The 144,179-nt window shown below is 38.5% G+C and overlaps 6 protein-coding genes across 15 annotated transcripts; 4 read left to right on the plus strand and 2 right to left on the minus strand.

Annotated features, from left to right (window-relative positions):
- Positions 1 to 3,052: 3,052 nt before the first annotated feature.
- On the plus strand, positions 3,053 to 15,860 carry ALDH11A3 (aldehyde dehydrogenase 11A3). Its single transcript, XM_089998931.1, has 9 exons — positions 3,053 to 3,439; positions 3,670 to 3,863; positions 3,955 to 4,083; positions 5,082 to 5,201; positions 5,837 to 5,973; positions 6,063 to 6,218; positions 14,343 to 14,721; positions 14,982 to 15,098; positions 15,362 to 15,860. The coding sequence occupies exons 1-9, from the start codon at positions 3,295 to 3,297 to the stop codon at positions 15,473 to 15,475; spliced, it is 1,491 nt and encodes a 496-aa protein (XP_089855057.1). The 5' UTR covers positions 3,053 to 3,294; the 3' UTR covers positions 15,476 to 15,860.
- Positions 15,861 to 36,233: 20,373 nt separating this feature from the next.
- On the plus strand, positions 36,234 to 40,176 carry LOC149842138 (transcription factor LRL1-like). The gene is made up of 8 exons (XM_089998937.1): positions 36,234 to 36,351; positions 36,527 to 37,138; positions 37,541 to 37,627; positions 37,759 to 37,893; positions 38,015 to 38,080; positions 38,223 to 38,288; positions 38,418 to 38,486; positions 39,484 to 40,176. Exons 2-8 carry the CDS (start codon positions 36,527 to 36,529, stop codon positions 39,829 to 39,831), a joined length of 1,383 nt encoding a protein of 460 aa, XP_089855063.1. The 5' UTR covers positions 36,234 to 36,351; the 3' UTR covers positions 39,832 to 40,176.
- Positions 40,177 to 43,773: 3,597 nt separating this feature from the next.
- On the minus strand, positions 43,774 to 83,547 carry LOC149842139 (sister chromatid cohesion protein PDS5 homolog D-like). 4 transcript variants are annotated; one of them, XM_089998933.1, is made up of 17 exons: positions 83,266 to 83,547; positions 82,949 to 83,128; positions 78,757 to 78,960; positions 78,439 to 78,620; positions 70,520 to 70,646; positions 70,225 to 70,422; positions 65,908 to 65,958; positions 65,188 to 65,238; positions 64,113 to 64,154; positions 57,058 to 57,888; positions 56,840 to 56,953; positions 47,827 to 47,912; positions 46,276 to 46,327; positions 46,104 to 46,187; positions 45,979 to 46,022; positions 44,406 to 44,489; positions 43,774 to 44,332 (listed from the first exon to the last, which is right to left on the minus strand). In XM_089998933.1, the coding sequence occupies exons 2-17, from the start codon at positions 83,057 to 83,059 to the stop codon at positions 44,173 to 44,175; spliced, it is 2,421 nt and encodes an 806-aa protein (XP_089855059.1). In that variant the 5' UTR covers positions 83,060 to 83,128; positions 83,266 to 83,547; the 3' UTR covers positions 43,774 to 44,172. The 4 variants fall into 4 exon arrangements, with proteins under 4 accessions (XP_089855059.1, XP_089855058.1, XP_089855060.1 ...); XM_089998932.1 differs by having other exon boundaries at positions 82,949 to 83,143; XM_089998934.1 differs by lacking the exon at positions 65,908 to 65,958 and having other exon boundaries at positions 82,949 to 83,143.
- Positions 83,548 to 107,668: 24,121 nt separating this feature from the next.
- Positions 107,669 to 108,418, plus strand: LOC149842140 (uncharacterized). Its single transcript, XM_090000593.1, has one exon. The coding sequence runs from the start codon at positions 107,669 to 107,671 to the stop codon at positions 108,416 to 108,418; it is 750 nt and encodes a 249-aa protein (XP_089856719.1).
- Positions 108,419 to 117,402: 8,984 nt separating this feature from the next.
- Positions 117,403 to 126,586, plus strand: LOC149842141 (uncharacterized). Of its 4 annotated transcripts, none has more exons than XR_016430759.1 (5): positions 117,403 to 117,770; positions 117,846 to 118,066; positions 118,169 to 118,306; positions 118,499 to 118,672; positions 123,110 to 126,586. XR_016430759.1 is itself a non-coding variant. In XM_089998946.1 (4 exons), the coding sequence occupies exons 1-3, from the start codon at positions 117,974 to 117,976 to the stop codon at positions 118,613 to 118,615; spliced, it is 348 nt and encodes a 115-aa protein (XP_089855072.1). In that variant the 5' UTR covers positions 117,403 to 117,973; the 3' UTR covers positions 118,616 to 118,649; positions 123,110 to 126,586. The 4 variants fall into 4 exon arrangements, 1 of the variants encoding a protein (XP_089855072.1); XR_016430760.1 differs by having other exon boundaries at positions 117,403 to 117,545; positions 117,828 to 118,066; XR_016430758.1 differs by having other exon boundaries at positions 117,403 to 118,066.
- Positions 125,306 to 132,801, minus strand: LOC149842142 (cinnamoyl-CoA reductase 1-like). 4 transcript variants are annotated; one of them, XM_089998943.1, is made up of 6 exons: positions 132,716 to 132,795; positions 132,481 to 132,619; positions 131,253 to 131,407; positions 130,921 to 131,106; positions 130,468 to 130,820; positions 125,306 to 126,535 (listed from the first exon to the last, which is right to left on the minus strand). In XM_089998943.1, the coding sequence occupies exons 2-6, from the start codon at positions 132,611 to 132,613 to the stop codon at positions 126,490 to 126,492; spliced, it is 873 nt and encodes a 290-aa protein (XP_089855069.1). In that variant the 5' UTR covers positions 132,614 to 132,619; positions 132,716 to 132,795; the 3' UTR covers positions 125,306 to 126,489. The 4 variants fall into 4 exon arrangements, with proteins under 4 accessions (XP_089855069.1, XP_089855067.1, XP_089855068.1 ...); XM_089998941.1 differs by lacking the exon at positions 125,306 to 126,535 and adding an exon at positions 126,579 to 127,266 and having other exon boundaries at positions 132,716 to 132,801; XM_089998942.1 differs by lacking the exons at positions 125,306 to 126,535; positions 132,716 to 132,795 and adding an exon at positions 126,579 to 127,266 and having other exon boundaries at positions 132,481 to 132,694.
- Positions 132,802 to 144,179: the final 11,378 nt, after the last annotated feature.

Below are 144,179 nucleotides of genomic sequence, written 5' to 3' on the forward strand. Positions count from 1 at the left end.
GTTTAGAGAAATAGGGCAAGAGGATGTGTATGCTCTCCAATTAGGGTGTAGGGATGGTAAGGAAGCAAAAGACTGATGATGGGCGGTAAGGAAGTCAAGTGACAATAGGGTTAGGAAGACAAGAAGCCCAAGGAAGATGATGAGGTAAAGGATGGGAGGGAAAGGGGGACCCATCCTATGGCCATTTAGGTTTAGCTAAAGGAGGAAAGCATTTTTTTTAACATTTGACACTTGAAGCAGCTAAACTTAAATCAACATAAATTAGTTGCTTATATCTAAAGTACCTTATCTATTTAATAATTGTCACAAAGGGGGTTGAGGTAGTGGGATGAGGCCTAGGTTGCTGAGATGGTGTTGTGTGGTCTCCCCGGAACACAAATTTGCATGTTCGGGTGTGTACGGAGGAATATCTTGGTAATTCATATGCCAATGTTGTTTACAATGACTTATAATAAAATAACATATGAAAAAGGTAAATATGCTTTTGAGGAAAATATCTAAAAATAATAATAATTGACTTTTGTCTCACTAAGCAAAACCCTTGTCCATCTATTGGGAAGGAAAATGGCAAAACAAAAGCATTGTAGACCAAGCAATACCCTTAACTTTAAACATGATCCCTTGATCTTGGGAGACACTTTTGGTGGTGTCTTTAGAGCTTGTTGATTTCATATAGTTTTGATGAGAGATTGTTGAGCTGACATCCTTTTCCTTCCTTTCTCATCTTGGGTGAAACTAACATCTAAGCTTCATGGTAGAACAAGATCATGTAAGGAAGGAAACAATCAACAGGATCTAAAACATGAAGAGGAAGGGGGAGGGAAGCTTAAGGTCGACCTGTCAGAAATACAAAATCCTCAAGTCACCACTCACTCATGAAGCTGATGTTGTGGAATGCTAGAGCCATGGGAAGGAGGTGGGCCCGGAAGCATGTAGCGGGAATCATAAAAGAGAATGAAGTGGCGTGGAACATTTTGTACAGTTTTGTTAGGGCTTACATTAGCTACAGTTATTGTAAAGCTCAAATTTTGATTAATAATAACACAAGTAGCGGGAGCGAGAATGATCAAGATTTGGAAAGATCACCCCAGATTGGGTATACAATTTCAACCATTATTTGATCAATGAACCGGTAGGGGTCCGCCTAACTCCAGCTTACCTTTCAAAAAAAAAAGGAAGAACAAAGTCATGTTCACACAGAACGTGTCCCTTACTACTTTCCTTCTTCTTTTCATGTCTAACTCCATTCATACCTTTTCCTACACAGGAAGAACTTCCATGAAAAACCTGAGCAAACAAAAGTTTTTAGAAATTTGTGGTCTTTTTTTTTTAGTGTTTTTTGACAGAAAGCTGGGGTTAGGCAGACCCCTATCAGTTATACAACTATACCAACGTAAAGTGACATTCACTAACAGAACCTGTCAGACAAGCCTGTACCAAATCCCCTTCCCTTCCATAAAAATGAAACAAATAAACTTTTAGTGAAAGAGAGATAAGAGGAGGCAAACAGGGTAAACAATAGATCACTCATTAAGCTCATGACCTTGAAAATGAATGGTTTTCCTGAACATTTTGTCTGCTCATTATCAACACAGCTACCATGGCCACCAAGTTTTTCCCAACAACACTATTTCCCCACACCCACCCCTAGGGAGCAGGAACTATAACAACCACAAGCTTGAGGTGACAAGTAAATCTACCAATCCATACCTGTCACATCATCTCCACAAGACTCTTAACAGCCAAATCTTGTCCTCAATATATATAATCTATGTATAAAATATATCATATAAATATATAATATGTAAAACAGCTTACACAAGCCGAGCTTGTCATATTCTTACTCGGCTCATTTACCTACACCAGATGGCTTGTAGCTCAGCTCAATTTCTGAGCCGAGCTGAGCAGGTCAGGAAGCTGCTCATCTCAATTCCCAGCCCTACCTATCAGGTTAGAAAAATATGTGAGTTACAACTAAAAATATGAATCTCAGATCTCTATTTTGGAGAAGATTTAAGATTCAGCATTTGTTTCCCATGAATATTAGCAAAGCCTCTACACTAGATTCAATACATGGATTTGAGATCTAGGGCAATAAAGAACACCCTAAGTTTTCTCCTAACATGACTTGGTAGTTCCATGATACAGAGGAACACTGATGAGAGCCTGGACAAGTCAGTCCTTTTCAGTCTCTGAGCAGCCTTCAAGCATGGAAGGATCTTACATGTACCCAATTGAGCTCATACGAGTCAAAATATTAGCGAGCACTGATTGTGGGTAGGGCTGGCAAACAAGTCAAATGAATGGAACAAAGGGTGTTCAAGCTTAGCATGTTCTTGTGATATGTTAAGCCAAGCCTCGTCCGAGTTGAATGAGCTAAGCTCAAGACAATTCATTTTTAAAAAAGAATACATTTCTTAAGATTGAAAATAATTGAAATTTGAACTTAATTCTAACCTATCGAGTCAAGCTCAAATTAGATGATTTGCAAAATAAACATATTGTCTCAAAGGTGTAAGCAATAGGATTTGAACAAACTTATCATTGCAAGTTAAACACTTCTCCAGCTTTAATTGTGAGTCTGTGGGAGTGTCCTTGAACCGGAGTCCGGTTTCACTCATCCCCTATGACATCCCCCATCTTCATACCTCTCTTAAATCTTATGATGTAAGTTATTCTGATCAAATCTGACCATATCTATGACTTCAACATGGTAGATTTAATAAGAATTGACTCTTAGATTTTTTTTTTTGTCAACAGTTGATTTTTTTTATTAGCCAAAAAATTTCTGCACATAAGTCGAATTTAAATCACATCTATGAAATGCGATTTAATAAAAAACAATTCGCATCAATGAAATCGCAAGGAGTATGAAGATGGGGTGGCATAGGGGATGAGTGGAAGAGAATTGCTCAAACTGAACCCAACTTAGGTGAAGTGGTCCTGTAGGGACTAGGCCCTCACAAGAATGGCGGGTGAAAGAGTGTGTGGCTGGCAAAGGAGGGAAGGTGAAAAGGTCAGGTTCAATACTTAGTGGGGGTAGGTGCTTTGCTTGGTGCGTTGTCGTCCACCTACGTGCGTGAATGCCATCGCTACATCAGGATCGCGTGGCCTTCTTTTCTTCCCCTCTGTACACTCCCCTCTGTACACTCCCCTCTATAAAGTCGGTAGGACCCTTCCCTCCCTTTGCCCTCTACCACTCGCCGCTCGCCGCTCGCCGCTCGCCGCTCGCCACCACCAACTTGGGAAGGGAGTCCCACACTTCCTCCTTTTCACTTCCAGAGAGAGAGAGAGATGGCAGGAACCAGCGTCTTCTCGGAAATTATCGACGGAGATGTGTACAAGTATTACACCGACGGCGAATGGAAGAAGTCTTCCTCCGGCAAGTCCGTCGCCATCATCAATCCCACCACCAGAAAGCCTCACTACAAAGTTCAAGGTCTCTCTCTCTATTGAGTGCAGTTTGTAGAATCGTTGTGTTTTTGGGGATCACTGTGAGAATTTTGTTGTGGGCGGAAGTTTCTATGCAGGCCTCTTGCACAGCTGATGGAGTGGCTCCAAAGCTTGAGTGGTGCTTGTTTTTCTTAGAGTTAGTTATGCCGTACGAAGAATAAGGCCTTGTTCTGTTTTTTTTTTTTTTCATGTGGGTGTCTGTTTTCTGCAACACAGCTTGTACGCAGGAGGAGGTGAACAAGATCATGGAGACGTCGAAGGCGGCGCAGAAGGCGTGGGCGAAGACGCCGCTCTGGAAGCGAGCGGAGCTGCTTCACAAGGCCGCGGCCATTCTCAAGGAGCATAAGAACCCGATCGCCGAGTGCCTGGTCAAAGAGATCGCCAAGCCTGCGAAGGATGCTGTGACTGAGGTGGGTATGCTGAATTCGGATTTGCTTGAACTTGAATTGTGGTTGTTTACTTTGATTTCTTGCTGATCTTGCCTTTTTCACCTGTTATTAGGTTGTGAGGTCGGGGGATCTGGTGTCTTACTGTGCAGAGGAGGGCGTGAGAATCCTGGGCGAAGGGAAATTCCTCGTCTCCGATAGTTTCCCTGGAAACGAAAGGACTAAATACTGCTGGTCTTCGAAGGTCTCTCTCTCTCTCTCTCTCTCTCTCTCTCTCTCTCTCTCTCTCTCTCTCTCTCTCTCTCTCTCTCTCTCTCGCCAAAACACACACACGTGCTTGCAATCAGGGAATTTAGTGGAATCGGAATCCAATGACACTGAATACTTTGGCCACAGCTACAAAGAGGGATTCAATGGAATTGGATTCCCATGGCACTGCATTCCCTGAATTGAAATACCCCAAAAGATCTTGCTCTGTTACTTGTGCCAATTTTCAGCGTGAAGTGCCCGAAGTGCTTTGCCGGGTGATTGTTCCTTTTACAAAGTGCGTGATCGGTAATCACAGCCAGGTTTTGCAGCGAGTCACTGGTTTCTAGCTGAATGAATACTCATCCAAGCTTATCGGGGAAATAGAAAAGGAAAAAACACTCATCCAGATATCATGGTGTGTGTGTAAATTCCACTGTGGTATTTCTGGTTATGCACCATATAAGTTCTCTACAGCCATATCAACCTTTGATCAATTAATCATAGTCGTGAGTTGATGATCATGATGTCGACGATGACATTAGCAGTTGCATGCCATTAATAATTGCCAAAAACAATTTTACTTTTTTATCTTATGGGCTAAGTGATTCTTAGTAGTTATTTCTTTTGGCAACAGTATCTCTAGAGCTAATGTGTGAGCGACTTTGATGAGGACAACATGGATGAGGATGCTGGGCCAAACTATTTAGGCTCTTGTGTTTTAACTGTGCTATGTTCCTCTATCCTGTGCATTATCTTTATTTAGAAAACGCATCTTGCTTCTTTAATTTTCTTTCTTTTTGTTCAATTTGTTTTTCGTTACTTCTGGAATCCCAAAGAAAAAAGATTATGCTTCCTTTTCTCTTTGGAGAGAATAAAGTTCGTGGTTGGACTAAGGGAGGGGAGAGTTGTGTCCATGGTGAAAGATTGAACTAATTTTTCTTTACATGTCTTGGCTTACATGGAATCGTGATGTTAGGTTGCTTGTTGCTGCAGATACCTCTTGGTGTCGTCCTTGCAATTCCACCTTTCAATTATCCTGTTAACCTTGCTGTTTCAAAAATAGCTCCTGCACTTATCGCTGGAAACTCCATGGTTCTTAAGCCCCCAACACAGGTAACCTGATAACTAACTAATGGTTATGAGTTGATTATGAATGCATGCATGGCAATTTTGACCAATGTTGTCAGAATTGCTTTCTGAATCAAATGGTTTTCCAAAAAAAAGCCCGAATCAGTCTGAAATTGAATCAAATCAAATTGAATCGTTTTGAATTGGTGTTTTAAAAAAATACAAATAATAATAATAATTCATATATATATATATATATATATAGAGAGAGAGAGAGAGAGAGAAGCCAATTCAGACCTGATTCGGCCCAGTTCAGCTGAACAGTTCCTGAATTGGCCGATTTTCTAAGGGGGGTGTATCAGCCCCATATCAAATTGAAATATGGCCAATTCAATTCAACTTTGACGACATTGGTTTTGATTAATTTCATTTGCTTCCCTGTTTCAGTGGTTACTGCCTCAAGACATGAAAAATATCTAAATTGTGGCTTATTATAATTATGTTATTTTTTTCAGTGATGTGTATCCCTTCCATTTGCTCTCATTTTTCTCCGTAGTACTCTTAATAGATGCTTGAATTTTTGGTAAATAAAAAATGCCACCATTCCTTTGTTGAGAAAAGAGAATATGCCATATCTGATATTCTAAAATTCAACCATGTTTTGTTGTCATTTTCTGCAGGGTGCAGTTGCTGCTTTACACATGGTGCATTGCTTCCATCTTGCTGGTTTCCCAAAAGGTCTGATCAGCTGTGTCACTGGGAAAGGTTCAGAAATTGGAGACTTCCTCACAATGCATCCAGCTGTGAACTGTATAAGGTAATTGTCTTGCCTCATATTGATCTGCTATCAGTCTTATATACTTGCTTCTTCCTACTTTTGATCAACTTCTTCCTTCAATTTTACAGTTTCACTGGAGGAGATACAGGAATTGCAATCTCGAAGAAAGCTGGCATGATCCCACTTCAGATGGAACTTGGAGGGAAGGATGCATGCATTGTGCTTGAAGATGCCGACTTGGATTTAGCTGCAGCCAATATAGTGAAAGGCGGCTTCTCTTATAGGTATATGTCTGTTGTTAAAAATGTAATATTAGTTGTAGTTCCTTTAGTCTTTTAGTTTAGTTGTGTTAAAATGTAAAACTGTACATACATATATATATATATATATATATATATATATATATATATATATATATATATATATATATATATATATATATATATATATATATAATATTATATATATAAATACATTTTTCATTTCTTTCTTTTCTGTAATTTTTTTTCTTTATTTTTATTTTTTGTCTTTATGTCATCTAGTTCAGTTTGAACTAGAATGACTGTTGCTAGTCAAGTCCTGTCTAGACTTGACTAGCAATAAAGCTGTTGGACTGACACAGTCCAACAACTCTTAATCTATATCACATGGGTGCGGGTGCGGCACAATTTTAAAATTTTTGGACACGGGGACTCGGCAAAATATATATATATATATATATATATATATATATATATATATAATTTTATTTTATTTTTAAAATGCCACAGCACAGTCTGTGTGTCTGTGCACAGTCACAGACTGTGACTGTGCACAGTCACAGGCACAGTCCACAGCACGACTGTAAGGGTCGCGCCCTCATCAGCCGTCTTCGAAGAACGCGGAAGCCGATCCTCCTCGCTGCATCAAAGTGGTATCAGAGCGCAGCCTTCCTCCTTCGTCAGCAGTATGGCTCAAGAGGCGAGGAACGATCCTGCAAGTGGAAAAGAGCGAGAGGAAACCGGTAACGAAGATCCAATGATGCGTATGATGGAAATGATGACCAAAATGCAAGAAAATATGTTGTGCATGAACAAAGAAGTGGCGGGGATATCAAAATGGCTGGACGGGATTGAAGGTCGGCTCGTCGTCCTAGAATCGCTAGCAGAGCCGCACACGACGCCAACCCAAAAATTGGGTACTGGAGTGGGCGACAGTATTGTCTGTCTCGTCAATGCTGCAAAGATCGACCCAGCCCAACTGAATCGTCAGCCTGCCGTGCAGCCGGAGGGCATCGGGGAGGATCTGCGTAGGACTGCCAGCCGCGAGATGCTACAACAAGGGGTGCCGATGGTCGGAGCCCTCCAACCGACCCCGGGGCCCATTGGAGACCCTCCCGTCGTCGGTCTGAGTACGCAGGCTTGGCACCGACCCACGGCCCAGGGGCTGCAGGCCAGACATGGCCTGCAGGGCCCGAGCGTGATGTAGGGCCTGACTGCAGGCGCGCTTGCGTCAGCCCGGGTCGGGGGTGGCCTGTCGACCCTCCTAGCACCCGTGCATGGGGGCTCGATCGCAGCCCACCAGCGAGTAAAAGGGAGTGATCCCTTGTGGATCGGACCGAACCCGGTAGGGTTCGGCCAAGAGCCGAGATTAGTGGGGCCCGGATCCGGGTCCTGGGGACCATCCTTTGGGTCCCCGGGAGCGGTTCCATGTCTTGAAACCTCATACCCGACCTACCCAGTTGGGTTCGGTTCGCTCCGAATCAGACCCAACCCACTACTTTTGATCCCCAAAATGGATTCAATGCCGACCCAAACCCATATCGGACCCGGACGGAGCTCCAGTTTGAATTTGAGCTCGGTCAAAACCAGACCCATTTTGTTATGGATCAAGAATCGAGTTCAAACCAGGCCTTGTCACATCACAACTCGATCCATGATCCTACCTATCCCACTCTGGGTCCGACGAGTAGTTTAGGACTTGACCTGATCCAGATCCAATCGGGTGAATCGTCCCAGTATTACACCAATCAAACCCAATACCCGTATCAGACCCAACCGATTAACCCATCCCCGATCCAGAACCCAGTACCATACCCGCCCCTACCTCTACCCTAACCCAACCCATAACCCAGACCCATATTACCCCGTTCCTACCCACCTAACGCCTGAGACCCAACCGACCCGTCTACCTTTAGTAGGATCTCCTGTCATATCGGTGCCATAACGTCGGCCACAAATGGACCCAAGCAAACCAGACTGAGGCCGTTCCCAGCAGCCACCATGTAGATTCAGCAGGGACCGGTGCGACTTGAGCGTCGACCACCCGTTGTTGGAGTTCGTTAGCACCAGTATCCAGGCGAGCAGTACCGCGCAGTGGGTGATGAAGCAGTGTTGGATGACGACGCTTTCTGGAACGAGTACCCCGCAGGAATAGTGGAGACACGTCAGCAGAGAGCACCAGAGCACCCCTCTACCTATGGAGTGAAGCTAGACCTTCCAGAGTTTGCAGGACGATTCGATGCAGAGCAGTTCTTCGACTGGTCCTATGTCGTACAGTTTTTCTTCGATTACCACACAGTAGTTGAGCACTGTTGTGTCTCTCTAGCGTCAACTCGGTTGAGGGGCCTAGCACAGACATGGTGGGTTGAGCTGCAGAAGTCGAGGGAGCGGCAGGGACTAGAGCGTGTACAGACATGGCAGGAGATGCAGAGGTTGATACAGTCAAAGTTCGTGCCTTCAAACCATGTCGAACGAGCCTACAAGGAGTATCTGACCTTGCGCCAAGGCACCCGTACCATAGCGGAGTACACTGCTGAGTTTCATCGTCTATCCCTGTGAGTGCAGAGCGAGGAGACCGCTCGCCCGCAGGTCACGAGGTATGTTTCTGGTCTCCGTCCTGCTATTTTTGATGATTTCAGTTGTGTCACAGTCGAGACATTAGATCAGGCAAGCAGTTATGCCATGAATGTTGAGAAAAAATTGAAAAGGAGGCAGGAGTATAGAGTCTCCCGTAGCAATGTCACATGGGTGCGGGTGCAGCACAATTTTAAAAAATTTGGACACGGGGACTCGGCTATATATATATATATATTTTAAAGATATATATATATATATATATATATATATATATATATATATCCTGTGTGCATATATGTGGATATTGTCCTCTAAAGTTTGGCACCGGCATGAGTGTTTTTATAAACTTTGCAAATTGTACTTTTGCCCTTGCAGAAAGGGGGGTCCGGGGGCTCCCCCCGGCGCGGGTTTAAGACTCATGTTATGTATTTTTTTTTTTAAATATATATAAAAAGATCATTTTTTTTTTTGTTTTTTACCCTAAAATTGACAAAATTAGACTCGGTCAACGTTGACCGAGTCCAAAACAAGGACGGACTCGGCCTCGACTCGTTGACCGAGTCCGACTCGGCGTTGACCGAGTTCGGGCCGTGTCCGAAGCCGCACCCGTGTCGGGGCGTGTCGACTCGGGTGCGGCACTTCCCTAGTCAAGTCCGTGTGACATAGTCCTGTAGTGACCAGTCCAGTCGACCTAAGTCGAGTTTCCCAACCAGGGGAGCGAGCTCCCCTAAGAAGGAAGACTCAAAGTCTATCCCTAGGGTAGATCCTAGCAAACCCGATCAGTTCGAACCTGCATACAATACCAGATCCAAAGTCAAACCTAGTGAGTCTACCATCCGTTGTTTTAAGTGTCAGGAGTTAGGACATGTCTCGTCTAGGTGTCCCACCGTGAACAAGAATGCCCATCTCGTCGAGGGTATCATTGAGTCAGCATTCGATAGTGAAAATGAGGGTGAGTCATTGATTGAAGAAGAGGATGAGAGGGGAGTCATAGAGTTTGACTGCAACGTCGAGAATTTATTGTCCATTCGTCATGTTTTGACCGCACCCCGAGAGTCGACCCCCGCAAAATGGTTGTGGAACATTTTTATAACCCGATGCAACTGTGAGGGTCATGCGTGTGATGTTATTATCGACACTGGTGCGTCTGAGAATATGGTGTCCGAGAGTGTTGTGTCCACTTTGAACCTGAAAACGGAGAAATTGTCTCAACCATACAAGATGGCATTGTTCAAGAAAGGAAACGAAGTTCCCATCACTCAGCGTTGTTTAGTTCGGTTTTCCATGGGGGAGCATTACCACGATGAGGTGTGGTGTGATGTAGCCCCTATGAGTGTGTGTCACATTCTTTTGGGTCGTCTCTGGCAGTTTGATCGCAAGACTGTTCACGATGGCCGTAAGTAAGAACACGTACTCTTTTATTTTTAAGGGCCACAAAATAGTCCTCCCTATCAAGGAGACCGATTTTCCCACTGTGGATAAACTTGAGCGAGTTCCTAGGCTCGTGGGCCTCTCTTACCGGTCTTTCTTGAGCCATTGTCGGGAGGATGGTTATTGTTATGCCCTGGTGGCTAAGCCATTGATGAGTACGTCTTTGTTCGTTCTCGCGGACATTGCCCCCCCTTGTTGAGGAGTTTCGCGATATTATGCCAGATGACCTTCCTGACGGTCTACCTTTGATGAGGGTGGTGCAACACGCTATTGATTTTGTTCCAAGATCGTGTCTCCCTAACTTCCCCGCATATCGCATGAACCCATCCGAGCATGCCGAGTTGTTAAGGCAGGTTCAGGAGTTACTGCAAAAGGATTTTATTCGCGAGAGTGTGAGCCCTTGCGCAGTACCGGCTCTGCTCACTCCTAAGAAAGATGGGTCCATGCGCATGTGCGTTGACAGTAGAGCGATCAATCGCATCACTGTCAAATACCGTTTTCCTATTCCTCGATTGGATGATATGTTTGATATGTTGGTCGGTGCCTCTATCTTCTCCAAAATTGATTTGAAAAGTGGTTACCACCAAATCCGTATCCGAGAGGGGGATGAGTGGAAGACGGCATTCAAGACACGTGATGGATTGTATGAGTGGTTAGTCATGCCATTTGGGTTATCCAATGCCCCGAGTACCTTCATGAATATGATGATCCAAGTGTTGTGCCCTTGTATATGGAAGTTTGTCGTTGTCTATTTTGATGACATTTTGATTTATAGCTCATCTTTGTCTGCTCATTTGAGTCATCTGTGTCAGGTCTTAGAGATTTTAAGGAGGGAAAAGTTGTATGTCAATGCCAAAAAGTGTGAGTTTATGACGTCAAGTGTCGTATTTTTGGGTTTCATTGTGTCATCTAATGGAGTTAAGGCGGACCCCGCCGAAGTCCGTGCGATTGTGGAATGGCCTACTCCAAAGACTATAGGAGAAATCCGTAGTTTCCATGGGTTGGCCACTTTCTACTCGTTTTGTGAGAAACTTCAACACCCTCATGGCCCCCATCACGGAGTGCCTAAAGGGTACTAGTTTTCATTGGACATCTGCTGTGGGAAAAGCCTTCATGCTTATCAAAGAGAAAATGACTAGTGCCCCTATCTTAGCCCTTCCTGATTTTAACGTAGTCTTTGAGGTTGAGTGTGATGCCTCTAAAGTGGGAATTGGTGCAGTCTTGAGTCAGAACCGCAGACCCATTGCTTTCTTTAGTGAAAAACTGACTCAAGCCAGGTGCCGGTACTCCACTTACGATGTTGAGTTTTATGTCGTGGTACAAGCCCTTCGTTACTGGAGGCATTATCTTATTTATAAGGAGTTTGTCTTGTACACGAATCATGAGGCGTTAAAGTATTTGAATAGTCAAAAGAAGTTGAGTGCTCGTCATGCCAAGTGAGTCAGTTTCTTGCAGGAGTACACATTCACTATTCACCATCAATCAGGCACTCTGAACAAGGTAGCTGACGCACTTAGCAGGAAGAATAGCCTCTTGATGACTATGTCTATGCAGGTCATTGGGTTCGAACAGTGCAAGGAGTTGTACCCGACAGACCCTGATTTCTAGCAGGTCTGGGAAGGGTGCCTCTCCCCTAATAGCACAGCTGACCCACGATTTAGTATTCATAACGGTTACCTTTTTCGAGGTAATAAGTTATGTGTGCCTGCATTCTCTCTTAGACTCCAATTGATTTCCGAGTTTCATGAAAGGGGACTAGCTGGGCATTTTGGACATGATAAGACGTTCACACTGTTAGATGAACGATACTTTTGGCACAAAATGCGCAAAGATGTTGTCAAGTTTGTTCAAAGTTGTCGAGTGTGTCAAATGTCCAAGGGTCAACGGTAGAATAGTGGTTTGTATAATCCGTTGTCCATCCTTGAGCGGCCTTGGGAACATGTTTCCATGGATTTTATTGTGGGTCTTCCCAGAAATTCACGTCGTTTTGATTCCATCTTAGTTGTGGTTGATCGATTTTCCAAGATGGCGATCTTCGTCCTGTGTAAGCGAACCATCGACGCCTCGTTAGTAGCCTCATACTACTTCAAGGACGTGTCCCGCTTTCATGTGTTACCCCACACGATCACCTCAGATCGTGACAGGCGCTTTATGAGTTATTTTTGGAAGTCGTTATGGGCCTTATTGCAAACCAAGCTCCAATTAAGCAATGCTTACCACCCACAAACCGATGGCCAAACCGAAGTCGTGAACCGCACCCTAGGGAACTTGCTAAGGAGTTTAGCTGGGGAGAATGTCAAAACATGGGACCTAGTCTTGCCGCAAGCTGAGTTCGCCTATAACAGTTTCATCAACAGATTCACGGCCAAGTCTCTGTTTCAAGTGGTTTATGGTCGATCACCCACCCACGTAGTAGATCTAGCACCTGTGTCCATTCTCCCAGACCCAGCACCAGACGCATTTGATGTCGTTGAATACATATGTGACATTCGCAGACAGGTCTGAGCCAAACTTGTTGAGAGTTACGAAGCTTACAAAGATTTCGTAGACCAAGGTCATCAAGATGTCCAGTTCCAATTAGTATGGGTTTACCTGCGTCCTGAGCGTTTCTAAGAAATACGACCCTTTCAAAATTATTCGGCGATTGGGTCTAAATGCCTACCTCCTTGAACTGTCCGAAGATTGACACATTTCGCTTATCTTCAATGTGTCTGATCTATATGCTTACTGTGGTGACAAGTCGTCAGAGTCGACTTCTTCCCAACCGGGGGAAAATGATGCAGAGCAGGACCGGGTTCGGTCTACACAGGGTGACCCAGGCGTGTCCAAGGATCTCGACACTAATGGGATGGACGATCGGACCCAGATAATGGATCCAATCGCGAGTCTGGTGCCACGATGCAAGGATGTGGTGCCCCTGCGCACTTACGCAAGGCGAGCAAAGGCCGGAAGAAGCACTGCACAGGTTTGAGCATCCCAGGCCCAGCCGCAACAAGAAGACGTCTCGGGTCCAAGACCGCACCAGAGACCCGGATCTAGTTGACGTCTTTAAAAACCCTATTCTAGGGTTGCAGGCGGCAAAGAATATTGGAGATTGCAGCTGCCTGTGTTTCTGAATTGTTTTCTTTCGGCAGATTTTTCCTTTGCTCTTTTCTTCCTTTCTATTACTTGTTCCCTTTACATTTATTCTATTGTCATTTGAAGCTTACATTGAAATAAAAACAAGCCTCATCGTTTTTCAGTGGGCATTCTTCTCACTTTCTGCACGATGCACGACCGTAAGGGTCGAGCCCTCATCAGTCGTCGTCGAAGAACGCGAAAGCCGATCCTCCTCACTGCATCATTTCCTCTGGCAGATTTCTTTACCAAACCTCTCGCTGCTCCTCGATTCCACTTTCTCTTGAACAAACTTTCGGTTATTCAACCGTAAGTTTGAGGGGGAGTGTTAAAATTGTAATATTAATTGTAATTCCTTTAGTCGTTTAGTTTAGTTGAGTATTCTAGTTAGATTATAATTAGGTTAGGTTTTTACTTTTTTATTTTTGACATTTTTAAACCTTTTGCTTTTTGACAAAAGTCAAAAAGCAACTTGTACTAGAGAGTTGTTGGCCCCCACCGTTGGGAGTCCAACGACTCCCTCTTGGCCTCTGTGTATTATAAATATGGGGTGATACCCCCTTGTAACATGTTTTTTGTGGGTGTGTTCCCATTTGAATAAAGAATATATTTTCCCATTGCTTTGCATACCCTTTTTTGGGTATATTGTATGAACACTAGTGGTTTTTGTGAGTGTGTATTCTTTATGAACCTTCTTGTGAGAGATTTTTTGTGAGTATCATTTGAAGATTCCATTGTGGGTCTCATCTTCTTTCAGCAGTAATGCCATCTATGCCAATACGTTGCTAAATTCATAAGGTTTTTGTTTTCCCCTAACTTTTCAAGTCAGAGAGTGATAGTAGCTTCATGTTTTGATAGATATGAATCCTGAAGAATGATCACCTTCTTTTGATCTTTTGTGTAAGGAATTTGAGATGTAGAGCCAGCCTTTTAAAGGTGTCAATGGAAGGTGTTGAGTGTGAACTAGGGTTTTCTCAACAAGTGCACTCATCTTATACAATACACCTTTTTTTGCCTCTACAGTGGTCAGAGATGTACGGCTGTAAAGGTAGTTTTAGTGATGGAATCGGTAGCTGATGCTTTGGTGGAAAAAGTCAATGCCAAGGTATCAAAATTAACAGTTGGACCACCAGAAGAAGACTGTGACATCACCCCGGTTGTATCAGAGTCATCAGCAAATTTCATTGAAGGTCTGGTTATGGATGCCAAGCAGAAAGAAGCAAAGTTTTGTCAAGAATACAAGAGGGAAGGCAATCTCATTTGGCCGTTGCTGTTAGATCATGTGCGGCCTGACATGAGAATTGCGTGGGAGGAGCCATTTGGCCCAGTGCTGCCTGTTATCAGGATCAGCTCTGTTGAAGAAGGAATCCATCACTGTAATGCAAGTAACTTTGGCCTTCAGGTGTGTCATGCTACCTACCTTTTTGCCTCTCTGGCTTTTTCACCCTTGTTACCTTGATGCTACTATATCATATAAATACGGCTACCGACACAAGGATTATCCATTTTATTGAAGTTTTCATTATGACTAGTATATCGGGGGACATGATATGGGGGCCAAAATGGAGTGTATATGTGTGACAATCACACTAGTCATTCTGGTTTATTAGCAGATCTCTGCTTTGTTGCCTTCTGATGACAACATTTCTTCCACGAGTGCAGGGTTGTATATTCACTAAAGATATCAACAAGGCAATTATGATTAGTGATGCAATGGAAACAGGGACCGTTCAGATAAACTCTGCACCTGCTCGTGGTCCTGACCATTTTCCTTTCCAGGTATGGAATGCAGAATTTACCAACATTTCTTCTGAATGACTTTTGTGTACTTGATTGGTTATTGCCCCTGAAATTCTAGATATGATTACTCTATGGTCTATGCATCTATGTTTGGTTTTTCTTGGCACCAGAGATATGGCTTGTTGCAAAAAAAATGCAGGGTAGATTCATAAACTAAATGCAGACTCGGAAACTCTGTATGTTTTCATTTTCTAGGAATTTTGATAAAGTTTCTTGCTCTGATGAATTAAGATACTGTGCAGGGGCTGAGGGATAGCGGAATTGGTTCACAAGGAATCACAAACAGTATCAACATGATGACAAAGATCAAGAGCACTGTTGTTAATCTGCCAGCGCCCTCCTATACCATGGGTTGATAAGTGGAGGGTGCATGGAGCACAGCATGATTGTGGGGTTGGAAAGTTGCAATTTTCAAAGCAGGTGCTCATAGAGAATGTAAGTGGACCACACAATTCATTGGTTTACTTCGTAAGAGGATCAGAATAATGAGCGCTCGGTATAATGTAACCTGGTAATCAGTGACATGAGAAATGAAGGCCTTCTTTTTCTGTTTCCTTTTCCTTGTTTCTTCAACTCTTTGTCCTTTAAGAGGGATAATAATGTTAATCAGTTTGTATCTGTAATTATGGATGATTATGTTACTCCAACTCCTTGCATATAGAGCCTATATATTCATGAACTAGTGAGAGAACATCAGTTGTTTTTTAGTGAACTTTATATTAATGAACTGCTGTGAGAGCATAGCTTCCTGTTTCTTAATGACTGGAGAACCCATCATTTTTAGGATCCCCTGGACATGCACTGCTTCTTTTTCGGGATCCACCAATGTAAAAACCCTCAGGGTAAACACCCTCAGCCTTTCTTTTGCTCACTAGGTAGCCCTTCCCTTCAATGTTAAAGCTATGAATGTCCATCTGGAGGTTCAAACACAGGATCTCTGGGAACTTATAGACGATTGCATCCATAAAAAATAATGGGTTCTAACAGGCTTTTCACAGACGTTGGATCATGCTGGTGTGCCAGCGTGACCGAGTCTTCATGTCAGGTGCGGTTTCTTCAGGTTATAGTACCACTGAGTTGTACATTAAAATTGGATCCTTCCAAGGCTTAACAGCAGGGAACAAAGCGGTCCATGCTGTTTCTTCGGGTCCTTCTGAGACTTAACAACTTGATTAGGCAAGATTTGGAGGCTTTGTTTATTCTCCAATTACAACAAAGATTGTGAGCTTGGGATGGACTTGAATACTGCAATGGTTCTGGTTCATGTTGAACATTTATTTTAAAGTGATAAACCTCTTTGCCCAGGATCTGTTAACGCTGCTTTTCGACGCATTAGACCGTATTACATGTCGAACTTATCCATTGGTAATCTTCATAAGCTATAAAATAGTCGATTGAAGGCACGCTGGACATCTGGGCCGCGTTCTGTCCAGAGCACACCAGTCCCAAGTTCGCTGTTTGAAATATAACAGCAGGGAACAAAGTGATCCACGCCGGATCGCTTTGTCCCACTGATTCAAATGCGGTACATGCTCGGTGCAGGGCTTAGTTGTTATCAGGTGTATCCTTTCCAATTAAGAATGAAAATACTTATCGGTGGAACTACACTTAAGGTCTGCTGGATTCACATCCATCCTGGTCGCAGCCAATAAGAATTGGATTTTTCCTTGGTTTAGAACAAAAAATAAAATCTAATGTAATTTCGTTTTTCTATATTTTATCTTCTATGAGAATTTAAAATAGAATATCTTACAAAAATGTGCGTAAGTTATCAACTATTTACAAAAAACTGCCAAATGTTTAGATTATTGTATTAACCGTCTAATGCATTACAAATACCCAATGAAGTATATAATGATAATTTTTTGCTCCTGTTTTTGTAAAACAACTCATTTTATGTCATCATATGGTTGTTTTGTTAAACAAATCAACATTTATGGCATCTTACTCGCTTAGTTTGACTAAACAAAGGAAAACTGAATAATTTTAGTACTAGGCGTGCCTTTGAAGCATAAATTCTAAAAAGCAGGCAGCTAAAGGTAATCATCCAAATGTTAGAATGCTTTTGTAAATAGATGATTAATTAGGCGCCCTTTAGTAAATAAGCTCAATAATTAAGACCACAAGGGCTCCACACACCTGGTTGAGTGAGCTTAAGCTGTTCCAAGTTGAAGGTCATGGACATTGCTAGTTCGATACCCATAGCTAGGGGGTGTCAATGGGTCAGGTTTGACCCAGATCCAATTCGTACCAAACCCTATAAGGCCAGGTTTGGTGATAAATAAGAAGGTCCAATTAGAATCTGGCATTTGATTGATCTTTTTCTACATAATGTTTAATAAAATCCCACATCTCGACCAAAAGAGACGAAGATCAAATAAATCCCAGATCTCATCCGATCTACAAGAATTTGAAAAAGGACATAAGAAAGAATCGATAACTGTTTGGCTAACTACATTAAAAAAAATAGATTGGCATCTAGAAGATGAATTAAAGAAAAACCCTAATTAAACCAAATCGTAAATCTACCTTTCAACCAAAACCACAAGAAAAAAGTGCAAAAAAAAATATTGCCTACACCAGAAATCAAAAAAGAAAAAAACCCAACCCTTCCCACAGCATGAGCACTGCTCACATATCATGCAGGTGTAACGCCGCCAAAATCTAACCTTTTAAAAACTTTCACAATTTTGAAAATGTTGAGGTAACATTTTTTTTAATACATTGGTGGGTTAAACTTCTCAAAATGTAATTTATCAATGGGTTTAATAACAGTTACGTCCCAACCCTACCAAGTGCTAGAGGAACTGCTTGAGTGTAAGTGCAGGCTCGTACTCCTAGCACCAGGTCCAATACGAGACCACCCATAATCATACCCGATTGCACTTTATTACACATGAAAAGTCCTAACAGAAATAATGTGAAAATGATTTATCTCAAGAAGGTTAAGACTTTGGGCTGGTCACAAAAGAAAAATGAAAGAATATGATTGTATGGGATGAAACTTCAACTCACATATGCAGAACGAAATCAACATTCATAATGTCATCTCATTCCAAAATATTAACAAGGTTTATAAGTCTTTACAAGTATTTAAAAATAAAATTCAAGACTAGATCTTCAATGGATCATAACAGGTAACAGTGCGGCCCTCGAGTGCATCACGACCCATCCCTCCACATTAGTCCTCTATGATGATATTTGTAATGTTATAGAGAATTAGCACGTACCCGTAAAAAACAAAAATTAAACTTGAAGAATGCAATCAAGTTTGTATTTGTACGAACATAATGTGATTCTCATCATTTATAAAATGATGGGTCAAGGCAATCCACCATCATACATTTTCATTCAATCATTTATTCATTCTCATTGTAACCATTTACATAATGAACAAACAATCAAACATATCAGGTACAATTGCATAAAGAAAATAGATCAAGTCTCATTAAACATTCCACCGTGAAACACACACACTTGTTTTACAAACAATTCAGGACATACAAGTCCATCACAATCATATCATATCCGTTCACAAGTTGCATATAAACAAACATGTCAAATCTTAATCATTCCAGTGTATATTATACGTGCATGCTTATCAGGCAAACAAGATATACAGATCTATGATAATTTATGACATTCACATTTATTAAATGCACAAATAAGAAAGACATGTCAATTCTCATAACCATAATGTGCACTCTTGTATTTTTATACCAGAGGGACATGCCAATCGTAATGACCTTTCTAGTGTATATCACATACACATGTATCTCATATGCACTTCAGTAAACTCCTTGCCTTAAATCATTTGGTCAATCTCATGACCAATTATGCATTCATTTTCATTCGCATGCATACTCATATGCAATGACATTCATAAACATTAGCAATCTACATGTCTACATCATTATGTTTATGCACATGATAGAAGTGGTTCTAAACGGGGAGATACGTAAGAAGGTAGGCATTGCATCCATTGAAAATAAGATGAGAGAGAATCGTTTACGGTGGTTTGGACATATTCGATGAAGGCCTAATGATGCTTCAGTTAGAAGGATGGAGAAATGGGATAATATATTAGTTAAAAGAGGTTGGGGTAGGCCTAAGAAGACTTGGATGGAGATGATAAGAAAGGATATGAATGCTTTGAACCTCACCGAGGACATGGCATTGGATAGAAATGATTGGAGGAGAAGGATTCATGTGGAAGACCCAAAATGATTTTTTTTTTCATATCGCCGACCCCATTTTTTTGGGGATAGGCGTAGTTGTTGTTATTGTTGTTGTTGTTGTTGTTGTTGTTGTTGTTGTTGTTGTTGTATAGAAGTGATTCTAAAAATCCAATGCATTGTTTGTCTTGATTTATTTAAATTCATTTGATATAAAAGAGGGTATAGTCACCTAGAAAGAATTAGCAGGGTGTTCATTATGCTGTGTTTTAGTATTTTTTTTGAAGACTTATTGGTATAAAAGAGGGTATAGTCAACAAAAAACAATCATCAGGGTGTTCATTATGTTGTGTTTTAGTATTTTTTTTGAAGACTTAACTGGGTTTATTTCGAGCGATCAACCTTGTAGTGCAGTAGTTGGGAGATAAACTCGTGGTCCTCGTATCGATCTTAACCTGATACATCGAGGGACTAAAGTCGAGCATTCATTCCTAACTCTATAGATTTGTGGTACTATCGCCTAGGACGTACTGGTAGACGTGTCCCCTTAACCTTTGGGAGATAGGGATGAGAGATGCCTCTAGCTTTTTATAAACTCTCAATATTTCACAAAGCTCGTACTGTCTTTTTCTCTCCAAGGAAGACATGAGATCGAGACAGACCCAGCCATCTCTTTGAGATAAGGACATATCTAGCCATTTTAGAGAGGCCGAATTTACCAATGCCTCATAAAGACCCATATTCCTAGGTCATATTTTATTAATGTCATAGGTTACATTTCAGTGCCATGATTTCATTTACTGACTACATCATGCCCATATGCATGACTTATTCACCCATGCCCTTACGCATGATACATGTCATTTTACCCATGCTCTTATACATGATACATGATACATGACACATGACATAATTCATCTAGGATCATATGTATGGTATATGTCATAGTAAATTCATGATGTCATGCATGATTCATGATGCAATTTATCAATGCCCTTATGCATGATTCATTCATAACATGCTCACATCATATATCATGCCTTGATGCATGAAATACTTAATTCATATACTAATCATATGGTACGCATGTCATATTTCTATATATGGCATGCTTCACACTCATTTATTCCATTTAAGCATCACAAAAATCATGGGTTTACCCTAAACATATGCATAGCCCTTGGCTTGTGCATGATATCAACTCTAACTATAAAAGTACTTTATATTTTTGTTATTCTAAAGTCATGTCAAGTATGACCTCCGTACTACAACAAGAAAAACACTTCAATTCTCATTTATTCAAATTATACTCTACATGACTCTAAACTCATTTCAATATTTGCATGGTGTGTTTCATCATGCGCACTTCCCAATGCCATTTGCTTGATTTTATAATTATTGTATTTTTTTCCAATGTGCATAGGCTTGTAGCCATCTAGATACTTAGCATTAAGTATCACTTACTTTACAAACCTGCATAGCATTTCACATAGGCAAATAGAGAAATTATATAAGTATTATATACATATCTAAAACTAGAATTTATATTTGCATATAACTATATTCAAATATGAAATTAACGATGTACGCACACTTACTCAAAACTGAAAATACGATATGTATGTTAACTCATTTAACTATGCACAACCGCACATGATCATATGCATTTATGATACATATAATGACACAATCAAAACTATAGCATAAATATACACATTACCCATTTAAAAATTGGGATTTAAACACATATAATCATTGCTTAAAAACTTATTTTGAAGTGTGCTGCCCATTATGGCATTCAAATCTAAAAAAAATTCTTTCTTAGGCAGTTCATCGAATACTTAGCGTGTGGTAGAATTCCCAAGGCAAAAACTGAATTTTCATCATATGTAGAGTGTAAAACAGAATTTATTATGTTACATAAACAATCAATATTGTGTATCTAAAATGCTAATCAATATTTATTTAACATAATCTAACTATTAAGCATACACATTACCTATTTACGCAAAACTAGCAACTGGGCTACATGCATAAACCTAAATACGCAACAATATCACATGCTTGCAACCAAATAAAACTAAATATATATTCTACAAATTCAGTTTGAGGTTTTTATCCTTATAGACGATGAAAATAATGTAGCAAATTCTAAAAACCTAAGGGGTTTCACAATTCTATGAAAACTGCAACAACATCAATACACCAAACATTTGATGTGCGGTTGCAAACACTAAGAAACTCCAAAAACTGTAAGTATAGGCTGCTGACTGGGGCATTTTATACTTTGTTGTGACATCTTTATTGTTGCGTGCAAGGGTGAGTTGATTCCTACAAAAATCATCACCACTAGGGAATAGGGTGGGGCGATTTTGATGGCCCAACACCAAACCTCAAAATCGTGGGTGCTAAGGCTGGTCGGCTGAGGTTGTCCCTTCAATGGGCATCCTCCACAAAAGTTTGCATGCCTCCCAAGATACTCTTACGTTTCTGCATGGCCTCTAATGGCTGCAGCCCAAGGTGGTCGGCTAAGAGGAAAAATCAAGAAAAGATAGAAGAAGTAGAAGATTGATGAAGGAAGAAGATACACACACCAAAGGGAATCAAGCCCTAGGTGGATGGAGGTTGCTGCTGTTGGTGCAAATCCCAAGGCAAAGTGAGAGGGTTGTTCGTTGTGGGGTTTGGAAAAGAGAAAGAGAAGAGAGGGGAAATCGGCTAAGCCCAAAAAGACTCCCTCTTCCTTTTATGTGCCAAACCCTATGTAGGTCTTTGGTTTGAATCAGATCCAACCCATATCCAATAAGTTAAAACCCACTCCAGTTGGGTGCTAATCCCTAGGTGGGTCCTCAAATGGACCAGTTCTCACTCTAAAAGTGGGTCCAATCAACCGAGTCCAAAAATGAAGTTTGTGAATCCAAATTGGTTGGCCCATTTGGTTAAGTGTTCAAATGGACCTAAAATGTTTTCATAAAGTTATTTTAATCACAAAAAAAATCTTATTTTATTAATATTAAATACTCATAAATGGATAATTTTAAATATCATTTACCAAGGTGCCCATACCATAAAAATTTAATCGTAGGCTAACTAATTACACCTAGTTAACCTCAAAACACTGTGAAAACACTTCAATTAATCACAAATACCATTAAATATATATAATTATAAATTAAATATAATTAATATTTAAATGCCCAAAATAAAACTAGAAATGTCAATTATACCCCACTCGGCCAGAAATGAGCAAGTGAACATGTATTTCATCATTAAATAGAATTTAAAACTCAAAGATTGATTTTGACTCAATTATAAGAATGTTCATTTTATTTATTTATAACCCCAAAAATTTATTGGCTTTACAGCAAGTCAGGGTGAACACATGCCTACCTTCCCACAATATGGCGCTACCTCTAGTCTCAACCAAACCAGACCCATTGACACTTTTACCTATAGTCGTAAGGCTTAAGAGAAGTAAAAGACATTATGCGGGACAGTTAGGGATGGCAGTGGATCGGGGCAGAGGCGGGGGACAAGGTCTCTACCCCTACCCCCACCCAGTCTCAAAATTTTGCCCTCCATTCTCGCCTTCATCCCCCGCACGGGTTTTGATTTTAACCTCCATCCCAGGTTCATTCCCCCATTTCGTGTCTTTCATCCCTGGTGCAAACAAGAATAGGCGGGGCAAGGTTGTATTTCTCTAGTCCTTTTGCCACTGCCGCCTTCGACCATTAGAGGAAGGAGAGAAATGGGAGCTCGCACGACTTGTTAGAAGAAAGAGAGAAGAGTGATTCGAGGAAGAGTTTTATGTTAGGGTTAGTGGGGTGAGTTTTATGAAATTGATTTTTAAAGATATATTTTTGATAAAACGTTTTATGAAAGAAAGACACCAAATAATAATAACCGGCTCACACTAGGGTGAGATCCGGGTCGAACTCAGGGAACAGAAGAAAACTTTGTATTCTACAAAAATCTACGCTTTATTGCCTTAAAAATAAAAATAATTAATTAACTAATCAACTGAGAGTACGACCCTCCATGGAGGGCTTAAACAAATAATAATTAGTTACAGGTCTTTTACATATTCAAATTAATAAAATAAACAACCCCAATCTAAAAAAAAAAACAGGGTCTTCAGTGCTTGGGCTTCTAGTCCCTTAATTTGCTACTGCTTTAGATAAATTCATAGTTATAAGTGTATGACAGCAACCTGGATTTGTAGGCTCATATACTATTCCCTCACGTGATAAGGGCTATATTAAGGGGTCCTCTGAGGGGCTAAAAGAGCTCTTTTGAGGGCTCAAAAGGGACTTTTAGGGACCTCAGAGGGGTCTTTAAGAGCTCGTTTGAGGACTCACCACACGTATAACCAATTCTTTGCAAAATAAAAAACACAAAATAAGCAAAACCACGAAAAAAAAATAATACCAAAATCTAATATTGCAAACACAAAAAATCAAGAACAAATCTAACAAACTAACTATCATGTAAAGTATAAACTAACATGTAACAAACTAAATCACTAAATGACAAAATAGCTAATTAACTAAATAACAATCAAGAAACTAACTAATAACAAATTAACTAAAAGATAAAAACTAATAATAAACTAAACTAAACTAACAAGACATACGAAATATGAATGTAAGCTAATAACAAAATCTGAAAATAAAATAAAAGCTAACCTACTAATCTATCTAATTAATTAAATCAAATTAAAACTATGAATTAAAAAGAAAGCAAGAAACTGGCTAATATTTTTAACAAATTAACTAATTTAATTATAAGATTAAATTAAAACGAACTGAACAACTAAATCTAAACTAATTAATGGCTGCTAAAAATAATAACTAACTATGACAAAATCTAGAAATATAATAAAGAACGTAAGTCATACAAGGAATTAACAATCATGAAATCAATAACTTACTATAAAACTAAAGCTAACATTAGATGCAATATGTGATTTAAGACTAAAACTAAAGTTAATGTATCTAACTAAATCTAATATAAAATAATGAGTTAAATCTGGACAATAATATAATATCTAGCCTAGACTATTCAATCTACTTAATTTAATCAAGTTAAATCTAAAAACTAAAAATTGGCTATTGCTATTTTTTATCTAAACTAACAAGATTGACTATATTAAATTGAACTAACTAAAACTAGCATGGATGAAACACAGCTACTTTGACTAACTGAATTAAATTACTATTAAGATACAACAATACGCAATTGAAAAATAATCTAAATTATTCTAACAAAAATGATAGAAAAAAATCGACTATTATGTTGACTAACTATGCATGATAAATAAGAATAAAACACATGACATGAATTAAACTTGATCTAGGCTAACTTAATTAATCACAACTACTCTAAACTATATCAAAACATGAATGAATTAAAATATTCTAGTCTATTCTACGAAATCCAATAATTAAATTGCAACCAAATTAGCTAAATTAGAAATACTACTATGCATGATTTCTAATAAGTAAAAAAATAATTACTTTCTAACTAAGAACTAAAATCAAAATTCTAGAATGAAAATACAAAGATTTAACTAATTAAAAGCAAGAAATTAACTTATTCTAAACCACTGAAATAAAAAGAATTAAAATAATCAATTAATCTACCTATCGATTAACATATTCTATTAAAATTAAATGTTATCGGCAATTAAAATTGATTAAAACTATTCTAACATATTGAAAATTTACAAAAACATGATTCAACCATATAAGAACTAATCTATTAACAAGAAATAAACGGAACTATTACCAAAAAAGTGAAAAGAATCAAGAAAACTGCATAAACCCTAAATCGGCTATTTCAGAAATATAACTAAATTAACTCTAATTAATATCAAAAAATTAATCTAAACTAACCTAACCTATATCTAACATGAACTGAATTAAAAATCACTAAAATATGAGAAAACTCTATGCTAAATCTATCAATTTGAATAAAATAATATTAATCTATGCAAAAATAAAAAAATGGGAAACTAAATTAAGCTATTTTATATATATTTTTTTCTTTTTGTTCATAGATGAAAAAAATAAAACCCATCTAAACTACATGCAATGAATATACAAAAAATAAATTAAACTATATACAATGATGAAACATGATAAATGTATGCTATGAAAGAAATAACAACTAATCTAGAGAGTAAACTACAGAGAGACATGGGAGAAGAAGCAAACCTCATGATTCACCTCCGATGGAAGAGTTGAGAAGAAGAACATGGTCTTCCTCCAGGCTGTATGTAGCCTTGATGATGGGGACATGGAGAAGCCGGCGAAAGCAAGGATTATAAGCAAGATGAAACAAGGAGGGGAAGAAAAACCGAGGGAGGAACCGGCCAAGAGTGAAATGGGGAAAGAAGAAAAGGGAGGGCGGGAGACAGAGCTGTGTGTTTTCTCAAGAGGGAGACTCCCCTCCTTTCTGAAAAAGATGTTTTTATAGCACACATTAGGTTATACAATTTTTCAAAAAAAGTTCAATTAGTTTTTAAAAAAATTGAAAAGCCTTCTTCTAAAAAAACATGTTTTCCTAAAGAGCACTTCTAAATAGACTAAAAAAATAATTATTAAAACTTCTAATCTACTTAAACAATAGATTAAAAAGTTCTAAACTAAGCAAAACACTAAAAAATGTAGGAAATAGCTTGAAATATTTGATTTTACTTTTATTTTTTAATTTAAAGCAGTTTCTCAAAAACACTGATAAGAATGAGTTTTTAATGTAATTTTTCGATGGATCGTGAATAAAAATATATGTATAAAATGCAAAATATATGCATGATCAGTTAAAAATACATATATATAGAATTTCATAATATGTATAAGAGTATAATAGTAATTTTCTTAATAAGGATCCAGAATGGGGTGAGGTGGGGTGAGAGTAAGTTCATCCCGACACAGGTTTTGATTTTAACATTCCCTTTTTCATGTCCTCCATTACCGGTCCAAATAGGGCGAAGCGGAGCGCCCCCCCCCCCCCCCCCCCGGTCCACTGCCATCCCTAGGAACAGTTGGCTAATGGAAGATTGAGGTCCTAGGTGATCATGCCAGTAAATTTATGCAATTATTTACCTGTAAAGTCAAACCTCTTGTATTTAGAGGATATCTGGTAAAACCTAGGTCACAAATGTCTTCAATATTTTGTGATATTTTTAAAAGCTGGTATATTACCTAAAAAGACAGTATTACCTAAAAAGACAGTATATTTTCAAACTTATTTTGAAAAATATCATGTTTTTTTATAGTGATACTAATACAATAACATGTGTTTTGTAGTGTCTTTAGATTGACTGTTTTCAGTTATACTTTTAAATATCTTTTGTATTTTTTTATACTTTATCTGCGCTGATATTTTTCTCCACATTTTCTTGAGAAATAAAAAAATTCAAAATTTCACGAGATTTTCCCTTGTTGAGATCCTTCCATGAATGAGATTTGTGTATTGGGAAAAACCCGGTTTTGCGCTATATTTAAAAAAAAAAACTCAATAGAACGTGTTAGGCACATTTGCTTGCATCTTATGTGATTAAATTGCATGTGATTTTGGGCATATATGCTTTGGTCACAGGTTGTGATGAATAATTACAGCTGAGAAAATATAACTTATGATTCTTAGTTAAGAGGTCAATCATGTGATCAACTTTTATAAGATTCAAGTAAAAAACAATCACAATTTTTGCTTTCTTTTTATGTTTCAGTCTTGTGATTGTGATTTACAATTACACAACAACAGGAGAAAATTCAAGAATCAAAGGGCATTGCAAACCTGCCCTTCTTCTCATGATTTAGAATCACATGATCCATACCACAGTTACCATGAAACGAAACAAATACAAGAAGCGATGAGTGAAGCAAAAGTGGGGAAGCGAGTATTAAAAAATAGTATGAAGGGAAAAGCAGGTTACTGTTAAATAGCGATTATGCATGTGCATGAAAAAAGAAAAAGAAAAACATAGAAAGCAATATGAAGCATGAGTGAAAGCAATCAAGAAATGTGATGAATACAAATATAAATCGATATAAAACCATCATGCAAGCTTGTTAAAATTATTAGAATTTTCTAATATGAAAGACATAAGTGAGCGGAAAACGAATGAGAAGCGACAAGAAGCCAGAAGGAAACATTAAATAAATGAAAGAAAACAGATTTGGAAGAAAAACAAGCTTCCCACTAAAAGAAATCGAGTTCCTGATATTTCAGAAGCGGGTTTCTCAAAGCTTCTCTTCTTTTTTAGAAAGCGAGCTTCCCCGTATAGCAACGGTAACTAGGGTCCAGACCTGTGATTTCAAATCACATGAGAAATAAGTAAAATATGCCCTAATGTGATTTCCAAACACAAGTGATTTCATCTCAGATTTGCTTTCACGTGAGAAATGGAGCAAAAGAAAATCATGATCTCACAGTCGTGAGAGAATGATTCTCGTTTGGAGCCAAGTAAACATGCTGATCAACTGTGCTGCACAGAAGGAGAAGGATCCACTAGCTATTAGGAATGTCAACGGGTCAGATGTAATCCTACATCCAACCTGAATCCGATTAATCGGATTCAGTGGCCAAATCCAGATCTGATTAATAATTGGATTTGGTTTCGGTATTGAGTTTTGCATCTGAGTCTGCATCAGGATCTGATTACGTAAGACTCGGTAATGGCTAAATCTAACCCAAATCCAACCCTTTTACATCCTTACTACTATTGAGACTAAGCAGGAAAAGTATCATATCCTCCTGCCCCACACTCTGTTCTCATACCAGGTTCCCTCAAGCCCCATTATGGGTGATCCCAGTATGACCTTCTGGGGTTCTAAGTGAGACGGGCTTGGCCCAGGGTTCTATATCATGTACCTTCAACTAAGGCTTGGAAACGAGACGAGCCACTCGTGGCTTGGCTTGGCTTGGCTTGGCTTGGCTCAGCTCAATAGCTCAATAAGTCTAAAGTTGAAAGAAAAAAAATCTTTTTTTTTAACAAGCCAACTGGAGCTCCTATTCGTTTAACTCTGGTCTGTCATGAGCTAGGGATTGCCAATTTGCCACAAGCATAAGATGAGCTTAAACACCTCAAGCTTTTTCAACTACTAGGTCAGGCGTAGACTGGAACTTGATCGGATTTGGATGTGTTAAATCGAATTTCTTATGGATTTGGATCTGGATCTGGATCTGTATGTTAATTAGTCACAGTTTAGTTTGGATTTTGATTCAAATCCAATCTGATTTCATCTTTTTACATGTGAAGCTTTTTTACTGGATCCACTGCTACCACACACACTTTGGATTCCAATTCAACCATACCAATCAGATTTGGATCCAGATTCAGATTCACATATACTTTTTTCCATCTCGGATTCAGACTTTCTAACCAGATTTGGACAATATCTTATCCACTTGCACCTCTATTCTTAAGTGAACCTTATTTATCACACTAGATAGTCTGAACCAAACACTGCTACGGATGAACGTGCTTGGGATCCATGTCCATATTTAGGATTTAGGGGTTACTGACTAAAAGCAAGTTTAGATCTAATTGGATCTGGGTTTCAATCTGGCAAGGTATGAGTTGGTCCCTACCTAATTAGGATCTCCTGTAAAGGTATACATGCAAACCGTGTTGGATGTATAAAGATCTGAAAAAAGATACAACCATACTCAAGCTGACTCAACTGGTGCATAAGGGCTGCCGTTGCTTTATCACGGTTGGAGGACGCAAGGCTGGGTGATCGTATCTTCAACCCGGAGTTTTACCTCGCAGGAAGGCAGGCCCCGTTAAGTGACCCGTTCTCATTGAGGGTTTCTCTTCATCATAAAAAACAAAAACAAATTAACGCTGACTCAGGTTGTATAGTGGATTATTACACATGGCAGCAACAGAACTCACTTGCAGGGCTCATGGGGGTTCTATGAATGAGCCTGTACATGACATTTATATGATCTTTTTTTTTGTGTGTGTGTACTAGGCCAAGGAGTACACTGTTACATTAACTTTGAAGTTTCACAAGTCTCTCTCTCTCTCTCTCTCTCTCTCTCTCTCTCTCTCTCTCTCTCTCTATATATATATATATATATATATATATATATATATATATATATATATATATATATATATATATATATATATATATATATATATATATATATATATATATATATATATATATACCTTCCAGACCATTTATCTCTCATATCATCCCAGATCCCTTTAGAAAACAGGCCTACAAGTGTTTGTAACTTAATTTAAACCCATAAATGTGATCTGTTCTATTTAGTAGAAAACAAGTATTGGTTGTTTGGGTTTTTTTCTACACAGCACTCAAAGAAGATGAAGTGTAGAAGAGAAAACTTGAATTTTATTTAAGAACCCTTGACTTTACAATGATGATCTTTTAAAGATCTAAAACACAAGAGCTAGGATAGACCTCTCTGCAGCACTGCCTTCCCTCATTTGATTCTTTTTCCCCCTTCACAGAAAGAAAATGCTTTTATAATTTAACCATTACTTAGGGCCCGCAGTTTCCTAAGCATGTTTGAAAAACTGAATAAAGCTCTATATAGCTTAAATCAGGCCCCTCATGCATGGTACAGGAATTTGGCAATGTCTTGATCAAATTGTGTTTTATTAGTTTCAGAATTGATCCCTCACTCTTTGTTTTAAGTAAGAATGGTGTGCAGGTTTATATATTTGTATATGTAGATGATATTTTAATTAAGGTATTGAGGCTGTGTATATACTGCTTGCATGATTGTTTTTGTCTCAGAGCAAATACATTTTGGATTTCCTCTTAAAAACTAATATGTAGGGATGTCAGTGGACCGGGGGACAATGGGGCCCCGCCCCGGCCCGCCTCACCCTGTTTGGACCGGGGATGAAGGGCATGAAACGGGGATGAAGGTTAAAATCTATCCCCGTGCGGGGATGTATGTGGGGATGAACTTACGCTTTCCCCCGCCCTGCCCCATCCTCGTCTCAATCCCCACCTTGCCCGCCCTATTCCCAATCCTTCAAGGAATGACTATAGACTAATTAAGGGGAAACGGGGCCTCACCTCGCCCCTGTTTGGACCGGGGATGGAGGACATGAAACGGGGATGGAGGCGAGGGTGGAGGTTAAAATTCATCGCCGTGCAGGGATGGAGGCAGGGATGAAAGTTTGAATTTTGAAAAGGGGCGGGGGTGGAGAACAAGGTCTCGACCGGTGCACTGTCATCCCTACTAATATGCACAATGCCAAGCCTAGATCCACAGTAATGGCCAGTACAACTAAATTGAGTAGTGTGGACTTTGATAAATCATCTATATACAAATGTGTGGTTGGAGCATTGCAATGTCACTTTAACTCGTGTGAAAAAAGTTTTTTCATATGCATAGACCCATACTGGATTGGGATGTCGTTAAGAGAATCTTATTAAATATTTTATTCAATATCGACCCAAGGGGTTTGGCATAGTGGAATGGGGCCTACGCTGTTTGACATCAGCCTAGGCTCAAATCCCATGAGCGTCACCCCTGAGTAAGCCAAAGCTTGGTGACTCCCTGGGGTCGAGGGGTAAGCCCTCAAGGTTTTAAGCTGACAGGACAGCGATTATAAGTAGGGCAGGCTGAGCTACCACGGCTAGGTGGCAGTTTCTCAAGTAAAAAAAAAAATGTATTTCATTTAGTATGGCTTAGTCTTGAGGCCCTTTAAGTACAAGATGATGCTTGGGTTATAACAAGAAGTTGACATCTAGCTTTGCATTATTTTTCGAGTCAAATCTAATATCTTGGAGTTAATAAAAAAGTGTATGTGGTATCTCATTCTAGTATTGAAGTACAAGGTTGTTGCTAATTCTGTAGCCGAAGCCACATGGTTAGTCCCTTTTGCAATAACTTGGTGTTAATGCCCCCATCTCCTTCTATCATATTGTGTGATAATGTCAGTGCAACTTACGTGCAGCTAATTCTACATTCACAACAGAAGCAAACATATTTAAATAGATGTGCATTTTGTTGGGAAAAGATTGTGAAGAAATTGTTTGTTGTTCAGAAGATCTTTGCATGAGATTAAATAGCTGACGTCCTTACTAAACTACTTCCTCAAGCTTAGTTCGATTTATTTATATCCAAATTCAACGTTACTTACCAGATGTTTAATTTGTAAGAGGTTGTTCTAGATCAACATGCGATGCTTATTCCTCAAATACCGTCATTGCTTCGTCTCTAGAAAAAGAAGTTCATGACCTGTAGGCCTTCTACCTCCATTTGGCATTGCTTTGTCAGGCTTTCGCCCACTGCAAAAAAATCTTCATTGCTGCCTCCTGTAGGAGTTTGGGCTGTGTCGCAGTCCCAGTGTGATTGATCATCCTCTTGGACCAGCTACTGATCATCGATCATCGCCTTGGTTAGCTAAAGTATCGTGAAGACTCTAAAAGATAAACCACGTTCAGCTAAGAGTTCTCTTGAGAGTTTGAAGGACTTAGAAAGCTTTCCTTTTTTCTTTTCAGTAGTCAATAATCAAAATGAAAAATGATCTTTTTACATTCGTGTGTAAGAATTTTTTCCCAAATATGTGCCTAAGTATAGCATCCAAGAAATGTTCCAGGCTTGTCACTGATTTTTTACCCAAAAAATAAAAGATTTTGAAAAAAAAAATTAGACAGAAATATATTTTCAATGACATGATTCATTAAAAAATGATGAACGAGCATTAAGATACAACCCCAACAACTTTCCTAAACTAGGAGATCAATAGGTACGATTGCGCCTATCTGGATTATTCTATATTATTTTTTAGTTACTTGCATGAAAAATCTAAAAAATAATAAAAGGACAAAGATGAATCAAGGTATTAGCTTTTCAATGACACCAAGAACACCTTGATCTGATGAGCGGTTGGGAAGAAACTTCCTTTGAAAGATAGATTGTTCAGTTTTTTCGGTCTATAGAGCATATTTTTGTTTTGGTCTTAGAATTAAAAAAATGGGAAACCTAGAAGGATTTTCGATTCTAACTCAAAATAATAAGGTTATAAGCATGTGTCTCAGTTTTTCAACAACTATAAAAACGTAAGTTTTTGACGTTGGATCGGAAAGATACAGATATGATAACAAATACTATTTTGCAAAAAATATTCAAATTTCCTCTTATATATGTGAATTTACTCATATATTGAAGTTCTTATATATGTGAGTTTTCTCATAAATATGTGATTTTTTTCATATATATATATATACTTAGTTTTTCTTAAACATGCAAATTTTTTCTAAATATATATGAAGTTTCTCTTGCGGATTTCTTCTAAAACATGTGAATTCTGCATATATATGAGGAACTTCGCATATATGTAGGAGAAAATTTGTATGTTTAGAAGAAAATTCACATATATAAAAAAATTTGCATATTCACATATTTTAAGAGAAAATTAACATGTTTATGAGAAAATCTGCATATATAAGAAGAACTTCACATATATTTAGGAGAAAATTTATATATATATATGAAGAAATTTGCATGTTTAGGAGAAAATCTGTGTGTATATATATATATATATATGATAAACTTCACATATATTTAAGATAAAAAATGCATATATATAAGAAAAATCTCTTGTTTAGAAAAAAAAATCACATATATATATGAGAAAATTTGTATATTTACATATTTTAGGAAGAAATTTGCATGTTTAAAAGGAAATTCACATATATATAAGAGGAATTTCGCATATATTTGGGAGAAAATCTACATATATATGAGGAACTTCGCATATATTTATGCAAAAATCCACATATATATGAAAAAATATACATATATATGAGAAAATTCGCGTATGTAAGAAGAACTTCACATATATGTAAGGAAATTCGCATATTCGTATATTTTCTACATAACAGTCTTTATTTTTCAAATATGTATCTCTCTGATCCAACATTGAAAACTTGTATTTTTATAATCGTTGAAAAGCTGAGACATATGCTTATAATTTTAATGTTTTGAGTCAGAACTGAAAACCTCTCTAGAGTTCTTGTCTTTTAGTTCTAAGACAAACAAAAACATGCTCTACAAGCAAGAATAGCTGAACAATCTATCTTCCAGAAGATATTTTTTTTCAACCGCTCATCAGATCAAGGTAATCTTGTGGCCTTGTAAAGCTAACACCACAACATATCTTTGTTATTTTATTGTTTTTTAAGATTTTTATTGCAGGTGACTAAAAAATACTATAGAATAATCAAGATAGGCGCAACTGCGTCTGTTTATCTCTTATTTTAGAAAAACTGTTGGACCTATATCTCAGCACCGGTTCATCATTTTTTAGCAAATCAGGTATAGCTCGAAAAGTAGTTTTGTCTAAATTCTTTGTTATTTTTATGTTTTTTTGAAATCCTTCGTTTTTTAGGTTAAAAATCAGTGACAAAATCTGCCACAAACCTTGGATGCAATACTTGAGCACATATTTAAAAAAAAAAATCTCACATGCAAAGGTTAAAATGATCTTTTTATATTCAAATATTTATGGTTTTGGACATCCGGAAGATTTAAAAAATTGTAAGGTCCAGAAATGCACCATTTTTGTCATAATTGTTGAACTATGTTTTGTTAAGAAAGAGTATTCATTCATCTTCCACTCCAAGGATTGTAATCGTGCTCCTCTATAAATAAAAAATACTCTCTCTCTCTCTCTGACATAATAAGAGAAAAGAGACTACCGACACCGTAAACTGACGTGTGTTTGTGTGTGCATCGAGAGATTAAGAGAACGTGAGAAGCATGCCTTTTATACCTTCACACTGAGAACCGGGTTACTTAACGGGCCTGCCTCTTACAAGGTAAAACTGTGGGCTGAGGATACTACCACTCAGCCTTATGTGTCTCAACCATATTAAAACAACGGCCATGCACCAGTGGGATTCGATCCTGAGCCTTCAGCTTGACACAGGACCCTGCTTACCACACACCCAATATAACATTTTTACCGTCCGTCACAATATAGATTAATTGAGAGGGCTATTAATTGTAAGAAAATTTTTATTGAGCATATAGGCCTTGTGGAGATAAATATCATAATGGGTGGGTTGAAGAGGAGGTCTGAGATTTTAGCGATTCTTAGATAAATATTAAACTATGCTCTAAAATTAGCATTTAGTTTTAATTATAATAAATACAATATTAATAAATAAATCTTATTGTGTGCTAAAAATATTTAATATTACAAGCAAACAAGTATTTTGATTTCAGGTGGTAATGATGGAAGTAAAGATAATGATGATGGCCCTGGATCTAATTATGCCGATGGATATGCATAGAGTGTATATCATGATTCATCAATCCTATATGAATGCCTTCCAATTAAAGAAATCTTAATTTTTCTGTGTTTAAAATAATTATAACTTTATGAATTGTGGTGATTTATTGAGATTGTGTTAACTTATTTTTATAATTAAATCGATTAATTTGAGATGGCATTAATTTATAAATGTGACCTCATGATGTTTATTTCCTAATGTTCGTCATTGTTTTAGTTTGATTTACTTTTTCTTCTAGTGTATGCTTCAAAATGATCTAGTATGCTAAAGAAATTTAGCTTCTCTCACATGATGGTGTGTTTCAATCAAGGAATGCATGGCTTAAAAGCTCACTTCTATGAGCATAACCCTTTTCATGATGTTGTCCTCGTTAACATTATAGAAAAAATAGATACATGCTTGAAGATGGAAAATTTACAAGGCTTACAGCAAATATTGGCAAATAAAGTCTGATCAAAAGATCAAAAAAAATTAGATGATAATCTTGAATATTCTTAATCTGGTAACGAAATATTTATTAATTATCATAATTACTGTAGTTACATTTTTCACCAATACAAGTTTGGAAAAAAGGTATAAAGATGAAAAAAGGGTTTATATTTAATACAGTTGATTGTAGGTACAATATGGTTGGAATCTCACAATGCAAGCTGAAGCTGTTTATATTTAATACAGTTGATAGTAATCTCTTTTTTTTAGGGAGAAAGGAAAACAGTTCATTTCAGCATTATAATTTACAATGTTGTTTTTGACAGTTTATTCAAAATGTTCAGTTTTTTTTACTGCATCTCAAATACCATAAAATGACATTTTTTGACCTTTTTGCAGAGCAACTTATCGTGTGTTTCTTCAGAAGTTCTTTTTGTTAAAGTCTGTGTTTCACTAAACGAAAATCAACCATTGATTTTAAAACCAAACGCACCTTTGAAACAAAAATAATAAACGCAAGATAGCTAACGTAACAAGTGAAATGTTAAGTGGGCTTGCGTAAATTACTGATAAGTTAGCTTTTCCTAAATTACGCCAATAGAAAACTTTGTCAACAACGAGCTCTGAGACCGACTCTACTATCTAACCATGGTTAGAATCGGCTCTCTATTATTGTAATGATAAAAGAAACGCTAGTTATGCAATTAATTTAAGTTTTAAAATACATGAGGTTGAACTATTGGAGAGAGAGAAAGAGAGATGTATTTAATTTAAAGGGTTAAAGTTTGCTACAATCGTTTCTATGGACAAGCTAGCTACTTAGTAAACTTTAAATTTTCAGGTTGTTTGTGAAACTAATGAATGTGATCTACGTCTTTTTTTAAGTAGGAAATAACTTTCAAATTACTAAATTTGACCTGTATACAGTTTTTTTGGCGATACAAAAATCAATGGCTATAGAAGCATTAAAATTTTCTGACCTAAAACATATATTTTCATAAAAAACATGTTCCAAGGCTCTATTTCCACTAAATCGATCGACCACGTTGAATACACCTACAGTATCTAGATTTTAGATACAATATACCTTGATTTAAAATACAAAAAGAAACTGTAGAGAGAGAGATTTTCTCGCTCTACAACTGCTGCACAAAAAGCGCTCAAGTACGCGTGGAATTCCGAGTCCTTATGTTTTTCCTCGCTCTGGAGACGCCCGACTCCCAACTCTGTCCACACTGCGGCCTGAAAAGAAGAAAGCAGAACCCTCCAACCCCCCCCCAAAAAAAATAAAGAAAAGCAGATTGGCTCTCTTTGGGAATACCCACCTATGTACGATTTATTGAATTCTGTATAAAGTGGCTTTGGTTCTCCTTATCTTTGCCTTTTAACGGATGTTCTATTTTCTGAATGCGTAGTGAAATGGGTACTCTGTAGAACTCAACAAAATTTCGGTTTCTCTCTCTCTCTCTCTCTCTCTCTCTCTCTCTCTCTCTCTCTCTCTTAGATGCAGCCTTCCAGCGAAGGAATGGTGCCTATGGCGGCCTCATTTAACTCCCAACAAATGACCATCCAAGAGATGCAGCAGCAGCAGATCCCAAACCCCGACCCAACCAGCCTAGACCACCACCCAATCTCGGAAGACGATTTCTTGGACCAGATGATCTCCACCTTTCCTTCGTGGCCGGAGCTCTCACCTTCCTCCTTCCCTCAAACCCTCCCCAACAGCAGCAGCAACAACAACGCCTCTCAGAAGCTCTTCACCATGTCCCTCATGAACAAGCCGGAGTGCGCCTCTCTGGAGGGCGTCCACTACGTCCCCACCTTCGACGACTCCACCATGCTCGCCTCCCGCCTCCGCCAGCACCACATCTCCGGCGGGGGAGGCTCAAGGGCGCTTGGGCTGCTCCAACTCAACACCCCCAATCTGGGCCTCAACCCTTCCCAGCTCTTGAGCTCTAGGCCCCTGTCCAGGTCCCCCACATCGGCGAGCAGTATCGGCGAGACTAACGCCAATGGCATCGGCTTCGGCGGTGGAGGTGGTGGAGGAGGAGGAGGGGGTTTGTCCATCCCTTTGAGTCTCGGCCAGGGTAGCAACCCTGACTCCTCGTCGGAAACCGTAAGCGCCTTCATTTCTTCCCTTTTGGTTCATGAACGCAGATCTAGTAATGGAAGGGATCACACGTAAAAGTGACTAATGGCGACGGTTTTGAGCACAGTAATTGCACAGACAATTTATAATTGAAAGTCGAATTTCTGTGTAGCTGGTTATTTCCTCTCCCTTTTGGTTCAGTATAAATTTCATGTAAACTAGTGTGGGAAATGCAATTATCCACTTCTAGAAGGATCATAGTTCTTAAAACAACAACAACAAAACACATGGGCACGCTTCTGAAGAGACCAATCACCTTGGAAAGAAATCACTCCCAATACTGGATCTGTGTTCTTAGTTGGTTTTCTTTTCTCTTGTTTTTTCCCCCTCCCTAGATTTGAATTTGAGTAAGATACGTGCTTGGTTCAGTGCGTCGATAGCGCTGCTTCAGTGCAGGGTTTGTATAATGGTTTCCAGACGACCAGGGGTGCTCCTAACAACAGCCTACATTTTCAGGTACCCCACAACCTACCCGGCCTTATTCCCTCGCTCTCTGTTTCTCCCTTTTTTCTTTCTTTTCTTTCCTTTCATGTGTGTAATACAGTTACAATTTGCTAAAAGTTCCCCTTTTCTTCCTCTTGGAGTAGAGCTATGGAGGGCAGAATGCCGGAATGAATCAAGCTCTGGCTTCCGTTCCAGCGGTTGGAGGCACGGCTCCGGCGAGGCCACGAGTGAGAGCCCGGCGAGGCCAAGCTACCGACCCGCACAGCATTGCTGAAAGAGTAAGCTTGCTGATATTCCTTTACCGAGATGTAAATATGGATCCCTGTTTTTTGCGGGGTTGGGGAAAGTAGTTTCTTTCTGATCATTTTTATTGACATTTGGGTGATGGTTGTGTGTTAGTTGCGTAGGGAGAGGATAGCAGAAAGGATGAAGGCTCTGCAGGAACTCGTTTCTAATAACAACAAGGTCTGATTAGAGTAAATGTTCTTCGGCTTCCTAAAATTCTCATCCTGATCTTCACGATACTGCTCAAATTTTCTCTCATTTGAGTCAAATTGAGTCCCTACCTGTTTGTGTGTCTGAAATCTGAGTTAATGAACCGATACAGACCGACAAGGCTTCCATGCTCGACGAAATCATCGACTATGTGAAATTTCTTCAGCTCCAAGTCAAGGCAAAATCTCGATCTCTCTCTCCTAGGTTCATTATTTCATTATTGTTTCCTTCTTGTCAGGTGGCAAAATCTCTCTCTCTCTCTCTCTGTCCTTGGTTCATTATTTCATTATTGTTTCCTTCTTGTCAGGTGCTGAGCATGAGCAGGCTCGGTGGAGCTGCGGCAGTTGCTCCATTGATGACTAACATTTCCCCTGAGGTGATAGCATTGATCAAAACTTCATTTTGTTTGTTTCTTCGTTTGTCTTTTAAACACACAAATATTGAGTTTCAATAAACGGGGGCTCCGCTTGTCTGGTAGGAGCAGCTAGTGCACGTCACCTTGTGTTGGGAGGTTGCAGGTTCAAAACCCAATGGTATAGTTGTATAATTGGTAGGGGTCTGCCTAACCCCAGCTTGCCTTTCAAAAAAAATATTGAGTTTCAAGATGATTTTGATTCAGCCCAAAGGAGTTTGGCCAGCGGATGGGAGCCTTGGCCACTAGACAGATGGTTAGGGTTTTATGTCAAGCTCTTTGCATTAATGAAGGTAAAGGATAAACCCTTGCTCAGCTGAAGCCGGGCAATTGCCCGCAAGGGATGGCATTTCTGGTTTACACTGTCGAGAAGGCGACTATAAGTACAGCAAGCTGAGCAGCATGACTAGGTTTCTGATCATAAAAAATGGTTTTGATTCTTTTCCCTTTTGAAAGAATTAAGACAGAAGCTCCAACAAGAAATTTGACCACTTGGGGTTGTCAGATTTTACCGCTTTTTTTTATGGGGTTTTCTACTTTTCTTCTCTGATAAGTTAACCAGAACCAACTCTCTTTCTGATGCTCGAATACAATTCTGTCTACTTTACTCTAAAGGAGAAAAAATTCTGTTTTTTTTTTGTCTTTTTACACTTCTTTTTTTACTTTGAAATTTCCGGAGAAAAGATGAATTAAAGAGCAATAAAAAAGGAAGGGTTCGGTCGTTCGGCTAAAAAGTTTCCTGCTTTTCCTGTTCTTCTCTTGTTTGTTTCTCATGGTGGTAGTGAATGGTGATGCCATCCCATGATGGTGTCCGCATTTTGTATGTTATATATAAAATTAACCAATGGAAAAACAGGCCTCGTAAGTAAAGCCGATTCCATGTAATTGGGATAAGGCTTGATGATGATGATGACATAAAATTAACCAACTGAAGGCGTGAATTATCTGATAACAACCGCAGGCAAGCGGAATGGGACGGAGAGGCAACGGCGTGGGAGGCGAGCAGACGGCGGCGGCGGCATCGCAGGACAGCCTGACGGCGACGGAGAAGCAGGTGGTTAAGCTGATGGAGGAGGATATGGGGTCGGCCATGCAGTACCTGCAAGGGAAGGGCCTCTGTCTTATGCCCATCGCCCTCGCCTCCGCCATTTCTGCCACTACCACCACCAACGTCTTCCCCTCCACCGTCATCGACCCTTCCCCACCTTCGCCAAGTATCTCCGTTCTGACGGTGCAGTCCGCCTTAGGCAGCGTCGGCGGTTGCGCAGCGGACGCCCTTAAAGACGCCACTTCCGTTTCAAAGCCATGACACTTTCGTTCTCTCTGTGTTCATCGCTGTGTAAGCCAGAGGCTCCAAAGCGCGTTTGATTCGCAGACAGCCTTCACACAAACACCATGTTCTGTCTAGCTCATTAACGGCCATGAACGGCAAGTGGAAGAAAATCAAGCGTGAGAATGTTGGGGCCCATCTTCGCTGACCTACCTGCCCACCTTGTTTTCTTTTTTTCTTTTTGTATTGTTCTTACTTTGTACTGAATCTTTCTTTTTTTTTTTTTACTTTCTTTTGCTTTCCTCTGTTTGGGAGTGCTTTTTGGCGACTTGTCCAAAGGCCTTTTAGCTGTCATCAACACAAATAAATTAATGTGAAGATCAAGAACGGTGTTTTCATTGCCGTGTCGTGTTCGGTTTCTGTGTGTGTAGAAAAGGGGGTCAGACTACATCCAAGAGAGGGGTGAAGTAAGGATTTACTTTTCTTTTCTTTTTTATAACCCAAAAAAACCGCACCCGGCACTAAGACCTGATCGCTCTGGGTTAGCTTGCCATGCCTACTACCATCGTCGTAATGGCAGCTTAAAATTTTGAGATTAAGACCCCTGACCTCGAGGCCTATGATGCCTATGAGAATCGAACCTTGTCTGTCTAACAGTCAAGACCCCCTCACCACTACACCAACCCCACTTGGGGCAATTAATGGTCTACTTATTGTGTAATTCCTTTTGTGGAGTTGTGTACTTTTCTGAAAGGTGAGATAGAGGGGTGGGCAAGTGGAAGGAGGGGGAAAGACATTAGGACCATGGGGTTGCCAGGCCTCACTTAGGATTAGGTTGGTTGGCTTTTAATTTAATGGTAAAATAATTTATAAGTTGGTGAGCCATTTTAATATACTGAGGAAGTTGAATTCAACTCGAATTTTGATCTAATGCGTTCAAATTTTGTGTCTTGAATTTAATGTTCTTTAACTATGAGTTTGAGTCAATAATACTCACACTTACTTTCCCTAATCTTGATTTAAGGTAATCAGCATGAATATAGCAAGAGAGTGATGGTGAAAAATTACTTGATGGCACTCAGACCTACATTCTTTTTTTATTTTTTGAAAGGCAAGCTGGGGTCCCTACCAGTTATACAATGATACCATTGGGATTTGAACTTGCAACGTCCCAGCACAAGGTGATGTGCACTAGCTGCTCCTACCAGACAGGCGGAGCCCCGTTGGTCACTCAGGCCTATATTCACGGGCAAAGGAACAACAGTAAATCCATTAGCAAATCCAAGAAAATACAGAGGCGAGATACATAGCTCTCAAAACCTTAATCCCCAATGCACCCAAAACTGTCATCATACTCAACTCTCAAAAGGAGGTGGTTATAAATATGACTAAAGGCATAAAACCCTAATCAGTATAAAGCCTGATGTTTGTAGGTCCCCTCCCTCTTATTTCAAGCCTGATGTTGAGGTTCGTAGCTCGTAAGAAATACTGTTGGCTGACAATTTATCTCATTATTGGTGATGGCAAGCTGTGCTGGAAAACAATTACGAAGATCGAGCGAGATAAGCGCACAAACCCTCGAAGACATGAGGAATATTTTGGCCTCATATCACGCCATGATTGGCACTGAAAGACAGGTCTCTTAATGGCTTTTTGTTGTGGTAGTGGTTTGAAACTTTGAACCTTGAATCATAGGCCGTTTTGGTCACTGGTTTGAGTCTGCTGGTCCAACTTCCAACCCTTTTTTTTTTTCTGAAACAAGAATAAAGTTGTGTAACAATGAGCCTCTCGCTCTCTTACATTCCTAGGATCCAGAAATTAATAAGCCTTATATTACTTGCATAGTCTAAAAAGGAGATGAGATGTCATTATCACATCTCAAAGGGTGACATGACCACACGAAGAAGAGGATAATGATTTTTTTTTTTTTTTTTGAAAAGCAAGCTGGGGTTAGGCGCATCAGTTACACACCATACCATTGGGTTTTGAACTTGCAACATCCCAACACATGGTGACGTGAACTAACAGCTCCTACCAAACAAGAAGAGGAGTCCACCGTTGGTAGGACAATGATATTTGCTGATCTGGTAAGGGTGACTTGCCAAAGTCATTAACCTGAAGAGATGTCACAAGTTCCAAACTCATCAATTTGCGCCTTTTACCCAAGGCCGAAACTGGGTGTACTCTCTGGCTGACAAGAGAGACCTGGGGTTTTTACACCAAATGAGCTTACAAGTATGGTGATTTTCATCTTTTGCTGCTCATGCTACTTGATTTTGACAATAGCAATTGGAGGGTGCAAAAATGCTTTGAGCAGGTAGTCTGCTAAACGAGCCAAACAAACCAAATGTGATTTTTACGGTGAGGCAAGCCAAACTCGAGGGCTCGTGTCGTGACCAGATCCAGCTACATGAGATGAGTTACAGCTGGCTCGGTTACAATTCAAAGTTAAAAGTAATAGGATTTGAACTCTGGACCTATTGAGCCGAACGTGTGCACCTCTACAGCTCATATCAATGATAGAAGGTTTTCCTGTCGTAGAGAGGGACGAGTACACACAAAAGATGACAGCGCTTTCCCAACTTTTGGCTTTAATTAATGTGCACGCGCACTTGTAGTTATCACTACATCCCTTCAATCTTTTTTTTTTCTTTTTTTGAGTTAGAAGAAGTGAGCTGTGATGAGGCTGATGTCATTTGCGCATAAAGAGTTTGGGGGTGGCGAGGATGGCATTTCTTTGTACTGGGTTTCATTTATATTTTAAGGAGAAAAGGACAAAAGGAGAAAAACATATCACATCTTCAATTCACTGGTAGGCCATGGCACGCGCGCAGGGGTGCTGGGACTTTTGATACATGATGCCTTTTGGATAACGATGCAGCTCTCTCTCTCTCTCTCTCTCTCTCTCTCTCTCTCTCTCTCTCAGATACTTCGCGATCGGTATCTTACAGAGCGCAAATAAAACCAGGAGCACCACAGGACACTGAATTTGTAACAATGTTGTTGCCCAGTTTTGGATATAAATATTTTCTGATCACACAGGAAGCTGACATAGACCTGCCCTAGAGACAAGTGTTTTAAAAATCCATTCAAAGTAATCATTTGAACGAACTAAGACTGACAAAGAGGTGCCTGGCGAACTCTGTCGAGCTCAGCCTGTCACAGCTAGAAAACAATCAGAATTCAACCAATAATTAAACCGCACATCCAAGAGAGGTTTAACCGGGCCAGACCAAATTAAAACCAATGTCACCCGACGTGATAATCAGGTTTGGCATATAATGGTAGTGTAAGCAAAATCTTTTTTAACCGGGTACACACCAAGTCACCAACCCTTCACTCCTACTTTTCACCTTTCTACTAGCGCTGGGAAACGAGACAAGTCGCTCGTGACTCGGACTGTGTTCAGCGTGGACTCACGAAATTGACTCAGCATGCCAAAAATAAACAATTGGATCAGTTCGGTTCAGATTGTATAGCTTGTTAACGCAAGTAATAAATATATTTTATACCATAAAAGGTAGATAGCCGAAGTGTTTGGCTTGCAAGCAATAAGCTTAAAGTTCAGTTCCTGTTGCTTACAACTTTCAAATGACGCAATTATTTTATGTGAACCAATTTGAGCTTCAATCAAAATAGGTAAAGAGAAAATACTATTAGTTTCAATTTAAAAAATATAACTTACCTGTAAATGAGCCAGCTCATGCTCAGCCCCTTCAACTCAGGCTGGCCGTAAATCAAGCTTGGCACATTGGCCAAAATAAAAGGCCCAAGCTTCAACACCACCTATTGAGTTATTTCGGCTCGTTTGCCAACCCTTCTACCAATCAGAAGCCTTCCCCCTACGCGTTGCAGGTACACTGTCATTTGCCACAAGTCCCAAGCTGAAAGTAGTTCCTCGCGGCCAAAAGGGACTTGGGATTTTATGTGGTTCGCCACAAACGAACTCGGAAGCAAAAACCACAGAAGACATGAGAACCCTTTAGTAAATAGGTTAGATGGCTTAATGATTTCCCAACAAGGAACACGATAACAAGATCAAAATAAAGCAAACCACACCTAAGAGAATAGATTGTTACAAGACATGGCATGTTGGAAAAGAAAAGGTCATCCCATCGAGTAAAGGCTCCACATGCCATTCACCTCGCAAGTGTTTGTGATTCCACAGAGAAACACAACCCCACAAAATCACCCCTGATTACATGGCATCTGTCACCATTCCTTCACCAGAACACTGATTTTCAGCTACCAATGTCGACAACGGGATGAGAAATACATTACAGGAGCAAGTGTACTTTGTTGGGAGCTTAGGACCAGCACAAAAACGTGAATGGATTGTAACATGCAGCTTGGAAACCTCCCTATTGCTCTGAATGTGAATCAACCGCTCGATCTCCGTAGCCGCTTCTTGCCCTTCATCTCGCTTTCTTGCTGCGTCTTAGCTGAACCAGACTTTCCTCTCACCGCCAAGCCATTTGATTGTACTTTGGTACTGGATTTAGGGGTGATGCCTTTTGATTTGCCGGATGGAGTTTCCTTCCTGTTCATTTTACAGAGACTTCAGCACCAAACTTAACTAACCCTAGCGAGCAACACAAGCACCTATGACCAACCTTTTCTTCAGCGGTGTTTCATCCTTGACCTGTTTGCCTTTGGTTGACGAATATGAGGTTCTCACTTTCTTCTTTGGAGGGGGGCTGATTCAAACCGGCACAAAACATGATCAGCGAGGCAAAACCTTAAACAAGATAAATACAGCATGAGCATGCACGCACACAAAAGAGAGTAAAGTTCATTTGCCAATAGCAAGCTTAACAGTGTTTGCCAAAACAATTGAAGAAACACAGAAAACCCCCACTATGAACCACGTTCAAACCTCTACACAAAGCTCAAGTACAGTTGTTGCAGAAACTAATGGTAGAACATCTCAAGGCACAGAAGGTAGCTTGGCTTTAGTTCATTTGAGACCGGAATGTACCATACCCTTTCCTCAAGGTTTGGACAGATCCCATGTTTAAATGAATTGTTAAAGAGGCATAACTTTTCAACGCTTAGGAGGAAGCCAAGCTTTTAGGAGGAAGCCAAGCTTTAGCAACGACCGCATTGTCTACATAAAACCAAGAGCTTTTTTCATGATATAATCCTTCTAATGATGAGTTATATATTCTCTTAATAAACTTTCGTACATGAAAACACAATTGATCATATAAAATGAACGGATTTGGAAAGCATGGCTGCAAATAAACCAATGACTTCTTTAGCATGACAAAAAGATCCATAAGAAATTTATGTTTGTTGTGAACGACCTATATGGTTCAGCCTAAGACTCAGTAGGAATTCTCTTAAGAAATTTCTTATTATTAGATCTTACATGCATATGTTATGTTTAAGCTGCTGAGAGTGCATATAGGATATGTCTCCATCTATTGTCAGTTTCAAAACTCATATCTCAATTAAACATTGAAAATTAGACATATATACATCTACCAAATATTTAAAAAATTGCACTTACAAATGGCAAAAAACTTGTTTCTTTATGCTTCCCTATTCATCTATATATTTTCAGTCTCCTGATCTTCCATATCCCTGGTTTTAGCATTTTAATTCATCAGTACTCTCAACAGAAGACCAAGGTAACCAAAAGGCCAAGTTTTGTAAATGAGAAACCCGAATTCATGTTGTCAGATTTGTAAGGCTTGAGTGGCATTTTAGAAAGAATTACTGGTAAATGAAAAAAGAAAAGTGCTGTTTGCCACAGGAAAAGGACAGTTACGCTAATTCCATGGTTATTCTCCACTTCATGATGCTTCTATCCTCTACCAATCCGAGTGGATGACTCATAGTAATCTTGTAAGACAATCAAGTCTTTGAACTGTTCAAGTAGAAGAGAAGATATAGATTCAATTAAATATATATACCACATAAGTACCAACACTTGGTGCGTTCTATAGAAAGATGATGAGAGGAATTTTAACACGTAGCTTAAATTTGGAGGACATTTCAATCCCTTAGCATGCATCTCGATTGAAAAATCATTTCAATCCTTCAGCATGCATCTCAATTTGAACAAAAAACTGACTAATCACCAGGGGGTCCAATCTATCAGAGAACAAGCACAGTCGAGAAAAAAGAGGGTGGTAGGAAGCATCATGAATAAGAATTCAAGAGAATCAGAAATTAACTTACGTTTCAGCCGCAGCATCAGCGCCAACACCACTTGTTGAACGCCCCTATTAATAATCATGATCAGATACAAGTAACAGTTAAAACACAATCAGATCAGCCATAATCGGATTGAAATTTTAGTATACCTCTTCTTGTTGTTCAGCATCAACATATTCCCAGTGCTCCTTAGACAGCATTAAATCCTCCTGGTCACCATCAGCATAGGACACCTAGACAAGGACAAAATTGTTTTATAATGCGCTATACAAACTTGTGTAACTTTAAGATACAAAACCCAAAAGCATAAATGCTCTTTACTTTATACTTCTTCTTGCTTGGATCGTATGACACAATGGAACCTTCATAAAACCTGAAGCAGAAGAGCACGTTAAAATTTGTCATGCAAGCAATAACACAAGTAGAACTTCCATGAAGCAAACTCTTAACTAGAACACAATGCTTCCAAAACTTCTTATTCAGGGGCTCATATGCAAATAAATTTTGATAAATCATTTGATCGCCACAAGCACACAGAAAGCTTAGATCAACACATTTTTGTCCTTTTAGCCAGAAAGGCTGATTCAGTTTCCTGTTGAGAAAGATATGATAGTTCTATTAATGCAGCTCTCACATTCAACCCAAGCTTAGGTCATGATATGATATGATGACAAATTCCAAAATCAGACTATTGTGCACGATACTTTAAAGAAGTAGAATGTGTCCAAATATATCAGGAAAAAAAAAAGTTTCTATGTGCATGTGCTTGTGTGTCAAGTTTGTCCAGCAATCTTGTAAATATTGCCAAGACTAATTTATTTGGAGTTCACTGTAATTAAAAACAGTGCAATATTATCCATAGTTTCTAAGCATTAATGATTTAGAACAAGGGGGCAGTTGATCAGAAGAAGCTATTTTGTATGCAGCTTTGAGACAAATTCGTTCAGATTTTTTTTGCCCGAAAGGGGTGTTTGAAAAAAGAGAAACAATTCTTCATTGCTTAACAAGTATCAAATGTCCACCTAAAGTAATAAACATTTTACAGTCGATGGGAAAAGATGTTCAAGTTAGTTAATTTGTCATTGGTTTAACATATTAAAGGTTCAGTTTGCAATATTTGCACAAAAGGCCTAGATGGAAGGATGCAGATTATTACTTTTAAATGTACCATCTATAAGTGGAGGTTTCTATTCTAGATAATTATCCAGGACGGGTGTCTGCAATAATGAAAAACTAAGGACAGGCAAGCAATTCTCTAGCAAAAACTTCCATCTTGGCGAACACAGACAATCATCCATCTAATGTTAGACCAATACAAACAATATTGTATTTCAGGCCCATCAGGAACAGTACAAAGAACTCTTATGAGTTGAAAAATGCAAGTACAATTCATTAGTTTCCACTAGAAGAAGCCATACAACAAGAACGTACATAGACAGGACAGCAAATAAATCAGTGAAATGAGATAAATATATCCACAGCTCAAATGTGAAAAGTAACTATGAGTCTATGACATATTCAAAAGGAGAAAACCAAAGAACTGATTATATGCAGTTCTAACAAACAACATAGATTGCCTTTAGTTAAGACAATTTTCAGGAACTAAATAACAAATAAAACATGAAGAGAACAAGAATCATGGTATACATGAACATCAGAGACGACACACTCAGCATGCAAGCATAAACCATTCAACCAGTTTAGAAGAGACACGGATATAAAGGATAAAAACCAGAACTCAGAGAACCATAACCAGAGAACAAGAAAAACAAAACCAACCAATAACAGTAAGTATATCAGCAATCACTGTTATCAAGCATCTGTGTGCATGTGCAAGGAATATCACAATACAAAGTGGCAAGTGTCCCTTACATTTTGTCTAACGGCCACCAAACTTTAATTCTAGATCCAACGAGGCTTTCATCATAAGCTATGGCACGGTCTGTGGATCGAGGAGTCTGTCATAGCAACAAGTTTTAAAAATCAAAAAGATGAAAATTTAAAAATTTCATCAGCCTAACGTCCAACAATTTTAATGACGTGATATGAACATTTTAGAATAAGAATATTGAATACATAACACTAACAGTCCTAAAAAATCTTCATGTGACATAAAATAAGGCAAGTCAACCGCAAATTTATTATACAAGTAGTCACCCAAATGAAATGGGAATCTGCAATTCCTTCAATGCACCTAATAGGGACTCATGACATTGACAAAAAAACATCAAATAAAAGATGAAAAACAAAAAAGCGAAGAGCTAAAAGGAAAATTCATACAGTGATCCATACAATACAAGAAGATGGAAAATTTGATTTCTTCAATAAAAATCTGCCCTTAGAGATCAAAAAATGTGAAATATGAGGGGCTAAACTTGAAGGAATTTTAGCCAAAAAAAAATTATCCCTAGAGTTGAGACCGCCAGGAATGTATAACCAATGTGTCCAAGATTTCATCAAGTTTTATAATTATAGCTTCTATATCTATCCATTTGGGACCCAAATAAATAAAGATCAAGTGTAATACATGTTGATTAGAATCAATATTTCTTCTGCACCCTAAACAAAATGAAACAGGACATGGAAGAAATGTTGTACCAAACTACTTGTCTCCTTGTGGTTGGATTCCCTAGTGTTTGAAAGGGCTCCAAATTCCACTTGAGCATATAAATCTGGCTCAATGCCAGCAATATCTCCGAACAAGGTTCTAGCACCAAGTTAAATATGCTGAAAAATAAAAGCAAAGCATAGCATAGCATGTCCAAAGGTGAACCAGCTACTTGGACTATGGAAAACACCACTGACGGAAATTGGAGAAAGTATAGACCATGACCATGACAGACATGAAAGTTTTTCACAATTTTTACATTGATGCATGTAGTTGCGATTGTGTTATTGTGAAGGTCTAGCTTTTCCATGTGATAGTTTTACATATATTTAAAAGATGAAATCTGCCAGCTTGGCATAGCACTACCAGATTTGTGATACAATAACTTATGTTAACTGAGGATAGGACACTGAATGGATGGTGCCATCTACCAAGGAGGGCACCATTTACACCAGTTTCCTGCCTTGCAATTCTAAAGTGTGGGGTTTCTGAGATGCCCTCTCACAATAATCTACCCCCTCATTTTACCATGCACAGCTCTTCAGGAGCAATGTTATTTTGCTCCAAGCTATAATGACGCTAAATACCAACCAACTATTAAGACTGTATATGTACATACGGGTCCAGATCTGGACCTGTATCCTTGTATCCTCACATGATAGATAACATCTGGAATATCGGGTCTGGACTGAAGAATCACAGACCTGATCCGATCAGTGTAATATATATATATATATATATATATATATATATATATATATATATATATATATATATATATATATGTCAAGGAATAGGACACGATTCCAATTGATTGAGAATCGTGCTACTCGTTGCTACCTCCTCCCTTCTCTCCCTTCCAGCAGTGATATAAAAGAACCGAACATACAGGTGTGTGATTTCTGACATGGTATCAGAGCGGGTTGAAGTCTAATGATCAGGTCGAGTTTCTCTTTTTTTCTTCTCTTGTTCTAAATCAGATTCTATTCTTTTCATTTCTCAAAAAAAAATTTTGATTTGATCATATTGGGTCATTTTCTTTTCAGTCATTCTTTCTCCTCTCAACGTCAATCTGAATCTGATCGTGTCTGATCAGATTTGTCATCCTCTTTATTTTCAAAAAAAAAAATCTTCCCAATATCGATTCAGGTCACGATTTTCTCTTTTCCTCCAGAAGTGGCAAATCAAATCTGATCATATCCTATCAGATTTGATTCTTTTGAATCTCGATCGCTACCCAATCTCTTCCCTAATGTCGGATCTGATCATTCAGATCAGATCTTATCGTCTGAAGGCAGATTGAATTAGATCAGATTGCGGCAAATCAATTTTTCCCTCCTTTCACAACGTCAAAATTGAATCTGATCATATCCGATCAGTTTTCTAAACCCTGATCACTCTTCTGCTCTTGTTTTACATCTGATTTTTTTTTAAATCAGATTAAAACATATTTGTTCTTTTTCTTACCTATATTGTTGGATCAGATCTGATATTTCCAAAACTCAAAGCACGAGTTGATATTTTAAGATCAGATTTGCAATCGTTCCAAAACACGATTTCTGCAAAGCATTTCTGAAGAACTATATCAAGACTGTCCGCAAAAAAAAAGGGTCGAATAGGTCTGTGTTGCTGGGTCATTGAATTGTTGAGCAACTGAACCAAAGTTTTTTCTTCTTATCTTTTATCTTTTAATCAATCTTTTCTTTTTCATCAACTCGTGTTTTCTCATCCTTCTCTTTAGTCAACTCGTTCCTTTTCCTCGTGGATTCCCCATCACTTCCGTCCAGTTTCCTTGGTCAACTCATATCTGAGAAATTGAATAACTCCAAGTTCTCGACCTGGAAGAGGCAAATTTTGTCTTTTATTCATAGTTTAGACCTCTCTGATCACCTCGATGGAACGATTTATGCACCTTCTGAGTTCATCATGCAGGAAGAGCAAGATGATAAAAGGGAGGTTTCTAATAAACTAGTTCGCAATCCAGAGTTTACAACATGGAAAAGAAAAGATTAGGCGGCTGTGGCTTACATTACCTCTACACTTTCTCAAAAGGTATTAGTGGCCATTCCAGATGAATGTTCTGCTAGAGAACTGTGGCAGGTACTAGCGCAGACCTATAAACAGATTTTTGAGGCTAGGATTCTTCATTTAAAGAGAAAGTTTTAACTCTTGAAAAAAGAGAATTTATCGGTTACAGAATACATGAACAAAGTCAAAAGCATCACAGACCAACAGACGTTGAATGGTCTTGGATCGGACTATCACATGTTGGTCACCTCTCTTCTATGCCTTCCTTCATTGCCTAACTTTGATGATATGCACGTGAAACTACTGCAGTATGAAGTTACTATTAGAGGTGAGGAGTCGACTTTAAATTCCAGCAATCATGAGGTTTTTGTAACAGGCTTAGTGGCAGGACGTGGACGTGGAGGCCTTCGAGGTGGACGGGGACAGGGAAGAGGTAATCAAGGAGGTCGTGGATTACTTCCCATGCCTAACAAGTTACCCAACTCATTCCCAAAGAACCAATCTTCTAGACAGATACCAATGTGTTTCCAGTGTAATAAAAAGGGGCACATTAAGGCAAATTGCTGACATAATCCGCAAAACAGAGACAGATTTAATAGTATCGGGCCTTCCACTAGAGGACAAGCAAGGGATGAAAAGGAGAATGTAAAGAACCTCTTGATTTCTGCTCTTTCCGAGTTAAGTTTCAAGCAAACTGAGCAGGGGACTTGGTACATTGACTCTGGGGCTGTTGGACACGTGACAGGTGACGTTGGTAAGATTTCACAACCCATTCCTTATTGTGGTAAATTTAGTATTAAAACTGGAGATGGTGCCCTCAACCCTATCTCTCATGTTGAAAACATTTCTCTTCCACTGCCCAATTCTTCACTTCTTTTATCTGATGTTTATTACTCACCCAGTATTGCTAAAAATATTCTTTTTGTTTCTAAACTTGTCGATGATATTAATTCTTTTGTTGAATTTACTCTTGTGTCAAGAATCTTCTCACGAAGAAGACGCTCATTAAAGGAGAACGACAGAAAAATATGTATGTCCTTAAGGAGTCTCCTTCTGCTCGTGCTGCTCCAATAAATCCACAACCAGTTCAGCCAGTGTCATTTAAAGATTGTTTGTCGGTCTCAATGTAATAAGGCAAAAATATGGCATCGTCGTTTGAGTCATTATAATAGTTCATTCATTGAGAGACTTGTGTCTAGTGGACTTGTTCCAGAATCTAGTTTGAGTATTGAGTTTGATATTTCTCTTTGTTTCAGTTGTTATTTATGTAAGAGTCATGTTCTTCAATTTTACTCAATAAATCAAAGAGCTTTTGTGCCTTTTGAAATTGTCTATTCTGATGTTTGGGGACCTGCCCCGCAATCTTCTTTATCGGGCAGCCGCTATTATGTCACTTTTATCGAGACAGTTATTCCAGATATACTTGGATCTACTTTATGAAACACAAATCTGAAGTGTTCAAGCTTTTTCACTCATTTTGTGCCTTAGTTTGTAATCAATTCTCATCTCAAATCTGACATTTCCAATATGATGGTAGGAGAGTGCATTGAGCATGATACATGGCACTCATGTCCCTTTAACGGAAGTTTTTCATTTTGTCGTGTATATCATAAACCGACTACCAATGAAATTGCTTGTGAATCAATCTCCTTATTTTACACTCTTTGGGACTCACCCTGATTATAATGAATTGTAAGTGTTTGGTTGTATATGTTATGTTCATAGTGGCAGCTCCCAACGTGACAAGTTCTAGAACAAGGCATGCAAGTGTAAGTTCGTTGGTTATGTTGATCAATACAGAGGTTATCGTTGCTACAATTCCACTACTAATCGCATCAGAGTCTCACGGAATATTGTGTTTGAAGAGACTCATACTGAGAGCCCAGAAAGGGTAGAAGAACACAGCGTGAATGATGAAGGTTATCAGTTGTGGCTTGCTGCTAAGGTGTTTGATCAAATGGTTACACATGATGCTTCCTCATGTCATACAATACCGACTAAACGGAATAAACCCGATGTGTGTTCACAAAGGGAAGAGTCGCCAACCACACAGGATAATATGCCTACCATTTCAGATATTACCAAGTTCCAAGGGGCTATCTATGTACGGCGAAATAAAAACAAAGCTCAGCGAACCAATGTGCACCCTAGAAAGCCTGAGAGGATTCAGCATCCTATTGAAAGATGGGTTAGTTATAACAACTTCTCTACAGACTTACAGTTGTTCATCTCCCAGATTGAAAAATAGGATGAACCTATTAGTTTTTTACAAACATCTATGTCACTCAAATGGGTTGAAGCCATCAACGAGGAAATGAAAGCCTTACATGAGTGTGAAACTTGGGAAATTGTTCCTAGACCATCCGATAAAAATGTTGTAGGGTCTAAATGGGTCTATAAAATAAAGTATAAATCGGATGGATCTATTGAACGCTACAAGGTAAGGTTGGTGGCAAAAGGTTTCACTCAAGAATATAGGCATGATTATGATGAGACCTCAAGAATATGGGCAAGATTATGATGAGACCTCTAGTCCTGTGGTCAAGATGGTAACTATTCGATTAATTATGTCTTTGTCGGTTTAGTATGGATGGACTCTTAATCAACTTGATGTCAAAAATGCATTTTTGCATGGTAGCCTGAAAGAAAAGGTGTATCTGGAGCAACCCTCTGGTTATGCAGAATATAGCCCCAACACACATGTTTGCAAACTACAAAGAGCCATCTATGGGTTAAAGCAGGCTTCTCGTTCATGGTTTGACAATTTTTTCCTTGAAGTTCAGCGATATGGTTTCATTCTTTCTCACCTCGATCATTCATTGTTTATTTTCTGTGATCGTCAGGTACGTACATTGATTCTTATATATGTGGATGACATTATTATTACTGGGAATTCAGATGAACACATAGAAACTACCAAGGACTTACTGAATCGACAGTTTAAGATGAAAGATTTGGGAGTCTTGCGTTATTTCTTGGGAGTTGAAGTGGATAGACAGAATGGATCTATTTTATTAACCCAACACAAATATACCTTGGATCTATTGGAAAATGCATTGTAAACCACTATCCACCCCTAGTGTATTAAACCACAAGCTCATTTCTCGAGATGCAGAATCATATAAAGACTCCAAGCAATATCGTAGTCTTGTTGGTATACTTCAATACCTCACCTTCACCAGACTAGACATTGTGTATGCAGTGAACCAAGTATCACAATTAATGCATGATCCACGAACAGAACATATGAATGTTGTTAAGAGAGTTCTTCGATATTTAAAAGGTACTCTTGGATATGGTCTAGTTTATCATCAGTCCAAGTTCAAAGTGGAGCGACATCGATTAGATGTTTACACAGATGCAGATTGGGCTGGAGATCCAGATGACAGGCGATCGGTTTCTGGATATTGTGTTTTTCTTGACAAGAACTTGATAGCATGGAGTAGCAGAAAACAACGTGCATTTGCACGATCAAGTACAGAAGCTGAGTACCGGTCTATGATGGCCGCTACAACAGAGGCTACATGGCTGAGACATCGTTTGATTGAGATCGGAGAATCTATTAGGACCACCAATCCCTTTTGTGATAATCAAAGTGCCATACAAATTGCTTTCAACAACATTCATCACAGTCATACCAAACATATAGAGATTGATCAACACTTCATTCGGCAAAAGATCGAAGATAGAGAAGTCGAGCCAGCTTATGTTCCCACGGCTGATCAAGTGGCAGATTTGTTTACTAAGGAACTTACCAACATCCACTTTTGGTTTTTGAAGAACAAGTTGTCCATGGTATAAAACCATGCACAACTTGAGGGAGACTATTAAGATTGTATATGTACATACGGGTCCAGATCTGAACCCGTATCCTTGTATCCTCACATGATAGATAATATCTGGAATATCGGGTCTGGACTGAAGAATCACAAACCTGATCCGATCAATGTACTGTGTGTGTATATATATATATAAAGGAATAGGGCACGATTCCAATTGATTGAGAATCGTGCTACTCGTTGCTACCTCCTCCCTCCTCTCCCTTCCAACAGTGATATAGAAGAACCGAACATACAGGTGTGTGATTTTTTACACCAACCAGCATCATGACTCCTAACAACCCTTGCGGATTTTTTTTCTCACCATTGATTACCTCTTATTACTGCCATATTTATGGTAATAACCAGGGTGAAGTGCCTCAATAATATTATGGTGGTCTACAAAACCAAACCTCCAATGACTAATGCTACTCCTACGGCAGTAACAAGATAAGAAAATGTTAAGCATCGGCTTTGTTTCCCAAATTATTTCTTATAAAAACTGGCCTCCCTCTGCTTGATGTTGATCCAGACTTCTACAAGGATCTTGTATACCGTACACCATCTTGCTCCTAGGTTCCATGGTTCCTATGTAACCAACAAATGAGTCCTTTATTGCACTTTGTTCTAGTAAGAGTTGTCCATGTACAGAATCCTTCTCTTTCTCAATATGATCTCTATTATCATCACTAGGCAACATCTAGGCACCAAGGGTGGTTGGTGCATAGCTACTGTATAACAACTTTGACCGCATGGGCACACATGCAACGTGGATTTTTTTTATGACGAGGAACCCTCAGCGAAGTGAGGAAAACCCCAGGCCCCACGGCCACCCTGCCTTATATGGCCCACCTCTAAATGCTATGGACACACCCATGCGCCAGCAGGGTTTGATCTGTTGCCTTCATCTCCGCATCCTCATAACAACCCCATTGGTCGCGCCGGCGACACCGCAGTGGTATGCATGCAACACGCATATTGCATATGAGAAAGCATGTGCTTTGTGCGTGATGACTTGACTAAGCTAATTTAAGAGAGTCCAGCCATAACTTGGACTATTCATGCATATAATAGGAGCCGGCCTCTTCTTTAGCTTGACTCAACCAATTTAAGTTATTAACAAAGATTGAATCAACCTAAGGATTGCGGCATTTTTTATATAACCTAGTTTGACTCGTGCACATATGATAAGATCCTGCAATTGTTAAAACTATGACTGTGACAACAAATACCACTAAACCTGCTCTATGATCTATCCACCATTCAAAAGCTCTTTTCTCACTTATAGGGTAATCCACATATACAAAAGAGGAGAAATTGGCTCCACTTCAGCATCAAAAGAACCCCTTACACCACCAAGCCATCTGAAGTAGCCCTTGAAGAGGAGTTTTTGTCTAGCCCAATTTATCATAGTACACAACCACAGTGGACCCTTGAAATTGTTCACTTCTAGAGGCAAACAAGGGATTGTACTTTCATGAAATTTCCCTTGGCAGTTCAAAATTGATCCATAATGTATCTTTCACAGCAGTAATAACTTTTTCTCACCCAATAAAACACCTATTTTACTCCTAAAAGTATAAACATACGTTTCACCAAAAATGGGTTGGTGATAATTTCAACCAGATGAGCACTCCTAATTTTAATCTAATAAAATTTATATTTGAAATATATAAGAAATATATATATATATATATATATATGTGTGTGTGTGTGTGTGTGTGTGTGTGTGTGTGTGGCATACAATATACTTGGCAGCAGTCAGTATCGAGCACCATCACCCTGAAGCACCAATGACACAGGCTAAAAGGAAAAATGGCACAACTGGAGTCTCTTCATGACAAAAGTCCATAGAAAATATGACTGCATAGGAAGATAGAGTCCCACAGCATTTCCATTCATGGTTGATCAAAGGAGAAAACATTGTAGCTCCACAAGAAAGGGAATCTACATATGCGAGCTATGACATGGTGAAAATAGTCAGCATTTTCCTAGTCTTCTTCAATAATGGATCCCAACAAGATCACTCTGTGGTGCTGCTGCATCAAGAAGATATTCTTACCATAACAGTTCACTTTCATCAAAAAAGTCATCTCATTTTCTTAGGGCAATCTTATTACTTTTTTATAACTTATAACTATCTAAGAAAATGAAAAGGGTGCGCAATTGTCTGACAAGTTCAACACAGCATCATCACCATGACTCAATGATGATGACGATGATAATAATAAAAGAAGAAGATCCATGATAACGAGAATGGCACCAGCAACAACAAGAACAATGAACTTACATCAAAATGATTTCCAACATCTACAAATAGCGTCTGTCAAGTTAACCACCCATACATAATGTCTATTTACAAACTGTATAAAGCAACAAGATGCATAACACATCTTAAAACTATAAAATAATATTTCTTAAAAACGTCTACCTCTTCTTTTGAAACAGCATTTCTTCCAGATGATCTTCTTATAGAGGAACCCTTAGCATGTTTCATCCCTTCCTGGAGTGTGAGATCAGCAGATTTCTTCACAACAGATGACTTCTGAACAAGACCAACAACAAAATGAAAATATTTCAAGCGACATACATACTAAATATACAAAACTTCACACAATCAGTTGTGGATAGAACATATTTTGAAGCTACCTTGTTGCTAGAATCACCCATTTTTCTGTGATCTTTAATCTTCTCATTTGATCCCTTAACCTTTCTGCCCCGGCGTTTTGTTGCTGGTGTACTCTCATCATCATTTGTAGCATCAGCCTTTTTCGATGAATGCTGTACTGACTTAACTTCTGCACTTTTCTGGCTCTCTGGTTCATTTTCAGATTTATTAATCATCAAGGGTGATGTTTCTTCTTTACCACTATCATCAGCTAAAGTACCTAATTCTTCTCTGGGCAAAGCTGACGGTTCAGGCTCAGCTTTGGCATCTTCTTTCTGTGTAGCAGATCTGCCACGAGATTTTTTAGAACGAGCTGCAACAGGATGCTGACTTTGGGACAGTGATTGCACGGTCTCAATCTTTATCTCTTTTTCAGATTCTGAAGCCACAGCCACATCATTGACAGATGGACCTTCAGATGGCAAGGGTTCATTTTCCTTCATGCGTCTCTTTTTACTCTTGGACTGCTCCGCAGCCTTATCTTCTGGAACATTTTGAGCAAGACCAGAAACATCAGTTGAGTTTTTCAAAGAATTAGGTTTGCGAGCCTTAGTTTTCCTGGTTGCTTTACTAGACATGGCTTCAATTTTGTTATTTTGCTGATCCGTATTCTCAGGAGAGACTTCAGTTGAAACTGATGTATCTTTTTCCAGGCTAACTTGTCCAGAATTTCTTTTAGGAGAATGGTCATCCCTTGAAGAATCTTCTTTGGAAGAAGTTAAAGATACATTACTCAACTTTGTTCTCACTGATTGATCTGCATCTTCAACAGCTCCCGGACTAGCATTTTCTTTATCCTGTTCTGCAGATTTCTGTATATCAAAAAATGAAAACTAATTAACAGATGAAACATTTTATAAATTTTCAAACAGCAATGATATACTTGATAGAAAGAGGAAAGACAATACAGAAGTTTGCTATTTTCATTATAATAACATTTCCATCAATATTTAAAAATTGCACTCATTTTTTTATAGCTACTAATTTTCTTATATGACCAAGTCTATCCACATATTTACCAGAACACTCTCCTCAAAGCCCACAAGACATGGACAACATCTGCCAAGATCTATGTTCCTATGATTTCAATGCACACTCTACCAGCCTATATAATTCCAATTTTACCATCATCCAACCATCAATGGCAGATGCCAAACAAATTTTATAGTCACAATGACCACCACATTCATGTGAGTCGTGATCACCTGTTCCCAGCATAGTCACCTGTATCGTTAAAGGTAATTTTTCGGTGAGGGCATTTCTCGGAGAGATTTTAAAAAGTTGATAAATCCCGGGAATATCTTGGAAATATATAATGTAGTTGTCAGTTTATAGATAATGTAGTTGAGGTCCGTAGGAAGGGTGATAGAATTTTACTTATTAAATTAGTATTAGGTACGGATATTATTAATATTATTAGTGTTTATGCACCTCAAGTAGGTTTAGATGATTCCATTAAGCATCAATTTTGGGAAGATTTAGATGGAGTAGTACAAGAGACATCTTATGGAGAAAAGCTTTTCATCGGCGGTGACCTTAATGGACATGTAGGCATTAGTAGGGATGGATTTGAGAATATCCATGGAGGCTATGGTATAGGAGAAAGAAATGAAAGTGGAGAAAGGATTTTAGATTTTTGTTTGTCCTATGATATGATCTTAGCAAACACTTGGTTTAGAAAGAGGGAGTCTCACCTAGTAACATTTAAAAGTGGGGTTAATACGAGTCAGATAGATTTTTTCCTACTTAGAAAGAGAGATAGGGGTTGTTGCATCGATTGTAAGGTTATACCAGGAGAAAGTGTAGCTACACAACATAGAGTCTTAATTTTAGATCTTAGAATTAGACAATGCCGCAAAAGGGATAGACATAGGATAGATCCTAGAATTAAGTGGTGGGCACTGAAAGGAGCTAAACAAGGAATGTTTGTAGAGCAGGTAGTTAAGGAAGTTGATTGGTGTCTCGAGGAGGATTCAGAATCAATGTGGAATAAGATAGCGGGTGGTATGAGAAAAGTAGCTAAGGAGGTATTGGGTGAGTCTAAAGGCGGTGCACCACTAGGTAAGGATACATCATGGTGGAACGAGGATGTCAAATTAGCTATTAAGGTTAAAAGAGAGTGTTATAGAAATCTAAGTAAGAGTCGTGATAATGAGAATTTGGAGAAGTATATGATAGCAAAGAAGGAAGCTAAAAAAGTTGTTCGAAACGCGAGGGCTAAGGTATATAAGGAGGTTTATGAAAAGTTGGATACCAAAGAAGGCGAGAAGGATATTTATAGGCTTGCAAAGATGAGAGATAGGAAATCGAAGGATTTGGGTATGGTTAGATGTATCAAAGATGAAACGCAAAGGGTTTTAGTCAAAGATGAGGAGATTAAGGAGAGATGGAAAGATTATTTTGATAAGCTATTTAATGATAGTCATGCTCAAGATCTTGGAGACTTCTCCATTCCTTTTCATGAGATAAATCGTGACTTCATGCGCAAGATTCAAAAGAAAGAAATTGCAGAGGCTTTGAAGAAAATGAAATCAAGAAGGGCAGTTGGCCCAGATGATATACCTATCGAGGCTTGGAAATGCTTGGGAGAGAAAGGTTTAGAATGGTTGACAAATCTTTTTAACTTGATTTGGCGAACAAATAAGATGTCTAATGAGTGGAGGAAGAGTACTTTGGTGCCTTTATATAAGAATAAGGGTGATATACTAGATTGCACAAACTATCGTGGTATAAAACTCATGAGTCATACTATGAAACTTTGGGAGAGGGTGATTGAGTCTAGGTTGAGGAAGGTTGTCATGATATCGAAGAATCAATTTGGTTTTATGCCTGGAAGATCAACTATGGAAGCTATACATCTTCTTAGACAACTTATTGAAAGATATAGAGAGAGGAACAAAGATTTGCATATGGTTTTTATTGATTTAGAGAAGGCATACGATAGAGTACCTAGGGACGTTCTCTGGTGGACAATGATGAAGAAAGGTGTTTCTCTCAAGTACATTAGTATAATTAAAGATATGTATGAAGGAGTAGTAACCAATGTCCGCACTTGTGGAGGGGTGACAACCAATTTTCCGATAACGGTTGGGTTACATCAAGGATCTGCTTTAAGCCCTTTCCTATTTGCGATAGTGATGGATGAGCTTACGAGATCAATTCAAGAAAATGTACCGTGGTGTATGTTGTTTGCTGATGATATTGTTTTGATTGATGAGTCTAGAGCTGGGGTTAATGCTAAGTTAAAATTATGGAGACAGACATTTTGGAAGCTAGAGGTTTTAAGTTGAGTAAGAGTAAGACTGAATATATGGAATGTCGGTTTAGTAAGCAACGAAGTAGTGATGGGAGTGTAGTGAAGCTAGGTGAGCAAGATATACCGGTGAATGATTATTTCAAATATTTGGGATCCATCATTCAAATGTATGGAGAAATTGATGGAGATGTAAATCATAGGATAAAGGTTGGGTGGATGAAATGGAAAAGTGCTACTGGAGTGCTGTGCGATCGTAGAATGCCATTGCGGTTGAAGGGAAAGTTTTATAGGACGACTATTAGACCCGCTTTACTATATGGTACGGAATGTTGGGCTGCCAAGAGACATCATATTCAAAAAATGAGTGTAGCTGAGATGCGGATGCTTAGATGGATGTGTGGAAATACAATAAAAGATAAGATTCAGAACGAAGAGATACGTAAGAAGGTAGGTGTTGCACCCATTGAAAATAAGATGCGAGAGAATCGTTTACGGTGGTTTGGACATATTCGGCGAAGGCCTAATGATGCTCCAGTTAGAAGGTTGGAGAAATGGGAAAATTTATTAGTTAAAAGAGGTCGGGGTAGGCCTAGGAAGACTTGGATGGAGATGATAGGAAAGGATATGAATGCTTTGAACCTCACCGAGGACATGGCGTTGGATAGAAATGATTGGAGGAAAAGGATTCATGTGGAAGACCCAAAATGAATTTCTTTTTTGGTTCATATCGCTGACCCCAATTGTTTTGGGATGAAGGCGTAGTTGTTGTTGTTGTTGTTGTTTGTATCTTGGAAATATATAAAAAATTAAATAAAATTTATAAAAAATAAGTAAAAATAAAGAAAATAGAAAATTTCTAAAAAATAAGTAAAAAATCCTTCCTTTCTTTCATTTCCTTCTTCTCCTCCCTTTCTTCTCTTCAATCTTTCCTTTCCTTCTTTTTTTTCTTCCCTTCTTTTCCTTTCCTTCTTTCCTTCACTTCCTTCCCTTCTTCCTTTCCTTCTCTTCATGCTGTCCACCGCAACCCATCCAACCGAACCAATCGAGGTCCTCATGTCTCTTAAAAAAGCTTTTATTTCCTATTTTACCCTTTAAAACTTTTTAAATCCCCATGTTTTAAAGTTTTGAATAATCCCCAAAATGCCTCCTCAGAAACAGCCCCTCACAACACTCGATTTGGGGATTTTCTCATATCTCACCCAATACTCCAGATTTTTTGCAAATCATTCCATTTTTATTAATAGAAATTAATAGTAATTTTTTTGTTTTTAAAATCCATTTTTCATATTTTTTGAAAACAAGATAATTTGAAAAAAAATCATGAAATCTGCAAAACACATCAATTTGATCTGGCTTTTTAACCAAATCAAACCAAATTTTGAGACCAAGTTCATTTTTTCTTTAAAACATAGTGATTTTCCAAAATGTTATCTATAAAAAATTTGGGGCTTTTTAAAAAAATCAGAATCTGAAAATCATGCAGTTTCTGTAGCGATATATCTCGCGAGTCGCAATAATATTGCGAGATATATGAATTGTCGATATATTGAATATATCATGATATATTCCCGTTACTAATGTTTGGTTTGAAATTGATGGTATTTTTTGTGATATTTTCAATATATCAGTGACTGGTTCCCAGTAGGACTCAGTTAATTATAGAAGTTGATTTCATTCTTTTCTCACAGAACAAACATGATGGAAAATGTTTACAATTCGATAGAAACCCCTTACAAATTCATCAGCAATAGCTTAGGAGCACTCAGCTGCACTAAAGAATCGACCAGTGTCTTGGTAGGCTAGGCCCTTCAACAATGGAAGTAGCTATCATGTAGAAGCACAGAATTGAACATGATGGATTTCCAAGGGCATTCCTCTAGTAGAAATAAAATCAATTGCTAATTTGCTACTGTTAAAATTTAGCAGTTGCTTATAAATAAAATGCAACTGTTTGCAGTTTGGGGTAGGCGCAGACTTCTCAGAAATGAAGGAAAATGATTACCATGCAGAACTCCATCCTCTGATTTTTGTTTCTTCCTTTCATTCTTTTATAAAGACTTATTATTATCAAATTTCCTTCTCTTTTTTTGTTATCTTGATTGAGAGTCACACATTGTTCTCATAATCTAAACCAAAACTCATTTTTAGTCTTCAAAATGTCATCTTGGCTTCCAAATTCTTTTCTTCATCAAAACACAAAAGGGAAACCAAAAACTGGCTTAATTCTAGGCTGCAGATCTTTTATACAAAAGAAACATCAAATAGCGGTAATGCCATCAAGCTGACATTATCCATACAACTGATGATGTCAATTGTAGAGAGGATGCACCAACAGACTGATGTCAGCACCTGCAATGGACCTGATCTCCCTAATCTGAGTTTGACTTGAATCCCCCTTTATTCTCAAGAAAGAGAAAAGAAGATCCAACAAAAAGGGAATAAAAAGAACTTGTTGGCTGTGATTTTTCGGTACATTGCCTGCTCCAGCAACATCTTTTTGAATCCTGATTCTTCTTCATTCAACTCCCCCTATCTACTCAGTTTGCCCCTGAATCCTGGTCCAGATAATTTTCTGATGTCGATTATATGAATTGTTCCCTTTTACACAACTAATCCATGTTGATTAGAGCATTGTGCTCAATCATGCACACAAGTAGTAATAAACACTAGAAATTCAAAGTTCTTTACATAACATTCAAGGACCAGCAATTAGCTGAATACATCACACCCACTTTATCCCATAGAGTTATTTTGCAAACTCTAAGTAAATGCATTTTCGGGTTTCTAGCTCCCTCCTCCCACATGCCCTAGAAGTCCAATTTGCAGAAAATGAAGAGGAAAGGTGCATCTACAATGGAGTTCTTTTGTAAGCTTTGAGTAATTCCAGATTGGCTGGCTGCCAGTAGTCATTTGGTCCTAGATGAAAAGCTTTTCCATGTTGAGTGGTCTTGATGTGAATATCAGAATGTGGTTGCACCCTCGATGGCAAAGACAAGTAACCCACTTTTGACCAAATGATTGGAAATCCCATTTCAAAAACTAGACAAACAAAGCAATTGTGTGATGTGTTGAATGTGTCCAACTCTGGTGTTAAGAATTCATAGGCGTGGAAGAAATGGTTTAGGTTGTGTCAATGGAGGTAGGACAGGGATTTGGCTTTCAAGGTGCCATGAATTCAGCCGGTCATGGATTGCTCTCTACCCCTAATATTCTATTTAGAAAAAATGCACCTTCTTACATGTATGATCGGATTCAATGGCATAAAATTTAATAGTTAATGGTATTATCTTGGGAAGAGTACCAATAATATAAATGTTGGAAGAGGACCAGCCAACAATGTTCCTTCAGCCAATGTGCAGTATAATGTTGGGAACACTGAGATGAGCCCAACCTTGAATACTACTATTCTTGTTCATTCATTTTCATGTATGATTTGCAAAATCCTACAAATGGAGCTGGATACATGGATTTAAGAGCCGCCAACCACAAATTTAGCAATGCAGGTAAATTTTCTAAATTCCGTATCTTGGAAAAAGGAAAAACATGACATGGTGGTAACATGCATCCCCTCTCATTTTTACTCACATAAGCCTTGCACATGTTGGGTAGAACACATTCAAGATTTTGAAATTCAATAACGTATAACATAGAGGTCAAAAACTAATGCATTTCATGTTATTAAAGTCAAAAAAGTGAACATTCGCATCCTCCCAAGAAAACATACTAAATAGAACAGAAGAACATATCATTCACAAACGTAAGAGAGAAGAAAACATGTACCTGAGTACTCTCTACATCGACAGGCACTTTGCTCTCATCTTTCTGCAGGTTGTGTGAAAAGACCACAACTAATTAGAACTTTTGAAAATTACCAGGAAATGTTACAAGCAAAAGTTTATCACAAATTTTAAGTGACTCTGATCTAAATGCCTCACAAACTCTGGTCAGACCAACTTGAGTTCAGTTTCTAAATACTCATCAAAGCCTAGACAAGTCCCTAACAGGTTGTTGAAGATTCCTGAGAAATGGTTTGCCCCAGCAAGATACAGAATCATCTGAAACATGAGTTGTTCTAAACTTGCCCTATATGTGACTGCCAACCCTTTAACCAGGTAAGTGGTGCTACCTTCACATGAACTGATGAACACTATCTAGCTACTTTCTGCAGCAAATAAGAGATCTTATTTCAGCTCCTTTAAAATGAGAAAGCCATTATAGTATAATTGAAGTGGTCAACATTCATATATGAGCACTAATAGGGTGTGTCAAGGGTTCTTCTGGTAATTAAAAAAAAAAGAGGAGCCATGATAGTATAATTTAAGTGATCAGCATTCATATATGAGCACTAATAGGGTGTCAAAGGTTCTTCCGGTAATTAAAAAAAGAGGAGCTTTTTGGGGAACACCATGAAACATTTTACACAGGACCAATTTTTTGTTGGAACTTGTTTTCCAAGAACAAAGAGCATTATGGTGATCATTTTCCTCAATAAAAACATGGAAAAGTGAAAATTATGCTGAAATCATCTTTTTTTTTTACATTTTGGGTTACCAGACACCGTATTGAAATTTGAGCAAGTTGATCACAGAACAAATCACAGTATTCAGCTCCAATGAAATTAAGCACTACATATGAGAAGTTGCTTGATTCTGACATGCTTAGTCAAACAGCTACTTCATAATTACATGTCTGACTAAGTGGAATCTTGCTTAAGTTGGCCATGTGAAGAAAAAAAGGTTCTCACTGAGCCATCCAGAATAGCAGTTTGCTTGCAGAGTTAAAATCGATAAAGAATTTTGTTTCAACCAAGAGCATTCCTTGTTTGAATCTTGATCAAATTCATGAGATCAATTACCTCATTATTGACGATCTGACCATTATTTGTGGACACCTTGCTTCCATCAGTCTGCAATATATCAACATAAAAAAAGTTAATAGTTAAAAAATATTGTAAAACTACTTAACATGGAAAGGAGATAGCAACAAATAAAATGTTTGAAATATTATAAAACTATTTAACATGGAAGGGAGATAGCAACAAATAAAATGTTTGATTCCTTTTCCTCTTTATAACACTTTTGTGCAAGCATGCTTATAACAAGTTAGAAACCTCTCTCTCTCTCTCTCACCACTTGTTCCTTTTCATGTGTCATTAACATTCATAAATGTTTTCCAAGAACAAAGAGCATTATGGTGATCATTTTCCTCAATAAAAACATGGAAAAGTGAAAATTATGCTGAAATCATCCTTTTTTTTACATTTTGGGTTACCAGACACCGTATTGAAATTTGAGCAAGTTGATCACAGAACAAATCACAGTATTCAGCTCCAATGAAATTAAGCACTACATATGAGAAGTTGCTTGATTCTGACATGCTTAGTCAAACAGCTACTTCATAATTACATGTCTGACTAAGTGGAATCTTGCTTAAGTTGGTCATGTGAAGAAAAAAAGGTTCTCACTGAGCCAACCAGAATAGCAGTTTGCTTGCAGAGTTAAAATCGATAAAGAATTTTGTTTCAACCAAGAGCATTCCTTGTTTGAATCTTGATCAAATTCATGAGATCAATTACCTCATTATTGACGATCTGACCATTATTTGTGGACACCTTGCTTCCATCAGTCTGCAATATATCAACATAAAAAAGTTAATAGTTAAAAAATATTGTAAAACTACTTAACATGGAAAGGAGATAGCAACAAATAAAATGTTTGAAATATTATAAAACTATTTAACATGGAAGGGAGATAGCAACAAATAAAATGTTTGATTCCTTTTCCTCTTTATAACACTTTTGTGCAAGCATGCTTCTAACAAGTTAGAAACCTCTCTCTCTCTCTCACCACTTGTTCCTTTTCATGTGTCATTAACACCCCTCCCTCCCTCTCCAAACGCAAGCATACATATCATAAATATCAAGTATATGCATAAAAAAATAGAAATTGCAGATCTTCGTATACAGAATCATTATAGGAAAGGTGTCAAAGTCAAACCTATGTCACACGGACTCGGCTAGGGAGGTGCCGCACCTGAGTCGACACGCCCCGACCCGGGTGCCGACACGGGTGTGGGTTCGAACACGGCTCGGACTCGGTCAACGCCGAGTCGGACTCGGTCAACGAGTCGAGGCCGGGTCCGTCCTTTTTTGGACTCGGTCAACATTGACCGAGTCCAAAAATTATCCATTTTTAGGGTAAGAAACAAAAAAAATGAATTTTTTATATATTTTTTAAAATATATATATAGCATGAGTCTCAAACATAAGCCCCAGAAAAAAAATTGGGAGCCCCCGGACCCCCCTTTCTGCAAAAGCAAAAGTACAATTTGCAAAGTTTATAAAAACACTCATGCTAGAGCCAAACTTTAGAGGACAATATCCACACATATGCACACAGGATATATTATATATATATATATATGTATATATATATATAGCCGAGTCCCCGTGTCCAAAAATTTTAAAATTGCGCCGCACCCGTGTCGCACCCGCACCCATGTGACATAGTGTCAAACACAAGGCTAAATAGCATACCTAATGTCATACCCAGCAAGTACATGTGTAAAAAACAATAGAAATTGTAGATCATTGTATACAAAATCATTATAAAAAAAGGTATCAAACACAAGGCTACATATCATACCTAACAAGTATATGCGTAAAAAACAATAAAAGATGTAGATCCACATCTACTAGATCATTATGGGCTTGTTTGATGGCTTGTCCAGGATTGGACAAAATGAACAAACAAAACGGACAGAACACTCGTTCTGTCCATTCCATAACAACTATACCAAGTCTGACGTTTCTTTCGACTGTACACGGATGTTGTGTTCTAAATGTCTGCTGGCAGTCATGGATAATGGGTCGGATTACGTCATTTTGGATCGTATGACCCGGTCTACCTACCATTTTACATGTTTTAACAAGTTTGTTATGGATTTTTGCCCCGAATATGGCTCTAGAATTGAATCCAAATACCATAACATAAAAAAATTGCTTAAAATCTAAAATCTCGGATTGGATCTAAAAAATAAAAAATTGTTTAAAATTTGAGTATTTTGAGAAAAAATAGGAATTGATATTTTTTTGATATATAAATGATTTAATCAATGTCATATTACATCTAATTATGAAAGTTTGTTATAAAAATATCAAATCCTATTAAATCAAATTATCAAACCCTATTAAATCATAAAACCATAAAATGCAAAAAAATAAATCATAAATAAACCAAAAATCATAAACTATAAGAAAATAAACCATAAAATTAAATAAAAACCCTAATTCAAACTATAATCAAAGAAAAAAACAGCCCTAATAAAATACAAGAAAAGTCCTAATCAAATTAACTAAAAAAATCTTAAATAAAAAAATGTGATTCAAAGCCCTAATCATAGATCAAATTAACTATAAAAAGCCTTAATTTAAAAATTTTGATTCAAAGCCCTAATCAAATTAACTAAAAAAACCTTAATTAAAAAAATGTGATTCAAAGCCCTAATCATAGAAAATAAAAATAAAAATAAAAACTCTAATCAAATCAAAGAAAACCTTAATCAAAGAAAATCAAATAAAAAAACCCTAATTAAATTAACTACAAAAAGCTTTAATTTAAGAAGTTTGATTAAAATACCTAATCAATGAAAATCAAAATAAAAAACCCTAATATTCAATCAAAGAAAACTAATCAATGAAAATCAAAGAAAAAAACCCTAATTTCTGAAAAAAAAGAAGAAGAAGGAAGAAGAAAGGGGAAGAACGAAGAAGAAGAAAAAGAAGAAGAAAAGGGGAAGAACAATGAAGGGGACCCGGGCGCCACCTCAGCCCCACTGGCCTCACACTATCGGCGCTGCCACAGAGAGAGAGACGGGGGACCCCTTCCCCTGACTTTTTTTTTTCAAAAAAACCTTGTACCCCGCATCCATGTTCTAAACGTAACAGGGGGGTGTTACGAAAATCACACCATTATATGGACACGGTAGACATGTTCCACGCGTCTGTCGCGTCCAAAGATTGATCGAAACCATGTTCCCAGCGGGATTTCAGTCTGAATCCCAGCGGGAACAAGGGATCAAACAACCCCTATAGGAAAGGCTACATCCCTATCCTACAATGAATAATTAAGAGTTTAGTTTAGACAATATGATCCTTAGACTCCACTAGTTCCTTCATCACAATACTGAAAATGATAACCGAATTCATCCTCTAAACAAATAAATTTCATCCAACAACCAAATACCTTCACTATTTGCAAGTAGTAACCCAGGCAAACTGATAAAGAAAATCCCAAGATATCCCCGTGTGATTTTTAGTGGGTCATGGGAGAGATGTTGGTCTCCAAATGAAAAGAGAGTAAGAAATGAGATGGAGGAGAGGGTTGTTGTAAGAGTAATGAAATCAGGTGGTATAACATCTACAGCCCAGCTCTTGTATGATGAAAGGGAATAAGGTTAGGGGAAGTGGCAAAAGTAACAAGAGCGCAAAACTTTACATCCATTAAAAGAAAGAAGAGAAAGAGGGAAACAAGCTCCTAGAACAACAGCCAAAGAAGTCTGACAAGAGAGGGATAAAATGATCAGCAAATTTCCTACTTGTCACTTGTCAGAACCTCGACATCTCCTTGAAAGAGAGACCGGACGCGAGATTTCATTCCAAAGGAAACTGATCCTTCACTAGCCACCAAGCTGGAAATTTGTAAACCAATTTGGGTGATCACTGCTGTGTGGTTAAAGCTAAATTAGTGTAAATGATTTTAACTTAATGCATTTCTAAAAAACTAGGCAATTTATTTGATCGAGAGTAAAACTACCATTTGATTAACATTTCCCATTCAAAAACTAATCGGACACTAACGTAAGCACTGGCTTGAGCAATTTTCCGGAAAATCAGGCAGTTATTTGATGTATTTGATTTTTCAGTAGTTAACAGTAAAATAAGCATAAGTCAGGTGGATCTGTCTAGATTTAGTGAAGATGCCCTCGGTAAAACAACTCACAGATGGCACAGGTAGATCTTTAAATTTGTTAATAGGCTCTGAATACACCCTCAACAGTTGACACCCAGAAACAACACTAAATGGTGCCTAGTTATCTGGAAATGCTCTCATTCCTCATTTAAAACTGGCAATGATGAGGCCAAATCCTGTATATTGAATAACTCAGCTATTTTTGTATTATTTGCAAAAAAATACAGTGTAGCTTCCGACCATAAACATAGCAGCTGCTATATCATAGGTATGAACTAAAATCGTAAGTGGAGTCTCAGGTTTGAATCCCAGCGGGAGCTATCCCTAGCTTGACCCTAAAAAAGAGGAAAATGTTAAATCATGGTAGGTTAATGGCAGAAATAGAAAAAGGAAGAAGAGGAAGAAGAAAGGAAGGGAAGTTGAGAGGAGAGGAAGAAACGAGATTTCAGGGGCGGCAGCCATGAAGATCTCAATGAGATAAAGGGTCAGACCTCCCCAAGCCTCTTGCTGCATATGTTTATAGAGCGGTTACAATAAATACTCCTGATACAAATAGACTGTTACAGGATAAGTATACACCTTACATGAAATGTCAAAATTATGACGTCTAACAGAAAGCTCAAACAACTTTTCTTAAAGAAAGCCACAGAAAATCCAAGTAAAATAAGTGGAAAATACACTCTTCAACAAAAAATAAACAATCCCATTATAATCAATAAGCCAATAAAATACCTAAACTATTGATAGAAAAAAATAGAAGCACATACTCATGGCATGTGGGTAAACATGTACGCCATATGTTCAAACTATGTGCTGCAATAAGCTTATAGATTTCAATGCATAATGAACAAAACTTTTCCAGGAAGCAGAAGAGATGAACATAGCATGCCAATAGAAGATGACTAGAAAATCCAATTACACACCAAATTGTTGCTAGAAGCACCGAGGTCGTTATGATCTATGTTCTCAACAGTCCCCTGACAGATCTGTGCAACTATCTTACTGTAGTCATTCAGCGACATGCCCGTGGATTTTATCACTTCTATCAGATAAGGTTTCAGCTTTGCAGCGCAGTTGTCCATTACTTTCTCCACTAACCTACGGGCAATAGGTGAAACTTCCTGAAACAAAAATAATCAGGCAAGTGTGAACCCGCAAGCACCATGACAAAATACCAGGAATAAAAAATTACACCCCAATGACAATGTTAGATTGTACCTGATTTTCCATTTTCAGTTTATCTAGAAGAATGCTTATAAGCTCTAACGGAATATCCTCACTCTCCTCCAACACCACAGTCAGGATTGCTTCCATAGAAGTGAAGATACACTCTGCATGGTCCTCCCTGGAAATTATTTGAGCAGAAATGTAAGGCATGAAACATTGTCAAGTATCAAGACATACACCTTAGAAACAAATCTAAAGTACAACCAATAACCCATGCACCTAAAATCCATTGCACAACACTCCAGAGAATGTGCAACCCAATTCATCACACATGACCTTGGTGAGCATGCTACAGACAGACTGCAACCCCCTCAGATGACAAAGGTTCATATTAATATTACTGAAACTAGGGAAAAACTGATGCATCCATTTTGATAGATGACTTGCAAAGGCTGAGAACTTTGATGATTTGATCTTGACAAACTATTGATACATGGCACACACTTTTGTTATTAACATGCAACATCTAAATTTAAAACATCTACAAGGCCAAGAGTGAGCAAAGGCAAGAGAAAAGAAAAGGGAGTTTTAAATCAGAAAATATCAATAATGTTGTACACAAGTATGCAGGCATACAAACCTAACTTGAAAGATGAAAAAGATTCATACTAGTTATTTTTCAGGCATAAGTTATGTGGTTCTAAAAGAGACTGGGCAACATATTCAGTGTTTAGTTATTTATGAAAAAGATGAAACTGAGGATTCTAAGATGCATAGATGGCCATGTAGTTAGTTGTCATAGGTGCTAGGTGGAGCCTAGACGGTGAGCCCCTAAAAAGGCCTAGGTGGTACTCCAAATAAAAAAACATAAAAAAACATAATAAGAAACAGGTATACAACATAAAATCAATCAACAATAAGGAATAGACAAATAATATGTCGTTGAACACTGCAAAACAATTATATTACACAACCTTAACCTGCTCAAACAAATTAATAATAAATTAACAATTGAATAAACAAACCGTACAACTAACAATGTGATTACACAAAAAATAAAATCATGTATAAAAAAATTAACAACAACAATAGACATAATACAAGAAACAGACAAATAATGTCTTCCTTTTCTTCATTTTTTCTTTTTCTTCTTTTTTTATTCTCAACAATAGACATAATACAAGCAATAGACAAATAATATGTCTTCTTCTTTTCAACAATAGACATAATACAAGTAAAAGACAAAATAACATGTCTTCTCCTTCTTCTTCTTCGAGCTTCTTCTCCTCGAAGAAGAAAACAAATGATGTCTTAAAAAATCTTCAAAAAAAAGCATAGACGGTAATATAGGGCCCCACCATCCAAATTTGATCGCCCAGGCAGTGGGGCTGCGCTTAGGCCGCCTAGGCGCCGCCTTTAACAACTAAGGCCATGTATGCATACAAGATGCAGGGAACAAAAGTGGAAGTCCATACTTGCAAATGGCAGTATTTGTGCAATGCATATCTTCAAGCCCCATAAGCTTCAACCGTTAGAATGTGGGCTCCTAATATATATGGCATAACTGTAATATATATTACCCTTCTGGGGTATTTTGTTCAGGAGTATTTTGGTCTTTTGACATTGCAAATGGATTGTAATAGGTGTCACTCATTAGGGGTTTTTTATTTTATTTTGCAATATGTTATATTGCCAAAGGCATTTCTGTCCTTGACAATATAACAGCTATATAATTATTGGAAGCTCCCAACGGCCAGATTTCTAGTTGTTGGGGAGCCCCCAACAACCATATTAGGGGAGCTTCTCACTCCCCTCTTACCTGTAAATGTAAGGCGTAACCCCTTGTAAACTAATGCACTTTGTGTGCATTTTATGTGAAATAGAGATTATATTTTTTATTGTTGTGTGTTCTTGATTGAGGTATGCGGAGAGTTCTTGGTTTCATTACATGGTATCAGAGTCATTGTTATTTTGATCATGGTAAAGCTTGATCTTGTGAACGTGAGATCGTGGACTCGTGGTGCCCAAAAGTATTTCGCGTTCATTCTCTCCTTCTCTATCTCTCTCTCTTTCTCTTCTTGTATCTATGGAGGATGAACAAAAAGTGATTTGTCACCATGACCGTGAGACCCAATGACTCAAACTATGTGATGTGGGCATCCATAGTGAAGCACAAGATTTGGGAAAAGGGTCTAAAGGACTTGCTGGATGGATCCAAAAAAATAACCAAAACGTATACTCACCAAGAATGAAAATGGCAAAGAAATAGCACTTCAAGGAGATGAAATGAATAGTCATTGCCGACTATGAAAAGAGATGAAAAGAGTGGAGGAGGGGTCATTCCAAAATCATGGGATGGCTCATTAATAGTGTTGAAATAAAGAAATGATCTAGATTAACAAAGTTTGAACTTGTTAGTGATGCTTGGAAGTATCTCAAAGATATGTAGCAAGACATTTTGCCCAAAATAGAGAAATGAATAGAAAGTGGTCTCTATGGGTTCATCAAGCTAAAGAGGTGGTGAAGATGAAGGATCCAAGAATGTCTCTCAGCTCATGAAAATCCTTCAACCGTTAATCAAAGGCCAATCTCCCTCTCTTTCCGGTGGGGCCATATCAACATAAGTAGACCCTGGTAAGAAAGCTTGGATTATTGATTATGGTGCCTTCTTTCATACGACTCTTAATGAGTCCATACTATCTAAATGTTTAATTAACTCAAATGATTCTTATGTTTCAACCGTCGATAAAACATCTTTAAAAATTAAGAGCTTGGGTAGTTTAATACTTCTAAAAATAATAAACAAAAATTTTGTCCCAAACATTATAGTAGTACCCAAACTCAATCTAAACCTCTTATTGGTTTCTCAAATTACCAACCATGGATGTGAGGACACTTTTTCATCTAATGATTGCTTGATTCAGGATCTTCAATCGAAGAAGTCAATTGGGTGAGGTCATAGAAGAGGAGACCTCTACTACAAGAACAATTTGGAACTATCATATCAAAAAAATTGTAATTTTGTTGAAAAGAAAAGTATTGAACATTGGAACAGGAGATAAGGACATCAAAGTATATCCAAAATGCATGTATTCCCTTTTTCTTGAAAGTTGTAATGCAAATTATTTAACTTGTGAAGATTGCATACTTGGAAAAATGAAATCTCTACCTTTTGAAAATAATCAATTTGTATCTAAAGAACCTTTTGAGTTAATAAATTTGGATGAGTGGGGACCGGCAACGGTTATGTCTAAAGGAGTAGTTTCTTATTATGTAATTTTTGTGGATGATTATAGTAGGCACGCATGGATTTATTTTCTAAGACTTAAATCTGAAGTTTTTGAGTGTTTTAAAAAATTTCATAATTATGTTAAAAATCAATTCAAAACCTTCATTAAAATATTTAGATATGATTTCGGAGAATTTTATCAAAAGATTTTAAAAGTTTTATTGATCAACAAGGGATTACTCATAAAAAAAAATTCTGTTATGTCCCGCAACAAAATGAGTTAGCCGAAAGAAAGCATTGGCACATTATTGAAACCACTAGGACTCTTCTAATATCCAAAAAGATTTTTGGCTTAAGTCGCCCTTACTGTGGTTTATTTAATCAATAAAATCCCTTTTACTATTCTTGGAAACACTTCTCCTATTGAAAAATTATTTTAAATTCCTTTTGATTAGTCAATATTAAGAATCTTTGGTTGTAAATGTTTTGTTTTTCCAACAAAAATGGTAAACTTTCCGCTAAGATCATTCCTTGTGTTTTCTTAGGCTACGCCGAAAACCAAAAAGGATTTAGGTGTTATGATATTGAAAAAGACAATCTTTATGTTTCAAGGAATGCAACTTTTATTGAAAAAGAAAATGGTATTGAAAAAAATTGAGTCTAAGAAATCATGTGAGTACTCATTTTTGTTTGATCTAATGCATGGGCATAATAATACTATTGATGAAAGTAACGATATTCATGATATGCATGAGATTGTCAATGGTAACACTCATGATGATCATGAAGGGGATATGCCTTTTGTTGAACCTCACAATGAACTTCAAACATATTCTCGTCGTACACAAGGCAAACCACCATGTGGATTAGAAAAGTATACCCAAAGTCAAGACATTGATCAATCTAGTATTAGAAGATCTACCAGAATATCCCAAGCACCTAGTAGGTTTGTATCCTGAGTCTTTTGAACCCCACTATAGAGCGTGTCTTATGGCCAATACTCCTATGTTGAACCTTTCCTCTTATAATGAGGCTAAAAATCATAATGAATGGATTGAGACCATGAATAATGAATTAGAAGCCTTAAAAAAGGCAAAACTTGGGAGATTCAATCATTACCTAGAGGAAAGAAAAACATAAGGTGTAGATGGGTCTATAAAATTAAAACCAAAAGTGATGATACATTGGAAAAATACAAAAGCTAGGTTGGTTGGGTATCGTCAAGAATATAGAATAAATTACGAGAAAACATTTGCCCCAATAGCTAAGATGACCAAATGGTCTATCTTTCAAATGGATGTTAAAAATGCCTTTTTAAATAAAACCCTTAATGAAGATGTCTATATAAAACCTCCACCCGGTTTAGGTTTGGTACATGAAAAAGTTTTTCGGTCGTGAAAATCTTTGTATGGCCTACAACAAGTTTCTAAGGCTTGGTATGATCATTTTGGTGATGTGATGGTTCAACTAAGATTTAGATTTTGTTATACTAATAAGTTATCTTACTCCTCTATGTGGATGAAATAATTACCACAAAAGGTGATAAACAAGGAGTTAATCATATCAAGGATGTTCTCAAAAGGAACTTTGATATGACAAATCTTGGTTTTCTTCTATATTTTCTTGGGATAGAAGTTATTTACTTACCCCGAGGGTATTTTTTGTCTCATACTAAGTATACAGTCGAGATAGTTAAAAGGTCAGGTCTTATGAATGAAAAAAGAGTGGACTCGCCAAAGGTCATTAATGCATAAATAAATAAAGATGATAGAGAACCTCAGAAAGATCCAACTCCATATTGTCAAATGATTGGCACCTTAACTTACATTTTCATTACTCATCCTGGTATTGCTCTTAATATTAATAATGCTAGTCAATTTCAACATTATCCCACTACAATACATATGAGTGTTGTAACGAGTAGTTAGATATGTTAAAAATACTAGTCGTGGTTTATTTTTGTCATCTTCATCCCCATTAGATGTTATTGCATATACTAACTCTAATTGGGGAGATGTAAATGATCGTCGTTCAACGACCGTTTTTGTATTTTTATAGGTAATTCCTTGATATCTGGAAGGTGCAAGAAACAACAAAAGGTGTTTATATCCTCCACAGGAGCTGAATATAGTGTCATGGTCACTACGACTTTTGAATTGGTATGATTGCAATAATTACTCAAAAAATTGAGGGTTTTCATATCGACACCCTCAAAATTATGTTGTGATAACAAGAATGTCATCTATATCGCAAGCAATACATTATATGAGCGAACAAAGCATAGCGAAATGGATTGCCACCTATGTCACATGGGTGCGGGTGCGGGTGCGATATGGGTGCGGCGCAATTTCAAAAATTTTGGACACGGGGACTCAGCTATATATATATATATATATATATTAAAAAACATTTTTTTAGTTTTTGCCCTAAAATAGACAAAAATAGACTCGGTCAAAGTTGACCGAGTCCAAAATGTGGACGGACTCGGCCCCGGTGCATTGACCGAGTCCGACACTTGGTTGATCATGTCTGCCCCGTGTCTGAAGTCGCACTCGTGTCGGGGCATGTCGATGCGGGTGCGTCGACCCCCTAGTAGAGTTCGTGTGATATAGATTGTCATTATGTCTGTGAAGAAATCTTGAAGAAGACCATCACTTTACCATATATGTCATCACTTCACAAAAACGCTACCATATCCCAAATTCCACTTTCTTCTTCGCAAACTCTCGATTGTCATTTTGTGAGTTTGAGGGGGTGTTAACATGTGAGCTCTTATTATTTATTATATATATGACATAATTGTAATATGTATTACCCTTCAAGAGTATTTTGGTCAGGGGTATTTTGCTCTTTTGACAATGTAAATGGATTGTAATAGGTGTCGCCCATTAGGGTTTTTTATTTTGTTTTGTAATATGTTATATTGTCAAGGGCATTTTTGTCCTTGATAATATAACAGCTATATAGCTGTTGGGAGCTCCCAACGGCTAGATTTCTAGCGGTTGGGGAGCCATAGTAGAGGAGCTTCTCACTCCCCTCTTGCCTATAAATGTAAGGAGTAACCCCCTTGTAAACTAATGCATTTTGTGTGAAATAGAGATTATATTTTTTTATTGTTGTGTTCCTCTAAGCCCCTATGTGGCTACTGTGCTCTTGCCCCTTTTGTGGGTGTTATATTTACCTCTTGTTTGAGGTGTGCAGAGAGTTCTTGGTTTCATTACCATCTTAAAGATGTCTTGACCCAAGCAAATATGAACATATAAGATACTAGAAAATGTATATGAAGGTATTTACGGACCAAGATTTGTAAGACAAAACATTTGAGAGAAAGCAAGGAAGATGGAGGCCTTAGCTGTCATAGGCGCTATGCGGAGCCTAGGCAGTGTGCCCCTAAAAAGGCCTAGGCGGTATCCTAAATAAAAAATTTAAAAAAAAAACATAAAAATATAATAAGAAACATGTATACAACATAAAACCAATCAACAATAAGCAATAGACAAATAATATGTCATTGAACACAAACAATTATATTACATAACCTTAACCTGCTCAAACAAATTAAGAATAAATTAACAATTGAATAAATGAACCATACGTGAAAGAACAATACACAAAAAATAAAATCATTTATACAAAAAAATTAACAACAACAATAGACATAAATAATACAAGCAATAGACAAACAATGTCTTCTTTTTCTTGTTCTTCTTCTTTTTCTCAACAATAGACAAATAATATGTCTTCTTCTTATTCTCAACAATAGACATAATAAGCAATATACAAATATCATGTCTTCTCTTTCTTTTTCTTTTTCTTTTTCTTTTTCTTCTTCTCAAAGAAGAAAACAAATGATGTCTTGAAAAAATCTTCAAAAGAAATCTTCAAAAAAAAAAAAGCCTAGGCTCCAAAAAAAGCCTAGGCAGTAATATAGGGCCCCACCACCCAAACCTGGTCGCCCAGGCGGTGGGGCTGCGCCTAGGCCGCCTTTGACAACTAAGATGGAGGCATAACGGATTCATGGCATGAGGATTACAAAAAGTGCACTTTACAAGGCACATGAATAATACATACATATGTATGTATATATAAGGTGTACAACTAAACCCTCATACAAATGCAACATGACATACACCCCAAAAACAATAGTCTATGCCTCTTTTCATACCATATGCCTCCAACTTTATTTTCCTGTTGCACCTCCCCATAAACACCAAGTGGGTTTCATTCACAATTACAACCGAAAAAGTGTCACCAAAGAAACAGTAATACACATAAGACTGAGATGTTCCCCCAAGTTTAACACAAGTGCGTCAATTGCAGTTCATTATTCTTCTCCTCCTTATATTTTCACCAGTTACAGTTACCCTCTTGTTTTCGGTTATTTTAAAGGCTTGCACCTCAAAACCTACACAATTCTGCCACATAGCATTCAAAACCTGGTCATAAACATATGACTAGATCGAGAGTGTTTGTTTCATATTGAGAATCCAACAGAAGCACTCTGACCATATAGTGCAAGCTATCAAATGATTCCTACTAACACAAATTCGCAATTACTCATGTAACGTGACAAGAGCTAATAGTGCAAGAACAAAGTTTTAAAAAAAAAGAAATACAAACATCCTAGAAAGCCAAGGCAGTTGAAATATTGTATCATAACCTTATAAGTGAGTGCAGTGAAGAAGGCCTCAAAGAAAATAGTAACATCAGCATCTGAAATGAAAAGATATCATTGTTGTACCTTATAGTTCTGAAGAAATGACGAAACATCTCAACAATCAGGTCGTCGCATTCAAGGTCCAGCATCACAACACATGACCTAACCTTTGCAACAGTTTCAAGAATCAAAACTCTTTTAGCAAAAGAAGGACTACTTGAATCTGATAAATCCGCAAATGTTGTCACAATCATCTGAAATATCTCCTGCATAGAGAAAGTGACATTAAAGTACAATATAATCCACAAATCTAGACACCACATCAACCTATATTCAGGCAGGAAACATGTCAACACAGCATTATGGGCAGCAGAGTTAGACATAAACCAATAGGTCAGATACCTTCATCAGTTCATCATCATATGGAGCATCTGGTGCAGTAATTCGTGTGATCTCACTAAGACAAGTAGCCACCGAGAGTTTAACATCCTTATCTGAATGCCTCAAAAGTACAGGACTGGCCAGTGATTTCATTGATGGACAAAGTGCAGTAGACATTGACTTTGAAGGTGACTGCTCTACTCTACCCAAACAATTCTCTAACACCTGTTCAACAAAAAAGAAAATGAAACTGAACATCAGAAACACTATCAACCAATATGATCATTGATCAGCAATAATTGGCGTATTTCAGATAACAAGGACAAAAAGTACATCCATATGCACAATATTCATATGATACATGAAGGTCAAACATCAAGCTGAGCCACTTTGAGGCACAGCCTGATAATGGCAAGAAATTGTTCCATGGCCAGCACGGACTTCAAGCCCAACTACCAGCTACCTAAAGGAAAGCCAGTAACTATTAGCCCCTCCATGGCATAATTTTGACTAACATCTTATTTAATAGATTGTTTTCTAGGTAGAGAAGCACCAGATATGTATGATCTACGGTGCCAATCAGCAATAATTAAGTTCACTAATTCTTTTCTTACACATTGATGTCATAAAATTTTATAGACCTTCGTGGCCGATGTTCACCTGTCTATATGCTAATTAAAAATTTTCAAAGATTTAACAAAAGCCTAGCCTTTGCATCTTATTTACTCATTCAGTCATCATAGATAATGGCTACATGACTATAGAAAGCTAGTGAACAAGTTTGCACAAAACACCATTGCCCACACCATTTACTACACATTTGATAATGACAGAAATATGATAAGTAATAGCACCAGGCAAAAGAATTTATGATTCTCGCACTCAAAACTATTTGGCAAGCAAATTATCAACTCTCTAATTGTCCGAGATCCCCAATATCATGACTGCTTAGAAGAAGCAAACAACTAGCCTAGATGCATCCAACTATAAAAATGACCAAACACCTAAAACAAGCACAGTCTAGATCTACATCAGACTATATTCTCAGGCATTTATTGACAAGGAACTTTTAAATCTGATTTTTTCCACAGGAAATTTTAATTGAAAGCTAGAAGAACTCGATAAAAAAATGCATGATTATGAAAAAACAAGCTTCTTTTGCATTGTGTTTTGGAAAATATCAAGATGATTATCCGATATTATCATGATAAATCATAACAAATTCAACTCTACCAACATTTCATAATACATGCATCTTTGTCATGGTGATTCTTCCTAAAAAGATTCCAGGGTGTATATCATAATATTCACAACATACTCCTGACATCATCCATTATAGAGATTAGGTATATCAAAATGTGAAGTATAGATTTTTAGGATGATCAAAACCAGACTAGCAATGACCAACAGAGTAGACTCTTGACTAAAAGTTATGGTAGTCACAAGACAGAGATCCATCCAAATTAGAAATTTCTTGAAACAAACTCCACTTGTTGCAATGGGTGACTTGACTTCCACTTCATCAAAGAATACAGAGATACAAAGGGGTGGCAGAACAAGATTTCATCTCATTATCATATAAAACAATAACATGATTTAAGCTTGATGGAATTAAAAAACCTGTAAAAATAAAATCTGGGCAAAGTTAAGTGTGAAGCTAGCATCCGAACCCATAAGTGAACTTACACCATCCATTATTTGCTTGAGATCAGAGTTTATAGAAAATAAACATGATGCTTTAAATTTGATAAACTGTTAACATAACCTGTTCAGGAACAAATTCAGAACTAGAGATAAATATGTGACTCGATAATTACTAAATATTTCTCAAGCATCAATATATAGATTTAAAAGAAAACCAGGTCAATTCCATATTTCAAATTTCAAACCATCATTAGCTTAATTTCATGATTTTTGGTAGAAATCAGTAATTTTTGTGTTGGAATTCAAGTCGGTTACAACATCCATGTTCAAAAGCCATCGCAATTTGTATATGAGATTCAATGTAAGTCATTCAACAATGTAATCGGACAAGGATGCTCAATATGCTTGCAGTGTCCCTTGTCAAGCATGTTCCTTAATTCTTGCTGTTGCGCACTTTGATCAGCTGACCTTGTCCAGCACTCTGGATACACTTTTATGGAAAGGCAGGTCCAACCAAGTTATTATGTGTAGGCTTATCTGGGAGGAACTATGCTTGCATGGTGACTTCCTATCATGGACTACACTAGTCTGGTGTAAAAATCACTATTCGTGAGCTGCCTATACCCTTATATATCGCTTGCAATGATCGTCTTCCAACACAGGACTCTCTTGAGTGCCTTGGGTTCTCAGTTGTCAACTGCAGGGCACAGGGCTACCGCCTAGGCTTATGGGTCTCGGCGGTAAGGCCCTATTTTCCGCCTATGCCATGGGGACATGGTTGTCATTATCTTTTTGTTGTTGTTTTCTCTTTTTTCATTCTTCTTCTTCTTCTTCCTGCCCCAAACCCTTTCTTTTATCCTTTTCTTCTTGGTTTTTCTTTCTTTTCTTCTTTTTTCCTTCTTCCTTTTTTACCTTCTTGTTTTTTTTTTATCTTCTCCTTTTCTTCTTCCTCCTCTTTTTGCCCCTCCACCTTCTTTTCTTTTTTCACCTCTTCCACTTGTTCTTATTGGAAAAATGGGAAAATATATTAGTTAAAAGAGGTCGGGGTAGGCCTAGGAAGACATGGATGGAGGTGATAGGAAAGGATATGAATGCTTTGAACCTCACCGAGGACATGGCATTGGATAGAAATGATTGGAGGAGAAGGATTCATGTGGAAGACCCAGAATTATTTTCTTTTTTGGTTCATATCGCCGACCCCAATTGTTTTGGGATGAAGGCGTAGTTGTTGTTGTTGTTGTTCCACTTGTTCTTATTCTTCTTCTTCCTTGTCTTTTTCTTCATTTTTCCCCTTTCTCTTTTTCTTTTTTTCCTTTTTTTTCTTCTTCTACTTCCTCCTCTCACCCCTCCACTCTCTTCTTTTTTATCCCTTTTCTTCTTCTTTCTTTCTTTTTCTTCTTCTTCCTTTTTTCCTTCTTTTTATTTTTGTTCTTTACATGTATGCCCATGTTTTCGTGCACACACACACACACACACACACACACACACACACATTATACAACATAGATAAGATTTATGTAATGCTATGCAATTTTACGAATTTTACACTGAATTACAGACGTATGATTAATTCATAATTACAATCATATCTTTGTTACTAAATTTAACTATTTATTATAATGATTATGCTTTTCTTGATATTTTGTTTTCTTGGTCCTGCCTAGACCCCAAGTAGTCCTTCTTTGGGTCATCCTCCTAGGTGCCTACCAAGCACTTTTGACAACTAAGCTTGGGTTCAGATGCCCAATCGATGTTTTCTATGTGGTCATCAAGAAGAATCAGTGCAGCATATCTTCATTAATTTCCCTGCCGCAAAGGCCATATGTAGGATTGTTCTAACCCAACAACTGAAAAGGATGATCTGGGAATAACAAAGATTGCAGCCTTGATCAGAAATAGACTGAAAATGAATGTCCTAATATATGGCTCAAGAATGCCTCCCAAATCCCAACATAAGCTTCGGATAACTAAGAAGTTCCTTCAAATACGAATGTGAAAAAAGGAAAGAGCAACGTATGAAGGAAGAAAAAAAAACAAGAAGCAGGAGAAAAAAAAGCCTGCATATATCAGTTAGGAGTGTTAAAAGCTTGAAATGTTAACAACTACATCATACTCCTTTTATTGTCCTACTTTAGCCACTCCAGCAATATTCAAAGAAATGGGTTTTCTTTTGTTCCTGAACAACTCAAATACTGAGCTGGATACACATCACTACGTTGTATAAAGCAAAAAAAAAATGAAAAGGGCTACTCCCAAGATTATGTTTCCTCAATCCACCCTATATGCAGAAACGTTTGAAGCTCCAGGGCACAACCATAGATGCCGAATGTAAAAGAGAAAAAATAAAGCAATGAAGGAAAGGATGACAAGAAGTGTCATAAGGCTCTCATCAACCCTACAGGTTTCTCGCTCACTTGCAACCCAGCAGAACAACAAACCCCCAACTGTACAGATACTATTCCCTAGAAGAAAAACATGGACAGAGAGAGAGAGAGAGAGATGAAAGAAGGAAAGGGCAACGAGTTGGGAGAAGAAAGGAAATGGAACGAGCGGGACGGAAGGAACCAACCTCGAGGAGACGAAGAATCTCGTCGAGCTCTGCGGGAGGCTTCAACAGCTTCTTCCCAGCTTCAAGCAGCTGCTCTTCCAAATCCTTCTCCGCAATTGCCTCCGCCGCCATCGTCCTTCCGCGCCGACGCCCGAACCTAACAACCACCGCACTGTTCCTCCGCTACGAAGTTTCCATGCCCTAAAAAAAGAAAACCTAGGGCATAATCACAAGATAATCAGAACTGAAAAAACGAGAGAACATAGGTGAAAAGGAGAAAACTAGGGTTCGCGAAAAAAGCAAAAACAAAAAAAAAAAACAGACAAAGCCGTAATCACCTGGAATCCACCAAAATAACACCGAGAGAAGAAGAAAGGGCCGAATGGGTGATTTGTTTTTTTCTTTTCAGGAAACGGAGGAGAGAGCAAGGGGCTTTGTTTTGTTCTGCTCTTCTCTCTTAATAGCAGCTTGTATTCGTGACGTACAGAAGGAAAGAAAAGGAAGTGGTGGACTGGTGTGGGCGAGGGGAGAAGAGGGGCAAAGGGAGGGAGGCGCGCGGGGGAAGAGGGAAGCGATATGGGCTTTGGGCTTTTGCCTAGAAATTGAAGCGTTCTAAAGAGAATCGTGGGATCCGCCCGGAATCCGCTGGGTTTTATTGAATTCAGCTCACCATTGGGTTTGGGGTCCGCTCCATCCCCCCGCACGTATCACCGCCATATCTACGACTTTTTTTCTCACGCTCGTGTGCCAACTTCGCTCTCGGACCTTCCCCCGGACCCTTTGCTCTTGCGCTTTCTTTGACTTTTTGACAAGGGGGTATAACCGAGTTCGGTATACTCGATCCGACCCGATGCCTCGAACCGTGGGGTTTGTGTCAGGTCCAAACAATAGACCGGTAACAAAAATGGGTAGGGTCTTGAGTATTATAAATGAATACTCCAACCCAACTCGTTTATGTACCCATTCCCAAATGGTTCTCCACATTTTAAAACAGGACTCAACCTTATTATACACCCGAACCTAAACTGAACCGTACTCGACCATACTCAAACCTGCATCATACCCGATTCATCTGAAAGTTTATAATTAGTAAACATTATATATTCAATTAAATATTTGAAGATATTGATAAAGTTATAATTAATATGTGTTGCGTTTTAGTAATCTAAACTTTATTTCATTTTTTCATATACTTCATATTATCCTTTTTTTTGTGAAGTTGTCCGATTGAAGTGAATCCCAGAATAATACTCAATAACTCATTGAATTTTATACATTTTGAATATGAAATACATTTCTTTCTTTTTGTTCAACTTAAAATGTTTGGGTGTTGTGGATAGATTGTTTTCATATTATCACTACTTAGAATAGTTATTAAGCTTTTATTTTATTAGCATATAGTTTTCTTAAAAAATAGTTGATTTCATTAATTTACAAATATCTTGTTGGCTGATAATTAGGTCTAGAATACCGATCGTGTCAATACCAGAGCTGAAACTCGAACCCATTAACCTATATTGGTCTACTTTTTTTTCAGTCATACCTAACCCATGTGGGTCTACAGTTCCTAATTGTACCCAAACTTGGATTATATTGGGTCTTGCTTTTAGTCCCAATTTAGAATTGAGTCTAATGAAACCTAACCCGAACTCAAACCAAACCAAACCCGATTACACTCCTATTTTTTACTTAATTCAGTAAGACGTTTCTTTCCTTCTTGGAAAAGTCTCGGGCAAGAAAACAACTCTCAAAAATTTATTATAGTGTTTTTGGTCTTTTCAAAGAATTTTTGAAATGTAATGATAAATTTCATTTTTAGCATGTTAATAACGAGATAAATTTCTGATATTTACAATTTGAGTAGTGTTTTTAATATAACTTGTTTTTCGAAAATGTGCCACTTAGATTGCGATATTCTCACTATATTGTTAGTATTTGTGACAAGGGGACTCTTTGTTATTAGTTGGATCAGGTTGCTCTTAAGGTTCTTTGGATGTGGTGACACTCATTTCCTTTGAGTTTGGATTTCAAACTTGGATGTTTGGTTTTTATGGCTTGACTCTTAAATCTATCTTTTTTAAGTGGAAGAGCTTAAACTTTAGAATTTTTAAACTCTTATAAACTTGCTAGAAAGCAATTGTCAGTAAGTTGAATAAACCCAAACATTGTGTTTTTTATTGATCTGGACTCTAATTTTATAACCAGGACATCAAGCAATTAAAAAGAATAGTGTTCGCTTGTGACTTACATTGTAAAGTTGTGTCTAGAGACTGTTTTTCTTTCATTAAGCATGATGTAAGCTGCTTGGTTCAGGTTAATCAATATCCGAAGGGGTGGCCCATATACTAAAACTGTAAGAGGCATATGGGCTAAATTGTGAATGAATTAAATGCGTTGAGTTTATTTTTGTTCACCCTCATTGTGATTGCTTCTTATGATTGCAATTTTTCTCCATCTATTCTATCTTGCTTTCTTGAATCCTAATTACAATCTTCTGTGACTGGCAAGTGAGCGACAAGAAGGCTTGCGGCGGTAAGAAATGATTGTCGCGCTATGCTAGCTTATTGAAGAAAATAGGCCTGTGACAAGTGGTACCTGAGCCCGTTCTTGTGTTGGAGAAGGGACTCTGGAGTCGATGTCAACAAATGCATTGACAAGATATAATTTGTGAGCAAGACATCGTGGTGCCTTATCAAAACTTGTGTAACACCAAATGTAAGACACTTACTGAAGCTGAGGAGATGGGTTCACCTCGGGCCAAGAGCAGATAGTTGCAGCTGTCAACAAGCTGGTGGAAGATGTGACTTCACACGAAGAAAGCGATTTCACGCGTAGTTGAATTATTCAGTGGACTGAATGATGTGATGGCGAGCCTGCAAGAGCAGGTGATCTTTTTGATGAAATAGGTCACTTCATTGACGACAACAATGGTCGACTTGTAGATTGAAGTAGGAGAACTTCAGTTGAAGAACTGCACATTGCAGTGGACAGTGACCATAAATGGGGAAAATGGTGAGAGGCCATCAAGGATTGATATATCGTGACCAACAAAGTTCAATGGTTCTCACGACAACAAAGTCATTGAGAAATTTTTGTTTCAAGTAGAAGACTAATTAGATATTCAGGATATGACGGTTGAAGATCTCAAAATTAAGGCTACAACAACTCTACTGGATGGAGATGTCATCGCTTGGTAGAGGCGGAAGCGCAATGACATGAAAAGTGGTCAATGCATGATAAACACTTTTAATGACTTCAAAATACAACTGTGCAGCTACTTCATGCCGAGGAATGCGCAAAGACAGGCTTATAGGATGGTGTGAGATCTTAAACATACTGGTTCATTGCAAGACTATATCAAAACATTTCAGAAGCTTGTGCTTAACATGCCAGATGAGGACAAGCTCAACTGGTTCATTGTAGGACTTCAGACATGGGCACAACCTGAAGTGGAAAAGAGCAATCCCAGTATTTTGAAAGATGCATATGTGATGGCCGAGCGCTTAGTTGATACTCAGTGTAAGCCCTTCACCCCATCAACCAAAGTCTTAAAGAAGCTTAACTACGGAGGCAACAATGATGAGTGATTTGACAATAAAGGTGATGCATCGACATCCCACCAATTTGATAAGAAATAGAACTTCAAGAAGTATAACAACAACAACAATAAGCAGTTGTTACTTGTTGATTCTGTAGCGATAGGCATATCGCCAGGCACTGTCCAAAGTGTCTTATAAAGGACGATGAGCAAGACAATGCAGCGTAGGTAGAATGCAGTGATACTGAGATCATGCAACCAAGGATGGGTGGCATGCGATCGATTAACGCAGTTAGAAGTTACATAATTAAAAACATGAAGGTCGGTAAGAAACTCATGTACCTAGAAATCATTATGAATGAAAAGTCTACTTGAGCAATGGTCGACTCTGAGGCCACACACAATTTTATCTCATGGGAAGAGGCAGAGCGGTTATGCATGAAACATGAGCCAAAGTAGAGGTCCATCACGATAGTGAACTCTGAGGCTAAACTCATCCTTGGTGAAGCAAGATATGTGGCTATCTAAATTGGGATTTGGGTTGGCAAGGCCAACTTCTTTGTGGTGCCCCTGAACAATTTTAAGATGATTTTGGGTATGGAGTCTCTGCACAGTCATAATGTGATGATAATGCCAAAGTTTAACTCATTGACGATTATAGAGCCAAACATGTCACACACAGTTCAGTGCCTTACTCAGAAAGGCAAGACTTCAGTGTTATCAACAATGCAATTGAAGAAGAGTGTCAAGCATAAGGAGCATACATTCTTAGTTGCCATGCGCGCAGAAGAAGGGATGGTGCAAGCAAAAGTATCGCTGACCCTAGCCCCACTATTGACAGAGTTTCGGGGGGTGATGACTCCGGAATTGCTGAAGCATTTACCATCAAGACGCGAGGTTGACCATAAGATTGAATTGACCCTGGGAGTGAAGCCTCCCACAATGGTTTCATACCGCATGGGGTCATCTGAGTTGAAAGAGCTTTGCAGGCAGTCGGATGAGATGTTGGATGCAGCCATCGTTCGTCCATCAAAAGCACAATTTGGCATTCCAATCCTATTTCAGATGAAACATGACGGCTCCAAGTGGTTATGTGTGGATTATAGTGAACTAAACAAGGTCATGGTAAAGAACAAATACATGTTGCCACTAATAGCAGACTTGTTCAATCAGTTGGTAGTGTCTGAGTCTTTTCAAAGCCAGACTTAAGGTCGGGTTACTGGTAGGTGAGGATTTCAGATGGTGTTGAGTCGAAGACAACTTTTGTAAGACCCGTAATTTTTCAGTATCTTTCTATAGAAATTCATGAGGCATTTCCAAGTAAAAATAGCATCTGAATCTAAAATACGAATCGAATCAATTTGTACAAGCCAGATATATTTAGGATATTCATCGCTTCACGAATATAAGCTCAAACACTCTGGAAGTCATAACTTCCTACCTAAACAAAATTAAGAGATTTTCATGAGCCAACTTTCTTAGTTACATCAATACGAAGAGAATGACGTAATTAGAATTTTTTGAAAAAATCGACGAAAACCCAAGATTTTTGTGAGACCCAAAAAAATGTTTGTGGGACCCACAAAAATATTCCTCAGAAAATATCTTGTGGGACCCACAAAATATCTCATGGAAATATTTAGTGGGACCCACCGGATATTTCATGAAATATTCTATTTGGATAAGCTCAGTGAGTCATTTGGATAAGCTTAATGAGTCATCCGGATAAGTATGACATGAAATTTTCAGAAAAGCCAAGGGAAAAAAAGAAATTCTGAAACTTGGGGCTCAAGTTTCAGAATCTATAAATAGAGGAGCCCCCCCCCTTTGAAAAATCGTTTAGCCCTCTCTCTCTCTCTCCTTCTTTTTCAAACATCTCCTACCTAGACTAGTCCATCTAAACCTGCCTGACCTGGCCTGAGCCTGCTTGATATGGTCTTAGCCTGCCTGACCTGATCCAAACCTAGTTGACTTGACTTGAACCTAGTTGGGTTTGAAATCAAAGTCAAAGTCCTTTTTGGTTCCAGATTTTGGTTTGATTTTCTGAACCAGACCCAGCCTACTTGAGCTAAGTCTGAACTTCTTTGACTTGGACTGAACTCAGTTTGGTTTAAACCCCTTAGATTGAGCAGCTTGACCTGCTCTACCTCTTTCTCAACTAGGTCAACCTCATCTGACATAGTTTGACCGTTCGAAAGGAGGATTGAAGCCTTCAAAGTAGTCGAAGCGTTTCATAGTCGTTTCTTCGTCGATTTGAAGTAAGTTTGTTTCGTTGATTCATCTCTCGCAAGTATTTGCTTGTTTGTGTATAGCATATACTTTTTGAAGTAGTATCTGATCCTAGTTCTTGGTTGAGCCCTCTAGGATACTTCGGTGTTCACGCGCTTGCCTCATAACTATCGTTAGATATATATGTTCGAATGCGCAGTATATGCATTCTTAAAAATGGTATCTCGCCTTAGTTTTTTGTTGAGCCATCTAGGACACTTTGGTGTTCACTCGCTCACCTCATAGCTATCGTTGGATACGAATCTTGGTGTATATCGTCTGAAATTGGTTGTCGCGTCTTATATCGCCAAGGCTCGTGTAATTTACCTTTGCCATCGCGCCATATGATGTCAAGGCTCCCTGCTTTCTGTATTTCTTATTTTATACTTCTGATTATGCATTTACTTATGCCATCGTGTTGAATGACGCCACAATGTCTGCTTTCTGTATATATATATATATATATATATATATATATATATATATATATATATATATATATATCTAATATTTCGTTCGGTTACACACCCCGAACAATAAGTATATGCATTTTATTTACGCCGCCGCCATATAAAGCATAAGCTTTTGCTTATATTACGTATATGATGCGTAAATGAGCATTCAAATGAAGATCAACTCTAAATCACCGATGCGATTCTCTTACCGCTCTTCATTCAAGATTCTTCTTGACGAATGAAGTCTCTATTAGAAAGGCTTCGCTTTTGCGCAAAATTATTTTTTTGTAAAGACTAAGTCAATTGCGTATGATCTGACTATGGCCCAAGGTTCCAATTAACCTTTATGGATGCGGGGTAAGCACAACAGTGTGCATCCATCCCCGAGTTAAGCGTCGTAATTTCTCAGCCAAAGAGGGGAGATGTTGCTGAACTGGTTAAAAGAAACACATGCTTTCTCCATCAAAGAGAAGAAGTGCTGCTGGAATTTCTGAAGAAGCTAGAAATAACTCAGAAATAACGTAACAGGTTACTTCATCATACAGAGGAGTTGCTACCTAGTTCATTGGACACTTTTTACAATATAGAAAGGATTGTCACACTCTTGTCGTTGGAGCAGAGAAAGTGCTAGCAAAATGGTTGGTAGAAGAGCTGCCAAAACCGGTTGAATGACACGATGATGCCAGTTGTTGGAACAATATCAGAACGGCTTGAATTATTGTTGCCTATAAGGGCATCTTACTCGTAGGGGTCACTGCATTAGAGTAGAGGCTGCACCTTGACAAGGTTATGTGCTCGTTACGTAAAAATACGTCGAGCGACTGATCCATTGAGATCGAGTCATATGCATGCTCATTGAGAACTGTTATACAACCAAACTTGTAAGAGACGCAAAGCCAAAGTGTGTTGTTTTCACCTGAAAGAGGTGAGGTGCTCGTGATGGCCGCAGTGTCGATAGCAGAGTTGAGCATGTATATGAATAAGAGTTAAGGTCATATATACCCCGCAATTAATGATCGTGTTAGGGGTATCCCCCTCGGTTGATGACCATGCTTGGGGCATACTGAATGGGGTCGGGTACATATCCCCGCAGTGTTGAGGCACGAGCTGCCTAAATGGAATGTAATATCTGACCAAGTAATCATAAGACTGACAGACCCCTTTAGGAATCATGCTTACTTTGGAATGACAATGATGATACAACCTTGAGTGACACACATTAAACTTTAGACCTGATAGAGTCCACGATGACCTCAGTCACTCATGAGTTTTTGGGTCGTGGTTATCCTTAAGATCTAAGGATTGAACCCAACTACTACAAGTAGATGATGTATCTGAATATGGGCCTAGTAGGGTTCTCTCGGTTGAAATACATCGCCCTACTATGGATAGGGTCAACAGGCCTCTAGGATATCTAAAATACATGGAATAATTAACCCCTAGAACGTCGAGTTGATGCCCGGATAATGCTTCGCCTACGTACCAAGGGTGAAAGAGATTAAATATCGAAATAATGCATTAGCTATAGGTTCAACGATGCGTGAATGTATGAGTGGATGGGCGTTGTTGAGTCAAATCCTGCATAACCTTTATAAAGGTGTCATGATCGGTATACGACTGGACTGACTAGGCAAAAATCCGTATTGTATCCGCACGACTAAGCGAAGCTCGAGGAGTTGTCCTTAGATGCGTGGGATACAGATGTACCAAGTATAAAGACTTGAGCATGACATTCAACCCAAAAGCGGCTTGCGCTAAATCATGAAGACTTAAGCGAGAAATTCAAATTACAACCCTAAAGAGGCTTGCGCTAAGTCATGAAGACTTGAGCGAATGTTCAACGCATAGCCCTGAGTAGGCGCTTGCGATATACGATAAGTCATAAAGACTTGAGTATCGTTATTGTGAACTAGGACCCTGAGTGGTCAACGCATTTACTTGAGTTGAATGAATATGTGATTGCTTGCTTACCAGACCATCAGTGGTTCTGACCCCGTTTTATGGAGATTTCAGGTGTTGGACCTGTGTTGCGATATGTGAAGCAAGGCGGCATCGAGTTCCAGGGTTTCTCTAGACAGAGTTGTACTGCTTTCTTTTATTGAACCTATACTATTTTTTCAGGCAGTGATGTTGTAATAAACATGTGGTTTTCGATAAAATGGAACACCTTAATGGTCAATGAGTTGCTTGGCCATATACCTGTAATGTGCCCGAAGTTTTTTAAAACTGATGACTCATTATCGTCTGATTCCGCTGTTAAAAGCTTTTATAAGTTTTGCTGCAAAGAAAAAAAAATCATGAAAATTTTAACTTATCTTTGTTTTGGAAATTCGGGGCGTTACAACTTTCGTCACTCGTTATGGTGCTTACGAATTCTTAGTAATGCCATTCAGTTTGACGAATGCTCCAACAACGTTCACGACCCTAATGAATCGGATTTTCTACCCATACTTAGACAAGTTTGTGGTAGTCTACTTGGATGACATTGTGATCTATAACACCAACATAGAGAAATATGTCGGGCACTTGCAAATAGTATTTTCGGTGCTAAAAGTGAATAACCTTTGTCTTAAACAAAAGAAGTATCTCTTCGGTCAGGAGGAGATCAACTTCCTCGACTACGTTGTGGGGCATGGTGTGTTGCGCATGTATGTGTAAAAGATAAGGGTTATCCAAGAATGGGTTCCACCAAGTAAAGTGTCAGAGTTATGGTCATTCCTTAGTTTGATGAATTACTATCGGTGATTTATTGAAAGTTACCACCTCATTGATGTGCCCCTCACTGACTTGTTAAAGAAGAATCGAGTATGACTATGGATAGGAGTATGTCAAGATGTCTTCGATGACATGAAGAAAGCCTTAATGAGAGAGCCAATGTTGTGATTGTCTGATCACTCGAGACCCTTTGAGGTCCCCACAGACGCCTCTGAGTTTACCATCAGTAAAGTTATTATGCATGACGGTCATCCGATCACATATGAGAGTCGTAAGCTAAAGGATGCAGAGAGATGTTACACGGTGTATGAACGTGAGATAATAGCCATTGTATATTGCTTCAGAACCTCATTACACTATTTTTTTGGTGCCCAGTTCATTGTTAAGATAAATAATGTTGCCATGAGCTATTTTTAGACACAAAAGAAGTTGATGCTAAAGCAAGCTCAGTGACAGATGTTTTTGGCTAAGTTCGACTTTGCCTTAGAGTATAAGGTTGGAAAAACCAATATAGTTGCGGACGCCTTGAGCCGTACGGCTGAACTGACTAATGCACGTGTGAAGCCTTCAAAAGTACATTTGAAGGGTGCTTTGCAGAGCCGCATTCGTGAATATATGCAGCAGGATTCGACGACATAGCACCTTGTTTCTCTGGCGTAGGCAGGGAAGACTCGACGATTTTGGTTACAGGATGACCTTCTCGTGACAAAAGGGAGACGTATCTTCGTGCCGCAATGGAGAAGCCTCCGTTAAGAATTGCTTAAGGAGTGTCATGATACATTATGGATCGGTCATTCTAGTCAAGAGCAGACCTTAGTACTCCTTGACCATGACTACTATTGGTCGTAGATGAGAGACAACGTGAAGGGGTATGTGTGAATGTGCCTCATCTGCTAGCAAGACAAGAGGACCAAAGAGAAGACAATTGACCTCCTTGAGCCTCTATCGAATCTAGAACATCCTTGGAAAAGCATCTTTTTGGACTTCATAGTCAGTCTGCCGAAGGTAGATGACACCATCTTCATCCTAGTGGTGGTTGATTGTTTCTCAAAGTATGTTACCTTTATCTCTGCTTCTAAGGAGTAACTTACAGAGAAGAATGTAAAGCATGTGTTGAGGCACTGAGGCATACCAAAGAGCATTGTGAGTGATCGCGATGCTCGCTTTACGAGCAAGTTCTAGTGTGAAGTATTTCGACTACTTGGCTCTGATTTTTTGTTTTTAATAAGCTTCTATCTGCAAACCGATGGACAAACAGAGCACATCAATGAGATACTTGAATACTACCTTAGGCACTTTGTTAGTGCCAATCAGAAAAAATGGGTAAAGCTCCTTGACGTGGTATAAGTCTATTACAATCTGCAGAATAGCGAGTCTTCAGGCCACAACCTGTTTGAAATAGCCATGAGGTAGTAGCTGCTGACCCCACACAGTCTTCCCACACAGGAAAAGGGAAGGCCATCCTTCGCCTATTAGTTTGTTCAAGACTGACATAAGCAATAAGAGTTGGCGAAGGCATTCTACACAAGGCGACAAAGAGAATGAAGAAGTAGGAAGACATGCATCGTCGACCTGCTAAATTCAAAGTTGGGGACCAAGTGTTCGTGAAGCTTTATCCTGATCGCATAGGCATCTTCTGTGAGCGACACCACATACTGATCATAAAGTATGAAGGACCATTCGTCATCACAAATAAGGTGGGCAAACTTGCATACAAGATGGAGTTGCCCACAGATTTTAAGGTGCACCCGATGTTCCACATGTGCAACCTCAAATAATTTCATACAGATGACAGAGATCCATAATATAGCATGCCACAACGCGCTCCCATCATGCAGAAACCTTCGACAACACAACGGGCCGAGAAGCACCTCCGTCATATCCTTCGCCGTAAGGTCAAGTACTTGGTCAAAACAAAAAAATGCCTAGTGCAGTGAGAGGAAACAACAAAACTAATGTGAGAGCCAGCTTTTCGGATGAACAACCGCTACCCGTCTGAAGTTAGGGCTTACCATGAAACAGATGGCGCCAAGGATGACGCATGATTTGAAGAGAGGAGCATGTTCCCTTGTGACTTACATTGTAAAGTTGCATCTAGAGTTTGTTTTACTTTCGTTGAGTATGATGTAAGCTGTTTGGTTCAGGTTAATCAATACCTCGAAGGGGCAGCCCGTATATTTGAACTGTAAGAGGCCTACAGACAATTGTAAATGAATTAAATGCATTGAGCATTCTTTTGTTCACCCTCGTTGTGATTGCAATTCTTCTTCCTCTATTCTCTCTTGCTCTCTTACACTCTAATTACAAGCTTCCGCGACTACCAAGCGAGCGACAAGAAAGCTTGTGACGGTAAGAAAGGACCGTCACACCGCGTTAGCCTATTGAAAAAAATAGGCCCGTGACAACTAGTGTCTTTCACTAATATGACAAAAACCATATTTTTGGAAACAAGTGAAATTACTTTAAAAGAACTTTGTCATAGTAACACATACACCACTTGAAGTGTGTGTCATGGTGTTAGAGCCATATACTTAGACACAATAGTAAAACATATGATGAATAATTTAATATTTGAATGTTTTTAATATTGTTTTTATAATATTTTGATAAAGATGTTATATATTACAGATTAAACAAATGAGTTTTCTAACTATTACATTTTGAAAATTTAAGTGGTCATTTGTCTTATTCATCCAATATATATATATATATATATATATATATATATATATATATATATATATATATATATATATATATATATATATTGCTAGAGTAATTTGAACATGCAATCTAGTAGAAAATATCGTTTTTACAAATTTTCTACCTTTTTTTTAGGTATATGTTATAGACATGATTTATATAGTTTCTTTAGTACAAAACAAGTTTTGTATCATGTTTTTCCAACACGCAAGTTGGTTTTCCAATAGCGTAAAAAACCAATGGCCAACACCGTACTAAGATTTCATTATTTATAAAATCATACTTTTACATTAAAAAATATAATCTAAAGTATGATAATTGGCAAATGAACCATATTGGGCATATCTATGAAGTTAGATTTAGTGGATGCAACTTGCACCTATGATTTTTCAACTAGATTATAACATATAATAGATATAATCAAATATTTATCCACATATATATATATACATATATATACATATATATATATATACATATATATATATATATATATATATATATATATATATATATATATATATATATAGAGAGAGAGAGAGAGAGAGAGAGAGAGAGAGAGAGAGAGAGAGAGAGAGAGAGAGATAGATAGATATGTGTGTGTGTGTGACCAACATATATCATATGATTTAATAAATTGGTCAATCTCATAAAAAGGCATTTACAGCTAAAGGTTTTTTTACAATATCCAGCAATTACTAGCATTTTGCGCACTTGTCTACATGAATGAGGTTCACACAAATGCATCCACATATACATATGTATGAGATTTATCTAACATTGCCTTAGTTATATTAATGGTAGTTGCATTCAACAAACTGAAATACCTAAACACTCTTCCCAAGTGCATGTTTGAAAACACATGGTTTTATCTTAAAGTAAATCTAATCTTGTATTTTTTAGAGAAACAAAAAAAAAATATTTTTTTAAGAATGCACACTTTATAATTTAAAAAAAAAAATCAAACGTGATACAAAATCTCTCTCTCTCTCTCTCTCCACGTTTAGTAAACAATTTTACAATGAGGTTTCATCCTATATCCAGTATATTTTATGTGTTTTGTATGGTTTTAGATTACTCTTATTCAAGTGTTTTACAACAATGTTGTGAGAAGTGAAAAAAAAAGCATCACTTACATACTTGAATCATACTCTCTGACTTCCTATAGAATTATGCTAAAAGGCTTGTTTTTTTATTGTTTGAATTGTTGTAAATGAAGTAAACAATGCACATTAAATATATCTAGAGCTAAAACCTATCATATTAATTTTCTTGTCCTAATTATGGTTAATTATGAGTGCATTATATTCGATGTTCATGGAAATTGTTTAAAAAAATCAAATTGCTAAAAGAAATCATGTTGTACCTTCATCAATATGTTTATAGACACCTTAATTTTGACTAATTTGGATCATGGGTAGACTGCATTTTAAATTAGATTTTGCAAACATGGTGAACCAAATAAAAAATAAGGCATAATTGACTTGCAACAAGATTTTGACGTATAATTCAACATTTTTCACAAAAGGTCAAACATTATAGATGTCTTACTTTCCAAATAAAACAAGTTTTACCTAAATTGTACACTTAGTAAGGATTTATAATAAAAAAAGTTAGGCCTATCCAAGACATACCTTGATTTTCAGCTAGGCCCCATTTAGAACATGTCTTTGACCAAGCAATTTACGCTTTTTAGTCTTGAACCTAATAAAAAAAATTAAAGATAAATTTGTCAGTTTTTCAACAAAATAAATTTTATGTAAAAATGAGTTATATTTTGTAATATGTGCTAAAAATGAGGAAAACTATTTACAACCTACTCCATTTAGTCTGAAACCGTGCATGAAGGAAAAATCACCTTCCAACATTTCATAATCTTAGATTTGCATGACCTAGGCCTTCCAAATTTACTTCTTTATCTTCTAATCATGTTCAAAATGAAACATTAGCCCCTAAAGAATTAGTCCAACCAATCATAATATATGCTATCTCACTTAATTAGCCAATTAGATCTCAACTACTATGTAGTAATCAGTTATGGATAGTTAAATCCAAAATCTCATGAACCTTCATCCAAGGTCCAAGATCCACCCTAAAGTCTATATAGGACATTCCCCTATTATTTCAACATCTATAATTAGGGGAGAAGAACCATGTTGTATTGACATCTGACTTAGCCTAGATGCCCATACTTTGTCTAAGCATACTTACCCTACTTAGTCCGTTCTAGATCCATAGCCTTATCCTATTGGGACCACTTTATTGTACCCAAACCCATAAAATCTCCTAAGCCCATGGTGAGTCTCTCTTCCGCTTGTTTTTCTCAATTTATTTTATTTATTGTTTTAGATCGGTTTTATCTTATATTTTTCATAGTGTCTTTCCAAGTTTCGGTGATGCCTAGTACCATCGAGGTTTTGTTTCTTATTTTTAGGAGATCGAAAGAGGTACACACACTCGAATATGTGAAGATTTGATCCAAGAATCTACAATCCTGTTGGAGTTGATCCCTCGCCGCTTGGTGAAGAAAAATGATCAAATTGCTGGGCGAGCAACCATATTTAAAAAAATCACTTATCTCTTTAAAACCCTTTTTGTAGAATTTTTCACAAATCCATAGTGTCCAAAAAACCAAAAAAACATAATATTTTGATTGGTGAAAAAACTTTTAATCTACTTTAAAAAACACTTACACTCCTTATGAAGTTATTGATGCAGCATGCATATGAGTCATAATATGTTTGTTTTTTGAAGATTGTGTGTAATTTTATATTGTTTTGAATTTTGTTGTATGCATCAATTGCTAGAGAATCTAGTTTTATTTAATTATGCAATTGTTTGTTGTTAACAAACATTTAATAAAAATAATATTTATGAAATAAACAATCATTATTATTGTTTGAGTACATGTTATTTATTTGCCCTCTAAGTTCCATTATTGTTGCTAGGATACATGGGGTTGTGACTCACAACTACCACCAATAACAATGTTGTCATTATGTTTTCATGCTTCCATTGCTTCACTCCTTTACGGCAAATGGTTAAGCAGCTTTGCTTGGGAAGGGGCCTTAGAGGGATATAAGTGAAGGCATGGGGAAGATGTAGGAGCAATCTCGACAAAAGTTGGCTGCTACCACTGCCACCTCTTTAATTAGTGCTAAACGTTTTCACAATGGTGAACATCCACGATAGACTATAAGAGTGGTTGTTTTACCCACCTCAATAAGAAAATGAGCTACTTTGATACGAAAAAGGCTATTTTTTCTCATGGTGAAATAAACACACTAATTTTGTAATCATATGCTTCATATGAAAGTGATATCATAACTTTGACCTCCCCAACCACCTTTGGCTCCATACTCAACACGAAACTAATACTTTCTTATGGAAACTAATTTACGATATTTTGTTAAGTTTTTCTATTATTGCACACCAGCCAACATTCTATTGGCTCATTACTCCGTATTAGATTCCCCTTGCAGAGGAATGGTTACATATTTAACTTTTATAGTCCCTTAATCCACTTTGATGTGTTGCTTATATTGTGAGAAATCATGAAGTTTTATTTATTTATTAGCAGGTTGGTACAAAGATCTCCTAGCTTAGAGAGAAGAGAATGATTCTTTGCCACTCTTAGGGTCCATTTGCATGGGACCTAAGCACTAGGCATCCCAGGTGAATGACCATGCAAACACGTGAAAAGATCAGGTGCAATATGGTTGCACAGGCATTTGTGCATTAAGCACCTGATCACCCTCCATCTTGGGGACAGGGTCTGTCAGGCGTGGGACCCAAGACTTGATGGAGGGCAATCGGGTGCTTAATGCACAAATTTTTGTGCAATCATATTGCACCCAGACTCATACAAACACCCCGTTAATTTTCACTATCAGCTCTTAGTTAAAAAGTTCCAGATACGCGACTGACTTGGTTTCTTGTTTGAATGCACGTGTGAAAGGTAGAGGACGTCCATGTCTAAGGATCTCAACAGGTTCTTAATTTTCTCCATCGATTTTAGCATTTTTAAAAGTTGAAGATAAATTTGTTAGTTTTTCAACAAAATAAATATTACGTCAAAATGAGTTGTATTTTGAGATATGTGCTAAAAACAAGGAAAATTATTTAGAACCTAATATGTTTAGCCTGAAACCATGCACACACTTCCAACATTTCATTATCTTAGATTTGGACCACGTAAGCCTTCCACATTTATTTCTTTAGCTTCTGATCATGTCCAAAATGAAACCTTATCGGCTACTAAATTAGTCCAACCAATCATAATATGCTATCTCACTTCATTAGCCAATTATATCTCAATCAATGTGTAATAGTCCCATATGAATAATTAAATCCAAAATCCAATGAACCTCGGATTCAAGGTCCAAGATCCACTCTAAAGTCTACATAGGGCATTCCCCTCTTATTTCAACATCTATAATTGGGGTAGAAGAACCCTGCTGTATTGACATCTGATTTAGCCTAGGTGCCCATACTTTGTCTGAGCCCTCTTAGCCTACTCAGTTCATTCTAGATCCATAGCCTTAGCCTATTGGGTTCGCTTTGTTGGGCCCAAGCTCATAAAGCCTCAACCCAAAGGAAGCTTGGCCAGATTCACTCCACGCTCACCAAGTTGTATATGAGAGCCACCTAAGCCTGTGGTGAGTCTCTCTCACTCTTGTTTTTTCTCGTTTTATTTTATTTTATTTATTGATTTAGATCGGTTTTATCTTACATTTCACATATTATCTTGTTTTTTCCAAGCTTCGGTGGTGCTTAGCACCATGGAGGTTTTGTTTCTTATTTTCATGAGATTGAAAGAGCTACAGAGACCTGCATACGTGAAGATTTGATCCAAGGATCTACAATCTTGTTGGAGTTCGTCCCTCACTGCTTGGTAAGGAAAAATGATCAACTTGCAGGCCGAGCACCCACATTTACAAAAAAATTAATTTCAAAAACTTTATTTCTCTCTTTAAAACCCTTTTGGTGGAATTTTTAACAAATCCATAGTGTCCAAAAAAAAAAAACATAATATTTTGCTCTGTGAAAAACTTTTAATCTACTTTAAAAAAACATTGAGAGATTGCACTCCTTATGAAGTCACTGATGCAGCATATGAGAGTCATAACATGTTTGTTTTTTTAAGATTGTGTGTAATTTTATATTGTTTTGAATTTTGTTGTACGCATCAATTGAATGCACTAGAAAATCTAGTTTTATTTAATTATGCATTTGTTTGTTGTTTATAAACAATTAATAGAAATAATATTATGAATAAAACAATCATTATCATTGTTTGAGTACATACTATTTATTTGCCCTCTAAGTTTCATTCTCGTTGCTAGGATACATGCTATAGTGACTAATAACTAGGGGGTGTCAACGGGTCAGGTTGACCCGTACCAAACCCTATAGGGTCCGAGTATGGTGATAAATAAGAAGACCCGATTATGACTCAAGTCAAGATCCGAAAGTCTGATTAATACATGGAGCGCATTATAGTTTATGAAATTTTATACCAAACCCTGACCTGACCCGAGTTTTAATTAAGACCTGCAAATTTCAATATAAAAATGTCAAAAAATATTATTTTATTAGGTATGGCCCGAGTCTGGCTCATGTATTTCATATCGGGTCCGCGTATGGTTTCTTTTATGGTGAGTCCAATTAGACTTGGGTTCGAACCCGATACCATACTCGAAATTTGGGGCCAGGTCAGGTTCCATCCGGTCCGAACCAAACATGACCTTTGATAGCCCTGCTCATAACTACCACCAAGAACAATATTGTCATTTTGTTCCCATTATAGTATCAACGAGCCTGGTTTACTTGGACCCGATCGACCCAAACAAAACCCTATAGGGTCTGAGTATGGTGATAAATATGAAAACCTGATTAAGACCAACGTCCGGACCCGAAGGTTCTATTAATACATAGATCCGAGTATAGTTTGTGAAATTTTATACCAGACTCAGATCTGACCCGAGTTTAGATTAAGACCCACAAAATTTCAATGTAAAAATGATAAAAATTATGATTTTATCGGGTATGGTCAGGGTTTGGTTCATGTAGTTCTTATCGGATCTGGGTATGGTTTTTCTTACAGTGAACCCGATTAGACCCAGGTTCAAACCCGATACCATACTCAAAGATTTGGTCCAAGTCTGGTTCCACCTGAGTCCAAACCAAACCCGACCAATTGACACCCCAAGTTCCCATGTTTATATTGCTTCACTCCTCTATGACAAGTGGTTAAACAACTTTGCTTGGAAAGGGGGGCCTTAGAGGAATATAAGTGAAGGATTGTGAGAAGATTTAGGAGCAATCTCGACAAAAACCACCTCCTTGGTGCCAAATGTTTTGGTAATGGTAAACATCCACAATAAACTTTAAGAGTGTTTGTTTTACCCACCTTAGTAAGAAAATGAACTACTTTGATATGAAAATAACTAATTTTTTTCGTGGCCAAATAAACATACTAATTTTCCATATGCTTCATGTGAAAGTGATATCATACCTTCCACCTTCCCAACCATACGGAAGGACTTTCCCACCACACTTTTTTATTATGAGCATCTTTTAAAGCCTACTTTTTCCACCTACTTTTTTTTACTTCTTTATTAAATGCAAATGTACGTTTTTATACGTAGGGCCTATTGACTTTTTGTCTCACACTCAACATGAATAGTTTCTTATGGAAACTATTTTTTCAATATTTTGTTATCATGCAAAACATAAATCAAGTGAGGCTTCTGTTTCTCTCTTTTCACATTTGAAACCTACATTGCATGGACACCATTTTGGCAGCTTATCCTTCGTGACATGGACACCGGTGCACATGAATCTTGTTTTAATATTTCAACTCTTTTAATATTGTTTTAAAAATTATAGTTTTAAATTTAAAACATCAAAAAAATAAATTTTATTTGATTATTTTTTTAAATACTCGTTGTCCTTGTGTCCTATTTCCTAAAAAATTGTTGAACTCAAGTGGAACCAACGTGATGTGTCTTGCATATATTTGTCACGTAGTGCAAAATCAAACACCCCCTAATAACACGTGAACAAAAATGTTCTCCACCTCAAACAACATATTTTTTATTTGTATATTCATGATGTTTATGAAATACAAAAAACTTTCAAATGTGATTTAAATTAAAAAAAAATACATAAACAAAAATATATTTCAACAAATACATCCAAACACTATTTAAGCTATTTTTCTGCTTTTTTCTAATGTTTATTTTTTTAGCATTTTAAAAAGAGTTTGAATTCATCTCTGTATATATGTGTGTGAAAAGGTGGTAGCTGCTAACCGCAGTGCCAACCGGGGTTTTTATGTTTTCCTTAAATCTGACTCTACAGAGATGTTTTACATGCTTGATTTTATAGGAATCGGCTCTTAGATCAACCGATTCAGATACGAAGATAGGTTTTTATAAGGTTAAAAAATTCAACTGTCTAAGATTTTCCTAAATATTGAAGGCTTAAAAAATATATGGGGAAACCCTTAAAATACCTGAGAAACACGGTGGTTGGAAGCTATCATCTCCTCTCTCTATATACAGATAGTGGTTCAGTTATGTACTATGATACCGTATCAGCGGTACACACTATTGTTTATATGAAATTAGCCATCAAATGTTAGATCATGTTAGACAGTAAAAAGAGTTAGGAGAAACCCAATACTCACCTTTGGATCAATGGCATGGTGGCAAACTGTGGTTATACGACTACCTTAAAGGTAGAGGTTGGAAAAGAAAAATATGTGATAGGGGAAAATCAATACTTACCTCTGGACCTATGGCGAGGTGGTAGACTATGATCATAGGGCTTTCAGAAGGCAAACAATTGGATATATAGTGACATCCCTCCTGTACTCAGTATCCATGAGACCCATAGTTGCTAGGTCTTAGGTTAAAAGATGACAAAAGTTAGGAATAATCCCTTTTCGAGGTAAAAGCAAAGATTTTAGAGAACTTACTTTGGGGTAGAAAATATATTGATGCACATTCTCATCAATATCTAGTTCTTTAAAGTAGAAGCCTTAATGGAGACCATCATACCTAATATGAATGCTTTAAGACTTGATCTTATATCCCTATAATTAGTCATTTGAAGCCAAAGCAAAACCAAAGGAAAAAAATCATAATGAAGATAAATATTCCTATTTTATACCAACCTACGACAAAGGGAGTTTAAAGAATAGGAATCTCAAGTGCAAGAATTAGCTTGTCAGGAAGGTTCTAAATTGTTTTTGAAAAGGAAGAAAAGATCCAAAATCTTTGATCCTAATAGATTAATTATTCGTTGATGTCACGAGCCAATTACCATAAGCAAACCATTTTTTCATGCAAACGTTCTGTTTTATCGCATACATCATGCATTGTAGGAATCATTGTGTTTGTCCTCACATGTTTTTTGCATTTTTTATAAAATCATAAAAAATAAAAAATGGGCTTAAAATGCATGAAAGGGGGCTACATACCTCTTTTGCAACCCTTGCCTGAAGCCCAACATTTTCTCTTTCCTGTATAATTGAAGTAGTTAATGTGATCCAAGAGCAATTGCAGGTTCATACCAAGTCAGCAATACGCGAATGGATAATGCTTCATGAGATGCTGAAACTTGCAAGTCTTCAAAGTCTCCAACTCCTCCTCTTGAGTCAACATCAATACCCAATCACCTTGCAACACTTGTCTGACCTTGCTTGACGAGACCGCCAAAGCGGTCACGATAACCAGGTTATCATTAACACTGACTCGACCTTGCTTGGCAATACCACAAACGGTCTCAAAAACCTAGTTGTACTCCAACACTAACCCGACCTCATTTAGCGAGACCACAAATGGTTTCAACAATCCAGTTGTCCCAACACTGACCAAACCTCATTCAGTTTGACCACAAAACGGTCTTCATAGACCAATTTCTTCATTGACACTAACTCGACCTTGCTCGATGAGGCTATAAACGGTCTTGAAAACCCAATTATCTCGGTATTGGTCCGACCTTGTTCATCAAGGCCCAAAAAGGTCTCGACATCCCAATGACACCAAAATTGGTTGATCCTATCTGAGGGGGTGTCTATTTCTTTGTCATAAATCAAATCACATTGGATTAATAACAAAGAGGGGCATTTATAGGTACCTTAATTTTGACAAAGTTATTTCAAAATTTTGCTAGCTTAAACTTTATTTTTTGACTCTAAAAATGTATCTTCCAGTCTTTTTTTCAAAAGATCAATTAGACTAGATGATCTTTTCTTCCCAACAAGCTATAAATCAAGTCAATACGATATCCGAGTAGAAAGTTATGACCACAACAAGACAACTTGTTGAGTAAAAATCTTGTCTTTAGATTGAACCTATTTTGAGTGCATTTTTGATGACCAAAATGATCGAATTTAATTTTTTTACCAAAGATTAAATAAGTTTGAGAATATTATCTTTTTAATGCACCAAACAATGCCTTAATATGACATAAAGATAATAAGTTATAACCAAAACAAGTTATCTCGTCATAATAGATCTGAAGTATAACTCGATTTTAATGTGAAGATTCAAAATTTCTGTATTCAATCCACAAAAAACCTCTAAATGCCCCATCCACATGCGTTATTTAGAGAGAAACCATCCAAAAATTGTATCCTTGTCTTCTTAAAACTTTAAAAAATAGAATAATCCTAAATCCTATTATACCCATCCTATCCCAAGCATAACTCTTCTTGGATGAGCTCTATACCCTTTTTGTGACGAGCACAAATATATTTGGGTTGGATTAAAAACTAAAAAACTATTGATTCATATCTCATTCATGATTTTTATAAATAGAGACTGATCCCTAGAATCTATATGTAAAAACCCAGTGTTCGTTGTTGTTGTTTTTGCTTTTTTATTTATTTTGAATTTAATTGTTAAGGTTAAGTTCTCATATTTTTCTGTACATGGATATTTTTACATGGATCGACCATTGATGGGCAAAATCGCCTTTAAGGTTTATGAGTGTAAGGTATAGATATAAAATAACAATTCTGGCCAGCATGATTGGAATAGTAAAATCCCTTTCCTTCTTTGTCTTGAGTTATTAAAAACAATTAATTAAAAGGTAGATTTGGTTAGTGATTTAATGACCCCTAATTTAAGTAGGTGAAGATAGAAGGTTGGATTGTTAGGAGGTAAGTAGCACACGTTTTGGAAAATTTATTTAGAAAGAAAGCTACTGTAGCAAGGGATTTTGGTAAATAGATTTTTCCTAGATGGCAAGCTTAAAAAAAGAAGGGGTGGCTGAAAGGTTGGGTTGGCTGTTAGGATTAACAACGTAAGGGGAAGGTAGCCTTAAAGGAAGGCATGAGATACTGATGGAAAGACTACAACTTTGAAACAAAGAAAAGAATTTGTTTTGTTGTAAAAGAGAGAAGGAGACGTGGACTGCATCCTCAAACAAGCTTTTAGAAAAAAAGGAGAGAGGGGGAAAGAGAACTGGAGATCGATAGAGGAGCTTGAGCAACGGAGCGTGTTGATCACAACCTTCTTGCACAAGAGAGCGAAGGACCGAAGCGATTTGAAAAAAAAAAAAAGTACGGTGGTTCAGATTTTGGCTTATGATTATGTGCAGCATGTATATGAACTATAGGTTTTTGAGGAAATTTAAAACTGTATTTCATGCATTTGGATTTCCAAAAGATTGAAAAGAAAAGAAAAAAAATCAGACTCTACACGTTAATGGGTATGGGACCAGACATTAGTATGTGTTTCAAGAGGGCTTGGAGATTTGGTATACATGGGTCTGTGTTTGTACAGGTGTTCCTCAGCATATAAAACAAAAGGTAAGCATAAGATTTATATGGAACGTTAGGTGTATATTAACTTATATTATGTGACTTCATGCATGTACTTTAGTATGACATTAAGATGGGGGCAGCCTGTGCAATTTAGTGGTTGTAGAATTCAGCGTGAGGGCATGGTTGAAACCAAATTAAAACTGTATTTAATGCCTTTGGATTTCCAAAAGATTGAAAAAAAAAAAAATCAGACTCTACACATTAATGGAGATGGGACCAGACGTTAGTATGTATTTCAAGAGGGCTTGGTGAAAAAAAAAAGAGGTAAGCATCAGATTGATATTGGACGTTAGGTGTATGTTAATGTATATTATGTGACTTCCTGCATGTACTTTAGCATGACATTAAGATGGGGCAGCCTGTGCAATTTAGTGGTTGGAGAATTCAGTGTGAGGGCATGGGTGAACCCATGTATTAGATATTTGTTTTAATGGATATAGATTACTCATATAACTGTGAGTTATAACTATTATGATTTCATTGAATGCAAGTACCTCGTATTATTTTTTTTGAATGGCTTGGTATTGTATTGATAATATATGATGGTAAATGGCTGAACATAATAGGGTATTGATAACATGATTTACAAACCAGATTTTAGTCATACATGGTTTTAATGGCTTGGTATTGTATTGATAATATATGATGGTAAATGGCTGAACATAATAGGGTATTGATAACATGATTTACAAACCAGATTCTAGTCATACAGGGTTTTAATGACATACTGGTTTCTATCAGACTGTATAAACAGAAAAAAAAAAAACTTGGGTCAACTAGTGACGTGCAAATCTCAGCGAGCTGATGGAATTTTTAGGCATGTCTTGGCATTTTGGAATCATCGAGATGTTCGTTAACTGGTCCCCGAATGATGTTGAATGGGTCTGAGTTCTAATTTTTCAGCAAAATTAGTCTTTTCAGAAGTTTATCAAGAGATACCCGTTTTAGACAGATTATGTTAAAATGACCAAACTTATTTGTTTCATAAATTCTGGTAAAAGTTTTGTGTGTTTGAAATAGAGTTCTTTTGGTTCAGATATAAAAGTACGTATTTGAATCCAACACCCCAACGAAAATTTATAAAGGGCATTTGGATAATGTACATGGAGGATATCATTTTTTTTGTGTTCTATGGTTTTATTTTCTCTAGTTTAAATTCGTCATGTTTGTAAAAACACCTCAACCCTTGTACCCTGGACCAAGTTGTACATATGTCGTGTACCCTAAATGGGGAAGTGGAACTCCTCCTGAGGGAGTATAATAAGTCAGGACTTCTGTTTGCCTACGAAGAGGGTAGGTGTACCAGGCTCTGGGATTTCTGTTATATTGTTTGAAGAGCAAAGCGTCTCCTCGGTCCACCCAGCCCGGTTGTCCTAGGGGGACCTAGATAGTTACACGGGGAAGCCCGGTGACTAGCCCTACTGACTGAGCTCAATTTGAAAAGCTCACTATGGGACCTCCCAATCTTTGGATCGCCCTAGTGGGAGCAACGGCCGTGGGTACCGCGGTCCTCTGTATGTGACTATTGGAATTGATGGCTTGGGTTTTGACTAACGGTCAACCCTAACTTTTGTGGTCCAGGGACAACTTGGCAAAAGAATATGTATATAAGTTTGCTATGGAGCATATTTCTATACATACAAATGATTTTCTAATGCCATGTTTTCATATGCTATGATCTTTACTGTTGTACTTTGAGAGGCTAACCTCTCCGTTGAAAATGTTACAGGTTCTGATTGATGGCGTGGCGTTGGACAAGGCTCGACGAGTGTGTTGCTCTAGGGATTTGGTTTTGGGATGTTTTATTATATTTTGAGACTTATTCTACTGATTCTTAAATTATGAACTTGAATTTCCAATAAGATGGTTTGTTCAGTTATTTGTTTATAGCGAGCCCAAATTTATTATGTGTTTCAAAAAAAAAAAATGGTTACAAATTTTGTGTTAAATTTGGGGCGTTACAATGTTGGTATCAGAGCAACCTACGAGGTAACACACCGTCAAGAATTGTTCGACGTCCACCTGTCAGGTAATTATTACTAAATTTAATGATAGATAATTTTCAAAAAAAAAAAAAACTATCAATCAACTTTGAAAGTGCTTGGACCCTTGCACCAAATAGGATCGGGAGCATGGGACTAATAATGGAAAGTTGGTTTTGTACAGTTGCTATGTCATAATGCATCAAGTATAACAAACTCCTGCGTAATATAATTGTATAGATGGTTCGCACGAGAGGAGCTCGTACCATGTCAACTAATGAGAAGCGAAATTCCCGAGGCCACCGGGGTGACGAGCAAGGACCATCACAACCACCACCACAGGATTCTGCCCAACAACAAGCTTTCATTATGAACACATTGCACACAATGGCGACGTTCATGCAAACTGTAATAGGAACTAGCATGGAAGGAAGATCTGCTATACCACGAACAAGTTCGCCATGTGAAGCTAGAGCTGTCACCTATAAACAATTCATGAGCATGAACCCACCAATGTTTAAAGGAGAAATGACAGGTGATGCTGCTGAAGAGTGGTTGTACCGAGTAGAACGAGTATTTGAGGTGTTGAGTGTACCTGAAGGAAGCAAGGTCAACTTTGGGACCTACCTCCTGAAAGGTGACACTGACCGATGGTGGCGTACGGTGAAGGCAGTGAAATTTGCTGATGTACGGGCGACTTGGGCCGAGTTCAAGGAAGCATTTAACAATGCTTTCTACCCAACTCACATTAAAGAGAGGAAGATGCAGGAGTTCTTAGACCTGCAACAAGGAGGATTGAACATCGAAAAATATGCTGCCAAATTTAGAAGCCTGGAGAGGTATTGCCCAAATACATATACAACCGACGAGGCAAGGGCTAACAAGTTTGTTCGAGGACTTCGTGATGGATTGAGGAGTCGTGTCATGAGTAGTAGACCGCGAGACTTAGACGACGCAATCACTATGGCGACAAAATTAGAAGAGGATTGACTCAAGTCCCAAAAGAGGGGCAAAGACCAAAATGGCTTCAAAAGAAGAAGTGAATTTCAAACACAGAAGCGATCCATGAGGCCGTTCAAAAAAAATAAAGCAAACTCTACAGCAAACAAAGCCGCTGAACTATGCTCGACATGCAAAAGATCACATCCAGGCAAGCCGTGCTATCGTGAGATAGGAGCGTGCCTCTACTGTGGAGAAATGGGGCATTTCATCAAGGAATGTCCTAAGAAGCAAGAAGCAGGAAGAAAAAAACCAACAGGAGGGCCACCAACCGAGAATAAAGTGAAAGGTCGGGTCTATGCCACCACGGTGAAGGAGCTTAAGGGGAATGAGCTAGTAGAAGGTACATGTCCTGTAAACTCATACTTAGCTCGTGTTCTTTTTTATTATGGGGCTACACATTCATTTATAGCCAGTTGTTTTGCTGAGAACTTAGAGATCAAGGAACAAAGAATGCCATACACACTAAATGTTCTAACTCCCTTGGGTCATAGAGATACTTGCCAATACTATCTCCTAGATGTTGATGTGGAAATACAGGGACACCATTTACTGGCACAATTGGTAATTATGGAGATGGTAGGGTATGATGTAATCCTCGGAATGGATTGGTTATACCACCATTATGCAAACATTGATTGTAGAAGGAAGAAGGTCATCCTATCTACAGTTAATGCAAAGCCGGTTGAGTACCAAGCTATGGGGAGAAGACTGGACAGTGGAATGGTAATCTCAACTGTCAAGGCAGAAAAATATATAAATAGTGGATGCACCACATTCTTAGTTAGTGTTGGTGAGACTTTTGATAAGGAGGTCGACTTGAGTAAAATAGAAGTGGTGAGAGAGTTTTCTGAGGTATTTCCAGAAGATCTACCTGGATTACCTTCGAAGAGAGAAGTAGAGTTTAGAATAGAAGTGTTACCCGGAACCACACCAATATCCAAGGCACCTTACCGTATGGCGCCAGCTGAACTGGAAGAGCTAAAGAAACAAATTCAGGATCTTTTAGACAAAGGCTTCATACGACCAAGTGTGTCACCTTGGGGAGCGCCTGTATTATTTGTGAAGAAGAAAGATGGGTCTATGCGCCTTTGCATAGATTATAGAACGCTTAACCAAGTAACGATTAAAAACAAGTATCCACTTCCCAGGATCGAAGATCTATTCGATCAACTCAAAGAAGCTAAGGTGTTCTCAAAGATTGACTTGAGATCAGGATATCACCGATTGTTAGTAAAAGAAGATGATATTCAGAAGACAGCCTTCCGTACTAGATATGGCCATTATGAATTCCGTGTGATGCCATTTGGATTAACGAATGCACCTGCTGCATTTATGGATTTAATGAACAGAGTATTTATTGATTATTTAGATTGGTTCGTCATAGTGTTTATAGATGACATACTGGTGTATTCTAAGAATGAGGAAGAACATAAGGAGCACCTGAGAATGGTTCTGCAAAAGTTGAGAAAGAATCAATTGTATGCCAAATTCTCCAAGTGCGAGTTCTGGCTGAGTCAAGTGAGCTTTCTGGGCCACACTATATCAAAGGATGGTGTGGCAGTAGACCCTAGCAAGGTGGAGGCTGTACAACAATGGAAGCAACCTACTACTGTGTCTGAGATCCGAAGCTTTTTGGGGTTAGCTGGCTACTATAGAAGATTTATTCAAGACTTCTCCAGAATAGCCTTACCCATGACAAAGTTGCTAAGAAAAGGAGTTAAATTCGTCTGGAGTGAAGAGTGTCAGAAAAGTTTTCAGACACTAAAAGAGAAACTCACATCAGCGCCTGTATTAACACTCCCTTCTGGGACAAAAGGATTTGAGGTATACACAGATGCATCGAGAACTGGTTATGGTGCAATATTGATGCAAAACGGAAAGGTAGTCGCCTATGCATCAAGGCAACTAAAACAGCATGAACGAAATTATCCGACCCATGATCTAGAATTGGGTGCGATAGTATTTGCTCTAAAGTTGTGGAGGCATTATTTGTATGGAGGAGAGTTTGAGGTCTTCACAGACCATAAGTCCTTGAAATATCTATTTTCACAAAAAGAGCTAAACATGCGACAAAGAAGGTGGTTGGAGTATTTGAAAGACTACGAATTTAATATTTCCTACCACCCGGGAAAAGCAAATGTTGTGGCAGATGCTTTGAGTAGAAAGGCTAAAGCTTGCGGAATTTTAATGCAAACTTGGAAACTGATGGAAGAAGTAGCTCAATGGGAGCCATTACAAAACATTGAAGGAAAAGTGACTATGACCGCACTGATCCGAGATGAATTATTGGATAGGATCATTGCAAAGCAAAAGGAAGATCCACAACATGCCAAAATGGTAGAAGCATGTGGAAAGGAGGACTCTCCTTATTTGCAAGATGATGATGGTTCTATCTGGTTCAACCGGAGATTGTGGGTCCCAACCGACGAAGAAACTAAGAGGTATCTTCTAGATGAAGCCCATAAGACTAAGTTCACTATACATCCAGGAAGTACGAAGATGTACCAGAATATTAAGAGGAATTTTTGGTGGCCCGGCATGAAAAGAGATGTAGCAGAGTATGTCACAAAGTGTTTAGTATGTCAACAGGTGAAGGCAGAACACCAAAGGCCGGGAGGCCTTTTACAAAGAATAGATATTCCACAGTGGAAATGGGAAGATATCACCATGGACTTTGTGGTGGGTCTGCCTCGCACTAAACGTCAACATGATGCAATATGGGTAGTAGTCGATCGGTTAACCAAGTCATCACATTTTCTCCCTATAAGGATGACCCAAACACTAGCAAGTTTGGCGGATTTGTATATTGAAGAGGTGGTGCGACTCCATGGAGTGCCGAAGTCTATTATCTCAGACCGAGATCCGAGGTTTACTTCACGGTTTTGGGAGCAGTTGCAAAGGGCTTTAGGCACAAAATTGAAATTGAGCACTGCATTTCACCCGCAAACAGATGGACAATCTGAAAGAACCATTCAAACTCTGGAAGATATGTTGAGAGCATGCGCTCTTGAGGGAAAAGGAGACTGGGACAAACATATTAAATTGACAGAATTTGCATATAACAATAGTTATCATGCTAGCATAAGAATGTCACCTTTCGAAGCTCTGTATGGTAGACCTTGTAGGTCGCCTGCTTGTTGGACTGAAATGGGCGACAGTAAAATAGAAAACCCCTTGGTATTACAACACTATACAGACCAAGTGCAATTGGTAAGGAAAAGGCTACTTGCAGCACAGAGCCGACAAAAGAGTTACGCAGATCGAAGGCGAAGAGTGCTCAGCTTTAGTGTTGGAGATCATGTATTTGTAAAGGTCTCCCCAACAAAAAGTATATTCAGATTCGGGAAGAAAGGGAAGTTAAGTCCAAGGTTTATCGGGCCATTTGAGATTTTAGAAAGGATTGGTGAAGTAGCCTATCAGATTGCATTACCACCACAATTTTTGCATGTACATAACGTGTTTCATGTGTCCATGCTTAAGAAGTATGTACCGGACCCTTCTCACATTATCGAACATGGTCAATTGGAACTCCAGGAGAACTTATCTATAGATGAAAAACCAGTACAAATAGTAGATAGAAAGTAGCAAGTATTGCGCACAAGGGTGGTACCTTTGGTTAAGGTGGAGTGACAGCATCATCGATTGACTGAGTGTACTTGGGAGCCAGAGGAGGCAATGAAGAACAAATATCCCCAACTGTTTGAAGGATGAGGTATGCGACTAATTTCGAGGACGATTTTTTTTTTAGGGGGGTAGGATGTAAAAACCCAGTGTTCGTTGTTGTTGTTTTTGCTTTTTTATTTATTTTGAATTTAATTGTTAAGGTTAAGTTCTCATATTTTCCTGTACATGGATATTTTTACATGGATCGACCATTGATGGGCAAAATCGCCTTTAAGGTTTATGAGTGTAAGGTATAGATATAAAATAACGATTCTGGCCAGCATGATTGGAATAGTAAAATCCCTTTCCTTCTTTGTCTTGAGTTATTAAAAACAATTAATTAAAAGGTAGATTTGGTTAGTGATTTAATGACCCCTAATTTAAGTAGGTGAAGATAGAAGGTTGGATTGTTAGGAGGTAAGTAGCACACGTTTTGGAAAATTTATTTAGAAAGAAAGCTACTGTAGCAAGGGATTTTGGTAAATAGATTTTTCCTAGATGGCAAGCTTAAAAAAAGAAGGGGTGGCTGAAAGGTTGGGTTGGCTGTTAGGATTAACAACGTAAGGGGAAGGTAGCCTTAAAGGAAGGCATGAGATACTGATGGAAAGACTACAACTTTGAAACAAAGAAAAGAATTTGTTTTGTTGTAAAAGAGAGAAGGAGACGTGGACTGCATCCTCAAACAAGCTTTTAGAAAAAAAGGAGAGAGGGGGAAAGAGAACTGGAGATCGATAGAGGAGCTTGAGCAACGGAGCGTGTTGATCACAACCTTCTTGCACAAGAGAGCGAAGGACCAAAGCGATTTGAAAAAAAAAAAGGTACGGTGGTTCAGATTTTGGCTTATGATTATGTGCAGCATGTATATGAACTATAGGTTTTTGAGGAAATTTAAAACTGTATTTCATGCATTTGGATTTCCAAAAGATTGAAAAGAAAAGAAAAAAAATCAGACTCTACACGTTAATGGGTATGGGACCAGACGTTAGTATGTGTTTCAAGAGGGCTTGGAGATTTGGTATACATGGGTCTGTGTTTGTACAGGTGTTCCTCAGCATATAAAACAAAAGGTAAGCATAAGATTTATATGGAACGTTAGGTGTATATTAACTTATATTATGTGACTTCATGCATGTACTTTAGTATGACATTAAGATGGGGCAGCCTGTGCAATTTAGTGGTTGTAGAATTCAGCGTGAGGGCATGGTTGAAACCAAATTAAAACTGTATTTAATGCCTTTGGATTTCCAAAAGATTGAAAAAAAAAAATCAGACTCTACACATTAATGGAGATGGGACCAGACGTTAGTATGTATTTCAAGAGGGCTTGGTGAAAAAAAAAAGAGGTAAGCATCAGATTGATATTGGACGTTAGGTGTATGTTAATGTATATTATGTGACTTCCTGCATGTACTTTAGCATGACATTAAGATGGGGCAGCCTGTGCAATTTAGTGGTTGGAGAATTCAGTGTGAGGGCATGGGTGAACCCATGTATTAGATATTTGTTTTAATGGATATAGATTACTCATATAACTGTGAGTTATAACTATTATGATTTCATTGAATGCAAGTACCTCGTATTATTTTTTTTGAATGGCTTGGTATTGTATTGATAATATATGATGGTAAATGGCTGAACATAATAGGGTATTGATAACATGATTTACAAACCAGATTCTAGTCATACAGGGTTTTAATGACATACTGGTTTCTATCAGACTGTATAAACAGAAAAAAAAAATAACTTGGGTCAACTAGTGACGTGCAAATCTCAGCGAGCCGATGGAGTTTTTAGGCATGTCTTGGCATTTTGGAATCATCGAGATGTTCGTTAACTGGTCCCCGAATGATGTTGAATGGGTCTGAGTTCTAATTTTTCAGCAAAATTAGTCTTTTCAGAAGTTTATCAAGAGATACCCGTTTTAGACAGATTATGTTAAAATGACCAAACTTATTTGTTTCATAAATTCTGGTAAAAGTTTTGTGTGTTTGAAATAGAGTTCTTTTGGTTCAGATATAAAAGTACGTATTTGAATCCAACACCCCAACGAAAATTTATAAAGGGCATTTGGATAATGTACATGGAGGATATCATTTTTTTTTTGTGTTCTATGGTTTTATTTTCTCTAGTTTAAATTCGTCATGTTTGTAAAAACACCTCAACCCTTGTACCCTGGACCAAGTTGTACATATGTCGTGTACCCTAAATGGGGAAGTGGAACTCCTCCTGAGGGAGTATAATAAGTCAGGACTTCTGTTTGCCTACGAAGAGGGTAGGTGGTACCAGGCTCTGGGATTTCTGTTATATTGTTTGGAGAGCAAAGCGTCTCCTCGGTCCACCCAACCCGGTTGTCCTAGGGGGACCTAGATAGTTACACGGGGAAGCCCGGTGACTAGCCCTACTGACTGAGCTCAATTTGAAAAGCTCACTATGGGACCTCCCGATCTTTGGATCGCCCTAGTGGGAGCAACGGCCGTGGGTACCGCGGTCCTTTGTATGTGACTATTGGAATTGATGGCTTGGGTTTTGACTAACGGTCAGCCCTAACTTTTGTGGTCCAGGGACAACTTGGCAAAAGAATATGTATATAAGTTTGCTATGGAACATATTTCTATACATACAAATGATTTTCTAATGCCATGTTTTCATATGCTATGATCTTTACTGTTGTACTTTGAGAGGCTAACCTCTCCGTTGAAAATGTTACAGGTTCTGATTGATGGCGTGGCGTTGGACAAGGCTCGACGAGTGTGTTGCTCTAGGGATTTGGTTTTGGGCTGTTTTGTTATATTTTGAGACTTATTCTTAAATTAAGAACTTGAATTTCCAATAAGATGGTTTGTTCATTTATTTGTTTGTAGCGAGCCCAAATTTATTATGTGTTTCAAAAAAAAAAATGGTTACAAATTTTGTGTTAAATTTGGGGCGTTACACTATAACATTTAAAAATTTCAATTTCCTGTATGTGCATGTACTCCAAACCTCTTTTGGTCCGAGCCCTAACTTGTCATACCTACGCGGAGGCGTTGCCGAAGCCATTGCAAGAATCCTCAAACTTACGCGAAGGTGTTGTCGAATCAAGAAGGAGTCTCAGATAACCAAACTGACCCCAAAAGCCCCAAAAAGTATTTTCTAAGTCAATCTTTCCATTTATTTTATTTTATTTAATCTGTTTATTGATACTCATACATGTTTTGATCTTCTTTTGCATATGTGAATCCATCAAGATGTGTATCGAACTATGAAAATCGAAAGACCTATTTTCACTTTACCTTTTCTTTGAAAAAAAATGGCCAGAGGGCTCCCACATATTCTAAAAGGCTTTCAAAAGAGTTTTTCAAATCCTGGTAGGTCAAATCTTTCTCCTAAATTTTTTTTATCAATAGTAATTAAGAAGATCTTCTAAAGTAGAGAAGGAAAAGAGAATGGTTCCATTGGCCAATGATCCTTTGCCACTTTTAGGGCCAGTTTGCAAATGGACCCACGCGCTAGGTGTCCCGCAGATGGGCGTGAACGACGATTCCAACACTCCCCTTCTTCCAGATTAGGGGTGGCAATTTCTGACACGACCTGCCAACCCGACCCGCCAACCCGCCTCTTAGGCGGGTTCAGGTTGGGCTTAAGCCAACCCGTTTAATAAACGGGTCGACCCGTGTAACCCGTTTATTAAACAGGTCGGGTTCGGGTTGGGGGTATGCCAACCCGCCAACCCGGCTGACCCGTTTAATAAACGGGTTAGGCGGGTGGGTCAACCCGCCAACCCGTCTGCCCGACCCGCCAACCCGACCCGTCAACCCGACCCGCCATCCTGCCTACCTGCCAACCCGATCCGTCAACCTGCCAACCCGACCCGCGAACCTGAAAACCCGTTTACCCGACCCAACCCATTTATTAAATGGGTTGGCGGGTCGTGTCGGGTTACCCGTTTATTAAACGGGTCGGGTTCGTGTTTGCCACAGCCGACCCGTTTAATAAACGGGTCGGGTTCGGGTTGAGGTATGCTGACCCGCCAACCGACCCGCCAACCCGCCAACCCGACCCGATTGCCACCCCTATTCCAGATACGTGACTGACTTGGTTTCTTGTTTGAATGCACATGTGAAAGGTGAAGGAGATTATGAGAAGAAATTTAAAACTTTTAGAGGTGACAACATATAGCTATCAAGGCTTATTTTTCAAATAAATAGCGGGGTCACGATACCATTTTCCTTCTTAAACTGTCTTCACAGACTTCGAGTTTTCTATTGATGGCAAATCATAGCCCTCGTTCCATTACCCTTTTCTTTTTGAACAGGTTGATCGTGCATTTGTTCCTTCGCTTGTTGAACATTTTGGTATCCATTACCATTCAAGTCCTATGCATTAATATCATGATCATCACCCAAAAAAAAACGTTGGAAGCCCTCAATTAATTACCCTCTTTTTTTTTTGTGCACAGGTTGATTATGCATTTGTTCCTGTCACTTGTTGAGCATTTTGGCATCTATCCCCATGAACTCACCATTCAAGTCCCATGCATTAATAGCTTGATCATCAAACCAAAAATTAGCTGGAAGCTGCGGAACTCAAAAGCCCAGAGTTCTTAGGGGATGCTAAGGCTGCAACCGTATCAGAAAATGCATATGAGAAGGGTCTATCGTACTCCATAATGCAATTTCCCAACTTACACAGTTTCCTGGATACCTGTTGCATCTAAACATCCCAAAAAACACACGAAAAAAGCAAAAAACTCGACAGAACACAAACAAGCAGAAGACTTTCAACATAGAAAGGAACTTCTCAACATAAAAAACTTTCCTGGATAACTTGTTTATCTTCTACTTAACATATCAACTTCTACAGCGATAGCAATAAAACCAAAAAAAAAAAAAAGGAAGAACACCAACAAGCAAAAAAAAACTCAATAAAACACACGCCCCTTCACTCAAAGTCTCAAACGCTTTCTTTCAACATAGAAATCGAAAAACAGAGTACCCCACATATCGATCACCACTGACAAACCATCCCTTTTGGAAAGAAAACCAAAAAATAAAACCTTCTCCAGATCAAAACGCATTAATCAATCAATCCTTGTAATTACGCTCTTCCAAACATAAATCCTAACATAATCATCAAACAGAAGAACTAAAATGAGGTCAACAAAGAGAGAGAAGACGCGCACCTTTGGTCGAGAAGAAGAATGAGGCGAGATGGGAGTTGAGGTCGGGGTAAGAGAGTGTCGAGGTGAGAGGAGAAAGTGAGAGAGTCGGGGTGAGAGAGACACGGAGGATGGGAGGGTGCCCACGTCGAGTTTTTTTTTTTTTTTAACTACGTTCCCCCTCTGCTTGTTCTTTTGTAACAGGGGGTGGGGTGAAACTCTATTTACATCGAAAGTAGGATGCAAGTGCAACGGACGGTGTTCAGCACGTCCCCCGCGTCCTGCACGAAACCCGCTATCAAACATGCTCTAAAGGTACGTTCGGGTGCCTCAACTGGATGGGATTCTGATTCAACCCGCGGGTTGGCGTGATCGAAAGCACGGGTTGCCTTTTCAGGCTGTTAGAATCTGAATGATCCAACCGAACGTCCCCTAATTCTCTCTGACGATTTTAGCTTTTTAAGATTGTTCTTGCACCAAAATTGTCCAATGAATATTCCCAAGGCGCTAGCTCAGCGTGGTTGTTCTTGAGGAGCACATGTAATTTTTTTCCTCATTATATAATTTATATTTACTATTTAGTGAACTTAATCCCAGTGGCCCCTTTCCGGTTAGCCGATCGACTCGCGATTTTGAGGCGGTTTTGGTTTCTACTTCCTCAGTCCGTGCTCTTCCAGTCCCGTCTTTGAAGTATCAGATCCCCATCCTAACCAACGGGTCGAGTGAGAGACAGAGGAGAGAAGATGAGGTGGTTGACACAGGACGGCCAGATATCTCGAGAAGACGATAAAATCCACACCGACGTTCTGGCGGAAGCAAGGAAGGCCTGCTACAAGGTACGCGATTGGGCTCCGTTTGATTACTAGTTTAACCGATGAAGGTGGGAACATTGGGCTTCTTTTTTTCTGTGATTTCAGGTATTTTTTTTTCTGCAACAGGCCCGTGATGCCTTCTACGCTTGCCTGGAGAAGGAAGCCGACAAGAAACCCACCGAAATCGCTTCCGTCGGCCTTCTCTACCCGCATGATTGCAAAGGCGCACGCGCCGAATTCGTAAGCCGGTGTCGAGCGACGTGGGTAAGCGCGCCAACGCCTTCCCTCCGGTGTTTTTTGCTTCTGCTGCGTGTTCGGATGATCATCATCGTTATGTTTGTTCGAATCGATGTTCTGGGGATTTTTTTGTTTGGATTTTGATCGGTTTTCTTTAGTGTTTCTGTTTGTTTTATTCTTGCCTGTGTGTGAGAGCGTGAGCTTTCGGTTGAAAATCAGGTGAAACATTTCGATCGTCAGTATTGTGCGAAGAAGAGGGTGCAGAGGCTGCTCGATTCCGACGATCCGAGAAGAGGGCCGATGACTCTTCCGCAGCCTTACACGCTCAAGCGCTGATCTTTCTGCACACTTTCCGGGGATTATGACGGCGGTAACTTGCGAATTCTTCCATCTGTGAGTTGTTTTTCTTGGTGCCCTTGATTTTGATGCCATTCGTGTGCCTTTTTTTCGTTTTAGAACTGATTATGAGCTTGTTCCTCAATGTCTTTGTGATTCCAATGTCCGGGTTATCAAATAGGCAACCCACTGCTTCTATTCTTGAATATTTTTCAGTTTCTTTCCAAGTCGCTTTACCGGTAGGCCTAAAAAGGCTCTTTATCTCCAAAGGCAATGCCATATATTGCCCTTCTGCTGCACCAAGGAGGTGTCAGGAAGGTGCAATCTCCAAGCTTGTCAGCAAAAAAATATAATCAACTGATTTTTATGTTCTCAAACTGAGCAGACAACAACATGTTAGCATAATTTTTCCTTCCGTTTTCAAGTTTGTTTGGTTAGTGGTTTTGTATACCGATGCTAACCAAGTGAAGATGATGGTCATTGATGAAGGACCTGCCCACTACATCGCCATCTTAGGATAAGTGAAAGCCCCGGGTGCAAAGACTTCTCTTTAACAGGATCTCACTGCCAAAAGGGAAAAAAAACTATTCATACATCCTTACGCTTTGTTGACTACGCTATGTTGATAGGTTGAGACACTCTTCCACTTTTAATTTGTGGGTGGGGAGTTTCTTAGAAGTTCAGTATAGCAGGATCTCACTGAAAATGGCCTTGAGTGAATGCTTTGCCAAGTTAGGCTATCTGCTTCTGCGGGCTTTGTTGAATGCGTAGGGCCATAATTCTACTTTGTAGGGGTTTCTCCTCACCGCTGCCTCCCAGTGAAAATTGTCCTTCCAGCAATGGCAAACTATTGGTACATAGATCTTGCTATACAAAAGAGAGACGGGAATAGAGATCCTAATGGTATCTCCACCAATCATTGATCTCTCCAAGAGTAGTAGTTTGCCATCACCATAAAACTCTCTTCTTCACCTCCTCCCCCCTGATTTCAGCTGATCTTTTTCCAAGTACCCAGTCTACAAAGAAAAAGTTCTTTTTTTGCATGGCAACCCTTTAATGCATATTTGGTATTCAATGACTTCACCCACCAATCATTCACGTGGTAAAGTGATCACAACCACAAACATGCCTTGTTCATCAATCCCAAGCCTGAATTCCTATCTCATGCATAATCTCAGGTAAAATAATTTGTTTATGGAGATCAATTATACTTCGAGGTAGTCCATTCCCCTTCCAAAGGAATGATCCAAAACATTCTTGTTAGGCATGTAGACTAGTCACTAGGATAGAATCTATGTCACAAAGACACGTTGACACGAGGACGCATGACGCGGATTCGACTTGAAAGTATGATTTTTTTTTTGAAACATAGGGCACGTGAACACATAATGTTTTAAATTTTTAATCAATAAAAAATATTTTTTGCTATTTTATTATTAAAATGAAACTATAAAATATTAAATAATATTAAAAAATTCACGGTACGTGTCAGTGTCCGTGTCCACATATCTGCACATGCCACTAGGGACACCCACCAAAATGGTGTGTCCCTGTGACATAGGATAGAATCTTCTTCATTATAGTTTCTGATATTTTATGTTATACTACTACTCGGTTTTCCTTGTTATTTATTTTGGTGGCTCTTTGTCACCTATTTTAGGGAAAGTTGTCTTTCCTTAGAAAAAAAGTATCATAATGTTCTAAGTAATACCTATATTTTCCTCCTTGGCAATAAGTTGATCTGAGACAACCAAACTATCAATATAACATGAAAGGATCATGTAGGTTTTGAGAGAATGAAAACATAAGACCTTGTTGCATTGCCTTCATGAATGATTGCAATTGGTTGCAAGTTGGTATTCAAGGTGAAAACTAAAGCTGATGGATTAAAGAATGATATAAAATAATATTGGTTGCAAAAGGTTACAATAAACAATATGATTAGAACTTTGTAGGGACTTTTGCAGCAGCGACTCATATGGCCATAATAAGATGATTGTTAATAGTTTATTGGCTAAATAGTGGGCAATCTGCTAGTTTGATGCAGTGTTTAAAAACTGACCGGGTCAACTCGATGACTTGGCTATTCACTGGGTCAAATTATTGAGTAACCCGAAACTTAACAAAACTCATCCGAGCCATGGCCAAGTCAGCAGAGTCATGGTTGAGTCATAGAATGACTCAGCCGAGTCATACATATATAATATGTTATATATATGCATATTATGTATATTATATATAAATCATTTTCATAATTAATAATGTAATATATATACTTTGTGTACATATATGTATATTATTATACATATTACAAGTAACAATTAGTTATACAATGTATATAAACATGTACATAATTTTCATAGAAATATAAAGTCGTTATGACTCGGACAAGGTTACCAAGTTGACTTGGTGAGTCACGAGTTCACCCATGCCAATTCGAGTCACAAGTCACTTGGTTTTGATGTGAAGAATGGCGGGAAATATACTAGTTTGATGTGAAGATGCCTTTTCGAGAAGAGATCTGAACTAAGAAGTTTACATGGAATTACTTCCAAGAATGACGGGTAGTCAAAGTTGACTTTGCAGCCCAAAGATAACACATTATATACATGAACAAGCTCTCAAAGTGTGGCTTGAAAAGTTAAGTACAACAATAATTTTGTGTGGGCTTATATAATGTTAGCATGATTTAACTCTATTTTGTCTTAGCCTTTGGTAAGGGTAGAGCTCTTTTGTTTTTATATGATGATAACATGTTAAGTTGATAACCATAGGATATCATGTGTAACTCATGCCATAAATGTTTAGAGCATACTTTTTGTAGTGAAAGGTTTGGGTACTCGAGTACTTCCCAAGGTTATAAATTTTCTGGAAGAAGGCATTTGTTGTTGTGACACAGGCATGCAACTGATTTTGTAGTCAAAGTTGGCACGGTAACTGACAAGCATAGACAATTGCTAATAAGTCCTATTGTACACTTGGGCAATCATGATCAGCATTATTAGATATGTGAATGAAACAATTGATTATGTTTTGATATTTGTATCATCTTTCACTTTTGGAATTTCAAGCATATATAGAATTATAGATGCTGGCATTATTGGGTCACTTCAAATAAATGTTCTACCACTAGATTTGCATCTTTTGTAGACAAAAGACAAGATGAAGTTGTTTGATAAATGACTGAAGCTGAATACAAAGCTGTCACAATCAACTTCAGAAATTGTATGGCTGTGGCAACTGCCGCATGATATGGGTGTTGTTATGTAAATTTATTTCTGCAGCACACCATTCATGTAGGGGATGTTGAATGCCTCAGATATCAGATCTGAGAATCTGAGGTGGCATGGGGCATGCTGATGTGGCCCAGTCTCCTTGCCCAAATCTGAAACTATTCAAATGAAGGATTCTGAGATCCTGGTATAAAGGGGATAAAGGCCAGATTCCCGGATTTGAGAATGGATGGGCTGGGGTCTGTTCTCAAATCCTCAAATCTCAAATTCGAGAATGTGAGATCCAAGCTTTTCATATGAAGCCATGGCAAAAAAATCCTGAATTTAGTGCACAAACAATATATAGAGAAGTTATTTATAAGGCAAAGTATTTGGCTAGATCCATTTGCTTTCCATATGTTTCTTCTCAACATCAAATTGCATATTTTACCAAGTTATGCTCATTTCTAGGTTCACGTTTCTTTTATCTAAACTCTTCAGTCTCTCTCTTAATGCATGTAGAGTTTGAAAGTGGTATGAAAATATATGTATAGATGTAGAGTTATGTTCATTCCTAGTTTCACGTTTCTGTTATCTAAACTCTTCAGTCTCTCTCTTAATGTATGTAGAGTTTGAAGGTGGTATGAAAACCTATGTATTCCTCTGGTCATTTTTGCACAGATCACCTTAATCATTTGTGCACTAGTTATTAACTTATTATAGTTCTTGAGGGTATTTCTGTCATACACTTATGTATTGCATATAACTACGTAGATAGTTCTTAGTTGATGATGAGACAAACAGTTCTGTAAAACCAGTGGTGTCCGTTTTCGATTTCAGCGTTATGGTTCCTGATGCTTTCATTTAAAAATGTATTTGGGTTTCTCTTGGCTTGTAAGTGCATAGTTAGCCCAAAATGGATACAGAAACAATCAATGATTGATATTTAAGCCTAAATCTTTTGAGAAGAAATACTGCAACATAGGTCTCGATTGGTCTGTTACAGGCTTAAATTGGTTCCCTGTATGTTTCATAAGAGAGAGATGCTGCCAAAGCTACTTTTGCTCTTTTGATCAGTGAAACATCGTCCTAAGAGTGGTGCATCAAGCCTGATCTGTTTTTCATTGGATGCTTAGGGAGAGGTTATTTACTAAGATTGCTTTTCTTTTACCTTACGAATCATGCTAGATTTGACATCCCATTAATTCTTCCTAGATTAATTTTGTTCAAGGATATGTTGAATATCCTAATGTTATTGATGCCAATAGCACTTGTGATGCAGGGGTTGATCGAGTTACCAAACAACTTCAGAATAGTATTAGGGCTGTCAAGTTAAGAGGGGTGACATGGCTATCAGTGTGTGAAGAATTCTTATTAAGTTTTGCAGGAGACATGAGTTGAAAGGGTTGAAGCTTGCTTGTTAGACAATTTTCACATTTATCATCTTCCTGAACAGGATTATTTAGAGTGTATCATTTTTTTTAAAGGATAGAAAGGTGGTAAGTCTTACAGGTTACTGTTATCATTATTGGATTCCAACATCTTTTCTTGGATGAGGATCAAATTGTAATCTTGATGTTTCCCTATGAGCAATATCTATGTTGCTTGTTTTTCATTGTTTTCATTGATTATAGAGTTGTGAAATTTTGCTACCATGAGTTAACGTTTTTTCTAAAAGGATGTACTAGAGAAGAATAGAAGGGTGAACTGATTTGGCTTAATCATAGTTTTGGCGAGGATGGAAAGTTCCCTGCTCCATGCAGGTTTGGAATTCCATGTTGAATTTGATTAGAATGATACCTTTAGTCATAAAACACAAGTCCCTGATGGATTCTTGGCATGCTTGAGTTGCTATTGGAGTATTTAGAGGATTCCTCATTCTTTTCCTGGGTGATTTCATTGAGGAGGGGTTTGTTATTGCTCTCATCTCTTTGTCTCTATTTTACTTGATATTCATTTTCAACTTTCTTAAGCAGGACTCTTCATTCTGCTCAATAAACTAGATTAATCTGCATAATTTTTGCATCTGATTTGGCCATCTTATATTTCAGATGATAATCCCAGATAGATGATTAAGCTAGAAAGATTTGAACATTTTCATATACCTGAAATGCTTTTCCATTGGAACAGTTGTCGAATGAGAACCTGCTGTCATCTACCATTACCCTCACTTAAGTTAAATATTTTAAATGAATTTAAATACTCCTTTCCCCTCTCTTTACCCACTATCCCCATCAAGCCTATTTCCCATATGTTTTTTCTTTTTCTGATAATTCTTCCCCAGGTCTTTACATGGTTGCTTTAGAAAGACGGATACAGAACATGGAATGTGCCATGGCTGAATATTCTAGGAGATTTGTCTAGCGGAGAGTACTGAAGGGGTGAGGATGCATAAGACAAATATCTGTAATGCCGTTAGATTTCTCATGATTGTAACTTGAGAATCCTGACAGACCATAACTGAGTGTATTTGAGATAAAGATGTGTGTCAAACAGAAAAGGAGACAACAAAGGAAACAACAGTATTCATCTTTTAGATTTAGAAATGTGCCGAACAAAGGAAATATTATTCATCTTTTCGAACTATAATTCTCCATTCCTCCTCCTTGGTCATCTTAAAAACAAACACTAAAGTAAAGATTGTTAAACTTCATTTTCTTGTTGCTTCACTACAATTATTATTGGAAGTGCCTTGCAAATTGAGGCGGTCTATTCTGTGAATTTCTTGCAAGTTGTTTTTATTTATTTATTTATGGTGTAAATGACTTCCAATTTCTTTTTGAGATTAAGGCTATAATATCCATCAGTTCATGGTGCTTGGCTTCCATTTTCGTGCATATAAAGATGCATCGCTCTAGACTTTTAATATGATAACAAAGGTAATTTCTTACCTTCGATCTGATGCCATCAAGCGATCCTATCTTATGCGCAGGAGTCGTTTGCTCAAATGACAGAGAGGTCGCCCCTGGAATACTCTGCTGGCCGGTTATTGTAAAAGTGGTTGCTATTTTAAAGTTTTCGAGTTATTTTGTGAGAATGCACTTGGTACGTGTGGGGCTAAACCAGTTGATGTTTTTTTTTTTGGGATAACTGGAGAAAAACATCCTTGCCGAAGGAATTGATTAGCATAAAACCCCAGGTCTCCTTTGTCCACCAGGGACTACACCCATCTTTGGCTTCACGTCTAAGGATGAACACCCTTGGGTTTACTTGTGATATGCTATGGTTGATGGCAATAGTTATCTTTCATTATGTGTTTAAAACAGCAATTATGTGCTTTTGATAAGGATAAAATAGAAACTTTACAAATCTTTAAAAAATTGCCAACATTTTGAGGAGACTAACATCAAGGTCCCCCTTTCGACACTTTTTCTGAAACATTAGGTCAGAGAATGGAGCACATCACATGGGGTATTTAGTAGAAATGGAATATGGCTTCTAAGCAACAATCAGGGACTTATGAAAGATTGGTACCTGATTTTTTTTTTGAGGGAAAGAGAGAAATAATTTATTAAGTACCTGATTTTTTTTTTGGTACCTGAAAATTTTCAGGGCGATGAGATATCGGCCCCCAAATAAGATTCAAAACCCGACAGTCAGATTGAAGTTGCGGAGTGCGGCCATTTGATGCGGACAGTATGCATATCAGTCAAAGTATGCTTAAACTGCAGATTGGAATAAGCAGAAACACCATCAAAGATACGCAAGTTCCTTTCCTTCCACCACCCATGAAGCGATCTGAATTTGGGGATGATCAGAAGAACTCTAGCAAAAGATGATTCCTGAGTGCATAAATCTCTAAACCTCCAAGAGGCACAGAATATCTGTTGGAAAAAAGACCCAAACCATAGAAGGTGAGGGGTAGATTCACTGACCGCACCACAAAGACAAGAAACACTGACCACATGGAGGCCCCTCTTACGCAAATTTTTGTGAGTGGGCACTCCGTCCAAAGACACCAGCCATGCGAAGAATCTCGACCAAGGTGTTGGGCCCGAACTCCATAGATGGGAATGGATCCAAACCTTGTTCACAAAGTGCCATATAGAACAAAGAAACCGAAAATTCCCTGTTTGCCGAACACGACCAACAACAACACTCTTCAATATTAGCAGGGGGGAGGGAGCGAGAAAGGAGCTGAAGTGCCCCCAAACCTTGCATAGATGACTCCAAAAAGGTGAGGGAGATCGCCGATTCTTAAATGGAATCCACCCGCAGGGCTGACCTTGAAGCTGATATTTAGTTATGAGATAGATTGATATATACGTTAGGTTCCTGCATAAACCCCACCACCATCTAGTTAACAGCGCAATATGCTGCAGCAAGAGATTAGGAACCCCCAAACCACCTCGGCTGGTAGGTAAGGTGACTGACTACCATCCAACAAGTGAAGTACAATATTTATCTCTTTTTCCAACCCTCCAACTAGCGCATCTGCCTTGGCAATAAGGCTTCTACCTTAGCAGGGACTTTATTCCCAAAACTCCTCTCTTTTGGCCACAGTAATTATTTAACCCTATTTTAAAAGGCTATTCTACATGATCAGCACCAATATTTTGATGAAGAGATAGAAGCAAGTGTCAAGCTTATGTAACTTTTGCCATAACTAGTGCCATGTCTCTATATCGTGCTTTTGTGTTAGACCTCACCACTGCCTTTTAATTATGTCATGCTGCTCTGTGAAAAACTGAATTCAAATCTGTAGCATCTGCAAGAGAGAGAGAGGGAGAGAGAGAGAGAATAGCAATATTATGTGAAACCCATTTTTTATCCTCCTTAATAGTACACAGTGGGACCTGAAGAGATTGTACAAGATATGCAGCAAGTCCTAACAAGCTACCAACCCCCTTCCAGTACCCCACTGCAAATACATAAAACTACATGCAAAGAAAGATGAAAAGACTACGACAGCACCACTATGGTGACTTGGAGGATTGAACACGCTACAAGACGGACGTTTTGATATCCTTCCTACCTTATACACGAGGGAAGATCGATAGACCAAATTCGGTGGCAAGTCTTGTCCCTCTTGCTAAAATATGGTAAAGAAGAGCCAAAAAACAGAGCTTCTGACACATATTTCCTACCCACTGCACCAGTTATTATTATTATTATTTTTTTCTCTGATGATCTCATCGACTCATGGTAAACAAAGCACAGGACCATGCTCTGTAGCTTTATTTATAGAGACATTTACATTCCCAAGTTGTGATAACAAAGTCTAGCTAGCAAGCTTGGGTTGAGGGGGCTGCTCTGGTCTATTGGATTGCCACGTTTGGGTTGAGAGGCTGGGGTTGGGGGAGGTGGCCCTTCTCCTGCAGGCTCTTGACCGTCTCGTAGAGGCATTGCCTGACAGGGGTGAAGGTGAGTCCCAGCTCCTTCAGGCGTTCGTTGGAGAATTTGTATGCTTTGGCCCTTGGCTTCACCTCATCCGAGCACCTGCACCACCAACACCGTACAACAATAATAAGCTAAACTACCACCCACAAAGATACACAGTTGGGATACAGTGATCTCTTAACTCATCTCCTATATGGTCACGGCCAATCACATGGCGGCCACAGATACAGAAGTGGCATGCCTCTGGTTGGTAAAACCCTTGAGGTCCACCTTCCTAGTATACTAGGGACCATTCCTTGCTTCTACTTCGCCGCAAAGGATGTCCCTTAAAGGTTTCAGCTGCTGATGACATCGTGCTTGCCTTTGTAATCTACCCCACCACTTGTACAATAATGGAGAAATGGACGGTGACAATGCCAAATCACCATTAGTCGATCGGTGATTTGGCAGATCACCATATCTGATCTGAGTTAAGAGCAAATGTCTAGAGTTTTGATTTTTTTTTTCAAACTAATTAGAAATAACATCCTATACACAACAAGCATCAAATATAAATTTTCAACCATAGTCACAAACAGGAAGCGTTTTGCTACATGGAGAATTTTTTTTTTTTTTGAAAGGCAAGACCCCTAACAGATAACTCTTAAGCCCTATGTGGCAGAGGGATTCGAACCTGGGCCTTCAGCTTGGCACAGGACCCTGCTATACGGAGAAACTTGCTTCCTCGGAAGCCGGTAAATCCTTGCTTCTGTGAAAGGAGGGGAAGCTTTAAGAAACCCGCTTTTCATTTCCTGGAAACTATGTTTTCAGTGCATCAAATCTAAAGTGCTTAAATATAAGTTTCTTTTATTATCGATACTTTTTGAAGAAAAATTATATTTGTGAAAACTATTCGTCTCGAAAGTTCATTTTTTTTTTCAATTTTTGATCAATAAAAACTATTTTCGGTATTTTAATATAAAAAATATATTTTTATTGAAATAAAATAAAAAACCATTAAAAAGATAATAAAATATTGAGTGTCAGTATCCACGTGTCACCGGGACACGACACCAAAATGGCATGTCCCTTCGACATAGTTTGAAAATATCGTGAGATTTTTTCCGAGAATGAAATTTGTGACAATGTTCTATGTGATACAGCGGACTCATATCTAATAATTTCATAATTAAACAACATAGTTTAAGTGACAATAAAAAGAAAATTTCAAAATCAGTGTTTAGCCATATTCTGTGTAGAAACTACTTTCGACTAAGCAATAGGTCAATAGTTCACAAGCATTTAGAAAAACAAAAAAGGTTTTTCTGCCAATGAATTGAAACGTGAACAGTGTCATTCATGCCACAGCCAGAACGTTCTATGCCTTGAATGGCAATGGTGCGGCCTACTGAAAAATATCGCGATATTTTAAATGTTTTAAATTTCAAAATGGGGACCCACGTTTTTTTGAAACCAACAGTCAGAATTGAATTGAATCGAATCCGCCCCAAAGCGATTCAACTTGGCAGAATAAGGGTTTGAATCGGTATTTGTTTTTTGGTTTTCTGTAATTTTTTATTTTTATGATCTTTTGAATTAAAAAAAAACAGATTCGCCGATTCTGCCCGGTTCTTTTCGAGCCTGAATCAACCAATTCTCTATATCTTCTTGAAAATTGATTCGGGTTTGAGACTGATTTTTGACAATATTGCCTAAAACCAATGATGCTCGATCGGGATAGTAGCCAGTCCAATCATTCGAGATGACTTGTCCGCTTTGGACAAAGTGGAGGACTAGTGCACCTAACCGATGGCTGGCCTCACCTGTAGTTTTCCTAAATTCTAGAGGAAAGATCAGGGGGGATGTGGAGTATGCTGGTGCACTTGATCACCCACCATTAGGGATGGCAGTGGACTGGGGAGAAATGGGCCCCGCCCCGCCTCACTGGATTTGGACCGAGAAGGGAGGACATGAAACGGGAATGGAGGTGGAGATGGAGGTTAAAATTAAAACCCGTACGGGGATGGAGGCGAGGATGAGCTTACGCTTTCTACCATCCCGCCTTGCTCCATCCCCGATCTCCGTTAGTAAAATGCTAAAATACTTTTTAGGGATGGCAGTGGACCGAGGGAAAACGGGGCTCCGCCTTGCCTTGCCCCGTTTGGACCGGAGATGGAGGACATGAAACAAGGATTGTAGTTAAAATAAAAACCAGTGCAAAAATGAAGGCAGGGATGAAGGGCATAATTTTGAGAGGGGAAGGTTTAACTTAGAGTTGCCAGTCGGGGAAGCGATTTGGAAAGCAAAAGCGGAAAGTGAGGCACCTTCAAAATTTTAGAAAACGAGAAGCGTAAAACGTCTCAAAAGCGACTTAGGAAGCAAACCGAAAGCGACTTAAAAAGCGAACAGGAAGCAAACCTAAAGCCAAAAAAGTAAAAAAAAAAAGAAGACAAAAATTTTAAAAAAATAAAAAGAAACAAGCTTCCCAATTTCTTTTTTGCACTAATCAACACCGGGACCCAACACCCCTGTATTGGACTGACTACCTTGCAAGGTTACTATCACTTTGACTATTCTCCCACTGTCCCTTGCCGTATGATGCAAGCACGAAAGTGAAAGAAAAGCATACATGGACCAAATCTCACAAAATAATGGAAGCCATCTGATCACTGAAAGTCTACCCGCGATCCAGTGGATCAGGAATCCTCTCACTCATGCCATTTGTAAAAGGGTGGTCCACTGATTCAGCTGTATCGGACGATACTGATACTCAACTTAATCGTTATGTATTGGCCAAAAAATAAATAATTTTTTAAGTGTCAATCATAATGTGACACGTGTTAAAATCATTAAAATAGTTTTAAAATAATATTAAAAAGTATTTTTTGATATTTTTTTAAAAATAACCGATTCAAGCCTGCAGCGCACCATCCAATAGGATGCGTATAGGCCAACGATATGGACGGATACTGATAACATTGAATGTCCTGTAACTTGGTGACATTCACAAGTAACTCCTACCAGATCAGCGGAGCCCCTTGTGGGCATATGCTATTATCTTTAAAACGCTGGGTTAGATTCTAGGGTTTACAACTACTAGGATTTGTGGTTGTAAACGCTGGGTGAGATTGCGTTTTACAGGATCCTCTTTCAGTGTAGGCTTCGAATGAAATACTGTCATGTGATTGCCTGTATCAAATAGCCAGGACACTTAGCCGCTCTCTCAACCCTTCTCTCCTAAAGTGGACCACCTTCAGACCAACGCGAAGTTGTGTTTTGATATATCACCAGAGAGCGAAAGGAGAAGAGGATAAAGCTTACTTGGTAGGAATGGGATACTCCGGGAAGAGCTTGGCGAGGATGCCGACGACGTCGCCGCGATGAAGCACGCTCTCGGCGCACATGTACCGACCAGACGCGGATGGGTCGTCGAAGACTAGTATGTGGGCGAGAGCCACATCCTTCACGTGGACGTAGGCCTGCACCGAGTTGGCGTACGTCTTCACCGCGCCGGTGAGGTACTTCATGATGTGCACCGTGCTGGCGTTCATGGAGGGTTGAAGCGGCGGGCCCAGCACCAGAACCGGGTTCACCACCACCAGGTCCACCCCCCTCTCCTTCGCCACCTCCCACGCGCTTTGCTCCGCCACCGTCTTCCCGTAACAGTACCAGTTCTGCAAATTAATCTCGCCAATATCATCTCAATTCACCGTTTCACGTTCAAAGGCAGATGAGTTATTCGGAGAGGTTGGGTGTAATTGAGAACCAACAGACCTTGGTGTTCTTGCAGAATTCTAGATCGCTCCAGCAGTTCTCATCGACCACCACTTCGGGGTTCCTGTTGGGATCCATGTAAACAGCACCGATGGAAGAAGTGAAGACCACACGACGGACTCCGGCCTCCGCAGCCGCCTCGATCACGTTCTTGGTGCCTTGAACCGCCGGCTCGATCATTAGCTCCTGTTTGATTTCGATAACAATGGAAAACGATCGTCATCATCAACAATCTCCATCCTCTTAATGTTGTGTTATATATAGTTGGAAAGAGGTAGTATCAGGAAGAAGAAAGAAGAGTATGAGATTGACGGTTAAAAGTGGGGGTGTACCGGATCATCCGTCACCGGAGAAGCCGTGTGGAAGACACCCTGGCATCCCTTGATCGCGTGGAGAAGGCTATCGTAATCGAGAAGCTCCGCCCTGCACAGTATCAATCTCTCCTCTGCTCCTTCCAAGTTCCTTAGGTGGATGTTCTTGGGATCATCTGTGCAACGCATAAAGATGTACACAAGGTTACACTCTCACAGTTTCTAAGTGGGATGCATGGTTCTCAAGTAAGATATATTGTGGAAATTGAGTATAACTGATGATTGGTTACATACAATATGACCTAAACTACACGAGACTGCATGAGTTAGGTACAAAGGGAAACTGCCCAAGACACCTTGGATGCCATGCATCAAGAAAAGCAAGGGCACCTGAAACCCATAAAAAGTAATGATCCCTGCAAGAATTTTTTGTGCTGTCTGCCTTCCTAGATCAACAACATCAATGATTGAAAAAGCAACGGCTGAAATTCGTCCGCAACAAGAAGGTTTAGGTACATTTTGAGTGACCTTCAATGGCATCTAAGGCACCTTAGACAGTTTTCCATCTCTTGAACCTAATCTGATCTACCCTCCCATGTTATTTCCTGTAAGGCAACTTTTTTAAGCACTTTTAAGGAGATGGGTAGATGTATAGCGTGAGACGTGGTTGGGGAATCATGCCGAGTACTCTACACGTGCAGCGATTTTCTGTGTTTTTTTTGGCTCGAGTACCAAAGTTAATCATGATCGATCTCTTTCAGGAAATCAATTATAACCAATAACCAATGATCGATTGTATGCAATGTGATTGAATTTGCCCTTGGTTATTATTTCCTCCCTTTTGGATGATGCGGCGGCCATTAGCAACTTTTTTTTTTCTTCACCAAGACTCTATGGATCTATGTACCCAGAGGCGGAGCTGGGGGGGAACAGTTAATTTTTTTTTTTTAAAGCCCAGTCCTAGCCCAGCCCTGATTCCATATGAAATAGATTTTTATCCATTTTTTTAGCCCAGTCCAGTCCTAGCCCAACCCTGACTGCAGCAAATATTTTGATTTGTCCATATGAAATAGATTTTTATTAATAATTGTAGCCATTTTTTATTTTATCTAAAAAAAAAAAATTTCGGGGGCGCTGCCCCCGAACCCCCCGACTATCACACCATTTTTTTTTGCTACACCCCTGTTTGCCCCCTCACACATGAATCCTAGCTACGCCACTGCATGTATCCATGGTGGAAGAAGCAGACCTGGGTTCCTGACGGTGCCTCTGACAGTGTATCCCTTCTCCAGCAGCAACTTCACCAGCCACGAAGCAATGAACCCTCCAGCTCCCGTCACGCACACCGTCTTGCCGGATCCGATAGGACCGTCCACCCCCATCTTCCACTGATGATGATAATTGTTCACAACAGCTGAAGAAAAAGGAAAAATAGAAAAGGACAAAGAAGGCCGGGGATAAGGGAATCGAAGCCAGGCACTTACCGAGCAACGGGGCGGTGCAAACCCTGAGGGCGAGATTACTCCTCCTCTTTCCTACCAATCCGGTGAATTGCTTGCTACCAAACAGGCGTCACTGGGCCTCCTTATAAAGTTCTATCTATAAATTAACCATGGTTAGTTTGCGTCTAACCATGGTTATATTAACCTGGTGGGTAAGTAGTGGGCCAACTTTAATTTTTCAAGGCACGACCAAAGCCCGGCTTTGACCAGAGACGACAGCTTGGTGCGTGATGACGTGGAATGCCAGATGGGGGTGAGGTTTCTGTGGCTCTAATGCTGAGAAAATGACGTGGCACCACTCGGACTCATCGACCGAAGTTCGCCATCAAGTGGGTTCGGTTGAAATTCTTAAGGGTTAGGTGAGGGAGAGTGATGGCCATGCTTTCTAGCTTTCTTATTGTTCTTCCCCCCTCTCTCTCACCTAACGCTTTCTGTCGTTGTGATCTCGAAGAAAATCAGAAGGTATGGTTGATCAGTGATGATGGTGGTCTTTCAGTTACTGACCCACGCTACCAAAATTTCAACATTTTTTTAATTCGCACCCACCAATTGGATTGACTCGATAATATATGCAGGACAGGGAGACTTAATTAGGTTATTTATGATCTTTTTTTTTCTTTTTCTTAAGAGAGAAAAAGGACCGCTGGAGACGGCTTCAACGTTGGTTGTGTTTTCTTCGTTATGTTTTAAATTTGTAATATATTTCCACCAACTTTTCCTTTCTCAGCAACCAATGAAAGATTTAGAAATAAAAAAAGTATTTTTTTTTTTGTAGAGAAGGACTCGTAAAGACTCGAAGTCCAAAAAACGAGATATTGAGTCGCGAGTCCGTCATCCCCTATGTCATCCCCCCATTCTTAATACCCCTGTGCTTAAATATTATGATTCAAGTTCCTTTGATCAAATCTGACCGCATAGATTTTTAAAATCACAAGATTTTGTGTTTCGTCGGCCAGTGCAACTTTCCATAACTGGAGCTACCCACCAAGCTTAATTATTTATTTTGAATTTTCATTAACTGCGTGTGGAATATTGCCACCACAACCAAGACACGCAAACTTCCTGCTTATGCTGGACAAACAAACAAAAATAAATCCGTATACCACAGGCTCTTAATATAAGCGGGAAGAAAAAACAAGATTAAATCGGGTGATATGTTAAAACACAAACTTTTTGTGCTTTGAAATCACCACCGTCGATGGCTTTCATCGTTGGGGCCCACAAAATGTGCTGATGTCATGCTTACCCAAAGATCAAGACTATGGAGGGTGGCGAGTTCAAAACACAATTTTTTTGTGTTTTGACATATAACCTGATCTGACCAGGACAAAAAACTCAAACTCGCCCCCAAGAGAGAGAAAGAGTGATATGAGCAGGACAAAAAACTCAAACTCGGCCCAGAGAGAGAGAGAGAGAGAGATATGCTTCTAATGGACAGCATAAGCTCCAATTCCAAGCCTGATAAAATAAGAAAAATACAAAAAGAAGAGAGGAGGCACAGTTTTTAACGTTATTCGGCTTTAAGCCTACATTCACGGGAGAGAATGCACAGGGTGGGGTCACAGTGTTTCAATCATGCAGAATTGCCGGTTACAACACAGTAATAAATAAGAGCGAAGACGATAGCAAGGATAATGCTGGGTGATATCAGGGAACGACTGTACAGGAGATAACGGCGTAATCCTTATCAGCGGTATGTGAGGGTAACCGACTGATAAAGATATGCAAGGGGGAGAAATAATGAGTTGTAATCAGCAACAAATGTGGAACCGAATTGGCGGGAGGAACCTTATCGGGTCCTCAAAGGAGCATAATGTGATCGCATGACCTGATCACATTGTGATCACGTTATCCTTCTCTACACTCCTTAAGTCGAGACTCTGATGTTGATCAGTCCCAATTTGACTCCTATGTCTTGAAGTTTGTCACTGCTGACAGCTATAGTGAGGATATCGACCAACTGATCCGTGCTCCTGATGTGCGTGGTGGATATGATCCCTGCTTGAATCTTCTCTCTCACAAAGTGGCAGTCAACTTCAATATGTTTTGTCCGCTCATAAAAACTGGATATGCCCTGATGACCACTTGATTGTCGCACTTTAGTTCCATAGGATCGATATTGAAAAAACCCATATCACATAGGAGAACTTTAATCCATATAAGCTCGCAAGATGTAAAAGCCATTGCTCAGTACTCAGCTTCCGTGCTAGAACTAGCTATAACATTTTATTTTTTACTTCTCCATGTAACCAAATTTTCTCCCACGAATGCACAGTACCCTGATGTGGACCTTCTGTCATTTGGATCTTCTGCCCGGTCAGCATCAAAGTATCCTGTAACTTTGATGTGATTGTACCTGTGCATGAGAATTCCTTTGCCCGGTGACGACTTGATGTATCTCAGGATCCTATGAGCGATGGCCAGGTGAGGAGCCCTTGGGTCATGCATGAATTAGCTAATGAGATTGACCACATATATGATGTCGGGTCTTGTGATGGTGAGATAAATTAGGCGTCCCACGAATCTTTGGAAGCTGCTAATGTTACAAACTGGTTCTCCCTCATCCTTACTGACCTTGTGGTTCTGGTCAATAGGCGTGTTGATGGGCTTGGCTCTAAGTATGCCGGTTTCTTTGAGTAGGTCCATGACATATTTTCTTTGGCACAAGAATATTCTCTTATCTTACTGCGCGACTTTTATGCATAGGAAGTAGCAGAGCTTTTCAAGGTCTTTAATTTCAAAATTTTGGCAAAGATGGTTCTTTACTGCATCAATTAACCTGGGATCGTCCCCTGTTATGATGATATTGTCTACGTAGACGAGGATAATGACAATGCCTATGGTGCTCCTTTTGCTGAACATGGAGTACTCAGATGGACTTCTTTGAAAACCAAACTGTGTGATGGCATCACTAAGTTTGGCGAACCATGCACAAGACGATTGCTTAAGGACATATAGGGCTTTCTTTAATCGACAGACGATGTTTTTGTTACCCGTACTGGGGTGTCATGGTGGTAGCACCATATATACCTCTTCTTGAAGTTATCTGTATAGGAAAGCATTCTTGACATCAAGTTGATATAGGGGTCATCTTTGATTTACGACGATAGACAGGCGGATCCTGATGGAATTCATTTTGGCAATTGGAGGTAAAGTCTCATGGTAGTCGGTCCCTTATACCTAGGTATACTCTTTTGCAACTAGTCTCGCCTTGTACCGTTGAACAGTTTCATCACTACGATACTTGATCTTGTATGTCCATCGGCAACCCATCGGTCTCTTGCCTGGGAGAAGGAGAACAACTTTCCATGTCTCATTCTTTTTTAGCGCCGCAAGTTCTTCATCCATGGTTGTTCTTCACACTTCTTGGGCATTGACTTCTTTGAAGGTTGATAAATCTGTATTAGAGTATACATTGCATAGGTATGAGAGGTATGCATTGGAGAACCCATCGAAGAATATGTGCCAATCAATAGGGTGATCAGTAGATCTGAAGGCGAGGTAAGTGTAGAAGTCACTCAATTTGCTAGGACATCTGGTTGCTCTACCAGATTTTTATGGTATCACGGCATGCTCGATGGGGCTCTCGGCGAGCATCTATGCACCCAAACTTGTGGAGGCATCACTGTTGGGATGCTCAGATGACGTATTGTCGGTGATCTTGGTGATCGATACATCTCTAACATCTATGGCAGGTAGGACCGGAGCAGTATCCAGCGGTGTGTACTCCCTTTAGAGATCGTGGTAAAAAAAGGATAAGTCCTTATCTTGGTAGTAGGGCTCTTCCTTAAAGAATTTGACATCTCGAGAGAAGAAGAGTGTCGTATGAGGCGTGAAGAGCAATACAATGCTCAAAAAAGTTATTAACATTCCTTTAAATAGAGATTAGCCAAAATAAACATAATTACAATAAAGACCCAGAAACAATAGGAAATAACAAACTGCCCCTTACTACTTTTAAAATAATGTAGGGACACAACTAATACTCCTCAACACTCCCGCTCAAGCTAGAGCATAGATAACAATCATGCTCAGCTTGTCACAACATCTAAGGAAACAGGAACTAGCAAGAGGCTTGGTGAAGACATCATCAACTTGATCTTCAGAGCATATGTGTTTAGTATAGATGTACTCAGTCAACACTAAATCCCGTATATAATGACAATCAACCTCAATATGTTTCGTTCTCTCATGGAACACATGATTATTAGCAATATAAGTAGCAACCTTGTTGTCACACATCATCACCATAGGACATGACACTTTCACTTGAAGATCTGTTAGAACTGATTTGATCCACATCATTTCAGCAACAATTTGTGCCATAGATTTGTATTCTGATTCTTCACTTGACCTGACTACTATTGTTTGCTTTTGGCTTCTCCAAGTAATGAAATTTTCTTCCACAAATACACAAAAACAAGTTGTCAACTTTCTGTCATTAACAGACCCTGCATAGTCGGCATTCAAATAAACAATGATTTCTAATAAAGGGTTCTGTTTGAACAACAACTCTTTTCCTAGAGAGGCTTTCAAATACCTGAGAACCATCATAGCTGTCTGCCAGTGATCCTTATAAAGTTTATCCATAAATGGACTTATCTTGCTCACTGCTAAAGAAATGTTCGGTCTGGTCACTGTCACATATAACAATTTGCCAATGAGAGAACGAAAGCTACTACTGTCTATAGATTCTGATTTCTCATCATACATATGGCTCTTATGGTCTATACAAATACTTGCAGGTTTAGCCCCTAGCATTCCTATTTCCTTAAGTAAATCTAGAACATACTTTTGTTGGGACAATACCAAACCCTCACGGTTCCTTGAAACTTCTATTCCCAAGAAATATCTGAGAGGACTTAGATCTTTAGTAACAAAAAATGTCTGAAGATGGGCCTTTGTATCTGAAATTTCTTTGGCATTGTTGCCTGTTTGTATGATATCATCTACATATACCACCATCACAATAATCCCAAAGCAAGATTTTTTAATAAACAAAGAATGATTTGAGGCTGACCTGACAAAGCCAAATGCAAACATTATCTCAAAGAGCTTTTAGAACCACACATGAGGACTTTGTTTAAGACCATAAATGGCCTTCTTCAATCTGCACAACTGCTTACACTCCCCTTCAACCTCGAATCCAGGAGGTTGCTGTATGTAAACTGTTTCCATTAAATCACCACATAAAAAGGCATTTTTCACATCGAGTTGAGAAAGGCTCCACCCATAGTGCACAACAATAGACAAGACCAAGCAGATGGTGCCAAGATAAGCCACAGGCGAGAAAATTTCAAAGAAATCAATACCATAAGTCTGAGTATAACCTTTGGCTATCAGTCTAGCTTTATACCGCTTAAGGGAGCCATCTAAATTATACTTGATAGTGAAGACCCACTTACAACCAACAATATCTGCATCATTGGGCGGAACAACCAGATCCCATGTACTAAGTGACAATAAAGCATCCATCTCGTCCTGCATTGCTTGCTTCCAGCTTGGATCCAGAAGAGCTTGATGATGATTGAAGGGAACAAATGTCGTAGACAATGCTGAGATGAAATTTTGCATGTTCCTTCCAAGGTGCACATCTGTAACTTACTTAGAAATAGGATGAAGAGTGCACTGTCTTTTTCCTTTGCGTAAAGCAATAGGCAAATCATCATCCACAACAAAAGCTTATGGTTGATCAGGAATACTCACCTCAAAAGAAGGGGAAGATGAAGGCATGCAATCAGGTGGTGATCGTTGTGAGTACACCAGTGGAGGGTCTCGATATCACTGCACAAAAGGATACTCAACATGAAACTCTTGAGGAGCAAACTCCAAAGGAAAGAGAGTAACAGGTAGATGAAAAGTATCACATTGACCTACTTGCAATATGTGAGCAATACTTGAAAAATAAGGAATAGACTCAAAGAACGAGACATCCACACTAATATACTTCTTTTTGGATATAAGATCATAACAACGATATCCCTTTTGATTTTTAGGATACCCAAGGAAAACACATTTGGTAGACTGAGCAGCCAACTTGTCTTTATTTTTTCCCAATCTATGCACAAAGCACACACACCCAAACACTTTAGGTGAAATATGAAAAAGAGGAGCGTCTGGATAAAGGATTTGGATGGGTATATGATCCCCTACAGAAGATGAAGGCATGCAGTTTATGAGGAACCCAACAGTCAACGCTGCATCTCCCCAATATGATACAGGCATATTAGATTGTAACATTAGGCAACGAGCTACATTTAAAATTTGTCTATGCTTTCGTTTGGCCACCCCATTTTGCTGAGAAGTATTGGCACAAGATGTTTGAGGCTTGATCCCATGGTCTTTATAAAATTGTAACAAGTATTTAGTCTTAAATTCAAGAGCATTATCAGTGCGAACAATTTTGACACATGAATGAAACTGAGTTTGCATTTCAATAATTAAAGATTGGAGAATATTTGAAACTTCAGATATTTCTTTTATTAAGAATAACGAAGACAATCTTGAAAAATCATCCATAATGACCAGATAATAACAACATTTAGATCAACTCAAAATTCGACTAGGACCCCACACATCTACATGAAGAATATCAAACAATTTTTGTCTGGACTCTGACTAGACGGAAAGAAACTTCTATGGTGTTTTCCAAGTTGTCAAGCTTCACACTGTAAGATAGCTGATGAAGAAATTTGGGGAATAACTCTGCAAAGTTTAGGTAAAGAAAGATGTCTAAGACGATGATGCCACACCAAAGGACTAGATGAAGACTGAACTGCTGCATGGGATTCTCCAACTGGATAATGCATATAATAAACACAACCTTCCTCATAGCCTCCACCAATCCTCTTCTCCGTCAGCAAGTCCTGAAACATACAACACACATGATCAAATATCATCCTACAATTTAGTTCATTGGCAACGCGGATAACTGACATTAAATTTTGTGGAAAAGAGGAAACATTGAGCACATTTGTCAATTGAAAGTGGGAGATAAAGAAATATTTCCTTGACCAACAATGTCGAAGGAACTACCATCAGCTAAAAGCACCTTTTGATGATTTGAAATAAAGTTCAAGTCTAAAAATCATGAGAGTTTCCACATAAGTGTTTAGATGCTTTTGAATCAATGATCCATCTACTACCATGGCAAGATAAGCCATCATCTGCAGAACATGCAACATTTGCCATAAGAGAGCTTGAACTGGTTGGATGATGAGTAACTAGTTCATCATATTCAACACGACTAAGAGTGATGGTATCCTTTTAAGAGTCTATAGGAACATCTGCATTAGCGTTGGCATCCTGAGCTTTAGGAGCAACCTTGGATAAAGGAATAGGAGGGCGACCATGTTTGTCAAAGCATCTATCTTCCAAAAGACCAAGTCTGCCATAATAGGTACATTGAAGTCTTTCTCTACCTCCAGTACCTCGACCACAACCTCTCTCTCTCAGGTTGAACAAAGTACCCCGTCCACGACCAGGTGATACAAAAAGAGCAAAAGTCTGGGATTCAGATTGGGACAGAGACAATGACATAGAAAGTCTACTAAGTCGATTATATGCTTCAGCCAAAGTCAGAACATCAGAACTTGTCAACATCTGGACCTTTGCTACTGAATCTTCTGATGACAGACCTGTGAGAAATCATGCAACCATAGTCTGTTCTTGATGAACTCTCTGTTTGTCACAACATAGAGGTCTATGAGCATTCAATCTCTCAAAAACAGCCTTTACAGAAGCATAATATTGATCAAAGGTTTGGTCTCTCTGGTTTCCTGAGAGTATGTATCCCTAAGGTTGTCCCACATTTGTTTTGCAGTAGTATAAGAAATGAGACCATCATCAATGTGTGGTTGTAGACTATTTATAATCCATGACTGTAATGCCCCAAAATTTCAAACTTGCAAACCTTTCAGAAAAATAGACAAGAGACTAAAAAGGAATCTCTTCATCTCAGAGATGGTTTACAAAATCAGCGAAAGACTATACTTTTGTTAATTTCAGAAAAGCAAGCTGACAACTTTGGGCGCGTTAACTAAAAGAACCAAAACACACAACCCATGCTACTTGCAAACACTTGGAAAAACCACTTTCATTTAAGAAGTTCTTCAAATAGTACAAAATTCGGATATCCCAAGGAAAATCCGTTACAAAACCCAAAACAACAGGACGCGAGCTAAGAGCAGGAAGAAGGACATCTTGAAACCATCTTGCCATCGCGCCATCGCCTGTGGTGTACCTAATCATCACCTGCACCCATAGAATGAGTTAGTTTCACGAAAAACTAGTAGGTGCACAAGAGAGACTACAAGGAACTGAATTATGTAAATTTAATTTAGTAGGTTACACAGTTTAAAGCAAATATGTAGTTAAACAGGTAAGCAATGCACACAGATAACTAGTGCAAACACGTAAGTAGTGCAAGCGAACAAGTAGTGCAAGCAAACAAGTAGTGCAAGCGAGTCAGTAGTGCAAGCAAATCAGTAGTGCAAACCAGTCAGTAGTGCAAGCGAATCAGTAGTGCAAACGAGTCTTACGACCCAACAACCATTGTGAAAAGACTTTATGTTCCGATATTACTAGCCGGCGGGTACGCGCAGGCAAAACGTAGAAACTAGTTCGGGTGTCTGTTATTCTATATATTTTCAATAACTTGAATAGCTAGTTGAGTCCGCTCCAAAGGGGGCGACTTTAGCCGAGAGAGGATTCCCCAAAGGCTGAAAAGCAGTGCCACAGATGCATCGAACTTCTGCAGAAGTGTTGAGCTAACTATTGTAGCCTTTTCCCCCTAACTCTAATGACTGGAGAAGCCGGATCATTGCCTGTAGTGTGGTTGTTAACAACCTGTCCATTAGAGTTTTTGTATCGCTCTGTCCTCTCCCTTGACAGAACAACCAAAAGCGAATGAGTGCGTTAGGGGTTGCTTAACTAACGACCCATCCTATGCTGTAGTCCTTAAACCACTCGAGCATCTTGCCTGTGAAGGCGAATGTGAGGCCATTTATGTGATTAGAGCATTGTGCATTTAGCACTGTTCGAGGTCGCACGACCATCTCACCCGATCATCGCAGTACTAGACGTGTCATGCACGACTACAAGTACTCTAGGATGAAGGGGGTATTGCTCCTCAATAGAAGCCTCAACAGGAGTGTTTCACAAAGATGTAAAGTTTATCTACTTTACTTTATCTTTTGAAACATCAGTACCTTGTGCCAACATTATGCATGTGATTATCTCGAATCACATCCGCTATCGGGGTATCTACATGTCTCGCATGACTCGATACCAGCGTCGATAGACGGGATACAGGTTTCTCAACAGAACACCCGCTAAGAAGTTTGCTCGAACCACCAATTCGGGATCACCCGAGATATGCCAAAAGGCGAGCAAAACCAGCCAATCACTTCCTTCCAAATGCTTCGATTTGGAGCAGTCTTTGATGCTTTTGCGCAACTCTCCAAATCTCAAGTTGACTCTACAGGACTGCATACACTAAGAGCCAGGATCCTTGTGATGTATCCCTATCCTTAGGTGAGGATGTGTCGCTCGCTCCCGACTAAACTCTTGTCGCAAGAGGGAGAGTGATAAATGCCCCTTGCAACCTCCACGAGGATGCCTTTAAGGCATACACAAAGAGCAAGAACCTGCATGTCATATGCAATAACAAGGCAATACCAACACATATGCAAAAGCAAGAGCCTAGGCACAGAGCGCGACGACAAGGTAAAGGCAGTAAGCAGAAGTGCAACACTAAATCTTGATGCGATGTGTGACGGAAAGTAAAAACTGATAGAAGGTAAGGAGCAAGGATTGCGAAACCGCATCCTTGAGTGAAGTGCATACTCGTATAAATATATATATATATATATATATATATATATTTGTATATATATATATATATTCATTTAATGGTCGTTTTTAGTTTAATTGAACTTAATTCAATTATCCAAGTCTTCCGTGCAATCCTCCCCTACCTTGGAGGGTTACGAGATTGCTGACGTCTGCGGATGTACACGATTGACGGCTCGGGTCGCGGAGCGCGAGTGAGATACGTTGTAGCTGCAAATATGCGATATTAACATGCAAACCCAGACAAAAGCAAAATCAAGGCAAAGACTCGACTTCTCCGATACATAATGCTGGGGCCAATCGTCCCAATTGACTCGAAAAAAAAGGATGGGGCAGGGCCAAATGACCCTTGCTGTCAAAAGAGAGATGTAGTCAATGCGAGCAGATGACTCACATTTACTAGGAATTCCTCGTTGGAGACCAACAATTATAATGATCTGTCCCCATCACAATGTAGCTTCAAAAGATTTCTCGGGCCCGTCGGGATATGGGTTTCTCAACAGAACACCCGCTAAGAAGTTCGCTCGACCCCCCAATTCGGGATCATCCGAGATATGCCAAAAAGGCGAGCAGAACCAACTAGTCACTTCCTTCCAAATGCTTCGATTTGGAGCAGTCTTTGATGCTTTTGCGTAACTCCCCAAATCTCAAGTCAACTCTGCAGGACTGCGTACACTAAAAGCCAGGATCCTTGCGAGGTATCCCTCTCCTTAGACGAGGATGTGTCGCTCGCTCCCGACTAAACTCTTGTCGCAAGAGGGAGAGTGGTAAATGCCCCTTGCATCCTCCACGAGGATGCCTTTAAGGCATACGCAAAGAGCAAGAACCTGCACGTCATCTGCAATAGCAAGGCAATACCAACACATATACAAAAGCAAGAGCCTAGGCACAGAGTGCGACGGCAAGGTAAAGCCAGTAAGCAGAAGTGCAACGCTAAATCTCGACGCGATGCGTGACAACAAGTAAAAACTGATAGAAGGTAAAGAGGAAGGATTGCAAAATCGCATCCTTGAGTGAAGTGCATACTCGTATAAATATATATTTGTGTATATATATATTCATTTAATGGTCGTTTTTAGTTTAATTGAACTTAATTCAATTATCCAAGTCTTTTGTGCAATCTTCCCCTACCTTGGAGGGTTACGAGCTTGCTGACGTCTGCGGACGTACACGATTGACGGCTCGGGTCGCGGAGCGCGAGTGAGATCCGTCGTAGCTGCAAATATGCGATATTAACATGCAAACCCAGACAAAAGCAAAATCAAGGCAAAGACTCGACTTCTCCGATACATAGGGCTGGGGCCAACCGTCCCAATTGACTTGAAAAAAAAGGATGGGGCAGGGCCAAATGACCCTTGCTGCCAAAAGAGGGATGTAGTCAATGCGAGCAGATGACTCACGTTTACTAGGAATTCCTCGTTGGAGACCAACAATTGTAATGATCTGTCCCCATCACGATGTAGCTTCCAAAGATTTCCCGGGCCTGTCGGCCAAGGGTATAGGCTCGCGCACAAAGGGCAGGGGGCCATCGACCCCTGCTGGAAAACAAAAAGGCAGGGGCCGATGGCCCCTGTTGGCAAACAGAAAGGCAGGG

The sequence above is a fragment of the Nuphar pumila genome, chromosome 3 (assembly GCF_984573655.1).
Source record: "Nuphar pumila chromosome 3, dmNupPumi1.hap1.1, whole genome shotgun sequence".
In the NCBI taxonomy this organism is placed as follows: domain Eukaryota; kingdom Viridiplantae; phylum Streptophyta; class Magnoliopsida; order Nymphaeales; family Nymphaeaceae; genus Nuphar; species Nuphar pumila.

Excerpts from the sequence above, each read along its gene's own strand:
- LOC149842138 (XM_089998937.1), top strand. The coding sequence starts at position 36,527 with ATGCAGCCTTCCAGCGAAGGAATGGTGCCTATGGCGGCCTCATTTAAC. Across the intron at positions 37,139-37,540 it reads CTGACTCCTCGTCGGAAACC|TGCGTCGATAGCGCTGCTTC; the intron begins GTAAGCGCCTTC and ends TGCTTGGTTCAG. Across the intron at positions 38,289-38,417 it reads TTCTTCAGCTCCAAGTCAAG|GTGCTGAGCATGAGCAGGCT; the intron begins GCAAAATCTCGA and ends CCTTCTTGTCAG.
- LOC149842142 (XM_089998941.1), bottom strand. The coding sequence starts at position 132,613 with ATGGGGGTGGACGGTCCTATCGGATCCGGCAAGACGGTGTGCGTGACG. Across the intron at positions 131,408-132,480 it reads AGGCACCGTCAGGAACCCAG|ATGATCCCAAGAACATCCAC; the intron begins GTCTGCTTCTTC and ends TGCGTTGCACAG. Across the intron at positions 127,267-130,467 it reads GAGTATCCCATTCCTACCAA|GTGCTCGGATGAGGTGAAGC; the intron begins GTAAGCTTTATC and ends TTGGTGGTGCAG.
- ALDH11A3 (XM_089998931.1), top strand. The coding sequence starts at position 3,295 with ATGGCAGGAACCAGCGTCTTCTCGGAAATTATCGACGGAGATGTGTAC. Across the intron at positions 14,722-14,981 it reads CAAGTAACTTTGGCCTTCAG|GGTTGTATATTCACTAAAGA; the intron begins GTGTGTCATGCT and ends CCACGAGTGCAG. Across the intron at positions 15,099-15,361 it reads CTGACCATTTTCCTTTCCAG|GGGCTGAGGGATAGCGGAAT; the intron begins GTATGGAATGCA and ends GATACTGTGCAG.
- LOC149842139 (XM_089998933.1), bottom strand. The coding sequence starts at position 83,059 with ATGGCGGCGGAGGCAATTGCGGAGAAGGATTTGGAAGAGCAGCTGCTT. Across the intron at positions 70,647-78,438 it reads CATTTCTTCAGAACTATAAG|GGAGGACCATGCAGAGTGTA; the intron begins GTACAACAATGA and ends AATAATTTCCAG. Across the intron at positions 65,239-65,907 it reads GTCAGATCGTCAATAATGAG|ACTGATGGAAGCAAGGTGTC; the intron begins GTAATTGATCTC and ends GATATATTGCAG.
- LOC149842141 (XM_089998946.1), top strand. The coding sequence starts at position 117,974 with ATGAGGTGGTTGACACAGGACGGCCAGATATCTCGAGAAGACGATAAA. Across the intron at positions 118,067-118,168 it reads CAAGGAAGGCCTGCTACAAG|GCCCGTGATGCCTTCTACGC; the intron begins GTACGCGATTGG and ends TTTCTGCAACAG. Across the intron at positions 118,307-118,498 it reads GCCGGTGTCGAGCGACGTGG|GTGAAACATTTCGATCGTCA; the intron begins GTAAGCGCGCCA and ends GTTGAAAATCAG.
- LOC149842140 (XM_090000593.1), top strand. The coding sequence starts at position 107,669 with ATGGTTCGCACGAGAGGAGCTCGTACCATGTCAACTAATGAGAAGCGA.